This window comes from Lolium perenne, chromosome 5, assembly GCF_019359855.2.
Source record: "Lolium perenne isolate Kyuss_39 chromosome 5, Kyuss_2.0, whole genome shotgun sequence".
In the NCBI taxonomy this organism is placed as follows: Eukaryota; Viridiplantae; Streptophyta; class Magnoliopsida; order Poales; family Poaceae; genus Lolium; species Lolium perenne.
Window position 1 is genome coordinate 234,542,317 of NC_067248.2, and position 144,179 is coordinate 234,686,495.

At 42.5% G+C, this 144,179-nt stretch overlaps 5 protein-coding genes, 1 long non-coding RNA gene and 1 pseudogene across 11 annotated transcripts; 2 read left to right on the forward strand and 5 right to left on the reverse strand.

Annotated features, from left to right (window-relative positions):
• Positions 1–11,556: 11,556 nt before the first annotated feature.
• LOC127298285 (probable auxin efflux carrier component 5b) lies at positions 11,557–29,370 on the reverse strand. The gene is made up of 6 exons (XM_051328182.1): positions 28,691–29,370; positions 18,126–18,211; positions 12,651–12,705; positions 11,888–11,996; positions 11,721–11,797; positions 11,557–11,626 (listed from the first exon to the last, which is right to left on the reverse strand). The coding sequence occupies exons 1-6, from the start codon at positions 29,368–29,370 to the stop codon at positions 11,557–11,559; spliced, it is 1,077 nt and encodes a 358-aa protein (XP_051184142.1).
• Positions 29,371–30,034: 664 nt separating this feature from the next.
• Positions 30,035–53,795, forward strand: LOC127302287 (uncharacterized). Of its 4 annotated transcripts, none has more exons than XR_007852795.2 (5): positions 30,035–30,708; positions 30,787–32,310; positions 32,990–33,052; positions 34,038–34,139; positions 52,983–53,795. It is a non-coding gene; the product is annotated as an uncharacterized lncRNA (long non-coding RNA). The 4 variants fall into 4 exon arrangements; XR_007852796.2 differs by lacking the exon at positions 52,983–53,795 and having other exon boundaries at positions 30,036–30,708; positions 30,787–31,227; positions 32,243–32,310; positions 34,038–35,160; XR_007852793.2 differs by lacking the exon at positions 52,983–53,795 and having other exon boundaries at positions 34,038–35,160.
• A 3,595-nt stretch (positions 53,796–57,390) lies between these two features.
• On the reverse strand, positions 57,391–70,548 carry LOC127302288 (probable auxin efflux carrier component 5b; annotated as a pseudogene).
• A 10,775-nt stretch (positions 70,549–81,323) lies between these two features.
• Positions 81,324–87,576, forward strand: LOC127302289 (solanesyl-diphosphate synthase 1, mitochondrial). Of its 3 annotated transcripts, none has more exons than XM_051332695.2 (12): positions 81,324–81,592; positions 82,298–82,393; positions 83,196–83,276; positions 83,431–83,502; positions 83,620–83,751; positions 83,828–83,914; positions 84,154–84,225; positions 85,259–85,344; positions 85,553–85,685; positions 85,780–85,869; positions 86,466–86,564; positions 87,041–87,576. In XM_051332695.2, the coding sequence occupies exons 1-12, from the start codon at positions 81,446–81,448 to the stop codon at positions 87,218–87,220; spliced, it is 1,275 nt and encodes a 424-aa protein (XP_051188655.1). In that variant the 5' UTR covers positions 81,324–81,445; the 3' UTR covers positions 87,221–87,576. The 3 variants fall into 3 exon arrangements, with proteins under 3 accessions (XP_051188655.1, XP_051188657.1, XP_051188656.1); XM_051332697.2 differs by having other exon boundaries at positions 81,478–81,592; positions 82,295–82,397; XM_051332696.2 differs by having other exon boundaries at positions 81,478–81,592; positions 82,295–82,393.
• A 9,345-nt stretch (positions 87,577–96,921) lies between these two features.
• LOC127302290 (uridine/cytidine kinase UKL1, chloroplastic) lies at positions 96,922–102,807 on the reverse strand. The gene is made up of 14 exons (XM_051332698.2): positions 102,404–102,807; positions 102,202–102,293; positions 101,440–101,509; positions 101,210–101,328; positions 100,331–100,427; positions 100,127–100,206; positions 99,799–99,993; positions 99,631–99,714; positions 99,467–99,527; positions 98,744–98,804; positions 98,162–98,255; positions 97,988–98,060; positions 97,450–97,532; positions 96,922–97,373 (listed from the first exon to the last, which is right to left on the reverse strand). Exons 1-14 carry the CDS (start codon positions 102,624–102,626, stop codon positions 97,227–97,229), a joined length of 1,479 nt encoding a protein of 492 aa, XP_051188658.1. The 5' UTR covers positions 102,627–102,807; the 3' UTR covers positions 96,922–97,226.
• A 973-nt stretch (positions 102,808–103,780) lies between these two features.
• On the reverse strand, positions 103,781–107,709 carry LOC127302292 (ribulose-phosphate 3-epimerase, cytoplasmic isoform). The gene is made up of 8 exons (XM_051332700.2): positions 107,484–107,709; positions 106,960–106,964; positions 105,360–105,422; positions 105,166–105,272; positions 105,004–105,101; positions 104,324–104,416; positions 104,193–104,234; positions 103,781–104,083 (listed from the first exon to the last, which is right to left on the reverse strand). Exons 1-8 carry the CDS (start codon positions 107,607–107,609, stop codon positions 103,928–103,930), a joined length of 690 nt encoding a protein of 229 aa, XP_051188660.1. The 5' UTR covers positions 107,610–107,709; the 3' UTR covers positions 103,781–103,927.
• A 561-nt stretch (positions 107,710–108,270) lies between these two features.
• Positions 108,271–111,897, reverse strand: LOC127302291 (proteasome subunit beta type-1). Its single transcript, XM_051332699.2, has 7 exons — positions 111,731–111,897; positions 111,531–111,638; positions 109,829–109,910; positions 109,109–109,238; positions 108,889–109,031; positions 108,632–108,718; positions 108,271–108,555 (listed from the first exon to the last, which is right to left on the reverse strand). Exons 1-7 carry the CDS (start codon positions 111,772–111,774, stop codon positions 108,481–108,483), a joined length of 669 nt encoding a protein of 222 aa, XP_051188659.1. The 5' UTR covers positions 111,775–111,897; the 3' UTR covers positions 108,271–108,480.
• Between the last annotated feature and the right edge of the window lie 32,282 nt (positions 111,898–144,179).

Consider the following 144,179-nt stretch of genomic DNA (forward strand, 5'->3'; position numbering starts at 1 on the left):
AAGATCATCGAAATCGGAGTCCGGATGCAAAAGTTATGCCTGTTTTAGTTTTGGTGTTTCTGCAGTTTGCATAGGCCGGATATTTCGGAAATATCCGGGCCGGATTATCCGGGCCGGATATTTCGGAAATATCCGGGCCCCTCGAAATCGGCTAAGGACCTCATGAATTGCTGCTCAGTATAGGGGCCGGACATTTGCCCGGATTTTGACCAGGTTTTGTCCCAGAGCCGGATTATCCGGGGGGGGCGGATTATCCGGCCCTTACTTAGGCCGGATTATCCGGCCCTAGTTTTGCCCAACGGCTCGATTTTCTTGGGGGGTATAAATACCCCCTTTCTTCCTCCTTGGGCTGTTGCTTCTCTCACTCTCTCTCTCCTCCATTGTTGAACTAGAGAAGCTTGCACTTTCTCTCAATCCCTCCATGATTCTTGCCCCCATTTGAGGGAAAAGAGAGAGGAGATCTAGATCTACATTTCTACCAATCAAATCCATCTCTTTGTGAGTGGAACTCTCTAGATCTTGATCTTGGTGTTCTTTGTGAATTCCTTTGTTCTTCCTCTCTTATTCCCCCAATAGCTTTTGTAGCTTTGTTGGAATTTGAGAGAGAAGGACTTGAGCATCTTTGTGGTGTTCTTGCCATTGCATTTGGTGCATCGGTTTGAGTTCTCCACGGTGATTCGTGGAGGTGAAAGCAAGGAAGTTGTTACTCTTGGGTTCTTGGAACCCTAGACGGATTCTAGGCCTTTGTGGCGGTTTGTTGGGAGCCTCCAATTAAGTTGTGGATGTGTGCCCCAATCTTTGTGTAAGGCCCGGTTTCCGCCTCGAAGGAAATCCCTTAGTGGAACCGTGACCTAGGCCTTTGTGGCGAGGGTCACCGGAGATTTAGGTGAGGCGCCTTCATGGCGTTCGGTGTGTGGTGTGAGTACCGCATCTTGGGGTGAGGCCTTTGTGGCGTTGGTGTGCATCGAGCAACCACACCTCAAGGTGAGCCTCTTGTGGCGTTCGGGAGCACTAAGCAACCGCACCTCTCCACCGGAGATTAGCACTCGCAAGAGTGTGAACTCCGGGATAAATCATCGTCTCCCGCGTGCCTCGGTTATCTCTATACCCGAGCTCTTTACTTATGCACTTTACCTTGTGATAGCCATCGTGCTTGAAGTTATATATATCTTGCTATCACATACTTGCTTGTATTGCTTAGCATAAGTTGTTGGTGCACATAGGTGATCAATAGTATATAGGCTTTGGGCTTGACAAAGTAAACGCTAGTTTTATTCCGCATTTGTTAAGCCCATCTCGTAAAAGTTTTAAATCGCCTATTCACCCCCCCCTCTAGGCGACATCCGTGTCCTTTCAGATACGTCCCAAACGTATCTATAATTTCTTATGTTCCATGCTACTTTTATGATGATACTCACATGTTTTATACACATTATATGTCATTATTATGCATTTTCCGGCACTAATCTATTGACGAGATGCCGAAGAGCCAGTTGCTGTTTTCTGCTGTTTTTGGTTTCAGAAATCCTAGTAAAGAAATATTCTCGGAATTGGACGAAATCAACGCCCAGGGTCCTATTTTTGCACGAAGCTTCCAGAAGACCGAAGGAGTCACGAAGTGGGGCCACGAGGCGCCGCCACAACAGGGCGGCGTGGCCAGCAAGGGGCCCGCGCGGCCCTGTTGTGTGGGGCCCCCGTGGCGCCTCTTGACCTGCCCTTCCGCCTACTTAAAGCCTCCGTCACGAAACCCCCAGTACCGAGAGCCACGATACGGAAAACCTTCCAGAGACGTCGCCGCCGCCAATCCCATCTCGGGGGATTTAGTAGATCGCCTCCGGCACCCTGCCGGAGAGGGGAATCATCTCCCGGAGGTCTCTTCATCGCCATGATCGCCTCCGGATCGATGTGTGAGTAGTTCACCCCTGGACTATGGGTCCATAACAGTAGCTAGATGGTTGTCTTCTCCTCATTGTGCTATCATGTTAGATCTTGTGAGCTGCCTATCATGATCAAGATCATCTATTTGTAATCCTTCATGTTGTGTTTGTTGGGATCCGATGAATATTGAATACTATGTCAAGTTGATTATCAATCTATCATATATGTTATTTATGTTCTTGCATGCTCTCCGTTGCTAGTAGAGGCTCTGGCCAAGTTGATACTTGTGACTCCAAGAGGGAGTATTTATGCTCGATAGTGGGTTCATGCCTCCATTAAATCTGGGACAGTGACAGAAAGTTCTAAGGTTGTGGATGTGCTGTTGCTACTAGAGATAAAACATCGATGCTTTGTCTAAGGATATTTGTGTTGATTACATTACGCACCATACTTAATGCAATTGTCTGTTGTTTACAACTTACTACTGGAGGGGGTTCAGATGATAACCTGAAGGTGGACTTTTTAGGCATAGATGCATGCTGGATAGCGATCTATGTACTTTGTCGTAATGCCCAATTAAATCTCACTATACTTATCATATCATGTATGTGCATTGTCATGCTCTCTCTATTTGTCAATTGCCCGACTGTAATTTGTTCACCCAACATGCTATTTATCTTATGGGAGAGACACCTCCAGTGAACTGTGGACCCCGGTCCATTCTTTTACATTAAATACAATTTACTGCAATACTTGTTCTACTGTTTTCTGCAAACAATCATCATCCACACTATACATCTAATCCTTTGTTACAGCAAGCTGGTGAGATTGACAACCTCACTGTTTCGTTGGGGCAAAGTACTTTGGTTGTGTTGTGCAGGTTCCACGTTGGCGCCGGAATCCCTGGTGTTGCGCCGCACTACATCCCGCCGCCATCAACCTTCAACGTGCTTCTTGGCTCCTCCTGGTTCGATAAACCTTGGTTTCTTACTGAGGGAAAACTTGCTACTGTGTACATCATACCTTCCTCTTGGGGTTCCCAACGAACGTGTGTATTACACGCTATCACACGTGTGGCACGACGGTGAAATAGATAAACACGTGGCACGGGGAAGGGACACGTGGCACAGGGAAGGGACACGTGTGGCACGGTGGCGGTGGCCAGTACATGGCGGTGACAGGTGGTGGCCAGTACACTGCGGTGACGGTGGTGGCGGTGGCCAGTACACGGCGGTGGCGGTGGCGGCGGTGGCCAGTACACGGCGGTGGCGGTGGCGGCGGTGGCCAGTACATGGCGGTGAAGGTGGTGGCCAGTACACGGCGGTGGCGGTGGTGGCCAGTACACGGCGGTGGCGGTGCGGCGGTGGCCAGTACATGGCGGTGAAGGTTGTGGCCAGTACACGGCGGTGGCGGCGTTGGCCAGTACATGGCGGCGGCGGCGGTGGACACGTGTGGCATGGCGGTGGCCAGTACGTGTTTTTTTTTATTTGAAATAAGGCGGGAATGAAATTTTAAAAAAAAATTGGCCTTTGGTCCCGGTTTGTAATACAAACCGGGCCTAAAGTGACTAAAGTCCTATTTTTGCTGCGATTTTCGCTGCGCGCGCAAAATAGGCCTTTAGGCCCGGTTTGTATTACAAACCGGGACCAAATGGGGGTCTTTGGACCAAAGGGGCTTCCCCTATAACAGTTACCACTTCGTCTCCGCGGAGATCAATCCCGCGGAGACGAAGCGCACAGACGCCGCCAGGCTGCCCAACTGCGCCGCGCCCGCGTCGTCACCGTCGCCGTGCGCCACCGCCTCCGCCACCGCGCCCGCCCACCGCGTCGCCGCCACTGCCTCGCCACCGCCCACCGCCGCCCTCTCCCTCCGCGCGCCGCCGCCACTGCCTCGGCCGCCTCTCGATTGCGGCGCGGACGTCGCCACCGACCGCTGCCCCGCCGCCCTCCACGCGCGTGCGCCGCTCACCGCCCTCTCTCCATTCGGCCGCGCGCGCTCACCGGCCTCACGCCTGCGCCGCCCGATCCGTTCGGCCGTGCGCCGCCGCTGTCACCGGCCGCGTCGCCTCCACGCCGCGCCGCCCGCGTCGCCCTCCTCCACGCCTAGACCCCCGCCACCGCGCCTCCTCCGCATATAAGGCCCTCTCCCTCCTCCGGCCGGCCGACCGGCGGCCGGCCAAGTGTTCATCTTTCTTTTTTGTTTTTTTATCTTAGTTAGATTAGAAATAGGATAATTAGACTAGTGTAGTTATGTTAGAAAATATAGTTCGAAAAGTAGTTAGAAAACAAGTTAGATTTAAATTAGTGTACTTAGAAAAAAAGTTACAAAATAGTTAGATTAATTTGTGTCGGCGCCGCCCCCCGCGCGCGCCGACGACCTAGACCGTGGCGGTGCCAAGTCCGTGGTGGTGCCGCCGCGACATAGAGTTACGGTCGTGAAATAGAGAGAAGAGCAAGACGAGGAGCGCCGAGTCCGTGGCGGTGCCGGTAGTGCCGGCGCCCCTGCTGGCGCCCCAAAACAGGGTCGTTCAATTCCCGCTGTCGTTCCTGACCCCCGATCCGAATCGATCGATCCGGGGTCGTGGAATGCGGCGTCGACCCCGAACTGGCCCGAACGCGGTCGTGACATTATATGTTATAAATATTTGTTAGTACAAAAGTTGTGAAGTTTTTTTATTTAGCACAATATCATGTTTTTTATTTATATCAGTACATATATGATTTGTTTTCGTAGCTACGATGCCGCGACAGCCGCCGCACCGTGGTCTGACTCTTCTAGAGGAGATGCAGCAGCTGGGGGAGGTCCGGGACTGGGCTCCGCTGGGGTGGCACTGGGAGGTCTTAGCTCCCGGGTCGCGCACCTTGGTGCGGAATCCGGGTCCCGTCGTCGACCCGGATATTCTTTGGTGGAGGTCTTATGGGCCATGGTCGTTTCAGAGGGAGCCGGCCCCGCCGGAGGAGGTAGCTCAGCGCATTGCGGCGGAGGACGAGCACGTTCGCCGTTACATGTATGCGTTAGACAACATGTATAGGACCGGATGGAGCGTTATGCAGGGATCTCATGTTAGCTATGCTCCCGTGACTGTTCCGTGGCTTTGGGGGTTCACCCGGCGCGGCTCAGGTCCCGGTCGGCGCGGTTGAGAGGTTGTAGTATTGATTGATGTATTAGGGTTAAATAAACATGAACCCGATCTATGTATGCATGTAACTGCACTATCTGCTTTCAGCACTATATTATCGATCCTTAGTTAAGAACTACATATGTAACTCCATTTTCAGTTTTCTGCATTATCCTTAATTTGATCATATGATGGTTCCTATATATAGCTTGCAGGTCGTTGTAGAAAGCATGGAGAGAGATGAAACTCAAGAAAATTTCATGGCTGACCTCATAGCCCACGGTACTCTGGATGATCGCGACGACGACGTTATTCCAGATGATGGCGATGACGATGTCACCACAACTTTTTTGAATGACTCCGGTGAGGGAGCGGAGAATATTGAGGAAGAAGATCCTAATGGCGCCGGTGAGGAAGAAGATCATCATAATGGCTCCGGAACCGTAGTTATCACCCAGGTATATAAATTAATTAAGCCGATGTTGATCGACTAGATGCATTAACTAATTAAATTGTACTGACTATGAATTATTTCTTTTTTAGCCCTCCGGATCGAGCACTTCTTCTGTAAAGTCGAGGAAGCGAGGCCCGGCCAAAAAGTTGGAGGACGGTGTTAGGCACGACATCACCCACATCGCTAAGGATGGTAAACCGATTGCTCCAGAGAAAGGTGCAAAGGCATTTGTAGCTCAATGCGGAGTGCTTGTTAGGGACCACGTCCCAATCACCGTTCGAGAATGGAACAAGCCGAAGGGACTAGTGTTGTCTGCAGAGGAAGAAGCTCAAGGTATTTATATCGATGATGTAGCCAAAAACAGCATTCTGACCAAGCTCATGTCACATTTCAACATAGTACGCGAAGAGGGGGATGACGCTGAAAAGGCCAAGATGGAGCAAGCCCTCCGCGAGTTTGCCAAGAAGAAGATGGCCGAACTATTCAAGAACCACAAGAAAAGATTGCGCGGCCTTATCAAGAAAAAGAAGACTCCGGACAGTGAGAAGGTAAAAAATCACTGGGACGATTTCGTGAAGTACAGCACCGAGTCAGAAGAATTTAAGAAAAGGTCGGCAACAAATAAGGCAAATGCTGCGTTGAAGCTATATCACCAAATTCTGGGTCCAGGTGGATACAGGGCTAACCGTCCTAAGTGGCAGGCAGCTGAGGCGGAACTGACCAGGAAAGGGATCAGATTAGGGACACACGGTTGGATCGAACGGTGTAAGGAGTGGTTCTACGGGATAGGCCGGGGGAACGTTGGATCCAGAAACAGGGAAGTGCATCTATAAGAAAGCTCATCTGAAGTTTCCCATTGAAGCCCTGGAAAAAGCACATAAGGACGTGGATGAGGGGAGGTTCCAGCCCGAAAGAGAGAACGATGAGCTGACACGCGCCCTTGGGAACAAAGAACACGGCGGACGAACACGAGGCACAGAAGGCTCCGTTCCGTGGAAGTATGGCTTTCCTGCGGAAAGGAAGAGATTTCCTGATAAAAGCCATGAGAGGAGAAAGGCAAGGGAAACAGACCTAATAGCATCCTTAGAGGAGGGTTTTAGCACCATGCAAGCCCAATTAACCATGGTAACCCAAGTACTTACATCCCAGATGGCTCAGGGGCAGGCTGTAGATCCTGCATTGCTCAATGCCCTCGTCCTGCTGCAATCTCAACAACACCGGAAAAGCAGCGTGGCTTCCACTCAGCAGGAGGATAATGATGATGATGACCAGGTGGTCGAGCCTCCTCGCTACCCCCCCGTGGATGATCTCACTGAGAGCCGTCCTTGTGAGCTGCATGTTAAAGTTTTCAACCTATCCTTCAAGGCGGCGGTCGGCATCCTCTTACCTACAAGGTCTTACCATTGTCGTCCGGTCCAAGACGACTTTGCTGTTGTGATGGTGGATGAAGTGTTGAGAGATTATGAGGGGTTGGTGCTTGAGCACCCTGCAGGTGAAGATGGGGAAATCAAAGAACTGGGAGAAGCCCGTAGAACCACCGTGCAATGGCGGAAGGAGAACATTGTGTTTCCAGGTGAGAAGCCACCAAGCAGGCCACCTCCTCCGCCTCCTCCGCCACCTGCAGGGTCTCCTCCGCGTGATGATTCTCCTATGCGCGATGATGATTCCCCTGTGCATTAGCAGTCTCCTCCGCGTGAAAATACTCCGCCGCCTCCTCCTCCTCGTCAGGAGACTCCGCCGCCTCCACCTAAGCAAAAGAGGAAGCTAACCGCGGCACCTCCTACAGCTCCGAAGAGATCATCAACTCCGATGAGGGCACAGACTCCAGAGTTGTTACCACATGAGCAGACTGAAGAGCAAAAGGCGTTTCTTGCGCCGAAGAAGATGTTTATTCCACCGCATACAGTGAAGCACTTTGCCGAGACGAGAATGAAGAGACCTGAGCTGAGAGCTGATTATGACCACTCTCTTGGACAGTCCTCTAGAGCGAGCAAAGAAGCAAAAAAAAAGTCGCCCAGCTTGGACAGCAGGACATTCAGGCCATACCCCACTTCGTCGTGCAGCCCTATGATGATCCAGAGACGGCATCGATGATCGAACGGGAGGCTAGAGCTCAGGGAGCATCATTTGAGTACGAAGATTACTATCCAACGGCTCAAGTGGTAAACAAGTATAAATACGGAAAAGATCTCATCAAACCTGGCGAGCTCGCGCGTCTAGGGACTCAGATGCGAAGGTTGCATGACTGGTACCTGAAAGCCTGTCGAAGAGGTGATCGCTACCTCACGGTGTATCTTAGAGAGGAGCATTACTTCCGGGGGGTCGAGGAGATAAACCTTGAGTTAGAAGAACTGTTTCAGTTATTCAATCAAGTCGCCCTCGACAAAGCTGTCATCAGTTGCTACTGCCTGTAAGTGATTTATTTATGTAATTAAGTCTGTAGCTCAGCGCTCATTCATTTGCACTAACAATTATCCTCACTATATTCTTTGTGTACGCTATACATTTAATTATGCAGAATGAAGAAGCTCGAATGCAAAAGAGGCAAGCTCCTACCGCTGGGGTTCATAGACCTAGACACAGTTCATGAAGTTACGGTTCGAGACTTCGCCAAGGACACAGAGGACAACATGGTAATGTTTTTAGTGAAGCAAGCAAACAAAGAGGATATATTCTTTCCCTACAACTTCAAGTGAGTGTTATATATAACATACATTATGCTTGTGCACCTTCCACTTTATTCTCGTAATCATTGAGCTATGCTTGTGCAGATTCCACTTTATTCTCCTAATCATTGATCTTCACAAAGGAGTCGTAAAGGTCATGGACTCGAAACGTAAAGAATATGCGGAATGGGCGAACATGGTTGCCATCCTCCAGTGGTAATTTCAATCAATTTCGTATTGGCATCTTCATCTGTTCTAATTCGACGATATCATCAACTAATCAATAACTCATTTACTCATTATTTTTTGCCGGGCAGGGCTTGGAAACGGTTCATCACTACTGTTCCGGGTACATGGAAACCGGAGCTTACATTTGAAGATTACCCTGTAAGTAGTACTATATATCTATGTCCGTGAAACTCTATATATGATATTTACTTTCAATACGATGCTTGATTATTAGTTTGATCGAACTATTTTTTCGTAAAGTGTATGAGGCAGGAACCCGCGAATAACTTATGTGGATACTACGTCTGCACCTTCATTCGTGACATGGCCTGTCCCAAGGGTGGGGATGCCCGTATACACCACACTCGTGTACGATAACAAATTCTCACAATTATCTTAATTAGTATCATCTATTGTATTGAGTTCCATTCATATATTGATCTCCTTTTTTAAATATAGATGAAACGCCTGCGGGACACTCTCATAACAGAGGATCAAATATGAGCAATTCAAGAGGAAATCGCGGGATTCTTTCTTACCGAGGTCATTACCCCAGGTGGAGAGCACTATAAGAAGGTCATAGCTAGATGTTGAGCAACTTCGTAGAAGCTAATAGATTTAGTAAAGAGATCCGACTCTATATTATAAATATGCATGCATTACGTGTACTGTTGATGATGTCTATATATATTCACGACGATATTTTGTGGTTTCTTGAATGATATATATGCATTGCTGAAACTCTGCCGCGGCAGAGAAATGCCCTGTTTCTCTGCCGCGGCAGAGAAACGCTGCTACAGCCTAAACCTATGCCGCGGCAGAGAAATAGCAATTCTCTGCCGCGGCAGAGAACCACAGGCCCGGTTCGTACCACGAACCGGGACCAAAGGCCATCCACCGCGAGCTTCCTGGCCGCACCACGTGGCGCCGCCTTTAGGCCCGGTGCAACTTTGAACCGGGACTAAAGGATCCCCCTTTAGTCCCGGTTTGGAATCCGGGACTGAAGGCCCAAATGGACCGGACCTATAGCCCCGTTTTCCACTAGTGAATATAGGAAATTATGTTGGTGACACTGCATAACATGGTCTGGTCGGCGATCTTTAGTTATGTCACCAGCTTCTCCTAATAATATATAGATAAATACGTAACCAAGAGTAAAGGACTTTGAAGCTTTCTTCTCCATTTATTCCAAATTACTTGTCGAGGATTCAATGTGAAAGATTGATGCACTAGCCAACTGAACCAAAAGTTTGAACTGAGAGAGAGATCGGTCATTACACTCTAACACTCCCCCTCACGTCTATGCTCCTTTTTTGGAGTCTTGACATGCGCAACAGGAACATGGGTAGGCCGTAATATTTTTTTATTGCTTTTGTTGGGTATTGAAGCCTTAACCTCTAGTTTCAAGTTGTATCTACCTTACGAATTCACCCATTAGTCCGAACTGAGAGAGAGGGCCGGTCATTGCACTCTAACACTACCCCTCACCTCATGTCTATGCTCCTTTATTTTTGGAGTCTTGACGTGCGCAGCGGGCAAGCCACAATTTTTTTATTGCTTTTGTTGGGTATTGAACCCTCAACCTCTGGTTTCAAGTTGTATGTACCTTACCAATTCACCCATTTGTTTGAACTGAGAGAGAGGGCCGGTCAATACACTCTAACCCCCCTCCCTCCTCACATCTATGCTCCTTTTTTGAGTCTTGATGTGCGCAGCAGGAATGGGGCAGGCTGCAATATTTTTTTATTGCTTTTGTTGGGTATTGAATCCTCAACCTCTGATTTCAAGTTGTATGCACCTAACCAATTCACCCATTAGTCCGAACTGATGGAAAGAGACTAGGCAGTGTATTTATATTCAACACACTCTCTCTCTCACGTCTAGACTATTTTAGTCCTTAGCGTGGGTTCGGTGCATGCCGCAGAATCTATTTTATTTGTATTTTTAATACTACACTAGCAGAGTTTTGAACATGAGACCGCTTGGATATGATACCATGAAAGATTGATGCACTAGCCAACTAAACCAAAAGTCCGAACTGAGAGAGAGAGAGAGTCCACCATTACACTCTAACACAATGAACCTAGAGTTTAGACAATATTTCGTCTAAATCTGTGACAAATAATTTGAATCAAAGAGAGTATAACCCATCTTGCTTGTCTGCTTCCCGGTGTAGCTAGCTGACGATCTCAGCTTCTTGCAGATGCGTTTCTAGGTAAGTCCACTAATCATTTCACTTGTATTACTTTGTTTCTAGCTTTATTGTGTTTATATATTTTCACATTAGTGATATTTATGTGGAATTATTTTGATGGTCAGGACCTGCACTTCTCTTGAGGAAGTCCTCAGTTACATCTCATGTATAATGAAGGTGATGACTGTGACTCAAGGAGACAAACACGTAACTAAGAAGACTACAAATTATCTACTAGGTATATCTGTTGTAATCTTGCAATGATTTCATGTCCAAATACATGTATATGTGGTGGAGGAACTATGCAATTAAATACAATTGATACCATACTATAATGTTTTGCTGGTGCATATGGGCACAAATATGCTTGTATCTGCTTGTATCATGATTTTGCAGGTAAAAATGTATGCTATGTAAGCAATCAACATACTGCCAGTTTAAACATACAATGTGTGCGAAAATAATAGAACACATATGACAAAACAATACACATCGTTTGCGATCAGCAAAAACGCAAACATTTGACTATGAAATAACGTTTATGATGAGTATTACATTGCAAATGATTTGTTGAAACAAAACCTGTCCGACCAGAGACCCTGATGCAGTTGATGTATAAAATAGTATTCCATCATTAAGTAAAACTACATTCTATCCCGTTATAACCATGTGTACTTTAGAGGAGCATAGTCTACCTTTGCATAGTGATGGTAAGGTTTTCATATGTGACGGACCATTTCAGCCATACGTGAAGACTTGTTTTGTACTAGTGTGGAATTTGGTCTTAGTCGACGAAATAAGGGCATGGAATTTAGTTTTACTTAACAAAGGAATACTATTTTATACATCAACTGCGTTTGAGGAGATTTACACAATTACACATGACCGTAGGAGTGATCAGTGTCTATCTATAGAAGACCAGAGTTACACCTTAGGTTTCAGACAAACCGGACACTGAGTATATGTAATTTACTCATCTCCCAATCCGAAGGAAGGTGGTGATTCTTGGTATGCTTTATCAAACGAAGCCCAGAGCAATATTATATAGAATTAACACGGGCAGCGACACCAATGTCCCAAATATTACCCTGGAAGATTCAACAAAAAATACACATTCAGTAACCGAAATAAGAGGATTTACTTATACTATTAAGCTAATTTACCCAACACATAGCAAATTACCCGGTGCTAAGTACATCAGCGTGCAGGCCATACACCCTCGCGTACCCAAACGCAGCTATGGATTGAGGAAGGGCGGCCTGTGGATAATAATCACCATAAGAGGCAAGAACATTCAGTGATCATTCAGCTTTATGGAATCGCGCCGTAGCTTGATGCAGGATAATTACTTGTATGATGGTAGCACGCAGGACGTCTCCGCGGAGCCCCAGAGCAGCCGCTGCCGCGGCAGTGGCAGCCGGGCCGGTGATGAATCGCAGCACCATGCCTAGCGCCGTCCTAGGAAGCACGGATACTTGGATACGTATCCGATACGCGATACGGGGATACCGCGATACGGAAATTTGTAAAAAAGGCAGATACAGGGATATGTTCATATATATGTAAATATTTAAAAAAATAAAGAAATTAAATATTCCTCATAGTATTAACATGGATGTGGATGTTTTCCTCCACATCCAACATAGATATTTTAATAATTAAAAAAGTAAAATTCATCTCTAGAAATCACACGAATCAATAGCTAGTAGTTGGGATGCATTTTCTATAGTTGTTGCCGTTGTACATGCTCTAGCTCGAGCTCCCAACTGAAGATCTGTTTGATGGGATGTACTAGCACTAATCATTGCTTATCTGAATGGAGAAGGAATAAATTCAGAGATCAAAATCAATCATTCGATGGGGATGGGGTGGAGTGGAAGGATCAGCGGTAGAAGATGAGTGAACGGTGGGCTGGCTCAAGTACCCCTCGAGTATCGCTCGAGTATCCTTTGGGTATCCCTCATGTGTCCGTAATTTTCTTATTTTTCTTTAATTCAAAAATTAGGAGATACGTACGGGATACGTATCGGGAAGTATCCGGGCAGTATCCCGTATCCGAGCAGTATCCGATACCGGTACGGCAGAAAAGCAAAGTATCCGCGCTTCATAGGCGCCGTCAGGCTAGTCCCGCAGGCGATGATCCTCTCCTGCAGCGCCATGAACTGGCCTGCAGTTCAGCTGGTTAATCTTCACTACTTAAAAAAGGGGAACCCGTTCCGTCGTCAACCAGACTCGTGGTACGTTGTTCGTTTCGTCGCACTTTCGTCCTTCGTCGCAAGCACCCAAATGGGCCAAAGCCCAACAATCCTGCACACGATTATACCGTCGCCCTACCCGAGGCGATTACGTTGTTGCAGTGTCGCCTTTCACACCGCCACCCCACCCATCACCCGTCGCCCTGGATGCCAGCGCCTCCGCCATGTCCAACTCGAGGACGATGCCTCGAGCGAGCGAGACACCCTGGCCAATCCCGGCGCACTCGCCCTGCCCAACTCGAGGATGGCATCCGGCACCACCTCTAGGGGTGGACTAACGAGCTGCTCGGATCGTTAAGGCTCGACTCGTTAAGCTCGTGATCGTTAAGGCTTGAATCGCTAAGCTCGTTAAGAATAACGAGCTGAAATCATTGTTCGGCTCGACTCGTTATGTTCTTTCGAGCCCTCGCGAGCAGCATTATTAAGGATCATTAAGGAGGCAATGCAAAGCAAACATGTGTGCATTGCCTGGTGAGGAAGGGCGGAAACATAGGTTTTTAGATCCTACTGTAGGAGTTTCAAGCATGTTTAAAGAGAACTATTTTGCTTGGCCCCTTCCTGCCAAATATGTGTGATAATTAAAGTGATTCATTGTCAAAACTGGTGAACCCTAGCTTGTTACCGATCTTAACGAGTAGCTCACGAACATAGTTGGCTCGATTGTTTAGCTCGTTAAACTTAACGAGCAAAAACTGCTGCTCAGCTCGGCTCGTTAACGAAACGAGCCGAGCTCAAACCAGTCGAGCAAACGAGCACCCATTTAACTCGTCGAGCTTCGAGCTTTTTGTCCAGCCCTAACCACCTCCCTCCCCGACACCTCTCCTGCACCGCCCCGTCTCGCCCAGGTGCCTCTCATGCCCTGCCCCACCTGACCTTCTATGTTGATCCCTCCCCATGTGTTTCCGCCTTCAATGGCATATGCAAAGATTTTATTCTTACTTCAGTGCTCCTCTGATTCCAAAATCATGCTTTGCTACAAGCACCGCGGGTAGGAAATCCAGACAATTTGACTCAAGACGCAGATCTCTGGGTCATGCTCTAATCTGCCAAACGTCGCCAAGCCTGTCCTCAGAGTTGTACCAGCGCCACTCCAGCTAAGAAATCGCTCCTCCTTCCAAAATTCGTTTCCCTAATTGTACTGACGGCAAGGCTGCTTTAAATGGCCCTATGGAGTATGGTACTTGTATTGTTCACGGAATGATATTATTAGAGAGAACCTGCAGCGATAAGAAAACCTTTAGTGGACTCTAAAGGTCTATTTCTTGTGGGTATTAACATGTTGGATGACTTCGTGGCTGCAATACTAAGTTATATATTCAGTGAACTCGAGAGGTCCATTTCTTGTGGGTATTAACATGTTGGCTGATTTCGTGAATGTAATACTAAGTTTGGTAGTGGTTGATTTTTCCCCAAGCTAATGAAATGCTTTGTGATCAGACTTTGTTGGTTAATTTGTTACAAGTAGGTGTACGGAAATATTTATACAGTCAGATAATGGGTTAGATAAACTTAACTATGTACTTGATCGTGGTAGGAATGACAATGGATTAGATAAAATTAAATATGTGTCCTTTTCCCATCGTGATATGAAACTGTCACTTTGTTTTGAATGTGATTAAAATGCCATAGGAGTACCAACTGATTGGATAGTTTTGAATACATGGAGTACGCTGGCAAATTTCAAAGGTGAAAGCTGAGTCAACTCAAGCAAAGTTCAAGGATTCATATTTTAAACTACTCTAGCAATAGGCCTCCCTCAATTTTGCTAAAACAATCAAGCTGTCTAGAGATCCATCCAACAACCCGACCATCGCATCCTTACCGCACAAATAGAGACACCGAGAGGAAATCTAAGCTTACCGGCTTGCCCAGGAGGAGGGGGCTTGGACACTGGCTTGGCCATGGACGGCAATGTCGCTGGCTTGGGAAACATGACGGCCTTCTTCTCAGCAGCAGCGATGAGCTGTGGGGAGTTGTGATCAACGACGTCGCCGAGGTGATTGGTTCGACGTCATTTTCCACCACCACCGCATACACACTTTCCTTGATATTAGTTAGAGATATGTAGAATACAGACAACTCATTTTCTGGTATATATAACCAAGTTCATGCCTGCTGGTGGCCTGCTGCACATATCTTGACCACTATAAACTAACGAGGTGTTCTTTTCAATCTCATTCTCAACTATACTAAGTGATATATGGCTGTAGTATTCTCCCGAACTATATAAATTTTCTTTTCATTACATTGTTTTTGAAATTTGTTTTGAATTTGGACTAAGTATACTGGGTTTCTGTCAAAATAAATAAATAGGGAATCACTGTGCATATGCCCACATTAATAAATGTATGTATTCCTCCGCAGTTCATGTGTACTCCTAGCTTCCCCATATGTTGTCTATCTACTACAATACATTGGTCTGATCATATCTTAGTTATTCGAAGACACTCTTAATTTATGTCTAGGACTGGATGATTCCATCTTACCGTCTTTCTATCAATTTCCAAAATTTCTTTATGTCTAAGTTAGACATAAAGTCTAACCATGTTGCTGGAAATGAGGCTATGGCTACAGACATGGAGGGCAAGGAGATTGTCATGGTGGCAGATCGCAACTCTACGATGTTTTATCAGCGTTAAGCCCTTGCAGTGGTTGGTTGTGGTTTTGGTTCCTACTGGTGTTTCTATAGTAAGCTTTTGTGTTTCTTCAGATGGATTGTGTGTAGTTTTGGTACTACATGATATTTAACCGAAAGTAGAGGGAAAAAGCTGAGGAATGAACATGTATATATGCTTGATAATAAATGATAGGGCATGCTTGATCATAAATGATTACTCAATTGCATAACCTCCATGTTTACATTGAAATATATACTGTGTGTTTGTTTTACTGATTTTCATAATATGGTATTTCATTTAATTACTCGTTGGTGTTGATAAGCAAATATTGTTGAGTGTACAGACAATGCGATCTTGATTATGCTTACTGCATTTTTTCTACCTTTAGGCATTTGGTACTCACAACATCGTAAATCATTTTTTTCTACCTTACATGGCATTGTTGTGCAAAACTGCAGTAATCCAACCTAACAAAAAGTTTGAGAGTGTCCTCTGAACTGCTTTTAATCAATATTCGTGCAGCTCCAAAGAATCCTAGCGGAGAACAAGAAGGCCTCTAATGGAGAAGCCAAGCATGATCCCGTGTGGAGGAGCTAACCCGCAGAAGCTCTGCATGTCTGAAGCCAGCTGCAGGTTTGTTATGCTGCTTTACCGAACCAGGGCACCCAGCTTCACGTCGGCCATCACCACACATGTGCCTTGCACCGTGAGAGCTAGAATTTATGTAAATGACGCTCATATTACTTTGCATAGAAAGCACTAGCATAGATGAGATGCCAATCATACCTACATTATTGTTATCTTGGCAACCAGAGGCATCCGTTGCCATAGTGACAGATAAAATGCTACCGGACTATTAGCTCCATGCTTTGTACAGGCTTCTTACGCAATCCTTAGCTGTCGGGACTAATGGTGTTTTTACAACAAAAATGCAATGGTGGATGCATGTTTGTGTGGATCAATTCTAGAACCAAGAAGCAAATTCGTTTGTAAGTTTATTTTCACACACTTTACTTTTCTAAGATAGCTCTCATTTATTTTTTCAATACCCCTTCTAGATTATGTCTTTTTTTTTCCTGTTTTGGTCCTTCCTCTTCACTTCTGTTAAAGTTAATTAAGCAACTCATTTCGTTTTAGCCATTGCATCTTTGATGAAAAGTATAAGTATTTTTAGTTTGCCTGTAATGTTTGCTTGTGTGGTGAACGTTTTCTTCCATTTGTGAGTGGATAGCCTGTAATTTTTAAATACAACTACAAATTACATATGAACTTTCAGTATATTCCACAACTAAAATTCCAGATCATTGTATCAGTTTATATTTTTAAAAGCTACCCAACTGTAGTCATTTAGATTGTCTTAAAGATGAACCTTCTGCTATCCAAAAACTTACATGGCTGATAAGGAACCATTCACGCTTCAGTTTTATCTTAGCAACACGTTCAAAGGAAAATTGTTTATATGTACATGCTACATAATCTGGCAATCTTTTACCTGTTAAACTGGCACTTCATTAATCATCTTTCATCCAGCACAAATGCATTATTTCTGCATTATTAATATGGATCAACAAGGGTAGATTAATTTTGTCATTCTTCTTATTCACACTTTGATTATCATGTATCCTCCATAGGACCTAAATATATTAATCCCTGCATCTTTATTATTCTAAAATTTGTACGGCCCTCTTATTCAGAAAAATCACTAGAACAAGATCTATGCAATATATCTACATATTGTATTGTTAACTTTGTAAACTATGCCATGCTTAAATTGGAATCTTTTTCAAATCTTGACACGCATGCGTTTATAATAGTAACAACATGATATGATTCCGCTTAGTAGGATACACACTTTAAATTTCCTACTTCTTGCAGGTTTTGAGTTGACGACGAGCATCTCGACGACCTTTGAGGGACACATTATCGTTGCGTAGCGGCACCTGGACTTGACGTCGCCGGAGGTGACAGTTGGGTACAAAGATCGACCAACGAAAGATGATGTGGCTAGGCTAGGTGTTGGAGAACTCAAGAGAGATGAATGGGTGCTGGGGTGCCTTGGGTGGAGGAGTAAAATGTGAGCCGCTGGGCTGGAGAAGGGAGGAGTGGAGTAGGAAAAAGAGGTTGTGCCATTTTGCAGGTCACGCTCGAGCGTGGTTCTTCTCTTTTTCGTTTGACAAGTGAGCCTTTAAGCTCAACTAAGGCACCGTGCGCTTCTAGGAGTTTAAGCATGTTAAGATCTATAAACGTGTATCATTTTTCCTGGTAAATACATGTATCATATTTATTTATAATTATGAGTTGATGACTTCCTTTCTTGGGCACCAATTTATTGGTCCATGAACCAATTTTATGTTATTGATTATTATTTCAATAAAGTATAGTAATTAACAACTAAGAAGTGGTAGAATTAAGAGTGAGTATAAATAACAATGAACTATGCAGATGATTATTTTCTCACATGTTCCTTTGCTGAAATTTTCCACGACATGCAATAAAGCATTCTTAAAACTTGACTTGAGGTGGAGAAGGAAGATGGCATGCTTTCTTTTTACAAGGTTGGGATAAAGAGGTATGGGGTGAAAATTGATTACATTCGTGAAATAAAATTTATGCACCCGTGGCACCGCACGGGCATTTAACTAGTGCAAAATATATATTCTATTCATCTTTTCTTGTGATTGTTCTGCCCTACTTATCTACTGCTTCTAGCATACCGATGCTGAACATGCGGAGTCCAAGCCCCGTCCTTGATATGATCAACACTGAGCCCTCGATGATGCTTGGAGTCTCGATGTGCCACCTATATGTGCACAAAATTAAGTCATGAATAATGAAAAGTACAGGCGGATGCTAAGTGGTATCAAAAAAAAATCGGAAGTGATGCGAGGTTCAATGAAATGGAAAATATTTTAGGAAATGAATAAATATTGTGAAAATTCATGGTACAAATGAAAATCAAACGAAATAGTCCATTTTTTGAAAACAGGCAAAAGATTTTTCTTTTTATTCATAAGAACAACATGGCCTGCGACAAAAATACAATAAAATTAGATTACATGCATTATAATCCCTCTCTGATTATCAAATGGTGCATAAGGCGAGTAAGCTAGGTGTGTCTCTGTGGCTCAAATTGCTTCTTCGGTTAAAAACATTAAAAAGATTGAAATTGATCGTAGGATCACTTTTCTTAAAAATAATATGCGCTCGGAGATGGAAATGGATCCGAGTAGCCTAGTTCTACCTAGGGCTGCCACCTTGAGTGAAGACCTGATTGGTGAATTTGAGGAACCGCTTGTACATAATGATATGCTTAAAAGGAAAATATCTAGAAAAAAGGAAAGTTAAAGAAAAGGAGGTGAGAGTTTCGGTCAGAAGGAGCTCAAGAATTAAAAATTGGAACAAGCTAGGGTTTATTTGGAATAGTGTTGGTTTCGGTGACCCTGCGAAGCACTTAACAATTATTGAAGCTATTAGGGAGCATCGTTTGGATTTTGTAGTTATTTCGGAAACTAGCTGATCTAACTTTTCTGCTCCCTTTCTTAATCACCTTGCTGCTGGGTATTATTTCGTTTGGTTCTGTCTACCACCTCAAGGACACTCTGGAGGTATCCTTGCAGGTTTCAATACCGCCACTTTGAATGTGAAAAATATTGTAAGCGGCAACTTTTGTGTAAAGTTTCATTTAAAAAACAAATATGATGGTTTTGAGTGGGCACTTGTTGCAGTATATGGTGCTGCACAAGATGTGAATAAACCAACTTTTCTATTTGTGATTCAGAAACTAGACCGACGATTGTAGGGGGAGATTTCAATATTATTAGAAGACAAGAGGAAAAAAATAATGACAATTTTAATCCGAGATGGTCTTTTATTTTCAATGCTATTATTGAGAGCTTGGACCTCAGAGAGATAGCTCTCTCTGGCAGGCAGTATACTTGGGCAAGTAGGAGGGAAACTCCAACGTTTGAAAAACTTGACCTGTTCTAGCTACGGTTGAATGGGAGGAGAAATTTCCATTAGTCACAGTAAGGGCGCTGACTAGGGCCGGGTCAGATCATACACCATTGCTCATTGATGCAGGCTGTCCAGCTAATGTTGGAAAAAATAATCACTTCTCTTTTGAATTATCATGGCTTAGGAAAGAAGGGTTTTTCCAAATGGTTAAAAGATACATGGCTTTTGGTGTCACCAGGGGATAGTCCCATTGACACTTGGCAAAAGAAAATTAGATGCCTACGACAATATTTACGAGGATGGGCTCGAAATATGAGTGGGGATTATAAGAAAGAAATTTTTTGGCTAATGCAGATAATAGATGAGTTGGACTTAAAAGCTGAATTAACGCCTTTAAATATCACTGAACGTCAAATGAAAAAAAGGCGGATGAGGATTTAGCTAAGTTACATAGAGATGAGGAGACTAAATGGGCGCAAAGAGCAAAGGTCAAGTATATTCAGGAGAGAGGTAATAACACTAAATATTTTCATCTTATAGTTAATTGAAAACATCAAAAGAAGAAAATCTTCCAATTAGAACAAGATGAGGGGTCTATAGTGGGGGAATCCAATCTTAGAATTTTTATTTCGGAATATTACAAACGACTTTTTGGACCCCCTGAGAAAAATCATTTTACTTTTCTAGAGGATATCAATAGTGATATCCCTCAATTATCCATTGACGAATCAAACATACTAGTTGCGGACTTCACTGAAGAGGACGTGGAGGAGGCAATTATGTCTGTGGAACGAAATAAGGCACCTGGGCCGGATGGTTTCCCTGCAGAATTCTATCAATTTTTTTGGGACATAATAAAAGAAGATTTAATGGCTATGTTTGCCGAAGTAAGATCCGGTGAACTCCCTTTATTCAAACTGAATTTGGAGTCATAAACTTATTACCAAAAAAGGAAGATGCTTTTCGTATGTCCTATTTGTCTTCTTAATGTGAGTTTCAGAGTGTTTACAAAGGTGGGCATAAATCGAGTTACTAGTATTGCTCACAAGGTGATTAGGCCTTCCCAATCCGCCTTCATTCCAGGGAGAAATATTTTGGAAGGAGTGGTAGTGCTTCATGAGACCATTCACGAACTTCACAAAAAAAAATGGATGGAGTATTATTTAAAATTGATTTCGAAAAGGCTTACGATAAAGTTAAATGGTCATTTTTACAGCAGGCTCTACGAATGAAGGGTTTCCCGCCACTATGTTGTGAATGGGTGGCTCGTTTTATCCAGGGTGGAAGTGTAGGCATTCGGGTGAGTGATGGCATAGGTCATTATTTTCAGACGTTAAAAGGGTTATGTCAAGGTGCCCCACTATCTCCGATACTATTTAACATTGTGGTAAACATGTTAGCGATTATGATTGCAACAGCTAAGGAAGATGGTCAAGTTGAGGGCCTAATCCCACACCTTGTAGAAGGGGGTATCTATTTTGCAATATGCGGATGATACTATTTTATTTATGAAGCATGATTTAGATCAGGCGATGAATTTGAAACTAATTCTATCTATTTTTGAACAATTATCTGGTTGATAAATTTTCATTAGAGTGAGATTTTTTATTTTGGGAAAGCGTAGGATCATGAAAATGAATACAAACAGATTTTCGGATGTGAGGTTGGCTCACTACCTTTCAAATATTTAGGTATCCCGATGCATTATAGAAAGCTTCTGAATAAGGAATGGAAACCTTGCGAAGATAGTTTTGAAAGAAAAAACTAGGGTCTTGGCTAGGGAAGTTGCTATCTTATGGGGATAAGCTAGTTCTCATAAATTCTGTGCTCACAAGCTTACCGATGTTTCTGTTATCCTTCTTTGAAATACCAAAAGGGGTGCGCAAAAGATTAGATTTTTATAGATCTAGATTTTTTTTGGCAGAATGACCAACACAAAAGAAAGTATCGGTTAACTAAATGGAATATAATTTGTAGACCAAAGAATCAAGGCGGTTTAGGCATTGAGGTTCTAGATATCAAAAATGGATGCTTGTTGAGTAAATGGCTGTTTAATTTGATCAAGGAACAGGGGATGTGGCAGGAATTATTGCACAACAAGTATTTGCATAAGAAAACGATGTCCCAAGTTCAAGTAAAACCTACTAACTCTCCTTTTTGGAAAGGGATTATGCATGGGAGAGATGAGTTTTTTCAACGGGGATACTTCACAGTAGGTGATGGGCAGAATGTTAGATTTTGGGAGGATCCGTGGCTGGGAAAGGTATCTTTGGCAGACCAATATTCATCTCTATATGCTATAGTTATTAATAAAAACAAGAGAGTAGCCAAGGTTTTGAATAATAATCCTCTCCACATTACATTTAGACGTGTTCTGAGGGGTGAGCGTTGGGAGGCTTGGCTACATCTGGTTAGCCGAATAATGAATGTACAACTTAGCGATGAGCCCGATAAGTTTATTTGGAACTTAGCAACCTCTAGAAAATTTTCAGTGAAGTCGTTATATGCAGATTATATGAATGGCCATACTGTGTTTTTAAGGAAATATATTTGGAAATTAAAGGTGCCCTTAAAAATTGGAATCTTTATGTGGTTCCTTTATAGGAAGGTTTTACTTACAAAAGATAATTTAGCCAAACGGAAATGGTCGGGGTGCAAAAAGTGTGCCTTTTGTGATAAGGATGAATCTATTGAGCACTTGTTTATTAGATGTACTTTTCTAAATTAGTATGGAGAGTTATACATTTTACTTTCAATTTACCCCCACCGAATAATATCAAAAATTTATTTGAAAATTGGTTAAATGGTTTAGATAAACAAAGTAAAATGCATGTCTGCATTGGGATATGTGCTATAATGTGGGCAATTTGGAATTGCAGGAATGACGTGATCTTTAACAAAGCCATTAATGCTCAATTTCTGCAGGTTATACACAAGGCTACTTACTGGATCAATGCCTGGTCCCTTTTGCTACCCAAAGACCAACAAGCACATATAGATATTGGATGTTCTCGTCTGATGAAGGTCGTTCGGGCTATCTTCAACCAGGCTGGTTGGTGGCTTTCTAATAGGATACAAGATGCATAGTGCGATTCCGTATTCTCTTTTTAGATGGCTTGTTCATGTGGAGACACTTCGCGGCCCATGAGTTTGTAATTTGTACTTAGATACTTTGTGGATGGATTTTTAATAAAATGACTGTGTGCCTCTAAAAAAATGCATTCTAATCCCTCAAAATACCCTTTTTTGTCCTGTTTTATAAATAAAGGCTGAATCAATACGAGGTAGTGAGGAACCCTCTTACAAAAAGAGGGTAACATCGTGTTGCGCCGCTGATGTTGAGTCCAAAAAACGGACCAGGTTTTTCATCCGGAACCCAGCCACAGGGAGGATACCAACAACAACGCCCACAAGGAGGGATACGATACTCATAGGTGTCACCACCGCCGGTGCTGTAGCCAGAGCTTTCGCTTAGGACCACCTCAACCGTGCCACCCAAGGGTTTCTAAAACAACCCAACGGGAGGGACGGTACCACCAACTCGAGTTCTCCAAGTCTAGCCAGGGTACCACCACCATCAAAAACAACACCAGGAGTACCCGTCGCCCTACCAACACTGCCCAAGTAGCCAATGTGACGTGCCACCACCGCCGCAGTGTTGCTCGCCACCGCCGAGCTAGACATGCAGCATCTCCATCCAGAGTCGCCGCCCCTACCGTCCATGCCCCTGCGCATTGGCAGCACCCTGGAGAACACTAGCCACATACCGCGGGGATGCGCTAGACCCAAGCCCGCCTGAACAGATCTGACCTAGACGTGCACGCGCGAGAGAGCAGTGCGCCCAACAACATCTCTAACCACTCGAGGGACAACCACCTCGACATCAACTGTTCCAAGCTGCCACAGACCTACCTGGTCCCTGGCCTAACGCGGAGGCTATGAGTAAGTGCAAGAAGCGCATAGGTTCAAAGTGATGGCCGGTTTTATTATTTTGGCCCTTAAGCTTTGATCATACAAGGGAAAGTTAGTTTTGTCATGATCTCCGTTCAAACTGTATGGCCAATACCATTGTAATGTTTTCTAACAGATGTTATCTTAGTATACACACATCAATACAAAAGAGGGCATGTAGAAGAAAATAAATAAATAAATAAAATAGCTGAATTTTTTGGTAGATATCTATGTCATTATCTGAAGAGTCAAGAGATCGCAAACAGAAGATGTTTGGAAGAATCAAAAGGAGTAATTAGACTAGATGGTACATGTCAGTAGTAGGTAAACCTTTATAGGCGACAAATCATTAGTGGCGCATCAAGATGGGAACACCGCTGGTATTTTCTCAAAATATCAATGGCGTGTTTAGGTGCACGATGTCACCTAGTTACTTACTGGTGGCGTGTCTACCAAAGTAAACACCATTAGTAAGTGGGACCCAAGAGTCCTATAGGAAAAAAATAGTAGTGGTGTGCGAAGACATGGTCACAACACTAGCATTTCCTTACTAGTGACATGGTCACCGTCATGCCCAGCATAGCTAGGGCTACACGCGACCACACCACACCGTACCCATGGCCGGTTTCCCATACTCACTATCCAACCGTTCTCCCCAAACCGCCTCATCCTCATCCCCAAACCCTAGAAACCGCTGTCGCCACCAGATGCTCCTCTCTCACGTTGCCGCCTCCCCAACCAGATGCTACTCTCTCGCGCCACCGCCTCTCCCATGATCTTCCAGCCTTTCCTTGCCACACCCGCTTCCTCGCCTCCTTGTCGCCCCACCTGCGTCCTCATCACCAAGTCACCACACCATCATCCTTGCCGGTTTCCTACATCCCCGTCGAGGTGAGCCTCCCCTCCTCTGTTTTTAATTGAATTAGTAATTTAAAAGTTTAGAAAATTTGTAGTGTGTCCAATGTTGATATATATTTTAGATTAGTGGATTTAGATTTTAGGTAACTGAGATTTTAGATTAGTGGAACTAAAAACATTGTAAATTCAGATTTTAGAAACAATGTGAAATGTCTAGAGTTTAGTGTACAATATAAAATGTGTAGTGTGTGTAGTGTTGATTTACGTTTTAGATTATTGATTTACGTTTTAGATTCTACTAGATTTAGTAGCATATTTCATCACAATCTTATTATGTACTATTATTATTTGCACGGGGTTGTTTGGAAGATGTTCAAAATAACAGCCAACATTTTTGCAAAACGTTTGTTTCATCAAAATTGTAGCCTTCAATATGTCTGATATTTATTAAAGGTCATGCTAATTTTTTCGTCAATTTTAATCACTAATTTTTACTTATTATTTGTTAGCTCTTGGTACCATGCATAACATGGAGAAGCGTCAGTTCCGTGGTATGTGAAAGAAGGTGAAGAAGTCACCCACGTAGGGGTATCACAGTGGTGGGAAGAAGCCTTATCTTGGCACGTGGAAAACCCCGGAGATGGCGGTGCACGGCTATGACTGAGTGGCGTGCTTTGATATCAGGATAGCCAGTAAGAGGCCGAGAAGAAGGACAAGCACCATCTGGAGTTGTAGATGGACGACCCCTATGTGGTGCATTACTCAATGATCCTCCTGCGGTGGCATACAACCACCTGGTGTTTGGGTCTGACGGCTCGGGTGGGCTAGCAGGATGGCCAGGAGGCCAACCCCTCTGTCGCATGCTAGCGGGACGAGCGGCAGGACACCTGGTGGTCTTTTGATGACTCCAATGACGTTGAGACTAGGATGAGCTTGAGGAGGATGAGGAGCTCTAGAGATATTTAGGCACTAGAGCAAGTTTCTAAATTATAGGTTGATTTATGTTTAATATGCCACTTATCGAACTAGAGTTTATAATGTTTTATGCTTAATATGTAACTGATCTTACAAGAGTTTACAATATCTTATGTTTAATATGAGACATATGGTGCTAGAGTTTAGAACTACTTAATGTTCCTTTCTTTAATCTTTCTAAACGTGATTATGCAACAGATGGATCCCGCGTGTGTCCATTGTGGGTACACCAAGTTCAAGGATAAGAAGTTCGTCATAGTTCTAGCTAGAACTTTGAAACTAGGATGGTATGTTCTAATTCAAAATGTTGTGCCTAAGTTGTTTGTAGATGCTCCCTTGAAATGTCTAGCTAATTCTTGTTTTCTTAAATTTTTCTCAGGCCATCCCTGCAGCACAATGTGTGACTTCATGGACCGTGTCAACAAAGACAATTTTTTACCAAGAACCATTTGAGTTTACCTTGTTCTAGCCGATAGTGCCCACAAGGACTTGCATGGTTAAAGTAATCAACTAGGTAGACCGATCCTATTTTAGTTGCCTAGGTTGGAGAGAACTTGTAGAACTCTACGGGACGAAAGAGACAATGTGCAAGTTTTATCTCGACCATTGTTATGACACCGTATATTTCTTTAATAAGTCCCGCTAGAACTCGGTCTCTTCCGACTCTGAAGACCTCGGCCTGCATTGCTCCGAGGAGCCTAGTGATGATGACTTTGGCTAGATGGTTATGTAGCTAGTGATATGCTAGTTGATCGATGAACATCAACAATATGCTACTCTAGCTAGTTATATGCTATTACTGTTATGTTACATGCTATTTCTATTTTTTATATGATATTGTTGCTAAATTCAATAAAGGTAGCAGTTTTTTTTTTTTGGAACTGCATTGCTACTACAGTGGCTCCCCACTACTATTTCTATTACTAGTGTGTTGCTATACTTGCACAACACTATTATACTCCCTCCGTTTCAATCTATAGTGCCTATAGATTTTCTGCACGGTAATTAGGCAAGTCATTTTTTAACACAAAACCCCCTAAAGAGTTCAACCACGGTCTTAGAAATAGGAGAGATATAGGAGGTTCCAAGACTTTACTCACGTGATTAGTTCATTTCCTTATTTCCAGCTATTTAGCTCATCTCGGTGGAAGGAGTTCTTTGCAAATAAACACAGATCTACTCTTATATTATCAAACAAATGCAGAAAATCTATAGGCACTATAGATTGAAACGAAGGGAGTATATGTTACTGGTGGCTTGTTATACTTGCACAACCGTAGTGTATATGTTACTAGTGGCATGAGGCTAGCACACCACTAGTAACTTGTATCAGTTGCACCATATTAGTGGTGTACCACATACGTACACACCACTAACACTGATTTTGGCATACCACTATATCAGTAATTTCTCCACTAGTGTATGTATGTATATATATATCCGAAACATATAATAACATTGATTAATTTTACTTCTATACAAACTCTTTTGAATTTTATATCAATATTTTAAGATAAATTATATAAAAATTTCCATTCATGTTCAAACTAATTAAACATATAAATTTATGATATCCTTTCACATAGGCTAACGGTTCTAGACAATATATAGTGATACACATTTGAATTCCTCATCTATCATAAATTGAACATTTGGAACCAACTGACACAACCACATAACCAGCCAATCCATGCTATATGTACACGCATATTAGGAATTCCACCTGAGACCACTAAAGTGGATAGCAACATATACCATGGCGCATATATGAGACCTGATTTTGTTTACTTTACATAGGCATTATCTATTCTATTGTGAACCTCTAGGGTGATGGTAACATATTATGTTACTCTATTGTTTATTTATTTTTTAAATAACTTGTCATGTCATCTATTTTTTCTAGGTCATGCATGTTACTATTTATGTTACCCACACTATGGCAGGTCTAAGTATACATGTACAAATGTACCGACATGAGCTTCAGTAGAAATACGGTAGCACCAAAACAATAGAAGAGCTATTGACACGACTATCTGACCAGAGGATAAACCATACACATTTATTAATTACACAAAGCATATTCATAATCAATTTTATATATATATATATATATATATATATATATATATATACTCCCTATAAAATTCACAGAAACTTATTCGGGATACATTTATATGAAAGTAGCGATTTGTATATAAAATTCTATAGGATAACAAGTCCGATGTATGCGCTAGAATAATAAAGTCAGTTGAAACTAGTGAAAGCACGTAAGAGTGTGTAAAGTGAGAGTATCATTTTATGAACATATACACAAGTTAATGTCTCATGATAACGTGAAGAAACATTTAGAATCATCTGACACCAAGTAGAAAATCAAATTGTTTCTAAGGATGGAAATTATATTTATTTATTTTATTTTAGATAAAATTCTTTCTTTTAGTTTTTTGCAGGGGCTTTAAAAATAATATATCAATGCAACTGTAAGGGTAAAATAATACTCCCTCCGATCCTAAAAAGGTGTCGGGGGACTAATACACATATGTTTTGCGCTTAAGCCCTTCTAAATTCAGGAAAAGAATGTCCAGCATGGCTCAAATCGGCCATGACAGAGAGCATGTCGAGCACGGATTTCATGTTCCAGAGCGAGACAGGGAGCGGAAGAAGGCGTGCTTCACACGGAACCTAGAGACGGAGGACTTTGCACCGGACGTCCACCGGAGAGCCACCGACGACGACAATCGGCGAGGGACAAAAGGAGGTTAACACCGGCGGGGCGATTGGGAAGGGGAATCAGACGGAGGAGTGGACCGGGAGGATGGGGAACTCCCGAGGAAGGTCAGTGAAGGATCGGCGAGGCAAGAGAACGCTCGGAGCTCCCGAAATCAAAGAAATTGACTGGCGGTCGGAGTTGGGAATCGACGAAACTATTGAAGATTTGGAGAGCCCTAGCTCGATTCCTCGCACCAGATAGTAGAGGTCCACAAGGCGGATCTTCCATTGCTCTAGGATGAACGGGGGAGGGGGATCAAATTTTCGAGCTGCCGGCCATGGCTTGGGGAAATGGCGAGGCAAGAATTGCGTCCGTGCGGGACTGCGGGCGAGAGGAGATAGAGCATGTAGTGCGAGTTGAGAGAAAATAAAACTTGATGGTCGTTTTGTAAAATATCCTATCCGACACTTATTTCAGATCGGATGGGTACATAATATCACATATTTAATAGATAAACAAATGGGCTGGGGTCCTCCAGCTAGTTACTTAATCCCTCCATTCATGAATAGATGTATTTTTAAGTTTTATCCTAAGTGTTGTTTTGAAGTTTGATTTCTTAACTTTATAAAAATAGCAATATTTATGGCATAGAAATTAGTATCACCAGATGCATCTTGAATTTTTTGTTTATGACATAAATATTTCTATGTTTTTGTATAACGTTGGTAAAAGTAAAGAATGTTCATTTTATCATAAAAAATTAAAATACACTTATATTTATGAACGGAGGGTATGTATTGATTGGTTAAAACAATCCGAAGACGTACGTACCTGTGTGTGACAAAAGACCATGCAACCCCGAGGACACCGGCGTAGACGCTGGGATTCCGCGCCATGTTGAGCAACACCACTCTGAGCAACGGGCAGATAAGCACCTCAGGCCTCCTCTCCTGGAGGCCGCCCTCCACGTCGTCCCTCGCCTGCACGTCCCCGTCCGGCTTCCAGGCGCCACCGCTGGCTCGCCTCACCTCGAACGCTAGCAGCAGCAGAGGGAAGTAGAAGACGAACTGCGCCACCGATATCTGCACGATGAGGTCGCGCCCCCACTCGCCGAACATGCCTTCCATCAGCGGCACGCCGACGACGAGCGAGTTGTTGAGGGCCGTAAGCGAGTAGCCGGTAATGCACCAGGAAGAGACCAACTCCCGGCCGCCGCATCGCGTGGTCCACGCGGCGGCGGCGGCCCAGGCGGCGAGGACAAGCACGATGGCTAGCTTGGAGAGCGCGTCCGCCGCCAGGACGCGGTAGTTAACCGCGTAGGGGTCCATGCGCGCCGCCAAGTTGAAGGCGAAGAAGGGTACGGCGAAGTAGGTGGCGAGATGGTTCAGGGCGTCGCATTGGTCTCGCGTGTAGAGCTTCCACCACCGCACCGAGCAGTAGCCCAGGCCCAGGGCGAAGTAGAGCGGCGCCATGCCGGCCACCACCTTGTACACGTCGCCCCACCCTATCATCTCTTCTTCTGTGCTGCAGCAGTACGTCTGCCTGCCTTAATTCTGCACGTACTCTGTTCGTGTGCCACAACCACAACTATGATCGATGTTCTGTGCCTTGCGTTTCTTGATGCCTATATCAAAGGGCAATCATGAATATACAATAACATATAGAAGATCACAACAACCAATTAACTTCACCATAAGGTATATATATATTACTATACTAAACCTGAACAACTTCGATTTTTCTCACTTTTCCTGAATTTTTTTTACCCACCTGCCATCTTGACACGTGTTTTACCTTGGTACATTGAAGGTCCGTGTGTATTTCGGGGGATGCATTGCAGTTTCCAACTATTTTGGCTCCCCTCTGCTATTTCTTTCTGGGTGGATCTAGTGGTTCCCTCTTCCTGTAGCGCTGCTGTGTGCGTGGTAAAGCAGTGCAGGGTTGAATTGGTCTCGTGGTTCTCAGGTCTGGTCGTTTCTGGTCGTGGTGGGCCAGGCCTAGTTGTGGTATCTCTCAGTCTTTGACAACTGCTTTATTTGCTACGTGCAGCGTCGTAGTGTTTTGGGTTAGCTGAGTCAAACCATCTGGTTTGCGTTTTGTTTGCATCTGGTCTGTGGATCGGTGCACGGTACCCCACGTCTGTGTCTCCTCTTAAAATCGTGTCCCTGTGCGAGCAGTTCCCTTTCCTGTATCCTTCAATATTCAATCAATCTCTCCTACGGACGGCTCGCCGACGAGGCCATTGGAGGCAGCCTAAATAGCAGTTGCCGCTGGTCCTCTCGGTGAGTTCACCGAGCGGGCACCGCCGTCGTTTACTCCACGAGAAAGCCGAGGAGAGGAAGGATCCGGGAGCGTCCTCGGCGACACCAAGACATCAGCGCTGGCTCGGCCATCCACCACCCGAGCTCTCCTTGCGGAGCTCCTTCGTGTGTGGCGGCCATGGAGGACACCCCTACACGCGTTGGAGCCGCCCACGGCCGTGGCGACCATCTTCGACGCGTGCGCGGAGAAGGCCTCGAGCCGCGTGGCGTGGCGGCCGGATATGTTGGGAGCGGCGCGGAGGCGGTCGACATCGGCGGCCTCGACTACATAGTTCCGGCGCACAAGGGCGGTGGCGACGAGCGCGTTGGGGAGAATGTGCGGGTCGTGCAGTACGTACTTGCGTCCAGCGATGGGGCGTACCGGGGGCATTCGAGGGCGGAAGAGGGAGCGCCGGTCGTGGTCGTGGTAGGGATCCCACGAGAGTTCCCTGTCGCTGGCGAGCCTGGGAGGGCTGCGAGGAGGCATCCAAGATCGGCGCTGACAGGGCTGAACAAGAGATGCGTTGCCTCTGCTCGACAAATTCACTGGTACAATTCCTCACCGTGGACTGGATCAGGATCTGCCTGTTTGCAAATTTTATGTGTTGTTTGACTATTGGTTTCCAGAGCAGAGTACCATGGCCGGCAAGATCATGTCAGCGATGAACCGCCAGATGGAGAAGGGGAATTGGAAGCTCAAGGCGGCACTGGACACGATGACAAGAGAGATCGAGCCATTGCACAATTGGAATATCTGGGGAAGTTAGCTAAGCTCATCTCATTTCTTACTTGTACTCTTGGTGTGCGTTTTCTGATGAACTTTTACCTAAACTTTGCAAATCAACACTGGCAGTTGTTGATAGTAAAAACTTGTCGAATTCTAGGCATGCCCAAAGATGACACCTGTTTGTATCATGTTCAGGTTTCTACAGCGAAAGCTCACAGCTGCATGTCAAATTATATAATGTTCAGAGAGTCAGCAGCAGTGAGCAACTTGACCTGCTGACATGAAGCTTACGGGCCAACAGTGTAATTCAAATATTTAAGTTACTCCTAAGATCGAATCAGGTTTAGTGTCTGTCCCTTCATTCAAACTAGGTGCAGTTTTTTCCAGATTGTGATCTTCATACTGATAGGTGTTGTGCCCGATTAAAGGCACAAACGCCACATCTGCTGGGATGTATGATTTGCAGTTGCTCTAAATGTAACACTTCTCATCTGCTGGGATGTATGAGCTGCAGTTCCTCTTAGTATAACAATGCAACTTGCTCTTTTTAGCATTGTTTTTTTTTTCTCTAGAAGGATTGGTAGTGCATGTCTGAATTAACTATTTGCAAGTACCAGTGTTTTTTTGTAGCGAAAGGACATAAGTGTTTTTTTATTCTTAGTGATGACTGGTATTTGTCAGGGATTCCCTTCTTAAAGCTCAGCCAACTATTAACATAAGGGTATTAGGTTTTGCTTCCTCTTAATACCTATCTGTGAGGAATCCTGCAATGGAAACAATGTAGTGAATGGAGCTGAACTTCTGAGTGAATTTTCTCAAATATTTGATAATTTAGTACTATATTTGAAAGAAACTCTTATCAATTTTAAAAATATGATTTGATATTTTCATTGGCCATTACTCGAGATTAATTTTTTTCATAATTGTTGTACATCGTTTTGCCCTGTAGAAATAATTATTGCAGAATGTTTCATTCATCTCCTAGGCTACTGTTGATTCATGACATATTTTATTTGAGATTTTACTTCTCCGAAAATGGCAATCTTAACTTCAAGTGGTTATCATACATAATAGCCGCCTGGAGCATTGAGAAGGAGCTATAGTGGCAGCAGCCCTGGTTTGGAAATTCTATAAATTTTGTTCTCCTGACCATCCAAATCCATGCGGGGTCAAGTAACACAAGAAAAATATAGATTGCATTGCAGGATGTGAGTTATGTGAAGATAATTCTCTGCAACAAAAATATGCGGGGTGAAGTAACACAAGAAAAATATAGATTTCATTTGATATGCGCTCCTTCTAATCACATTGTTTTTTCTAATTGACATCTGATCGTGTATCTATGGTATGATGAAGGTATTATGTTGGCATTCCAAAGACGCAAAGGAAGGGAAGAACAAGAAATATGGGAAAATATGTCGAAGGTATTTTAATACATACGTTACACACTCATGATGTATAGTCCAGGGGCATTTTATTTGTTATTGCCCCTCAAATTTGTTACGTTATTTGTTATTTGTCTCATTTTATCTGTAATTAAAATTTTCACAGCATAGTCTATAGAACTATGTTTACCTATCTTGCGACAAAAATGTAAGTTGTCAAGCCCGCATGAAGAAATCATATTATCTCCTTGGTGGCAAGTGGATTTTTTGTTCTTAATTTTCTGATATTCAACTCTAGCTATTAACACCATACAGAGAATACCTAGGTATAGAAAGTTATCTATTGAGTGCTACTACTAAGAACTCAGTTCCTTTGCTAGATCTCTAAATTAAATATATATTTACGTTTTCACGTAGTAATTTAGTTTATAATGTACTTGCCAAGTCACGATTAGAAAAATATTTACTTAATGTTCAAACGGTTTGGACATCTAGCCAAGAATTTGACAACATAATGACAGAAGGATAAGAACTAATGTTTCACAATTATTATCATACCATGCTCAAGCCTGTGCTTCAATACGTGAGCTTTTTCTAATGCTGGACATTTCATTGATATTTTGTTGTACCATTTGTGTGTGTATTTTGTAGCTTCGGTACCTCCCTACCATGGTTCTTCACATAGAGTATTGATGCATTTGTTGATACTCTATTGCAGGACAAGTTCAAGTAGAGAGAATATTTCTCGAAGTTTGGAATTCTGTTACCTGACTTTGTTTAGGTAATGCACTATTTTCTTACTTTCATGATACTTTTTGAGATTAAGAGTTTTTGTGTGAACTCATGTAGTGGAGTACTTGCTATATTTCCTTTTTTACAGAACCATGCTTCATTTATGTATGTTGCACTTAACATGACACTTGCAATGGCAGCATGGAAAACGGAAATTAGGCGTGCTAATGCTCTGTTGAAACGAAAATGCACCATAAGCAATGCACTGGATTCTAGCTGTGTAACAAAAAAAAAGTAAGAAATTGCTTGGTGCAAACAACTTAAGAGGCACAATGAAAAAGAAATTGTTTGGTACAAACAACTCAGATTTGGGGCAACCAAAGAAACCCCGAGATCTAATGTATGTAAAAGAGGTGTGCAGATTCTTACAGTGCCATGGCGGATATAAGCAGTTATGTCATGCTACAACCATAAAACATAATATAGTATAAAGGCGAGAAGAAGCCTGAGGGTTCCTGATCATGAACAAATGAAATAACCTTGATTAGCCCACCAACATGAGAAAATGGCCTTTGGTGATAACTGACAACCATGAATATCGAAATCACATGATGTTGAGATAACTAGAAAATCACATGATGTTGAGATAACTAGAAATAGAACAGAGAAATTAAAAGGAAAACTCAGATATTCAACCATATAAATATTATTTTAGTGAGATGATCACCTAAGAAAAAACATAAATTGATCGAAACCAAGTATTGCAAGAAGCAAAATGGTCCATGCAGGTGGTTAACTCACCTCTAGGAATAGATAATCCACGTGAATATTGAACACTGCAGCTTGGGTTATTCGCTTCACAGAAGAAAATGATAGGGAATATGCAAGAACACATATCAGTGAGAGATCTCTTTCTGTTGATTCCACTAATTCTTACTTTGCTTTATATGTTTCACATCCGAGAATTAAGAGAATTTTCCATAATATGTTCAATTGTAGAATTTATTAACACTTGTGGATTGTGATGTCTCCAGTTACTTATGTCACCGATGCGTCTGCCGCCACCGAGCCGAGAGACCATGACCTTGCTGCCACCGCACTTTCCTGCCATTCATGCCATGCTGCGTCTGAGCCAGGTCCCCCGAAACCTGGTTATTTGTTTGTACTTTATTGGGTACATATATCGTAAAGATCTTTGCATTCATAATTTCACATTTTTTTTTCTCTTCATCTTAATATATAACCATTTCTACAATGCACGGACTGCAATTTAAAAATATTTAGGTAGTTCAGGTTCATACATGTTTGCACTAACTGCCGGCCTACTGGATAGTGGTACGAAATTATAGATATGAAAATAATAAGTTTGTTAATCAATAGATTAGTATTAGAAGTTGATACGTCCAAAACGTATCTACTTTCCCGAACACTTTTGCTATTGTTTTGCCTCTAATTTGTGTATTTTGGATACAACTAACACGGACTAACGCTGTTTTCAGCAGAACTGCTCTGGTGTCTCGTTTTTGTGCAGAAATCCAACTTTCGGGAAAATCCTCGGAATTTATGCAGAAGGCCCTATTTTCCCAGAATAATGACGGAGCCAGAAGGACAATTGAAGTGGAGGCCCGAGGGCCCCACACCATAGGGCGGCGCGGCCCAGGGGGGGCCCGCGCGGCCCTGTGGTGTGGCCCCCTCGGCCGGCCTCCGACGCCCTCCTTCGGACTATTTATCGGCCTCGACCTAAAAACGCCAGGGGAGAAGTCGAAGTCGCCAGAAACCCTCCAGAACGCCGCCACATCGCGAAACTCCGTCGCGGGAGCCAGAAGTCTCCGTTCTGGCACTCCGCCGGGACGGGGAATTGGAGGAGATCATCGCCGCCATCACCGCCAACGCCTCTACATCAACCAGCCATGTTTCCCCCATCCATGTGTGAGTAATTCCCCCGCTGTAGGCCGAAGGGGATGGTAGGGATTGGATGAGATTGGTCATGTAATAGCATAAGATTGTTAGGGCATAGTGCCTAGTGTCCGTAGTTGGTACTTTGATGATATTGTTGCAACTTGTTATGCTTAATGCTTGTCACTAGGGCCCGAGTGCCATGATCTCAGATCTGAACATGTTATTGTTTCATCAAGATAATCATTGTTTATGGTCTTACCTATAAGTTGTATACACATGTCGCTGTCCGGAACCGATGGCCCCGAAGTGACAGAAATCGGGACAACCGGAGGGAATGGTAGCGATGTGAGGATCACATGTGTTCACGGAGTGTTAATGCTTTGCTCCGGTACTCTATTAAAAGGAGTACCTTAATATCCAGTAGTTTCCCTTGAGGCCCGGCTGCCACCGGCTGGTAGGACAAAAGATGTTGTGCAAGTTTCTCATTGCGAGCACGCACGACTATATATGGAACACATGCCTATTGATTGCTTTGTACTTGGACACCGTTTTATTATTATCTGCAAATGCCCTGCTATGATTGTTACATGAGTTTCTCTCATCCATGCAACGCCCGTCATCCGTCCCCGTGCCTACAGTATTTTAATCCTGCTGTTTACTAAAATCACTACTGCTGTATCTCGTTACTCGCTGTCGTTATTTCACTATCGCTATCGCTATAAACCTGTTACTACTGATAAACCCTTGCGAGCAAGTCTGTTTCCAGGTGCAACTGAATTGACAACTCCGTTGTTAAGGCTTCCAAGTGTTCTTTGTCTCCCCTTGTGTCGAATCAATAAATTGGGTTTTACTTCCCTCGAAGACTGTTGCGATCCCCTATACTTGTGGGTCATCAAGACTATTTTCTAAGGCGCCGTTGCCGGGGAGCATAGCTTTATTTGGAAGTTCACTTGGATTAATATTGTTCGTTGCAAATTCTCCATCATGGGTAAACCTCGCGATACTAAGATCGCCATATTACCATCCACTACAAGAAAAGGTACAATTCTGAATACCTCTGCTGCTCTTGATTCACCATCTGTGATTGATAAACTTGTTTCACCGCCACATGCTTCGCATGCGGGTACATCTGCTGAATCTGAACACTCTCATAATATTGATAATGTTTCTGCTGTGCTTGATGATAGTGGTTCATTGGGATCTTTTCTAGATGCTACAATTGCTAGGTCTAGACAAATTGAAAATACTTTGAAACTCCTAATGCTACTACACCCGTTAGTTCACCTGAACTTGGTTATTTTAGTGATGATCCTGAGGAAGATTATGTGGAGCTTAATGATGATTTTATTGAAAAATGCAATGCTACTACTGATGCAAGAAAAATTAAAAAGTTGCTTGCAGAACATGCTGTTAGATATAAACTGTCTCCTGATCCTAAGTTTGCCACATCTCCTATAAACATTAGGGATAAAGATTATGATTTTTCTCTTGATCTATCTCATATAGCTATTGTTGAGAAAACACCCTTTTGTGGTACTGAAAAAGAAAGTGCTGTTGAACACATGACTGAGCTATCTACTCTTAGTAGCTTGTTTTCTCGATGATGTTAAGATGCGTACTTACTTTGTTGCTAAAATATTTCCATTCTCATTAAAGGATGACGCTAAAACTTGGTATAATAATTTGCCACCTAATTCTATTAAAAGTCCGAAAGAATTGCTTGATGTTTTCTTCCGCAAATACTTTCCTGCTAGTGCTCAACATATTGCTTTGCAGAGAATTTATAATTTTAATCAGGAAGATGAAGAGAAATTGCCTGAGGCTTGGTCGAGATTCTGCTCTCTTATTAGAGCTAGACCCGAGAATGATTTGGCAAAGCATGATTTACTTGATATATATTATAGTGGACTAACCATTGAGTCTAGGTCATACCTGGATAGTTGGGCTGGTTGTGTTTTCAGAAAAGAACTCCAGACGACGCTGAAGAATTATTGGCTAAAATAAGCCGGAATCATGATGATTGGACTACGCCTGAACCGACTCCAACTCCAATATTGAAGAAGCGGGGTTTAATTAAATTGAATGATGAAGATATGAGGGAAGCCAAGAAGTCTCTCAAGGAGAAAGGTATTAAATCTGAAGATGTGAAGAATCTACCTCCTATTGAAGATATATGTGAGATAATTCCCCCTTCATCCATGATTGAGGTAAACTCCCTTCAACGCTTTACTAGGGAGGATATTCCGTATTCGAAACCTCCTGCACAATGCTTAGATGAGTTTGATAATTATATTGTTAAGCAAGAAAATTTTAATATGAGAGTAGAGAATCATTTAATGGAAAATTCTCAAGCTATTAGTGAATTGCATGATATTGTGGAGAGAACCTCCAATGATGTTAAGATGCTTGTTAAACATTTTCAAATGATTCAAACTCAAATTGATCAACTCACTAAAGTGCAAAATGACTTGTTAGGGAATAATTCTAAAGAGAAACATGCTTATGAAGTAACAACTAGAGGTGGTGTCTCTACCCAGGATCCTCTATATCCTGAAGGGCATCCCAAAAGAGTTGAACAAGATTCTCAACGCATTGAACCTAGTGCTCATTCTAGGAAGAAAAAGAAGAAGAAACATAAAAATGTTGTAGAATCCTCTGAACCTGTTAATGATCCTAATAGTATTTCTATTTCTGATGCTGAAACTGAAAGTGGTAATGAACATGATAATGATAATGATAAGAATGATACTCCTGATAAAGAAGAGGTTGAAGAAGAACCTGAAAAGCATGCTAAAAATAAAAAGTACACTAAAGAAGATTTTATTGCTGAGAAACATGGTAATGAAAGAGAACCTTGGGTGCAAAAGCAAATGCCTTTTCCTGCTAAGAAATTAAAATCAAAGGAAGAAGAACACTATAATAAATTTTGCGATTGGATGAAACCTTTATTCTTGCAAATCCCTTTGATCGATGCTATTAAATTGCCACCTTATTCAAAGTATATGAAAGATATTGTTACTAACAAAAGGAAAATCCCCAATGAGGAAATTTCCACTATGCTTGCTAATTACTCTTTCAATGGCAAAGTTCCGAAGAAGTTGGGCGACCCAGGTATACCTACTATTCCTTGTTCTATTAAGAATAATTATGTTAAAACTGCTCTATGTGATTTGGGAGCTGGTGTTAGTGTTATGCCTTTTTCTCTTTATAAGATACTTTACTTAGATAAGCTGATACCTACTGATATATCTTTGCAAATGGCTGATAAATCTACTGCTATTCCTGTTGGTATATGTGAGAATGTTCCTGTTCAAGTTACTACTAACTGCTTGATATTAACTGATTTTGTTGTGTTGGAAATGCCTGAAGATGATAATATGTCTATTATTCTTGGGAGACCTTTTCTTAACACCGCAGGGGCTGTTATTGATTGCAATAAAGGAAAGGTTACTTTCAATGTTGATGATAGGGAGCATACCGTTTATTTCCCCAAGAAGATTGATAAAGTATGTGGAGTCAATACTATTTCTAATGTGAGAACTATCAAAGTGGGAACTATTGATTGTCCTATATATGAGCCTAAGGAAGAATATCAAACTCTCGTGATTGGATCCATATCAATACAATTCAAGGTAACATGATTGATTTGAGGTTTATTTCTTCTTATGCTATGTAAAATTTATTTGGTGGCAAGACTTGATCAACCTTGTTAACAAATACTTTTTGTATGCATAGAGAGGGTAAACAACATCTCTTTCTTCCTCCACTTGCTCTAGTTGTTGTAGCACTTTTAATTTGCAAAGTTCTTTAGTTATTTGAAGATTTCAAAAAATTTCCTGGCCAGTAATAATAAACTAAATACCCAGAAATGTGCGTTTTTCAAAGTTTTCAAAAATTCACAAAAATTATACCGTTGGTCCTATTTTTCGACGAGGCACTGGGAGCACCAGAGGATGACCTGTGGGGCACCGTAGGGGGCCAGACCACAGGCCGGCGCGACCAAGGAGGTGGCCGCGCCACAATGTGGTGTGGGCTCCCCTCTGCCCCACTTTGTCATCTCTTTCGCCCAGAACAGTCTCTCTCCCGAAAAAACTCGTACCAAGTTCCTCTCTCTCGCGTTTTTGCTTCAGAACTCCAGATTTTTCGATCTCTTTGCTCAGCCCAGATTTCTGTCTGAAATTTGGCACATTTGCTCTTCGGTATGTGACTCCTCCACCCATCCAAGTAGAATTTCGTTTGGTTGAGTATATCTTGAATATTTTGCTGCTGTAGGTAACATGTTTAGTGAGCTTGCATGCTTGTTCTAAGTGGTAGAAACTAGTTTTGATGCATGATTAGTACTCTAGCAAGTTCCTATGGTAGTTTCCCTCAATTATATGTCACCAAATCAAATTTCTATATTGGTTGTTGAAATTTCAGAAAATGGAGTGGAATAGATATCACTTGAACCAGCAAGAATTGGAAGTCCAACAAGTTATGATAGTCAATCGTGAAGAGGGAGTTTACCCCTCTTACTACCCGTGCGCGGATTTCATGAGAAGCGCGGGGATATTTGAAGATGTTCAAACTCTAATTTCTCGTGCAGGGCTGAGTGACTTTGTTGAAGGAGAGCCAAGACAATATGTGAAATTAACTATGTCTTTTGTGCAGGACTTCAAGTTCAATTGGTCGCGATCTAACCCCACGGTCCAGTATAAAATTTACAATAAAGCTGTCAACTTGCCATTTAGTGCTTTCTCAGGCAGCAATTAGAGTACCGCAATGGGGATCATGTGAGAAGATAAAGGGATCGCCGCAAGAACTCTCGGATCTCTACAAGATGATTTGCGATGGAAGGAGTTTCTCAGGTGAAAGTGGTAAAATCACTAGTATTCAACTCCCGGCTATCCGCTACTTTGCCTATTTTATTACCAAGTGCGTTCTCGCTAAAAGGATTGGTGGTAAACTTTCTATCCCGGATTTGGCTTTTCTAGCTGCAGCACTGCAAAATAGTAGGTCTTATAATTTGGGGGCATTAATAGCTTATAGACTTGCTACTAACCGTGAGAAAGGTGGAATTTGTGGAGGTCTCATCGCCTCTCGTTTACTAGCTTTTCATAATGTAGAACCTCATCATTTTGATATTCCGTTCCCCATAGAAAAACTTGACATAGCCTCTATGATTAAACATGAATTTATTTCAGATTCCTCCAACTTGGGTAACCTGTATTATAAGATAATATTTTATAAGAAAGTTTGGAGAATAACTAAGAAAACTGAGAAACTAGTAAGATTGCCTGCGCCTGTTCTGTCTAACCTTGATTCCAGGGGAGATTGGTCGGTCACAGAAGGTGCACTGGATGCACACATAGAGAGAGGAGGCCATCATGCAAGAGACGACATAGAGGTCGAGGAGCACCTCGACTCATCATCCGATGCAGCAAGTTCCTCACATCAACATGGTGGATATGCGGAGCCTCCACGCTTTTCTTCTGCACAGGAGCTTTACTATGACTACTCCATGGACTACCCACCGGCGAGGAACAACGACCCTCGTTGGGGTTGAACTCCACTTAGGCCAAAAGCCTAAGCTTGGGGGGAGGTATACCGGCATCACTCATTCTTTGCATATTATGGTTGCTGGATACTCGCACATACTTGTTTTGTTCGTTTGAGTGGTTTTCTAATGAGAGGAAGATGATATTTGGGGAAATGCTGCCTGAAAACAGATTCTGGAACGTTACTGTAAAAATTGTCAAAAATAGCCAGAGCGTCATTTTGAGCTGCAAATTTTTGTGTAGGTTCCCCAGGTTGTTATCTAACTTTCATTAGTTGAACACTTTTCGATCTGAGCAACGTAAGATTTTTGTTAAAATCGATTTCTGTACTGCTGTCAGGTTTTGGCAGATTTCTGCCATTTCGCTTTTCTGTGTTTCTTTTAGTTTGCTATTTCTTGATTTCGCTTTGTTTCCTTCCCAAAACACAAAAAGACCAAAAATATTTCTGTTATTTCTCTTCACCATTTGTTTGCTTTAGTTTCTTGCATTTGTTTCACTTTATTTGCTATTGCTAGTTTGCTATAAGAAAACCCAAAAAGATTTTGCTTTGTTTGTTTGTTTCCTCTTGTTCTTATTTGCAATTTGAAAACACCAAAAATATTTGCTGTTCTTCTCTGGTTTGTAAAGTTCTTTATGAGTTCAATGGTCTTCGGTGGCTGGAGCGTGGTTTTCATTTCATATTATCCAAGCTGCACAAGTGAAAAGGCAATAATGACGATCTACGACAATCTGATTGTGGTGAGAGGCTGGTATGAACTCTATTTGTTTTCATTTTTGTACATATACTCATCCATGTGAGCATGCTTAGTTGGTTCATGTGAGGTATATGTTATTTGGGAAAGTCTAGTAGTTCATGACCTCTCATGTTTAGCTCCAATTTATTAATATGAGTAGCATGTCATGTATGTTTGTTTGCATTGTTTTATTCATAAGTAAGTATGGCATTGTGGTATCCTCCTCTGAATAATTCATTTATATCGACTTGGCACATGCTCACGCATGCATATGACTGAACAAAAAGTCAATTAAGCCTCGATGATTTATATTGCTTCAGAGTTCTTGTATCACTTTTATGCCTCCGTTAATTTATTTTGCCGCAAGCATGATTATGACAGTTTCTGCTCTCTTGATTTGTCGCTCCCTAGTCTATTGCTAGCCTTCACTTGTACTGAGCGGGAACGCTGCTCGTACTTCCAAACACATGAAAACCAAGTTATTCCAGAGTGTCCACCATAAATACCTATGCATGGCATTTCAAACCATTCCAAGTAAATTCTCATGCGCTACCTTTAAACCCTTCAAAATGCTTCTCAATTTGTGTTTATGTTTCATAGCTCATGAGGAAGTATGTGGTGTTTAACTTTCAACCTTGTCATTTACTTTTGACGGACTCTCATATGGACTAGTGGCACATCCGCTTATCCAATAATTTTGCAAAAAGAGCTGGCAATGGGAATACCATTCCCGAATTAATTAACTTAAATAGACACTCCTCCATGTTTTGTGATTGTTGGACGGCACCCGAAGGATTCGGTTAGCCATGGCTTGAGTAAGCAAAGGTTGGGGGGAGTGTCATCATCATAATAAAACCAAAATAAAAGGCACTCCTTCATGGTATGAGATTGTTGGCAGGCACCCGAGGATTCGGTTAGCCATGGTTTGTGAAAGAAAGGTTGGAAGGAGTGCCAAATAAATATGCAATAATTCATGGGAGCCGCTCTTGAAAGTCCGGTTGGCGAGGTAGTTAGTGTACCCATTACCATTCGTTGACAACAACAAACACCTCTCAAAATAATTTTACTCCTGTCTTTATAAAAATGAAAAGCTCTAGCGCATGTTAATCCCTGCTTCCCTCTGCGAAGGGTCAATCTTTTACTTTTATGTTGTGTCTCCATTATTTCTTTGAGCACTATCTTGAGAGCACAACTGTCATTCTTAGTATAATATGCTTGTCTCAAAATATGATTGATTGTGGTATAACTTTGATGCATTTATCTTTTGACAATCACTACTTCTAGTCTTTCTATGAACTCCAAAGGTGCCCGGGCATTTATGTTTTGCCAACCAAATACAGGCAAGCGAGATACCACTTTATCATGCTCTCTTATGAACATTACAATTCTGCTTATATACATGATTCATGATGCTTCTTATTAATTGTTGGTACCTCTCCATGATTGACATAGCTGTTAGATGATCTTATTTGCATATATCTCATTATGAACTGCTCGAGTATTAGCCATAGCATGAGAATATATACATCATATGAGCAAATGTGTTCGTGAAAGTTCTTTTATCGCTCGCTTGTTAACTGAATTGCTTGAGGACAAGCAATAAGCTAAGCTTGGGGGGAGTTGATACGTCCAAAACGTATCTACTTTCCCGAACACTTTTGCTATTGTTTTGCCTCTAATTTGTGTATTTTGGATACAACTAACACGGACTAACGCTGTTTTCAGCAGAACTGCTCTGGTGTCTCGTTTTTGTGCAGAAATCCAACTTTCGGGAAAATCCTCGGAATTTATGCAGAAGGCCCTATTTTCCCAGAATAATGACGGAGCCAGAAGGACAATTGAAGTGGAGGCCCGAGGGCCCCACACCATAGGGCGGCGCGGCCCAGTGGGGCCCGCGCGGCCCTGTGGTGTGGCCCCCTCGGCCGGCCTCCGACGCCCTCCTTCGGACTATTTATCGGCCTCGACCTAAAAACGCCAGGGGAGAAGTCGAAGTCGCCAGAAACCCTCCAGAACGCCGCCACATCGCGAAACTCCGTCGCGGGAGCCAGAAGTCTCCGTTCTGGCACTCCGCCGGGACGGGGAATTGGAGGAGATCATCGCCGCCATCACCGCCAATGCCTCTACATCAACCAGCCATGTTTCCCCCATCCATGTGTGAGTAATACCCCCGCTGTAGGCCGAAGGGGATGGTAGGGATTGGATGAGATTGGTCATGTAATAGCATAAGATTGTTAGGGCATAGTGCCTAGTGTCCGTAGTTGGTACTTTGATGATATTGTTGCAACTTGTTATGCTTAATGCTTGTCACTAGGGCCCGAGTGCCATGATCTCAGATCTAAACATGTTATTGTTTCATCAAGATAATCATTGTTTATGGTCTTAATTATAAGTTGTATACACATGTCGCTGTCCGGAACCGATGGCCCCGAAGTGACAGAAATCGGGACAACCGGAGGGAATGGTAGCGATGTGAGGATCACATGTGTTCACGGAGTGTTAATGCTTTGCTCCGGTACTCTATTAAAAGGAGTACCTTAATATCCAGTAGTTTCCCTTGAGGCCCGGTGATACGTCTCCGACGTATCGATAATTTCTTATGTTCCATGCCACATTATTGATGTTATCTACATGTTTTATGCACACTTTATGTCATATTCGTGCATTTTCTGGAACTAACCTATTAACAAGATGCCGAAGTGCCAGTTGCTGTTTTCATTGTTTTTGGTTTCAGAAATCCTAGTAAGGAAATATTCTCGGAATTGGACGAAATCAAAGCCCAGGGGCCTATTTTCTCACGAAGCTTCCAGAAGTCCGAAGGAGAGACGAAGAGGGGCCACGGAGGGGCCACACCATAGGGCGGCGCGGCCCCCCCCCCCTTGGCCGCGCGGCCCTGTGGTGTGGGGCCCCCGTGCCGCCTCTTGACCTGCCCTTCCGCCTATAAAAAGTCTCCGTGACGAAACCCCCAGTACCGAGAGCCACGATACGGAAAACCTTCAAGAGACGCCGCCGCCGCCGATCCCATCTCGGGGGATCCAGGAGATCGCCTCCGGCACCCTGCCGGAGAGGGGAATCATCTCCCGGAGGACTCTACGCCGCCATGGTCGCCTCCGGTGTGATGTGTGAGTAGTCTACCCCTGGACTATGGGTCCATAGCAGTAGCTAGATGGTTGTCTTCTCCCCATTGTGCTATCATTGTCGGATCTTGTGAGCTGCCTAACATGATCAAGATCATCTATCTGTAATTCTATATGTTGCATTTGTTGGGATCCGATGAATAGAGAATACTTGTTATGTTGATTATCAAAGTTATGCTTATGTGTTGTTTATGATCTTGCATGCTCTCCGTTACTAGTAGATGCTCTGGCCAAGTAGATGCTTGTAACTCCAAGAGGGAGTACTTATGCTCGATAGTGGGTTCATGCCTGCATTGACACCGGGACAAAGGATGAAAGTTCTAAGGTTGTGTTGTGCTGTTGCCACTAGGGATAAAACATTAGTGCTATGTTCAAGGATGTAGTCACTAGTTACATTACGCACCATACTTAATGCAATTGTCTGTTGTTTGCAACTTAATACTGGAGGGGGTTCGGATGATAACCTGAAGGTGGACTTTTTAGGCATAGATGCAGTTGGATGACGGTCTATGTACTTTGTCGTAATGCCCAATTAAATCTCACAATACTCATCATAATATGTATGTGCATGGTCATGCCCTCTTTATTTGTCAATTGCCCAACTGTAATTTGTTCACCCAACATGCTGTTCGTCTTATGGGAGAGACACCTCTAGTGAACTGTGGACCCCGGTCCAATTCTCTTTACTGAAATACAATCTACTGCAATACTGTTCTACTGTTTTCTGCAAACAATCATCTTCCACACAATACGGTTAACTCTTTGTTACAGCAAGCCGGTGAGATTGACAACCTCACTGTTTCGTTGGGGCAAAGTACTTTGGTTGTGTTGTGCAGGTTCCACGTTGGCGCCGGAATCCCTGGTATTGCGCCGCACTACATTCCGCCGCCATCAACCTTCAACGTGCTTCTTGGCTCCTCCTGGTTCGATAAACCTTGGTTTCTTTCTGAGGGAAAACTTGCTGCTGTGCGCATCATACCTTCCTCTTGGGGTTGCCCAACGAACGTGTGAAATACACGCCATCAAGCTAAATTTCTGGCGCCGTTGCCGGGGAGATCAAGACACGCTGCAAGGGGAGTCTCTACTTCTTAATCTCTTTACTTTGTTTTTGTCTTGCTTAGTTTTATTTACTACTTTGTTTGCTGCACTAAATCAAAATACAAAAAAATTAGTTGCTAGTTTTACTTTATTTGCTATCTTGTTTGCTATATCTAAAACACAAAAAAATTAGTTTACTTGCATTTACTTTATCTAGTTTGCTTTATTTACTGTTGCTAAAATGGCCAACCCTGAAAATACTAAGTTGTGTGACTTCACAACCACAAATAATAATGATTTCTTATGCACACCTATTGCTCCACCTGCTACTACAGCAGAATTCTTTGAAATTAAACCTGCTTTACTGAATCTTGTTATGCGAGAGCAATTTTCTGGTGTTAGTTCTGATGATGCTGCTGCCCATCTTAATAATTTTGTTGAATTATGTGAAATGCAAAAATATAAAGATGTAGATGGTGATATTATTAAACTAAAATTGTTCCCTTTCTCATTAAGAGGAAGAGCTAAAGATTGGTTGCTATCTCTGCCTAAGAATAGTATTGATTCATGGACTAAATGCAAGGATGCTTTTATTGGTAGATATTATCCCCCTGCTAAAATTATATCTTTGAGGAGTAGCATAATGAATTTTAAACAATTAGATACTGAACATGTTGCTCAAGCTTGGGAAAGAATGAAATCTCTGGTTAAAAATTGCCCAACCCATGGACTGACTACTTGGATGATCATCCAAACCTTCTATGCAGGACTAAATTTTTCTTCACGGAATTTATTGGATTCAGCTGCTGGAGGTACCTTTATGTCCATCACTCTTGGTGAAGCAACAAAGCTTCTTGATAATATGATGATCAACTACTCTGAATGGCACACGGAAAGGGCTCCACAAGGTAAGAAGGTAAATTCTGTCGAAGAAACCTCTTCCTTGAGTGATAAGATTGATGCTATTATGTCTATGCTTGTGAATGATAGGACTAATATTGATCCTAATAATGTTCCGTTAGCTTCATTGGTTGCACAAGAAGAACATGTTGATGTAAACTTCATTAAAAATAATAATTTCAACAACAATGCTTACCGGAACAATTCTAGTAACAACTATAGACCATATCCTTATAATAATGGCAACGGCTATGGTAATTCTTATGGGAATTCTTACAACAATAATAGGAATTCACACCATGGACTTGAAGCCATGCTTAAAGAATTTATTAGTACACAAACTGCTTTTAACAAATCTGTTGAAGAAAAGCTTGGGAAAATTGATATACTTGCTTCTAAAGTCGATAGTCTTGTTGCTGATGTTGATCTTTTGAAATCAAAAGTTTTGCCTAATGAGAATCATCATAATAAAATTACTACTATAGCAAATGCCATTCAAGTTAGAATTAATGAGAATATAAGATTAATGGCTGAACTGCGTGCTAGGTGGGATAGAGAAGAAAATGAAAAACTAGCTAAAAAGAAGAATATAGCTAAAGTTTGGACTATTACCACCACTAGTAATGCTAATGCTACACATGTTGCTGCACCTCCTACTAATACTAATAAAAGAATTGGTGTTAGCAATGTTTCCACTTCTAATGCAAAGCGCGAAAAACTGCCTGAAACTGCTAAAACTGCTGAAACTGCCTGTGATAAAGCTGCTGAAATTTTTTCTAACATTGGGGATGATGATCCCATTGCTTTAGATTATAATGGTTTGAATTTTGATGATTGCCACATCTCTGAAGTTATAAAGTTCTTGCAAAAACTTGCTAAAAGTCCTAATGCTAGTGCTATAAATTTGGCTTTTACACATCATATTACAAATGCTCTTATAAAAGCTAGAGAAGAGAAACTAGAGCGCGAAGCCTCTATTCCTAAAAAGTTAGAGGATGGTTGGGAGCCCATCATTAAGATGAAGATTAAAGATTTTGATTGTAATGCTTTATGTGATCTTGGTGCAAGTATTTCTGTTATGCCTAAGAAAATTTATAATATGCTTGACTTGCCACCGCTGAAAAATTGTTATTTGGATGTTAATCTTGCTGATCATTCTACAAAGAAACCTTTGGGGAAAGTTGATAATGTTCGCATTACCGTTAACAATAACCTTGTTCCCGTTGATTTTGTTGTCTTGGATATTGAATGCAATGCATCTTGTCCCATTATATTGGGAAGACCTTTTCTTCAAACTGTTGGTGCTGTTATTGATATGAAGGAAGGTAATATAAAATATCAATTTCCTCTCAAGAAAGGTATGGAACACTTCCCTAGAAAGAGAATGAAGGTACCTTTTGACTCTATTATGAGAACAAATTGTGATGTTGACACTTCGTCTCTTGATAATACTTGATACACACTTTCTGCGCCTAGCTGAAAGGCGTTAAAGAAAAGCGCTTATGGGAGACAACCCATGTTTTTACCTACAGTACTTTGTTTTTATTTTGTGTCTTGGAAGTTGTTTACTACTGTAGCAACCTCTCCTTATCTTAGTTTTGTGTTTTGTTGTGCCAAGTTAAGCCGTTGATAGAAAAGTAAGTACTAGATTTGGATTACTGCACAGTTCCAGATTTCTTTGCTGTCACGAATCTGAGTCCACCTCCCTGTAGGTGGCTCAGAAAATTAAGCAAATTTACGTGCATGATCCTCAGATATGTACGCAACTTTCATTCAATTTGAGCATTTTCATTTGAGTAAGTCTGGTGCCATTTTAAAATTCGTCAATACGAACTGTTCTGTTTTGACAGATTCTGCCTTTTATTTCGCATTGCCTCTTTCGCTATGTTGGATGAATTTCTTTGATCCATTAATGTCCAGTAGCATTATGCAATGTCCAGAAGTGTTAAGAATGATTGTGTCACCTCTGAATATGTCAATTTATATTGTGCACTAACCCTCTAATGAGTTGTTTTGAGTTTGGTGTGGAGGAAGTTTTCAAGGATCAAGAGAGGAGTATGATGCAACATGATCAAGGAGAGTGAAAGCTCTAAGCTTGGGGATGCACCCGGTGGTTCACCCCTGCATATATCAAGAAGACTCAAGCGTCTAAGCTTGGGGATGCCCAAGGCATCCCCTTCTTCATCGACAACATTATCAGGTTCCTCCCCTGAAACTATATTTTTATTCCATCACATCTTATGTGCTTTTGCTTGGAGCGTCGGTTTGTTTTTGTTTTTTTGTTTTGTTTGAATAAAATGGATCCTAGCATTCACTTTATGGGAGAGAGACACGCTCCGCTGTAGCATATGGACAAGTATGTCCTTGGTTTCTACTCATAGTATTCATGGCGAAGTTTCTCCTTCGTTAAATTGTTATATGGTTGGAATTGGAAAATGATACATGTAGTAATTGCTATAAATGTCTTGGGTAATGTGATACTTGGCAATTGTTGTGCTCATGTTTAAGCTCTTGCATCATATGCTTTGCACCCATTAATGAAGAAATACATAGAGCATGCTAAAATTTGGTTTGCATATTTGGTTTCTCTAAGGTCTAGATAATTTCTAGTATTGAGTTTGAACAACAAGGAAGACGGTGTAGAGTCTTATAATGTTTTCAATATGTCTTTTATGTGAGTTTTGCTGCACCGGTTCATCCTTGCGTTTGTTTCAAATAAGCCTTGCTAGCCTAAACCTTGTATCGAGAGGGAATACTTCTCATGCATCCAAAATACTTGAGCCAACCACTATGCCATTTGTGTCCACCATACCTACCTATACTACATGGTATTTTTCCGCCATTCCAAAGTAAATTGCTTGAGTGCTACCTTTAAAATTCCATCATTCACCTTTGCAATATATAGCTCATGGGACAAATAGCTTAAAAACTATTGTGGTATTGAATATGTAATTATGCACTTTATCTCTTATTAAGTTGCTTGTTGTGCGATAACCATGTTCACTGGGGACGCTATCAACTTTTCATTGTTGAATTTCATGTGAGTTGCTATGCATGTTCGTCTTGTCTGAAGTAAGAGAGATCTACCACCATATGGTTAAGCATGCATATGTTAGAGAAGAACATTGGGCCGCTAACTAAAGCCATGATCCATGGTGGAAGTTTCAGTTTTGGACAACAATCCTCAAATCTCAAATGAGAAAATTATTAATTGTTGTTATATGCTTATGCATAAAAGAGGAGTCCATTATCTGTTGTCTATGTTGTCCCGGTATGGATGTCTAAGTTGAAGAATAATCAATAGCGAGAAATCCAATGCGAGCTTTCTCCTTAGACCTTTGTACAGGCGGCATAGAGGTACCCCTTTGTGACACTTGGTAAAAACAATGCATTGTGATGACCCGGTAGTCCAAGCTAATTAGGACAAGGTGCGGGCACTATTAGTACGCTATGCATGAGGCTTGCAACTTATAAGATATAATTTACATGATGCATATGCTTTATTACTACCGTTGACAAAATTGTTTCATGTTTTCAAAATCAAAGCTCTAGCACAAATATAGCAATCGATGCTTTTCCTCTATGGAGGACCATTCTTTTACTTTCAATGTTGAGTCAGTTCACCTATTTCTCTCCACCTCAAGAAGCAAACACTTGTGTGAACTGTGCATTGATTCCGACATACTTGCTTATTGCACTTATTATATTACTCTATGTTGACAATATCCATGAGATATACATGTTACAAGTTGAAAGCAACCGCTGAAACTTAATCTTCTTTTGTGTTGCTTCAATATCTCTACTTTGAATTATTGCTTTATGAGTTAACTCATATGCAAGACTTATTGATGCTTGTCTTGAAGTGCTATTCATGAAAAGTCTTTGCTATATGATTCACTTGTTTACTCATGTCATAAGCATTGTTTTGATCGCTGCATTCACTACATATGCTTTACAAATAGTATGATCAAGATTATGATGGCATGTCACTCCAGAAATTATCTGTGTTATCGTTTTACCTGCTCGGGACGAGCAGAACTAAGCTTGGGGATGCTGATACGTCTCCGACGTATCGATAATTTCTTATGTTCCATGCCACATTATTGATGTTATCTACATGTTTTATGCACACTTTATGTCATATTCGTGCATTTTCTGGAACTAACCTATTAACAAGATGCCGAAGTGCCAGTTGCTGTTTTCTGCTGTTTTTGGTTTCAGAAATCCTAGTAAGGAAATATTCTCGGAATTGGACGAAATCAAAGCCCAGGGGCCTATTTTCTCACGAAGCTTCCAGAAGTCCGAAGGAGAGACGAAGAGGGGCCACGGAGGGGCCACACCATAGGGCGGCGCGGCCCCCCCCTTGGCCGCGCGGCCCTGTGGTGTGGGGCCCCCGTGCCGCCTCTTGACCTGCCCTTCCGCCTATAAAAAGTCTCCGTGACGAAACCCCCAGTACCGAGAGCCACGATACGGAAAACCTTCCAGAGACGCCGCCGCCGCCGATCCCATCTCGGGGATCCAGAGATCGCCTCCGCCACCCGGCCGGAGAGGGGAAACATCACCAGGAGGACTCTACGCCGCCATGGTCGCCTCCGGTGTGATGTGTGAGTAGTCTACCCCTGGACTATGGGTCCATAGCGTAGCTAGATGGTTGTCTTCTCCCCATTGTGCTATCATTGTCGGATCTTGTGAGCTGCCTAACATGATCAAGATCATCTATCTGTAATTCTATATGTTGCGTTTATTGGGATCCGATGAATAGAGAATACTTGTTATGTTGATTATCAAAGTTATGCTTATGTGTTGTTTATGATCTTGCATGCTCTCCGTTACTAGTAGATGCTCTGGCCAAGTAGATGCTTGTAACTCCAAGAGGGAGTACTTATGCTCGATAGTGGGTTCATGCCTGCATTGACACCGGGACAAGGATGTAAAGTTCTAAGGTTGTGTTGTGCTGTTGCCACTAGGGATAAAACATTAGTGCTATGTTCAAGGATGTAGTCACTAGTTACATTACGCACCATACTTAATGCAATTGTCTGTTGTTTGCAACTTAATACTGGAGGGGGTTCGGATGATAACCTGAAGGTGGACTTTTTAGGCATAGATGCAGTTGGATGACGGTCTATGTACTTTGTCGTAATGCCCAATTAAATCTCACAATACTCATCATAATATGTATGTGCATGGTCATGCCCTCTTTATTTGTCAATTGCCCAACTGTAATTTGTTCACCCAACATGCTGTTCGTCTTATGGGAGAGACACCTCTAGTGAACTGTGGACCCCGGTCCAATTCTCTTTACTGAAATACAATCTACTGCACATCGTTCTCTTGTTTTCTGCAAACAATCATCTTCCACACAATACGGTTAACTCTTTGTTACAGCAAGCCGGTGAGATTGACAACCTCACTGTTTCGTTGGGGCAAAGTACTTTGGTTGTGTTGTGCAGGTTCCACGTTGGCGCCGGAATCCCTGGTGTTGCGCCGCACTACATTCCGCCGCCATCAACCTTCAACGTGCTTCTTGGCTCCTCCTGGTTCGATAAACCTTGGTTTCTTTCTGAGGGAAAACTTGCTGCTGTGCGCATCATACCTTCCTCTTGGGGTTGCCCAACGAACGTGTGAAATACACGCCATCACCCGGCTGCCACCGGCTGGTAGGACAAAAGATGTTGTGCAAGTTTCTCATTGCGAGCACGCACGACTATATATGGAACACATGCCTATTGATTGCTTTGTACTTGGACACCGTTTTATTATTATCTGCAAATGCCCTGCTATGATTGTTACATGAGTTTCTCTCATCCATGCAACGCCCGTCATCCGTCCCCATGCCTACAGTATTTTAATCCTGCTGTTTACTAAAATCACTACTGCTGTCTCTGTTACTCTGCTGCTGTTATTTCACTACTGCTACTGCTATAAACCTGTTACTACTGATAAACCCTTGCGAGCAAGTCTGTTTCCAGGTGCAACTGAATTGACAACTCCGTTGTTAAGGCTTCCAAGTGTTCTTTGTCTCCCCTTGTGTCGAATCAATAAATTGGGTTTTACTTCCCTCGAAGACTGTTGCGATCCCCTATACTTGTGGGTCATCAGAAGTACATACAGATTTACCCAGGTTCTGTCGCCGTTGCTTAGTTCTCACAACTTTCTATTTTATTATATCATCAACATGAGGGCCTTTTAGCATTGTTCGGGTCTCCTAGCGAACAGTTATATTTTGTTACATGAGCCCTCCGAGCGAACAGTTAGAGGCTAAAAACTTTGACATACAAGTCAAGTCCCATGATTCTGTTAGGAATGGTCGACGCTGCCTTCATCAAAAACCGACATGCATTTTCTTCGCATAACCCTTCTGTTATGTCATAAAGTCCTTATTGTTCTTTTTATTATTCTTCCATTGAATTCCCTTGTGAGCATGACTTTTGCACTCAGGATTGTCTATGATTTGGCAAAGAAACCTATTTTCGAAATGGTGACAGTACTATTTCATTGTATATATGGTATACTCTATGCTTATTTATACAATTACTTAGATCATGTGCCTCTTTAAGAACATATCTCACAAAGGAGAGGTAAAATGTCGTTTTGTGGCACTATAATTAGACCGTTGCTGATTATACATATATGTATTGGGTATTTATTCTCCATAGTAACAGAGGAGTTTAACTTTCTGGTCTGACAAGTAATAGATGAAACCTTTGCTTAATAATTTTCTCTCAAACAATTAGGATCATAAAGACACTCTGCCGAAGTAAGTGTTGTTGATTATAGCAATGGTGTTGCATGCTCTATCATTGTGGTGTCATTATCTGTGGGTCTTTTGAGAATTGAGGTAACTCCACCATTCACTCAAATAAGTTGGGTCTTCTCCCGAATATTTCCATGATTTTTGTCAGATTGACCTTACCAGTGAAGATCCAAACAAGTGAGTCAAAACTCACAGTTATGTAACTCTCTGTGCTTACTTATTTTACTGCAAAGTTTAAGTTTTTTACTCTCGGCGAGATAAAAGTGGAGCCTTAAGCAAGACTCAATTCAATTTTTCCAACAATAGATTTCCGACTTTTTAACGATGCCTCAATATTTTCAGGAACATATTTATGGCAATATCACCAGCCTATATGTTCTAATTAATATTTGAAATTCAGTGGACCACTTGAATACAAATTTGTGAAGTCTGTCTTCCGAAGTTGTCATTGGCTACAAGAGAGCAAGTTTGACTCACAAACGATCAGCAAGTAAAGGACCTATCATTTAACGCCAGTGTTGTTACGAGACTGGCACGGCTAAACTGAGAAGTGCTTTAAGTATTGTTGCTTGACTGGCACGGCTAAACTGAGAATGTATTTTGTTGATAGCTGGATTCTTTCAAAGCGGGTGGTTTAGTTTAGTTCCTTTTATATTTTTTAAAGATGAAATTCAAGTTGTAAAGACATCCACTCCATCTAAATCAACACATAGATGGTTGGGTTTTTTTTCCATTCGGTGCAAGTGACATTAGTCCTGTATGTTTACAAGGTAACTGATAGAAAAACTTATCATGTGCATGTGTGCCATGTTACTTTTATCCAGGTATTGTTCTGCCTTTGGAAAATATGAATCAATTATATCCCTATATGTAAAACCTTATATTGGAAGCATGTCACTTATTTAAGACCTATTTTGGAAAGTGCTATGCAATGCCATTTGGGCTGAAACACCTATTTAAAAAGTGCTTGGAATATGCGTCAGAAGGGGTTTGGATTCTCTATGTTAAAAAGAATTGGCTAATCACTATTATTGTTTTATGTAAAAAGGATTTAACAATGCCGCTACCACTATCTCCCAAATATCGATATCATCCACGGGGGCACGCCAGAAGGGGTTCGGGTTCTCTAGGTTAAAAAGAATTGGCTAATCACTGTTACTGTTTTATGTAAAAGAAGTTTGATGATACTGCTACTACTCCCCCAAATATTCATATAATCCACGGGCGCGGCATGCCACCGCTGCACCTTAATACTTTTTTAGATGTTTGTACTATGCCACATCAATTTTTTTCTTTTACTTCTTTGATGTCCTTTCCCTGAAATCGCCTCTGTCAGAATTTTTTGTACTGATGACCATTTATTTGTCTACTGATGGAAAGCTCATAGAGGCACTAGGAGCCGAGAAGGATTTTTTTTGCATCAATGGGTGTGCTTATCGGTTCTCAATATGACATACTGGTGTATTTAAGAAGTGCTTATCACATTAGGAAAGAAGAATAGGTGCACCAAGTAAAGACCTCACCATCCTCCCCTCCAACCATGAAGATGATGGGGAGCACTGACAACTCAAAGACATGGAAACACCAACACAACTCACCATACCGTCCTACTTTAGCATCTCTGCTTAGCTTTTACGTTCTATGATATTTATGCAAGACAATTCATGAATTATGGAATCAAGCTCAATGTATATATTAATAGGAAGGCTAACTTCTATTTTATAAGTGGATTTCCCTCCTAACTGTCACCATTAATCGATGTTGTGACAAACTTCTTACAAACACCAATGCCGCCCCACGAATGCGACATGCTTATGTACATTACGATGATCAATATGCAATAAGAGTTATTGTTATTGGACTTAATTTATTTGCCTTTCTGATGCCTGCTTATTTACTTGATTCTCAGGATCAGCTTTTTATGCAAATAATTTTGATATATGTTGTATCAAATTTAGTCATGAACAACATTAAAATCCATTTTTTAAACAAAAAATATTTATTATTTTTATCAAGTCAAGTATGATCTTAAAATTATTAACACCATCATATTACATGGTTGGCGCGGCGTGCCGCCGCGCCCATTCCTGCTAGTATACTTTACTAGTGGCATGAGGCTAGCACACCACTAGTAACTTGTACCAGTTGCACCACATTTGTGTGGTGTGCCACATACGCACCACTAACACTGATTTTGACATACCACTACAGTCTTTTCTCCACCAGTGTATGTATGTTTATATCTGAAACATGTAATAACATTGATTAGTTTTACTTCCATACGAACTCTATTGAATTTTATATCTATATTCTAAGATAAATTATATAGTACTTCCCATTCATGTTCAAACTAATTGAATATATAAGTTTATTATAGCCTTTCACATAGGCCAACGGTTGTACACAACAATGATACACATTTGAATTCCTCATCTACGCATAAATTAAACATTCAGAACCAATTGAGGCAACCACATAAACAACAAATCCATGCTATATGTACATGCATGTTAGGAATTCCACCTAAGACCACTAAAGTGGATAGCAACATATACCATTCCACCTAAGATCTGGAAGCACCGGAATGCTGCGATCTTTGATAACGCGCAACCTTCGGTGCCTTCTCTGCTCAATGACATCAAGACCGAGGCGCAACAGTGGGCGAGCGCAGGAGCCCGGGGTGTCCGCCAGTTCCTCCCCTAGACTAGGTCTCCTTTCCTGGGTCGAGTTGTAGTGCGGGGTGTTGGTCCCTTGTGGACATGTACATATAACCTTTTTATATCTATCAATGCATCGAAACGCAAGTCTTTTGCGTTTTCGCGAAAACATATACCATGGCGCATGTTATCATGGGGTATTAATGTATGAGACCTACTTTTTTTACTTTATAATATATTATTTTGGAACCCCCTCCCTCTAAAAAAACTAAAAGAAAGCATTTTATGTACAAAAATAAAGTTCCATCCTTAGAAACAATGTGATTTTCTGCATTTTTATTCAATTTTATATAGAAATCGCTACTTTCATATAAACTTATACTGAAATTTAATTTTCTATGAATTTTATATGGAGTTTCTATAATTAATAAATGTGTATTGTAACATTAATGGTAACATGCATGCCACCTAGAAAAATAGATGAAATGGTAAGTTATTAAAAAGTGAAGAAATAATAAAGTAATATAATATGTTAGCATCACTTAGCAGTTCACAATAGAATACATAATATCACATAGTTAATAGATACACAAATGGTCAGGTTCTTCCGGCTGGTTACTTAATCCATGCATCCATGAATAAGTGTATTTGTAAGTTTTCTCCTAAGTTTTTTTTAAATTTTCATTGTTTAACTTTATAAAAAATAGAAATATTTATGATATAGAAATTAGTATCACCAGATGCATCTTGATCTTTTTTTGTTTACTAGCAAATGTGTCATTGCGTTGCCAAGGATTATTTTTTATTGAACATTATTTAGTCATGGAGGATGTATTTACTTGATGACGAGGGGTAACCTCGGCAATGACCATGGATGGTGAACTTAGGGTTTTGAGGAAAAGAGGTGCGCTAGTGGTTTCATCGGCTCGTTAGATAAACAAGGTGGTCCGAAAGCATATTGATTATGAGTCGATGTCGCCCTAAACTAGAATAGATCTAGTTACAACAATGATTCGATGATCTTTCCGTTGGCTCCTCCTAGCCTTTATATAGGAGGCTAGGTCCCGAAGTCCAGTTCAGGTTGGTTTACAATTGTTTCATACAAGCTATGTTTATGTCGGCTCCTTTGATGGGCCTTTCCTTGATTGGCACGATCAATCTCCTGGGTTTCGGATGCCCTCCAGCTTCTGGTCTCATGGGCTTCTCCCGAATAAGTACCATGGTTACACAAGTCTCATGCCCATTAAGTCATGCCTGTGTCAGTTTCACCCGAGATTTTATTCGTTGAAACAAAACATATCCGACCGGAGATCCACGCAGTTGATGTGTAAAATAGTATTCCTTCCTTAAGTAAAGCTCAATTCCATCCCACTATAACCATGTGCACTTTAGAGGAGCATATCCTACATTTGCATAGTGATGGTAAGGTTTACCATATGTGACATACCATTTCAGCCGTATGTGAAGACTTGTTCTTTACTAGTATGGAATTTAGCCTTAGTCAGCGGAATAAGGGGATGTAATTTAATTTTACTTAACAAAGGAATAATATTTTATACATCAACTGCGTTTGAGGAGATTTACACAATTACACATAAACGTATCAGTGATCAGTGTCTATCTATAGAAGAGCAGAGTTACATCTTAGGTTCGGGACAAACTGGACACTGAGTACATGCAATTTACTCATATCCCAATCCGAAGGAAGGTGGTGATTCTTGGCATTCTTTATCAAACGAAGCCCAGAGTAATATTATATAGAATTAACACGGGCAGGGACAGCAATGTCCCAAGTGTTACCCTGGAAGATTCAACAAAAAAAAAGCACATTCAGTTACCGAAACAACAGGATTCATTTATACCATTAAGCTAATTTACCCAGCACATAGCAACTTACGCGGTGCCAAGTACATCAGCGTGCAGGCCATACACCCTCGCGAACCCAAACGCAGCGATGGATTGAGGAAGCGCGGCCTGTGAACAATAATCACCATAAGAGGCAAGAACATTTAGTGATCATTCAAGTTTATGCAATCGCGTCGTAGCTTGATGCAGGATAAGTACCTGTATGATGGTAGCACGCAGGACATCTCCGCGGAGCCCCAGAGCAGCCGCTGCCGCGGCGGTGGCAGCCGGGCCGGCGATGAACCTCAGTACCATGCTCAACATGGTCAGGTTAGGCCCGCAGGCGATGATCCTCTCCTGCAGCGCCATGAACTGGCCTGCAGATCAACTAGTTAATGCAAAATATATATTACTACTCTCCTGTTCTTGTGATTGTTCTGCCCTACTCAACTACTACTTCTAGCATACCCATGCTGAACATGCGGAGTCCAAGCCCCGTCCTTGATATGATCAACACCGAGCCCTCAATGATGCTTGGAGTCTCGATGTGCCACCTTACCACCTATAGTGCATAATGTTAAGTACTAATGACTAATGAAAAGTTCAGACGAATGGTAAGTGATATCAAACAAATTAATGTCTGGTGATCATGTGGAGAAACATTTAATGAACATATACACAAATTAAAGTCTGGTGATCACGTGGAGAAAATATAGAATCAGAAGATCACATTGTTTCTAAGGATGAAACTTCATTTTTCTTTATTTTTTTAGATAAAATGCTTTCTTTTAATTTTGCTACGGGGGAGCTTTCAAAATAATATATCAATGCAACTGTATGGGTAAAATAATACATAATATCACATAGTTAATAGATACACAAATGGTCAGGTTCCTACGGCTAGTTACTTAATCCCTCCATCCATGAATAAGTGTATTTAAAAAAAATATCCTAAGTGTTTTTTAAAGTTTGATTGCTTAACTTTATAAAAAAAATATAGCAATATTTATGACATAGAAATTATTACCACAAGATGCATCTTGAATTTTTTTTTGTTTACTAGCAAATGTGTCCTTGAAAAATAATCAAGCAAATTGCTGCATCCTTCAACTAAATCTTGGCGTTACCGTCATGTTCTACATGTACGGTACAGTCTGTAACCGATCTTGGTGAATTACTTTGTACCTGACAAACATAGGTCACAACATACCTTTTACTAAGTTATTGAATCAGTTGTGCTTACTACATTCAGTATCATATCCTCTAGAAGCCAAGCAACTAATCAAGCTAGCTGCTCAGAATGCAAAAAAAAACATAAATATTTCTATGTTTTTTTAAGTTGGTAAAAGTAATGAAAGTTTAACTTACCATAAAAACTGAAAATACACTTATTTATGAACGGAGGGTATGTATTGATTGGTTAAAACAATCCGAAGACGTACGTACCTGTGTGTGACAAAAGACCATGCAACCCCGAGGACACCGGCGTAGACGTTGGGAATCCGCGTCATGTTGAGTAACACCACTCTGAGCAACGGCCAGATATGGGGATTTGCACAAAAATAACCCTTTTGTCAAACTATAGCACAGACTGACCCTCGGGCGAAACTATTTCACGGATCTAACCCTTTTGTGTGGCGCCCCTCTCATGGGCGCCACACATGCCAATGTGGCGCCCCTGGCGCTGGCGCCACACACCCAGCCGACGTGGCCCCCTCGCCGCTGAGCTGGTGCGTCCATCCGACGTGGCAGCATGTGTGGCGCCCCTCCCAACGGCGCCACACATGCACTTGGAATCCCCCAAAACATACTGTGAGACAAATCCTCTGGGACTTAGCCGTTTTGCGAGGCTCGATGTGTGGCGCCGATGCCACGGGCGCCACACTAGCATGTGTGGCGCCGATGCCACGGGCGCCACACATCCACTTAAGTGTGGCGCCCGCGCCCGCGCCCAGCCCGACCCTCTCTTTCTTCTTTCTCTTCTCTCTGCTTCTCCCCCAACCGCCGCCGCCGCCCGCCTCCCCTTCGGCCCCCCCACCAAATCGACCAAGGAATCGTCAGATCCGGCCAGCCAAGTCCTTCCTCCTCCATTCCTCAAGGTATTCCCCTTCGATTCCCTCTGATTCGTCCACTATTGTTGGTGGATTTGGTAGATTTGGGTATGAACCCTAGACATGGAAATTCATGTTGGTGGATTTAGATATGAACCATTGATATGTTAGTGCAAGATTTGGATATGTTGGTGGATTTGGATATGAACCCTAGATTTGGTAAAACCCTAGATATGAAATTTTACATGTATGTGTTGAAATGGCTATGTATGTGTTGAAATGGCTATGTAAGTGTTGAATGTGTATGTGTAGGCACCCTAGATATGTTAGTGGATTTGGATATGAACCCTAGATTTGGCTATGTACATATAAAATGGTTATGTATGTGTTCAAATTCTATGTATGTATGTATTGAAATGTCTATTATTTGTGATGGAATAACTCATATTTTGGCTCATAATATGTTGATATAGAATGGCTCATAATATGTTGTATGTGTTGCTCATACATGTAGGATGGTGTGGCTTCTGGATGAAGAGTACGACAGGGTGCACCGGGCTGTTCATATGACGGAGAAGGGAACGGATCTTCAACCTTTGAAGATTCATTACCATGGCACATCGGATATACCGTATGACGAGAGGTACACGGAGTTCATCCGGCCTACCGGTCTTCTCCCGTTCATATCCCTTGTAAGCCGTGGGGGGCCACTCATGAACCCCTCGGCACTCACCGCCCTTGTCGACCGGTGGAGGCCGGAGACTCACACCTTCCACTTGAGGACCGGCGAGATGGCCCCTACTCTCCAGGATGTTTCCATGATCCTTGGAGTACCTATTCAGGGCGAGCCACTGTGTATGAACACAGCTTCTGATGGGTGGCGCGAGCAGATGCAGGTGCTTATTGGCATGGCTCCTCCGCCGCCAGCAGATCCAAAGAAGAGAGCTCCCGCCGGCTCGTCTTTCGAATGGATCAGGACTAACTTTGGAGAATGCCCGGAAGAGGCCGACGAGGACACTCGGAGGACGTACGCCCGCGTGTACTTATGGTACATGATTTCGAGGACTCTCTTTCCTGACAGTAGGGGGAAGCTGGCCGATTGGTGTTGGCTGAAGGCGCTAACGGTGTTGGATGGCCGTTGGAGTTGGGGAACAGCGGCACTTGCCTACCTCTACCGGCAGGTGATGATTTGCTCTATGTACTATTTTCCTATAGTAGTGTGCTAGATGATACGTCTCCGACGTATCGATAATTTCTTATGTTCCATGCCACATTATTGATGTTATCTACATGTTTTATGCACACTTTATGTCATATTCGTGCATTTTCTGGAACTAACCTATTAACAAGATGCCGAAGTGCCAGTTGCTGTTTTCTGCTGTTTTTGGTTTCAGAAATCCTAGTAAGGAAATATTCTCGGAATTGGACGAAATCAAAGCCCAGGGGCCTATTTTTCTACGAAGCTTCCAGAAGTCCGAAGGAGAGACGAAGAGGGGCGACGAGGGGGCCACACCCTAGGGCGGCGCGGCCCCCCCCTTGGCCGCGCGGCCCTGTGGTGTGGGGCCCCCGTGCCGCCTCTTGACCTGCCCTTCCGCCTATAAAAAGTCTCCGTGACGAAACCCCCAGTACCGAGAGCCACGATACGGAAAACCTTCCAGAGACGCCGCCGCCGCCGATCCCATCTCGGGGGATCCAGGAGATCGCCTCCGGCACCCTGCCGGAGAGGGGAATCATCTCCCGGAGGACTCTACGCCGCCATGGTCGCCTCCGGTGTGATGTGTGAGTAGTCTACCCCTGGACTATGGGTCCATAGCAGTAGCTAGATGGTTGTCTTCTCCCCATTGTGCTATCATTGTCGGATCTTGTGAGCTGCCTAACATGATCAAGATCATCTATCTGTAATTCTATATGTTGCGTTTGTTGGGATCCGATGAATAGAGAATACTTGTTATGTTGATTATCAAAGTTATGCTTATGTGTTGTTTATGATCTTGCATGCTCTCCGTTACTAGTAGATGCTCTGGCCAAGTAGATGCTTGTAACTCCGAGAGGGAGTACTTATGCTCGATAGTGGGTTCATGCCTGCATTGACACCTGGGACAAAGGATGAGAAAGTTCTAAGGTTGTGTTGTGCTGTTGCCACTAGGGATAAAACATTAGTGCTATGTTCAAGGATGTAGTCACTAGTTACATTACGCACCATACTTAATGCAATTGTCTGTTGTTTGCAACTTAATACTGGAGGGGGTTCGGATGATAACCTGAAGGTGGACTTTTTAGGCATAGATGCAGTTGGATGACGGTCTATGTACTTTGTCGTAATGCCCAATTAAATCTCACAATACTCATCATAATATGTATGTGCATGGTCATGCCCTCTTTATTTGTCAATTGCCCAACTGTAATTTGTTCACCCAACATGCTGTTCGTCTTATGGGAGAGACACCTCTAGTGAACTGTGGACCCCGGTCCAATTCTCTTTACTGAAATACAATCTACTGCAATACTGTTCTACTGTTTTCTGCAAACAATCATCTTCCACACAATACGGTTAACTCTTTGTTACAGCAAGCCGGTGAGATTGACAACCTCACTGTTTCGTTGGGGCAAAGTACTTTGGTTGTGTTGTGCAGGTTCCACGTTGGCGCCGGAATCCCTGGTGTTGCGCCGCACTACATCCCGCCGCCATCAACCTTCAACGTGCTTCTTGGCTCCTCCTGGTTCGATAAACCTTGGTTTCTTTCTGAGGGAAAACTTGCTGCTGTGCGCATCATACCTTCCTCTTGGGGTTGCCCAACGAACGTGTGAAATACACGCCATCAAACTCTTTTTCTGGCGCCGTTGCCGGGGAGATCAAGACACGCTGCAAGGGGAGTCTCCACTTCTCAATCTCTTTACTTTGTTTTTGTCTTGCTTAGTTTTATTTACTACCTTGTTTGCTGCACTAAATCAAAATACAAAAAAATTAGTTGCTAGTTTTACTTTACTTGTTATCTTGTTTGCTATATCAAAAACACAAAAAAAAATTAGTTATTTGTTTTACTTTACTTAATATCATGCATGTTTTTATTTCACTAGTTAAGCATAATGGAAAACAACAAAAATATGAGAGATCTTTATGAACTTTATCTTAAATTAGGACATGATGTGTTTGAAGAGAGAATTAAAAAACCCATGGAACTTAATATGCATGCTAATGGGAATGTTATTACTATGGATGCTTTGAACACCATTGTTGCTAATGCTATGGAAAATTCTAAGCTTGGGGAAGCTGGCTCTGATGAGCATGATCTTTTTAGTCCCCCAAGCATTGAGGAGAAAATTTTCTTTTATGATTACAATATGCCTCCTATATATGATGATAGCCACTTTGTTGAATTTGCTCCCACTACAACTAATAAAATTGATTATGCTTATGTGGAGAGTAATAATTTTATGCATGAGACTCATGATAAGAATGCTTTATGTGATAGTTATATTGTTGAGTTTGCTCATGATGATACTGAAAGTTATTATGAGAGAGGAAAATATGGTTGTAGAAATTTTCATGTTACTAAAACACCTCTCTATGTGCTGAAATTTTTGAAGCTGCACTTGTTTTATCTTTCTACGCTTGTTGCATTATGCTTCTTGAACTTGTTTATTTACAAGATTCCTCTTCATAGGAAGCATGTTAGACTTAAATGTGTTTTGAATTTGCCTCTTGAAGCTCTCTTTTGCTTCAAATACTATTTCTTGCGAGTGCATCATTAAAACTGATGAGCCCATCTTAATGGCTATAAAGAAAAGAACTTCTTGGGAGATAACCCATGTGTTATTTTGCTACAGTACTTTGTTTTATATTTGTGTCTTGGAAGTTGTTTACTACTGTAGCAACCTCTCCTTATCTTAGTTTTGTGTTTTGTTGTGCCAAGTTAAGCCGTTGATAGAAAAGTAAGTACTAGATTTGGATTACTGCACAGTTCCAGATTTCTTTGCTGTCACGAATCTGGGTCCACCTCCCTGTAGGTAGCTCAGAAAATTAAGCCAATTTACGTGCATGATCCTCAGATATTTACGCAACTTTCATTCAATTTGAGCATTTTCATTTGAGCAAGTCTGGTGCCATTTTAAAATTCGTCAATACGAACTGTTCTGTTTTGACAGATTCTGCCTTTTATTTCGCATTGCCTCTTTCGCTATGTTGGATTAATTTCTTTGATCCACTAATGTCCAGTAGCATTATGCAATGTCCAGAAGTATTAAGAATGATTGTGTCACCTCTGAATATGTCAATTTATATTGTGCACTAACCCTCTAATGAGTTGTTTCGAGTTTGGTGTGGAGGAAGTTTTCAAGGATCAAGAGAGGAGTATGATGCAACATGATCAAGGAGAGTGAAAGCTCTAAGCTTGGGGATGCACCCGGTGGTTCACCCCTGCATATATCAAGAAGACTCAAGCGTCTAAGCTTGGGGATGCCCAAGGCATCCCCTTCTTCATCGACAACATTATCAGGTTCCTCCCCTGAAACTATATTTTTATTCCATCACATCTTATGTGCTTTTTCTTGGAGCGTCGGTTTGTTTTTGTTTTTTTGTTTTGTTTGAATAAAATGGATCCTAGCATTCACTTTATGGGAGAGAGACACGCTCCGCTGTAGCATATGGACAAGTATGTCCTTGGTTTCTACTCATAGTATTCATGGCGAAGTTTCTCCTTCGTTAAATTGTTATATGGTTGGAATTGGAAAATGATACATGTAGTAATTGCTATAAATGTCTTGGGTAATGTGATACTTGGCAATTGTTGTGCTCATGATTAAGCTCTTGCATCATATGCTTTGCACCCATTAATGAAGAAATACATAGAGCATGCTAAAATTTGGTTTGCATATTTGGTTTCTCTAAGGTCTAGATAATTTCTAGTATTGAGTTTGAACAACAAGGAAGACGGTGTAGAGTCTTATAATGTTTTCAATATGTCTTTTATGTGAGTTTTGCTGCACCGGTTCATCCTTGTGTTTGTTTCAAATAAGCCTTGCTAGCCTAAACCTTGTATCGAGAGGGAATACTTCTCATGCATCCAAAATACTTGAGCCAACCACTATGCCATTTGTGTCCACCATACCTACCTATACTACATGGTATTTTTCCGCCATTCCAAAGTAAATTGCTTGAGTGCTACCTTTAAAATTCCATCATTCACCTTTGCAATATATAGCTCATGAGACAAATAGCTTAAAAACTATTGTGGTATTGAATATGTAATTATGCACTTTATCTCTTATTAAGTTGCTTGTTGTGCGATAACCATGTTCACGGGGGACGCCATCAACTTTTCATTGTTGAATTTCATGAGAGTTGCTATGAATGTCCGTCTTGTCTCAAGTAAGAGAGATCTACCACCATATGGTTAAGCATGCATATGTTAGAGAAGAACATTGGGCCGCTAACTAAAGCCATGATCCATGGTGGAAGTTTCAGTTTTGGACAACAATCCTCAAATCTCAAATGAGAAAATTATTAATTGTTGTTATATGCTTATGCATAAAAGAGGAGTCCATTATCTGTTGTCTATGTTGTCCCGGTATGGATGTCTAAGTTGAAGAATAATCAATAGCGAGAAATCCAATGCGAGCTTTCTCCTTAGACCTTTGTACAGTGCATAGAGGTACCCCTTTGTGACACTTGGTAAAAACAATGCATTGTGATGACCCGGTAGTCCAAGCTAATTAGGACAAGGTGCGGGCACTATTAGTACGCTATGCATGAGGCTTGCAACTTATAAGATATAATTTACATGATGCATATGCTTTATTACTACCGTTGACAAAATTGTTTCATGTTTTCAAAATCAAAGCTCTAGCACAAATATAGCAATCGATGCTTTTCCTCTATGGAGGACCATTCTTTTACTTTCAATGTTGAGTCAGTTCACCTATTTCTCTCCACCTCAAGAAGCAAACACTTGTGTGAACTGTGCATTGATTCCTACATACTTGCTTATTGCACTTATTATATTACTCTATGTTGACAATATCCATGAGATATACATGTTACAAGTTGAAAGCAACCGCTGAAACTTAATCTTCTTTTGTGTTGCTTCAATGCCTTTACTTTGAATTATTGCTTTATGAGTTAACTCTTATGCAAGACTTATTGATGCTTGTCTTGAAGTGCCATTCATGAAAAGTCTTTGCTATATGATTCACTTGTTTACTCATGTCATATACATTGTTTCGATCGCTGCATTCACTACATATGCTTTACAAATAGTATGATCAAGATTATGATGGCATGTCACTCAGAAATTATCTCGTGTTATCGTTTTACCTGCTCGGGACGAGCAGAACTAAGCTTGGGGATGCTGATACGTCTCCGACGTATCGATAATTTCTTATGTTCCATGCCACATTATTGATGTTATCTACATGTTTTATGCACACTTTATGTCATATTCGTGCATTTTCTGGAACTAACCTATTAACAATATGCCGAAGTGCCGATTCTTTGTTTTCTGCTGTTTTTGGTTTCAGAAATCCTAGTAAGGAAATATTCTCGGAATTGGACGAAATCAAAGCCCAGGGGCCTATTTTTCCACGAAGCTTCCAGAAGTCCGAAGGAGAGACGAAGAGGGGCGACGAGGGGGCCACTGTGGTGTGGGGCCCCCGTGCCGCCTCTTGACCTGCCCTTCCGCCTATAAAAAGTCCCCGTGACGAAACCCCAGCACCGAGAGCCACGATACGGAAAACCTTCCAGAGACGCCGCCGCCGCCGATCCCATCTCGGGGATCCAGAGATCGCCTCCGGCACCCTGCCGGAGAGGGGAATCATCTCCCGGAGGACTCTACGCCGCCATGGTCGCCTCCGGTGTGATGTGTGAGTAGTCTACCCTGGACTATGGGTCCATAGCAGTAGCTAGATGGTTGTCTTCTCCCCATTGTGCTATCATTGTCGGATCTTGTGAGCTGCCTAACATGATCAAGATCATCTATCTGTAATTCTATATGTTGCGTTTGTTGGGATCCGATGAATAGAGAATACTTGTTATGTTGATTATCAAAGTTATGCTTATGTGTTGTTTATGATCTTGCATGCTCTCTGTTACTAGTAGATGCTCTGGCCAAGTAGATGCTTGTAACTCCGAGAGGGAGTACTTATGCTCGATAGTGGGTTCATGCCTGCATTGACACCGGGACAAAGGATGAAAAGTTCTAAGGTTGTGTTGTGCTGTTGCCACTAGGGATAAAACATTAGTGCTATGTTCAAGGATGTAGTCACTAGTTACATTACGCACCATACTTAATGCAATTGTCTGTTGTTTGCAACTTAATACTGGAGGGGGTTCGGATGATAACCTGAAGGTGGACTTTTTAGTCATAGATGCAGTTGGATGACGGTCTATGTACTTTGTCGTAATGCCCAATTAAATCTCACAATACTCATCATAATATGTATGTGCATGGTCATGCCCTCTTTATTTGTCAATTGCCCAACTGTAATTTGTTCACCCAACATGCTGTTCGTCTTATGGGAGAGACACCTCTAGTGAACTGTGGACCCCGGTCCAATTCTCTTTACTGAAATACAATCGTGCAATACTGTTCTCGTTTTTCTGCAAACAATCATCTTCCACACAATACGGTTAACTCTTTGTTACAGCAAGCCGGTGAGATTGACAACCTCACTGTTTCGTTGGGGCAAAGTACTTTGGTTGTGTTGTGCAGGTTCCACGTTGGCGCCGGAATCCCTGGTGTTGCGCCGCACTACATCCCGCCGCCATCAACCTTCAACGTGCTTCTTGGCTCCTCCTGGTTCGATAAACCTTGGTTTCTTTCTGAGGGAAAACTTGCTGCTGTGCGCATCATACCTTCCTCTTGGGGTTGCCCAACGAACGTGTGAAATACACGCCATCACTAGACAAAGTACTAACCAAATGTCTTACGTGCGCAGTTGGACGAAGCTTGTCGCAGAACTGGGAGCAGGACTGGGAGCGGCGGTATTGGTGGATGCATGCTCATACTTTCCGTATGGAGCTGGGACCGCCTATCAGTTGGGCGGCCTAGGGTACTCAACGAGAGGGCATGGCCTCATTACCCTCACTCTCCTGATCGGGAGCCCACTTGGGCATACCTTTGGGACAATGTCTCGGAGATGTCGGGCGATCCAAAGATCATGTACATGCAGTACACTGCGGAGTTGGACACTCTTACCGCTGAGCAGGTAACCGATCACTCTTTTGGAATCCTAGTTTTCATTGATTCTACTGGCATGTTCTAAATTCGGAGATATTTGTATGCTGCAGGTGGAATGGGAGCCATATGGTAGCTACTACCGTATTGGCGCGTCGATGACTGACCTCAACCACAAGTGCACGGAGGAGGCGCGGTTCTGGCGTATGCGCTGCCCACTCATATGCATGTGGCTTGTTGAACACCACCAGCCGCAAAGAGTGATGAGACAGTTTGGGCTGTATCAGGAGTGCCCACCAGTGTGGCAAGACACGGACAAGGCGCTTCATAGGTAAACTTCTGGAATCATGCGATGGAAGATTCTTGATAGAAGAGGTACAAACTAACTTGTTGATTCTTGCAGGCTTGATAGGCAGCGGCAGAGGAAGATCACAAATTGGCCAGTCCATCATAGCGGCCACATCGCATCGTTCCAACAGTGTTTGGAAGCGGCACGGAATGCTGGCCCTGAGCAGATTGTGCCTCACAACTTCGACGCTTTCAACAACTACCTCGAGTGGTTCCATGAGAACACGCGTATCGAGTTAGTTAAGCACGCGTATCCTGAGGAGATCTTGGACGACCCCATCCAGTTCGATGAGGTTGGGCAAAGCCAGCACGACACCTTTGCTCGCAGAGGGAGATCGACTTCTATTGCTTCCGAGCTGAACTTCGTGGTATTCTATTCTCTCACTAACTAGTACATCATCTACATTGCCATGTGGTCGCTTCAATTGTGTATGCTATATTTGTCACAGCGGAAGGAGATCGAAAAAACAGCTGAGGAGTGCGAGGTTATGTGGGAGCAGAGCGGGAGAGATGACAAGCCTGTCCGACCGTTGCGGTATTTCATTAAGGTATGATCACCAACTTTGAATGTACGATACTATGATGTGGTGGATTTGTAACCATGAACGGGATGACGCAGAACACTGCACGAAAGATGCGGCGGTTAGCCAGCTTGCTAGGTTGCCGGGAAGCCGAAATCGCTACATCTTCCTCTTCAGAAGAGCGGGAGGTATGGACTATTTTGTTGCTGTCAAACATGTTCTTACTAATTTCAACTTTGTAATCTCATGTGTTCGTGTTTGTGAAGATTCCTGAGGACGAGCTAATTCTGAGTCAAGGCATACTTCCAAAGCGTACCTCCAAGCAAGCCGCACGGTCAGCTTACCAGTTGAAGCCAAGGGGCAAGGGTCCAAACCGGTACACTCCGGAAGATTATGTCAGCCGAGGAAAGAAGGTTGTCACCGAGGAGGATGAGGGGCCACGGCGGAGATCAGATATGTCGAGGATGAGGAACGACGAGCCGTTCTCTTCAGAGGAGGAGGAGGAGGATGAGGAGGAGGAGGAGGAGGAGGAGGAGCAGGAGCAGGAGCAGCAGGAGCAGCCACGGCAGCGGACGAAGAGGATGGCCATCCGGAAGCAGCCCGCGAGGACGGCACGTCGATGACGCTACTAGGATGTGCTACGTGTTGTTGTGAACTCTATATTCATAAGTATCGATTTGTGAACCCTATGTCATTTCGAACCATGGTGTGTAATGCTACTTGTTGTTTGAATCTACGTGCTACAATGTGACCTATGAAGTGTTATATGTGTATGTCATGAATTTGCTACTTGTTGTGTCCAATGTTGTACTCGTAACTGTTGGATTTTGGTAGGATTTTTCATGTTTTTAACACAAGTCAATGTGTGGCGCCCTTCCAACTGGCGCCACAAGTGCTTGTGTGGCGCCCGTGGCATCGGCGCCGCACATGCCAACTTATATCAAACATTGGGTCGAAAACATCCAGGGGCTCCGGACGATAAGTCCTTAGCCGTTTTCGCGAGCCTCTATGTGTGGCGCCCGTGGCATCGGCGCCACACAGGCAAGTGTGGCGCCCGTGGGGTCGGCGCCACACATCGAGCCTCGCAAAACGGCTAAGTCTCAGAGGATTTGTCTCACAGTATGTTTGGGCAATTCCAAGTGCATGTGTGGCGCCGTTGGGAGGGGCGCCACACATGCTGCCACGTCGGATGGGCGCACCAGCTCAGCGGCGAGGGAGCCACGTCGGCTGGGTCAGTGGCGCCGGCAGGAGGGGAGCCACATGGGCATGTGTGGCGCCCGTGGGAGGGGCGCCACACAAAAGGGTTAGATTGGTGAAATAGTTTCGCCGGAGGGTTAGTCTGTGCTTTTCTTTCACTTTTGGGTTATTTTTGTGCAAATCGCCGCCAGATATGCACCTCAGACCTCCTCTCCTCGAGGCCGCCCTCCACGTCCTCGTCCGGCTTGCAAGCGCCACCGCTGGCTCGCCTAACCTCGAACGCTAGCAGCAGCAGAGGGAAGTAGAAGATGAACTGCGCCACCGATATCTGCACGATGAGGTCGCGCCCCCAGTCGCCATACATGCCGTGCATCAGCGGCACGCCCAGAATAAGCGAATTGTTGACGGCCGCAAGCGAGTAGCCGGTAATGCACCAGGAAGAGACGAACTCCCGGCCGCCGCATCGCGTGGTCCACGCGGCGGCGGCCCAGGCGGCGAGGGCAAGCACGATGACAGCCTTGGAGAGCGCGTCCGCTGCCAGGACGCGGTAGTTGACGGCGTAGGGGTCCATGCGCGCCGCCAAGTCGAAGGCGAAGAAGGGTACGGCGAAGTAGGTGGCGAGATGGTTCAGGGCGTCGCATTGGTCTCGCGTGTAGAGCTTCCACCACCGCACCGAGCAGTAGCCCAGGCCCAGGGCGAAGTACAGCGGCGCCATGCCGGCCACCACCTTGTAGAGACGTCGCCCCACCCTATCATCTCTTCTAGTCTCTGCACTCTGTTCGTGTGCCACAACTGTGATCGATGTTCTGGACCGTGTCGTTTCTTGATGCCTATATCAGAGGACAAAGTGCAATCATGAATATAAGATAAGATATTGAAGATCAAAATAACCAATTAACTTCACGATCGTGGGGAAGACTAAGCTTCAGTGCAGTGTGTATATGCGGATTTTGCCTTATAATGAATGACCAGAACAGCGAACAAGTTTACGCAATCAGACCGGAATATTTCGTGCTTGCCTCTATGTATGATTTTTTCTATTCCACCCGTGGCTTTGATGTTAGCGAACAAAATATATTTAAATGGAAACACATGTTCTGAATGTCAGTTTATTTATTTTTTCCAAAAAAAACCACCAATCTATTGATAATCATCTGTAGTATTACAAAAAATTCAAAAAGTAATAAAAATTAAAAATAGGTCTATGGATCACCTAGCGGCAACTACTAACACTAGCGCGAGCCGAAGACGCGCCATCGTTCTTGCCCCTCCATCACCAGAGCCAGTCAAAACTTGACGACGTAGTAGAGCTTGTTGTACTAGGCAAATAAAAAGTCGACGTGCTAAGGCCTCAAAGGACCTACGCACCAAAGCAGCAATCATCGATATACATGATACCCACAGATCTGAACAGACAGAGATCAAACCACATCAATGAACATGAAAACCAACTGGATACCAGGAAATCCATGGGGTGCACAACTCCACGCACCCTCCGTCGACGCTAAATGCACCACTTGAGCGACGATAGAGCGGGGAGGACTTTATTCTAACTTCAAGATGTTGTCTTCATCTCGAAGAAGACGCTGAAACATAACTTAAACAAAAGATGGAAACCCTCCTGCCGGCGCCCCCAAGACCCCCGAAGGTGGAGAAGATAGGCGTGATGATCGCAACATGATGAACGTATGGCTGAAACACGGTGTTTTTTAGGGGAAAAGGCTTAAGGCCATATTATATGAAAGCATCCCTTATAAAAACATTCTTACAAGGAAAAGAAATAACACTCAAGTCTTTGAAAAGTAGAGTACCACCTTCCTGCATGCCTCGACAATGCTTGGATACTCTATCACCAGAGCTATCGTATCGCCTCTGATTTGTGGTAGGATATTGAAGATGTTGTAGAGTTGAAATGTGCTTAATGTTTGGGTTAGATACACGGCCCCAGAGATTTAGTTGGAAACATTTGGAGAATGGCCGTTTTCACCTCCTGGTCCAAAACTTGTTTGACCAACTATAGATTCATATCCCCAGTAACCTTTTTTGGCACTGTATCAAGCACTGCCTCCATATTTTGTACACCTTCAGACTCATATAACGATCTATAGAAACTCGTCGTAGTTGTACCCACTCGGCAACATCCTTCATGATAGTCCCATCTTCCCTACTAAGTTGCGTAATTTTATTCTTTTGCTTTCTCATACTCATAATTTTATTCAATCTATCATTTTTTAAGGTAACATAGCTCTCTTTATTAATCAATGTTCAAAGGTACAAGATTTAGATCAGGTGAGTCCAGAAGCGACAAATGGTGGTCTTGAAACAAATCTAAAGAGGTGCAAGCTGGGGAATGTGCATGCACATTAGCCACTCTATCTCCTGGCCAAAACTAACATCGACCATAGACTCACTACAGTGCTTTATTTCTCTCAGAACAGAGCTAAACCTTGGCATGCATTGTATCTTAATTGTGTATATTACTTCCATGCAATCAAAAACAACCATACAAGAATTAATTTGAAGATCCTCAGCCAGTGTTATCGCTTCACAACATGCTATTACTTCTAGAATTGCGGAAAAAGCGATACTAGGACGCGCAAGGGCCGAAACACCTATATACATTCCAAGAGAAATCCTGCATATTGCTGCCACCACCCCTCGGTCATTGCTTCATGCAACTGCAGCATCTAGATTTATCTTCATACGATCATCTGGAGGAGGTAACTGAACTGGAGTAGTTGGCCATGGTGAGTGAATCGCTGGCCTAGCCCGAGTCGACACAGAAGATATATCTAGATCATCAATGAATTTTCCAATGAACTTGAAGATGGAAAATGGGCACTTGAAAAATCTTTTCATGAATTGCTTTTCTCCTAGCTAACCAGATCGCCCAAAGAGCCATTGTAGTGTGCACAAACTGTGTATGTGTTAAAGACCCTATCAGAAACAATCCATTCACAATGTTGCGTTGGTTGACAGAGATGTGCTCGGACAACTCTTCATGTAGCAACACCCAAACACTTTGTGCTATCACACAGTCACCAATTTCATAATTAAGCTGACAAAATGTGAGTGAATGCCCAACTTCAACATAATGGCTTCCAGATAACTCCATCCAACTCTGCCACAAGCTTTCATCATATCCACTTTAAAAGCTCCAAACTGATTGTTTCTTCCCTCTCTTATTTTTCATGAAATGCATGCATTCAATCTATCATATACTCTCTCCATTATTTAGTCTACATTATAGAGAAAATGAGATAAAGTAGTATTGCATTTATTAGTACTACTAGATATGTAAACAATCAATCGAAGCAACATTAGAAACAACAACACCCGATAAAGAGAGTAAAACCACTTCGTTTTTAATGTTGTTGCTGACTGAAAGTTAAAATGTAGAGCATTTTAGAATAAATTTTAGAGCTAGAATGTAGACTATTTTATGTTTCATACAAACAATTCCGAAATCGTTAAAAAAAAGGCCAACCTTCGCGAAGGGAAGGCAACTCTGTCCACACGCGACAAGTGGCGTGATGTGGTGCCAGAAAATCCCTAGGAAGTGGTCTCCCTGCTCGCCACGTGTCGCAAGGGGAAGCAAGGTGGGGATGGGGGAGGAGAGAGAAGACTGGGTTGTGTCAGTTTTTCCCTTTTTTCTTCTAGATTCGTTTTTTCAAAATGAAATATCTTGAGAACCGTAAGTCCAAACTGTGAACCGTTTTCACTTTTGAGATCCTCGCGTCGAGATCTTCAAAACTAGATCCCATGTTGATAGATTTGGAGATATTTTTTTTCGTACTTCCAATAATATTATGATTGTACATGTGGTGTGTATCTAACTGTACTCGTGTTTCAACTGATAAGTACTTCTGTTTTTAGTGTATTTGGTGCAATTTTTCCCTTTACTCGCTAATTGTACTCGCCCGTGTGCGGGACTGTACCTGTACTTACGCGCGACTGTACCTGCTCGTGTGCGCCACTGTACTTCTGTACATGTATTTGCTTGTGTTCACGACTGTACCTGCTCGTGTGCACGACTGTACATGCCCGTCTGCGTGACTGTACTTGTACTCGCTTGTGTGTTCAACTGTACTCGTGTGTTGTGCGTGATTGTACCTGCGCGGGACGAGTCACGCCGCAGGCACGCGGCGACATACGCGCGTGGCCAGGACGACGTACGCGCGAGGCGACTTAGACTGCTCATAGTGGAAGTAACATAGCTAGTAACATCACACATCTCAAGACATTTCGGTGACATGACATGCCAATAAATGAATAAAGAGAGTGATGTGGTAACTAGCTATGTTACCATAATATCACACACCTCAAGGCAAAATGAGTCTACAACATAATAAATGACACAATGCATGACACCACATATAAGTTACTACCCATTATGAAGGTAGTAACCTAGACTAGTAACATGGCATATGTTACTAGTCTAAGTTACTCCCCACTATGACCAGCCTTAGACTGCTCATAGTGGGAGTAACTTAGATAGTAACATCACACATTTCAATGTATTTTGGTGACATGGCATAGCAATAAATGAAGAAAGAGAGAGGTGGTAACTAGCTATGTTACCATAACATCACACACCCCAAGATAAAATGAGTCTACTAACAAATAAATGAGACTTTGCATGATACCATCTCTAAGTTACTTTCCACTATGAAGGTAATAACATACACTAGTAACTTATGCATGACACCACCTTATATTACTCCTCACTATGAGCAGCCTTACGCGCGGCGCGGGACCGTAAGCCTGGTTCGGCCGGCTCGCTCTTTTGCTGAACGCACGCGCTGCCACGCGTCAAGCGCGCACGAGTCCTGTCGAGTGGGCACTGTCCTTCGCGAAGGTACCCAAACAATTCCCAAGTCAAACTATGCGCAAGCCAAGAGCCCCACGAGACGCAGCAGCATGGACGTACGCCAGCCCAGCATCATCTCTTCTCGCGGCGGGCCTGGCTCTCGAGTCTCGACGAACGTCCATAACGGGCTGGACAGAAGCTCTCGACGGACGTCCATAACGGGCTGGCCAGGAACTCGTGGGCTACTTATCGAGGAAGTTGGGCCCGAAATGATGCAGCCCATAGTAGCACTCCCGGCGCGCACGGGCAAACACGCTTTCGAATTCCCGTTCCGCGTCAAGTTTTAGTCCCACACCGCTCGCGTAAGTTCGACGCTGCGTGTTTATAAGCTAGCCTCACACGAAGGTAATCACCGGGCGGCAGGCCCGGTCAGCAATCAACTCTTGAGAAATTATTATATGTCTGCTGATGTCCATCATCCAGGTCCCTTTGAAGACCACACGACACGTGTGGTTTGCTTTTTATTTTTTTTTGTTAGGCACGTAGTAGTGTTATCAGGTAAAACTAGATCGCGTAGCAAGCCGCGGCAAAAGAAATACACATCTCGCCTTCGGCAACCTAGCTAGCGGATGTTGCCCCCCCCCCCCCCCCCCCTGCCACGTGAACACTTCAGCAGCAAGGATCACGCTGTGCTCTACCCTCACTGACAGCTCATCTGGAGAATTGTTTTTTCACAGATTAAACTACTAAATTATTTGGTGTGTTTAGCTCATTATAGTTTTATTGTTTACTGGAAAATTAGAGTGGTATTGCGAGTGATACAACTGCTCCAATAGTTGATTTCAGTTCAGTCAAATCGCATCCATTTTAAATTCCATACAACCATATGTTCACCAACACTCCGTATTCTAGATAAATCTAAGACATCATTTATGGAACGGAGAGAGTATATGTTTGATACAGACAATGCCCAGCCAGTACAAGCATGCATCATCCTGTTGTGTGAAGAAACAGAAAAGCCGGTGAACAATTTTTTTAAATAGAGGCAAAAACTTTGCCTCATCTATTAATTAAGAAGAATGCTTAATTTTTTTTTTGGAGAGAACAGGACGAAAACCTAAAATAACATGATCAAGCTCACACACCAACATGGCCACATCCAAACCTAATACCCGAAACAACATGATCACACCCACTCTAGCCAACACATGAGACCACAAAGCAAGACATACAAATACTCCAAACACGACACATCGACACCGCGCTGACAAAACATGCCATGACATTGAAGGCACCCATCGAACCACTGCGAATCCAGCGCAGGCAACCGCCAAGGTGGTGAGAAATCGCAAAGCTCTCTGGCTACGACAGCTTCGGGTATGGTTGCCGATAGCTTAGACTTAGCCACCCCAACACCAATAGGAACCATCTGCATGTCGGACTCAGGCGAAACAGAGACAACAACGTTAACAACACACAACTCCTCTCAGAGACAAGAGCCTGACTCTGTGGATAAGCCACATCCGGGATCTCATGCGAGTCGGACCTCACTTCGTCGATAGAAGGAGGCATCACCATAACACCAAATGACTTCTGGAGCTCAGGCATGATCTGCATGACCGGTGAGAAGGGTGGGCGAGTGCGGACGAAAATTGATTGATCTGAAGCGCACCTAGTCACCTGATCTAGTCGAGTTGTTGCTTGTAGAAGAGGTCGTCGAATTCGTGCTTCCAGCATCTAAGCTTCTCACAAACGGCGCCAATGACAAAGGGTTAACCATGGTAATGCAATGATGGACTTGAGTTTCTAGGAAGGATAAGGTTGGTGAATCAACAAACCGATCAACCAAACTAGGCTGTCGACGAAAAGTATGATCAAGGGAGAATCGTCGAGATTGTATTATGCAAGATCTAAGGTTACATGGTATCACGTGTGGTTGAATCTGTCCCCCTCGATGGCTCCTGCTAAGCCTTTATATATTAGGCACCTCGAGGAGTAATTAAGTCAGTTCCTGATATGGGCCTAACTTTCCTATTCTCATCTGTATCGACTCTATGTCGGTTTCGTCATAGGCCTTCGCATATTCCTTCCTGGACTTTACACCAGGAATGGCAATACCGAGTATCCGGTATGGTATACCCATGTCAACCGAAGCCATAACCACCAAGCCCACCCTAGCGCGCGGAGAGAAACAACAATAAAGGCCCGCTCAGCTTGCGTACACTTTGCCAACATCAGGTGTAACCAAAGAATCGGCGGGTGCTCGGGAGAGCCTGCCCAGCGCAGCTTCCCCATTCTAGAAAGTCAAAGCAACTAAACGCAAGCAACCTATGCAAGAAGTCAACAGTCTCGTGGACACGATGGATGGCCTTCTAAAACAAATCGGTCTGCTTCTCCACTGCAGATTGCATATCAGCTAAGGCTAAAGATCCAACGAGAGCAGAAACTAACGCACAAGATAGATAACGAGGCGAACCTACCCTCTGTAGGACCTTGGACTGCACCTCCCCCATCTACAGTATCTAAGGAGGCGATTTGTTAGCGACCGAAGCTTTCCACCTCGCCGACACCGAATCGGCGGTTACCTCTCCCTCCGGCGGCCGCTCCGACGGCAGGGGGACGGGGGAAACCCGATTCGCGTCGTGTATATAACGTAGGCAAGCCTAGGGTGTCCAGCCGGCGGCATCGGGGTGGAAGGGGCGCGGTCAGTTTTGTTTTGCAGGTGGTGGATCCTTCCCTCGATGGAGGCTCTCCGCGGAGGTTCGGCGTCTATCTGCTGCCTCCGTCGAGCTGGAGGTTTTGACTTCCCCTTGCCGGTGTTCGTGGCTCGACGGCGGATCTGGCTCCAGTTGAAGTTTTTGTGGAAGAAGTTGTGGTGGTTCGGTCGACAACGACGGCGTCCTGCGGTGTAGGCCCTTCGGGGCTGGCGATTGGCGACTTCCCTCTCGCTCGGGGACTAGTCTCGATCCAAGGCTTCTAGGAGAGTAGGAGCGACCGCGTGCCACCGATGGCGCCATGGACGGCAGCGTGGTCGAGTTGCAGAGTTGCGTGGACTGTAATTATGCCGAATTAATATCAGCTCCTTTTACTAAAAAAAAACGAGCTCAGAGGGCGCACGGCGTTACGGTGCGTCAAGCTGGAAGGCCCACAGAAGCCAGCCATCATCTCTTCTCGCGCCGGGCCAGACTCTTCGACGGACGTCCATAAAGGGCTGGCCGAAACCTCGTGGGCTACTTTCGGAGGAAGTACGTGCTACCCCGGGCGCGCACAGCCACCACGCCTTCGAACTCCCGTTCTGCATTACGTTTTAATTAGTACCACATCGCTCGCGTAAGAGCAATGAGATATGTTTATAAGCGAAGCCTCGCAGCAAGGTTAGCACCGGGCGGTACGCCCGGTCAGCAACATCAAACATTGAGAAATATATTCTATGATACGATGCTGCTTTGATCTGATATATTCTGCCTTGGTTGTCTATGACATATTCAGGCGCGCTGATATTTGAAGACCACACGACACGTGTGGTTTGCTTTTTGCCTTTTGTTATGTCCAGCTAGGGAGGGATCTGATTGAATTTTGCTCGTACCATTACTATCTTTTACCGTATTTTTTTGAATTCAGATCAAAGTGGATATTGGCGTGTTTTACATTCAAATGCGGATATACCGAATTGTGGATTTAAATCGGAAACGATGCGTACTCGAACTTGAAATAAAAATAGTTGAATATATGCTCTCATCGATAGTTAGTTATAGTTTTTGCAAATCTTAAGAGGGATTTAAACTTTTACTTGTGTAGTTATGAAAAAAAAACACGATTTACACTACAACTCAAGCATTGACGAGATAGCATAAACAAAATCTAAATAGTTGAACCATTATAGTCTAGCAGTGGTAGAAATTTAGAGGTGCCAAATGAATTTGGTAATACTTACCTTGTAATATTGGCCTTGGCTTTTTGTCTTAAAAATCGGATTATCCGAATTATCCTAATTAAATATCGGATTATCCTATACCGTATTTGGAGCACCACTTCGATACAGATATCTTTGTTCACCACATTTTTTACAATCGGACATGAATACACAAACAAATTTGAGGCCGATTTTTGTCGCGGAAATTATCTATCCATTTACACGCTTAGTTCCAGCACAAGGCATCTTTCCATCGAACCCCCACGCATGCGGAAAAAGGCCCGCATTCTCCACCATCACAACAACTGCCGAAAAACCCCACGCTCTCTCATACTGCTTCTGGCAACCAGTTTCGCCAGATGGCTGGGAAGAGGAGCTTCCGAGGAAGCCCTGCCTCCTCCTTGCAGCAACAAAAGGAAAACTTCGTACCACATCTCCCGCCCTTCACAGCATCGCCGACACCGTTGTTTCGCCAACCACCATCGGCAGCACGGCCGGCTAGCGTGGACGGCCGCAACCGGCAGCAGCACTGCAGCAATTCTGGCCGACTCTGAGTGCTCCCTAGCCTAATGGGCCAGGGGCACATGCCCCTCAAGGCCCAGCCGGCCAACCCCTAGGGTTTTCCTAGGGGGGATCAACTTGGGGGGGGGGAGGAAATCTCTCTCCCCCCACTTGGCCGCCGCCCCCTAACCCTAGATGGGAAAGGGGGCCACCCCACCGACCTGGCCCCCTATATAAAGAGGGGAGGGGGTGGCCGGCCACCCATCCCATCATTGTCCCCTCCTTTGGCCGCCTCTCTCCTCCACCGTACGCTGCTCTGGCTTAGGCGAAGCCCTGCAACTTTTCTTCCTCCACCACCACCAACACGCCGTCGTGCTGCTGGAACTTGGAGGAGATCTACCACACCTCCGCTGCCCGCTGGAACGGGAAGAAGAAGGGCTACATCGACACCGTACGCGCGATCGAGTACGGAAGTGCTGCCGGATTGCAGCACCGGGGACGATCGTCTACATCAACAACGAGATTAATCTCGTAAGCTTTGGAATCTTTGAGGGTTAGTCTCATCTCCATCTCGTTGCTTCGATCTTGTAGATTAGATCTTGGGTGTTCCATAGATTAAATCTTGGATTTATTCATCTTTGCGGTAGGAATTTTTTTGTTTTCCATGCAACGAACCCCTTCAGAAGAACGCAAGCTGCAGAGACAATGCCTTCAACAAGGTAACGATGAAACACGCCATCATCATCCGCCATTACTATCTTTGTTAGCTTTTTGCCTTTTGTTACGTCCAGCAAGGGAGGGATCTGATTGAATTTTGCTCGTACCATTACTATCTTGTACTATCTTTTACCGTATTTTTTCGAATTCAGATGATCAAAGTGGATATTGGCCTGTTCTAGATTCTAATGCGGATATACCGAATCGTGGATTTAAATCGAAAATGATGTGGACTCGAACATGAAATAAAAATAGTCGAATATATGCTCTCATTGGTAGATAGTTATAGTTTTTGCAAATCTTAAGATGGATTTAAACTTTTAATCTTGTGTAGTTAAGAAAAAAACACGATTTACACTAAAACTCAAGCATTGACGAGATAGCATAAATAAAAACTAAATAGTTGGACCATTATAGTGTAGCAGTGGTAAAAATTTAGAGGTAGACGTGCTCGCCAAATGAATTTGGTAATACTTACCTTTGTAAGATTGGCCTTGGCTTTTGACTCAAAAAATCAGATTATCCGAATTAAAACCTTTGAATTATCCTAATTAAATATCGGATAATCCTTATCCGCATACTTTGCTATACCATATCCTATACCGTATTTAGAGCACCACTTGTAACATATATCTTTATCCACCAGATTTTTTTTACATCGGATATGGATACACAAACGGATTTGAGGCCGATTTTTGTCGTGGAAATTATCTATCCATTTACACCCTTAGCTCCAGCATAAGGCACCTTTCCGTCGAACCCCCACGCATGCGGGGAAAAAAGGCCCGTATTCTTTTGCTCCGACCGAATCCACCTTCGCAAGAACTGCCAAAAAAAACCCCACGCTCTCTCATACTGCTTCTGGCAACCAGTTCCGCCAAATGGCTAGGAAGAGGAGCTTCCGAGGAAGCCCTGCCTCCTGCTTGCAGCAACAAAAGGAAAATCCGTACCACATCTCCCGCCCGCTCACAGCATCGCCGACACCGTTGATTCGCCAACCACCATCGGCAGCATGGACGGCCGCAACTGGCAACAACACCGCCTCATGTTGCAGCAATTCCGGCCGACTTTGAGTGTATCTATGTTAAAGTTGTGATTACAACTACAAGAAGTACGCCCGTGCGGAAGTAGATTCGGCGGCACGGGAGTGCTTCCTTAAAAACAAACAAGTCCTCACAAAGGTCAGCCTTTTGCTAGTGTTATCTAATAATAATGTTTTTTGAGCAAGTATATCCAATAATGTTCCCTCAAAAACAAAGTATACAGTAATATTTGATTTAATCGAAGAATGGCTATGAGATTTTTGGTAAGACAAAATTGTAGAAGGAGCCCACTCGAACGACCGAAACCTCTCCTCCTCCCCGATCCAATGAGATCGCGCCGCCGGTCTCTGCCACCCCAAACCTCGCCGGCCACCTGGTCTCCTCCAACTCCGGCGCGTCCTCCACTCCTCCCCGCCGCCAACTCCTGTCCCCTGTCCCGAGTTACCATAGCGGGTTCTGGCGGCGCCACCCTCTCCGCCGCCCGTGGCGATTCCCTGTCCTCGCAAGTCCACAACCTCACGTGGCACGCCTCGTGCGCGTCCACGTCGCGTGAACGAACGAATGAATCGACAAGAAGCCTAGCCGCCGCATTCTTTCCTCCACCTCCGTCTCTTAACTTTTTCCCCAAGCTCAACTCTCCGCCCCGTCTCCCCCGATCTCGGGCGAGACATGTCCTGGCGATGGGCTCTCGCGCGGCGCGTCGCCACGCTGGTCGGCGGGGGCGCGAGCGGAGCTGCCCAGGCGCAGCGGCTCTTCTCCTCGTCGGGCGCCCTCCTGGGGAGGCAGTTTACTCCGCCGTCCCAGATTCGGAACCAGGTCCCCCTCCTTCCCTCCTACCATTTTTTCCTTCTGTCCTCAGCGGATATCGTAGTGGGTTCTGGTGGCGCCTGTCGCGTTCTGTGATTCTGGTCGGTCCAGGTAGCGCCGGACCTGCCCGCAATGTGTTTGTGTTTCTGCCGATTAGTGTAGCTCCGCGGGGAAATCATGCGGTCTCGTCTCCCTAGTTGCAAATTGTCGGTGTACACATCAATTAGCCCTTACTGAATACTGATGGTTTTTCATTTTTTACTAATTGTAGTAAAGCAAAGAGAATTAAATGAAACTGATGACTTGCTTGTCGGTTTCTAATGGTATTGGTCGGCAGGCGACCATGCCTTTTATAACTGGAGATAGATTGGATAAGCCTTGTGTTATGCTGATAGGTTATCTAGCTTTTGGTGTGGACTAGTATTAGCTGGTGGCACTGCTTTCGTGAGCTCAAGATGTCTACATGGCGCTACCTAATTCGTCATTATTGATGTTTTTGATACTTGTTTACTGATTTTAGCAAGTCACTTGGTTTCATAGTTCAACCACTGCAAAAGGTAAAAATAATTAAGGAGGGCAGGAATAGTAACCGGTGGATTTATCGTCAGTTTTTAATGGGATTGCTTGATTAGGTGACCACGTCTTATTCAAGTGTGGAGTGGATTAGCCTTCTGCTATGCTGATACGGTCTCTACTTTTGGTGTGGATTAGTAGGTGGTGGCTTGCAGAGGAGCTACTTTTGTGAGCTCCCGGTGGATACATGATGCCACCCAGTACCAGACTCGCCAAGATGGAGCTTCGAGGGCTGAAGTAGGTGAACCCTTGTTTTTTTCAATGATTTGCTTTCGTGCTGCTCGTTTGTTTTGTTAATGGATCTTTTTATTGTACCTGAAACCAATAGTTCCGAGCTTAATAAAGAAACTGTGCATCACTACTGGCAGATCACAACATTATCCTGCTACTACATGCCACCTGAATGCATGATTATGGATTTTTAAGTGTGTGAAATGCCACATGTCTAAACACAGATATGTAAAATGGGCTGTTGCAAAACAGAATCATAGTTGCTAGATCCACAAATTATCTGCTACACGGGTCGCCGTCACTCCATGTTTTGCTTATTGACTGCTGCTATTTGATAGTATAGCCTTGCCATTCTTATGGCTCTCTTATTTGTGGCATTTTTTCTGATACACTGTGCAACATGTGAGTGGCTTCTTCTGGACCATCAATTGTTAATTGGCTTGTTATGGAGAAACATAACGAGCTTGGAATGGAATCAAAATGCTGTATGACAAGCCTAACAAGACAGCCATGCATTATCCCCTACATAAACTTGGAACTTGAATAAATTGATTTTTTCCCTTTAATCAGAGAAAAGTATGTTTGATGTTCCAAGCACGTGACCACTTACATAGAGGTCGAAGAGAATTTTGGCTTAAGTTTGCCTTGGCAATGTGATTATGCTGTTGGGAAATGAAGGATAATGCTGATTTAATTCTTATAATAAATGACCACCGAAAACCTCTTTTTTTGCTATTCCATTAGAAAGCTAATTATGGAAAATGTAAGTATTACTATTCCCTGAAGAGCGACCTTCTCTTTCTCTCAGGAACAGCAGGATCCATTTGAGTTGGTTGCTGATGAGCTATCAATTCTTGCAAATAGACTACGGTCGATGGTTGCTGCTGAGGTTAGTACCGAGTAATTCCTATTCATATCAACTCTTTGTTGAAGTTAGGCTGCTGGTGGCACCGTGTTTAGATGCTTCGTTTATCTAGTTATCACCACATTCTCAGACCTACCAATTTCACCTAAGCGAGCACTTTTTGTTTTTGCTTTCGCAGGTCCCTAAACTAGCATCAGCTGCTGAATATTTCTTTAAAATGGGAGCTGAGGGAAAAAGATTCCGACCTACGGTAGCACATCTATCTTTTTTATTTATTTAAGTCAATATTACGTATTACAGCATCATTTTAATCTTTAATTGTCTTCCTATCTTGTGCATTGAATGCACTGATTTATTATATTGGCAGGTTTTGTTGCTGATGGCATCAGCTCTGAAATTCCCAGTATCAGAATCAACAGATGGTGGAGTTTTCGGTCTAGTGGCAAGTAAGCTGCGCACACGGCAGCAAAACATTGCCGAGATAACTGAAATGATCCACGTTAGTATGGCGGCTGACCTTCTGATCAGACCCATTATGGTTGTCTTCTACTTTCTCAAGCTGACATCTATTACAGGTCGCAAGTCTATTGCATGATGATGTTCTGGATGATGCTGACACTAGGCGAGGTGTCATTTCGTTGAATTGCATTATGGGCAACAAGGTATTGCACCACACAATTGCAATATAGTAAACTAAGTGAATCAGCGGTGTCCTCCGTCCTCGGCACTAAGAACTAAAAGTTACTTTAGTAGTTAGCAAACAAAGAAAAGCTTGATCTTCCAAGAAAATGCTCCCTACCACTCTGCAGGAAGCTTTAGCTGGGCATCATTATTTAAGATTTGTTTTCTGCCAATCTGAATTGTCTTGGCATCAGTATTCCTGAAATTCTTATGTGTGCAGCTTTCTGTTCTGGCTGGTGACTTCCTCCTGTCTAGGGCATGCGTGGCACTTGCGGCTCTTGGGAATACAGAGGTACATCAATATTATTTATTTATGCAAAACATTAATTGGTGTATGTATTTTGTATGTTCCTCTAATGATGCGAAAATTAAAGTTGTTATGCTTTATGCTGGCTACTAGATTGGCTTTAGACTTTTGACTTGTTCTTCCACCCAGCTGGATCTCTAGACATTTACTTGTCCTAATAAAAAAACTTTTTTCGCAATATATAAGGTATTATTAAGCATCAATTATGAACCAGTTTGTTCCTGTATTAGTATTATTTGTACTTTGCACTGGGCATGATCATTAGTTCCTTCACAGCATGTCCTAGCTGAGCTCATGTTTCCTACTGATGTCAATTGGTGGTCACTGTCTGTTCACTTCCTTTCCCCCCTGCTGATATTAGCCAATAGATTTGTTGCAAACACTTGAGATGGTGGTCCTGTTTTGTAGCAAAGTTGTCTAGCTGTATTTTTTATCATAGCAACCTATTGGTTGGTGTTATTATACTACCTCTGTTCCAATGAATAAGGCATATGCTTTTTCTGAAAAGTCAAACTATGTAAAGTTTGACCAAATTTTTAGAATAAATCATTAACATGTACATTACAAATTTTATATTGTTGGATATATCATGAAATATATTTTCATATGAAATCTATATAACATTATAGTTGTTTGTAGTTTTTTCTAAAAGTTTGGTCATACTTTACTTTGCTTGACTTTAAAAAATATATAAGCCTTATTCATTGGAACGGAGGGAGTATATCTGTTATAGCACATGAATATTTTGCTTTTTTCCGTTCGAAAAGTATTTAGCTACGGAGTAGTTAATATTAAGCTGGCAGTCTCATTTTTAGGGGCTCATGTATCTTGTTTTCTTTTCCCCAGTTCAAGCTTATGCATTCAACTGAATTATCACTCACAAATATTGTCCTTGCCTATTTTCCGTTTCCCAGCTGAGCTCATATTGTAATTCCAGGTTGTTCCTTATGTTTGCAGTACTTGCGAGCTCTGTTTCTTGCAAGTATATTACTCTACTTAATCAACCTAATTTATGCAGGTGGTATCTCTAATGGCAACTGCGGTGGAACATCTAGTCACTGGCGAAACTATGCAAATTTCAACAAGCAGAGAGCAACGGCGAAGGTTAACTATTTATCTCTGTCATGATTCCAGTTCATCGCATCACATCTAACAACTAAAACCAAGAGATATCCTAAAATTAAAAACTAAAACCAAGAGATGCAGGATAAAAGATGCTTGGACATATTTGCTTCTTTATTTACTATGTTTCCTCATTTTATTTTGATGTCATTGTTTGTTGGTTCTGATATGATATTTAAAAATCGTGCAGTATGGAATACTACTTACAGAAAACATACTACAAAACAGCATCATTGATATCAAATAGTTGCAAGTCTGTTGCTATTCTTGCTGGGCACACTGCTGATGTTTCATTGCTTGCATATGAGTATGGACGAAACCTGGTTTGTAAAGCATCTTGCAGTTCTCTCTTTTTTATCCCATCTAATGTTCTCCTGTTAGCGTGGCAGGAAATTAATTAACTCGATATCATTGCAGGGTCTAGCGTTCCAGTTGATCGATGATGTTCTTGATTTCACAGGCACATCTGCATCACTTGGAAAGGGTTCATTATCTGATATTCGTCATGTAATGGCAGCCCTCTTGTTCTTGTTATATTTTATTTGCAATGTCTATTGTCTGAAATTGCCGTTTGCCCTTCAAAGTTCCAACTACTTGGAATATCGTTTGTCAGCCTTCATTAGGGCATGTATACATAAAATTTTGCTGGCCAAATGATGCTACATTGGCTTATATGCATAGACTGCGTCTTGTCTGACACTAAAACGTGTGTTGCCGTAATTGCATTAACCACTGTCTTGAACTTGTCACCCCCATGCTGTGTAGATAAGAGTACTTCTCACAAAGGAGGACTCGCATAATTGTGTCTTTTTTAGCCGTCATTATATCGCAATACACTTCACATACTGCTGAAAGAATAATAATTGCCTATGCATTGTGGTAGTGCAAGTGAAAGTTAGATGCAAAATGCAGCTAACAAAGAGCTTTTGTATCAAAATACTAAAAATACTTGTTTTCTTAATGCTCACCTACTTAACGAATTACCAGTATATCCAGTTAGAAATGTGTCAACCGAGGAGAACATTCTGCTGTTTCTCTTGTTTACTCTTGGCCGCGCAGGCAGCGGTTGTTTTTCTCTTGACATAATGACATTCATGATGCAGGGAATCATTACTGCCCCGATGCTATATGCAATGGAAGAATTCCCACAACTACATGATGTTGTTGACCAGGGTTTTGACAATCCTGCAAATGTTGATCTTGTGAGTTATTATTTTGTATCAAGAATGGGTGCTGTCTTTTTCATTGTTCATTTTATCCTACCTATAGGGTAAAAACAAACAATACTCCTACTCCCTCGGTCTCATGAAACTTGTCTTAGATTTGTCTAAATTTGGATGTATCCACACACTAGATATTGTCTTGATACATCCAAGTTGAGACAAATCTAAGACAACTTCAATGGGATGGGGGGAGTACATCTTTTGGAATGTTACACTTCAATACAGATGCTCATTATGCTATGATGCATAAGCGTCATTTTTGTAGACAGTCCATTTGGACAATTCAGAGAACAGATTTTCAACAAAGATGTACCTATATTCCATTATTTTAGAACTTAGTCATTCAACCAGGAGTTTGAATTGAGATAGCTATTAGCTAACATAGTAGTCACCATATGATTCGTATCCACACCATGTTGAGAAAAACTGTGTTGACCTGTACTTGCAAATCACAGGCCTTGGACTACCTCCAGAAGAGCCGGGGTATCGAAAGAACAAAAGAGCTTGCACGAGAACATGTTAACCTTGCGATCAAGGCCATAGAAGCTCTCCCAGACAGTGACGATGAAGATGTTCTGATTTCAAGGCGTGCTCTTATTGATATCACACAGAGAGTCATCACGAGGACAAAATAGAAAGATTATTCACAAGGTGAAGATAAGACAGAACTCCGCCACATGTGTAGACCACTTGGAAAATTTTGCACGAGAATTGGTCATTGCATTCTTTCCATCGCCGAGGTTTCTTGCAGCTTTAGGATTATATTTCCTGGTAATCATCCTAGTTGGAGCCGTAGTGGTTTTTACTTTTTAGTTACTGTTGGATAAGAATATGTGTATTAGTTAGTATACCGCCGATTGGCAATTGCAATGACAGTAACAATACAAATGGAAGTATTTAACATGTTATACGAGGGAAAAGTGTAGCTTTCTTGTTGGGCAAGCTAGATATTGCATCTGTTAACCCAGGAATAATTTATGTTCTCTGTACCCTTCGTGTCTTGAACAGAGCCCTACTATTATCTCATTTTGGCACATTCTGCATTTATGCGAGGTCAGATGCCTTGCAATTGGGTTTATTGATCTGAATAAATTAGAATGTCAAACAGCGAATTGATTGATCAAAATTGGATGTCGTGAGTTAGGCTTTGGTACTAGGCTTGTCTCCAGAACCTCTGTGCTCCGGCCTGCAAAACGATGGCATGATCGAACAATGTTACTTCTACTTAGATTGTCGAAACTAAGAATGATCATCAAACAATGACATTTGCTTGTGCTCTGCATACTGAAACACATCTATATATATAGCCAAAGCCGCATCACTTAATTTGGAACAGAGGTATCATCAGCCGTACATGGTCCAGTAACTCCAAGCTTCATATGCAGTATTATCGAAAAAAGAACACATAATGAAAGGCACAAACAACAGAAGCAACAGCTAACTATTAACAGGGAGATCCATTTAGTAAGCCAAGATGGAGCTCTTGCACCTCCTTTTTTTACCAAGAGAAATCCACCTCTTCATCATTGTCCTGCTCCATTTCGTTAATGGATACAGCGAAGTCAGCATCCCACACTGAATCGAAATAGACAGTCTCTTCCATTGTATCTACAAACAGAGTCCCGTACTTGCCTTGACTGATAAGTTCTTCAGTACTTCCCTTGACCGATAAGGTCTTCATTGCGCACTGAATTTTTTCCACTAGCCATATCCTCGAATTCCATGCAGCGCCGAACGGTATGTTTCTGAAGTTGGATGTATAATATTGATCCCTTCGCACTCACAGTGAAAGCAGCGGCCTGTTCTCAAAAGCAAAATAAAAAGCATCAAATGCACAAATGATCATATTAGGACATGACAGTATGCAACCACATCACTCAGTCTTTCATTTCTTATCTCTGCTTGGTGAATCACCTAGGACTGAGGGCATGCATGCACAATACATTAATCATTAAGTGGCATATGTATAGCATTGCATATGGCATACTATTGAAGTACTCCCTCCGTCATATAACTTATATTTTATTGATCAAAGTTTTGGCTCGAAATACGAAGTGGTTTTACATATAAAAACGGAGGGAGTAACAAGAATAAGGTCATGAGCATAACCAACCGCTCTTTCTATCTATATTCCCTTGGGGATGCAAAGTCACAAGTAGGACCATTATTGTTGTTCTTTTGATAGGGAACATCAGTTAGAGTTACTGGAATGTATCCAAACTTTTGCATCCTTGGCACATGTCAGATGCGGCAGAACAAGAGTCAGACATATTACCAAGAATCCTCTTAACAAATGATCCAGGAGGATACAAAGGAATGGGGCTTCGAGCAGTTATACCAGCCAGCCAGGTCAATGCGTAGAATCAGGAAGAGGTGGATGGTGAGAGGCGAAGGAGATAGAACTAGCACAGAGAGGGGAATGTGAATGGAGATTGCACATCAAACAGGCTCCTGCACCTTGAGTAGCTTGAGGTGGTTTTGTGTTGCTGCGTCTCATTCTTATCTAAACATCAGATTGCAGTAATCACAACAAGTTGGAAAGGCATAATAAAAGGCACAAATAGCACAAGAAACAGTTAACTATTAACAAAGAGACCCTTATTGTAAGCCATTAACTCTTGCGTCTCCTTTTTTAACCAAGAGAATTCTTCCTCTTCATCCCTATCTTGCTCCATCTCGTTAATGGATACAGCAAAGTCACCGTCCCATGCAGAATCAAAATAGACACAGTCATCTTCCATTGTATCTATAAACAGAGTCCCGTACTTTGCTTGACTAATAAGTTCTTCGTTAGACACTGGATTTTTCCCACTAGCCATATCCTCGAATTCCGTGCAGCGCCCATGGTATGTTTCTGAAGGTGGATGGATAATCTTGATCCCTTCACACTCACAGTGAAAGCAGCGGCCTTTTCTCAAAAGCAAAACAAAAGAGATCATGTCAACTTAACATGTATATCACTTCAATACTAATGAGTAATTATCTACCAAGCTGCTGACAAAAACAATCCTAATGTCTCTAGACGGGTGATGGGTCGTTTTCGCAGGGCCCTTGATGATCTGGAGCTGCGTGACCTCCCCCTGAATGGTCGTCGTTTCACCTGGTCAAATGAGCGCGAGAATCCCACTCTCGAGCGCCTGGACCGTGTTTTCTGCTCTGTTGATTGGGAAGCTGGACATCCAAACTGTCTGCTGACTTGTGCGGCTACTTTGATCAGTGATCACTGTCCTCTCCTGCTGCACACTGAAGTTACTCATTGTCAACACCGCAGATTCCATTTTGAGACCTTTTGGCCGCAGATTCCTGGTTTTCATGAGACAGTGCAAGCTGCCTGGGCTGAACCTGCTTTTGGAAATCCTATCACAGCCATTGACCACAAGCTCCGCACCCTTGGTCATCGCCTCAAATCGTGGAGTGATAAAAATGTGGGCAACATTAGGATGCAGATTGAGTGTGCTAAGGAACTCATCTACAGATTTGATGTAGCTCAGGAATCCCGTCCGCTGAGCCTCTTGGAAGGCTGGTTTAGGCGTGAACTAAAGAAGAAGTTTTTAGGTCTCTGCTCCCTCCAACGTACTATTGCTCGACAGCAATCGCGTATCCTCTGGCTCAAGGAAGGCGAGGCCAATACCAAATTCTTTCACCTCCATGCCAATCACCGGCGCCGCAAGAATTTCATCTCTCAAATTAGCCATAATGGTGATATCCTGGTCGACCAGAACCTCATTGAAGATGCCTTTGCCAACCACTTTGAGGATGTTTTTAGTGCCCCTGCTGACCGTGACTTCTCCCTGAATCTGGATGCCTTGGGACTGCCCCGTTTTGAACTTTCTCACCTCGATGCTGAGTTCTCTAAGGAAGAAGTTCTCGCTGCCATCAAGGACATGCCAAGTGACCGTGCTCCGGGACCTGATGGGTTTACTGGCTGTTTCTTCAAGTCGTGCTGGTCTGTCATAAAAGAGGATATTATGGCAGTCTTTGCAGCTGTTCATTGTGGTCGTGCTCACGGTTTCTCCAAGATCAACAAGGCCCTTGTCACTCTTCTCCCTAAGAAGCTGGATGCATCCGAGATCCGGGACTATAGACCTATCAGCCTTGTGCATAGTGTGGCCAAGCTAATTGCAAAAACCATGTCCCTTCGTCTGGCCCCTATTCTGCCATCCATGGTCACTCCCAATCAATCGGCTTTCATTCGTGGTCGTACTATTCAGGATAACTTCATGCTTGTTCAGCAGCTAGCTAAGTCCTTTCACTCTGCCAATGCCCCAACTGTCTTGCTGAAGTTAGACATTGCCAGAGCTTTTGATACAGTATCTTGGTCGTTCTTGGTCGAGCTTATGCAGCATCTTGGCTTTGGGCATATTTGGATTAATCTGTTCTGCTTGTTGCTGTCAACCGCCTCTACCAGAATTTTGGTCAACACCAATCCCTCCGCTGAATTCTTCCACCACTGTGGTGTCAGGCAGGGGGATCCCCTATCCCCAATGCTCTTTGTTCTGGTTATGCAGGTATTTCACTACTTGGTCGACCTTTCTGCTCGTTTGGGATTGCTTGCAGCTCTGCCGGGCAGCCGGGGTGCTTGCCGCACATCTCTTTATGCTGATGATACCGTGATCTTCTTCAAGCCCACCCTCAGTGACTGTGATACCATCAAGCAATTGATACAGATGTTTGGGGAAGCCACTGGTCTACATACTAATATCCTCAAGAGTGCAGCTACTCCGATCAGATGTTCTGGGATGGATAGGCAGCTAATTGCTGATCAGTTGCTTTGCCCTGTCCTTGACTTTCCTATCACCTACCTTGGGGTGCCTCTGTCCATTTACAAGCTGCGGGCCCAGGACCTTCAACCCATCATCGACACCCTCCACCGCAAGCTCTCTGGATGGCATGCCAACCTCCTCTCTAAGGGAGATCGCCTTGTGTTGGTCAAGTCTGTGCTATCTGCAGTCCCCATCCACACTATGTTAGCTACTGATATCCCCAAACCTGTTAGTGAGGCTATCGTCAAATGCCAACGGAAGTTCTTCTGGTCTGCTGGTCGCAATGATGGCGGTGGGGGCTGTGCCATCGCCTGGAAAGATGTTTGTCGTCCTGTTGAGATGGGAGGCCTTGGCGTTCTAGACATCAAACGCCTGAGTTGGGCACTGCGTGCCAGATGGCCCTGGCTCCGCCGTGTTGACCCTGCGAAACCATGGGCCATGTTCCCTATCCGCTCCAATGGTCATGTTGAGGCTCTTGTTCATTTGGCCACCTCGATCAAGCTAGGCAATGGCACCAAGGTGCTTTTCTGGTCTGACAGATGGATCGCCGGACAGAGTATTTCCCAACTTGCTCCAGCTGTCCTTGCTGCTGTTCGCCCCAACGCTGTCAGCTCCAGATCTGTTGCTGAGGGTCTTACCAACAACTCTTGGATCAGGGACATCTCTGGAACTCTCTCCGTTGAAGGGGTCCTGCAGTTTCTGCTTTTGGTTGATCTCTCTGAAGCTCAAGTACTGTCACCTGCCACGGAGGATGAGTTCATCTGGAATCTCTCGAGCTCCGGTCTATACTCTAGCAAGTCTGCGTATAATGCCCTTTTTGCCGGAAGAACTTTATCTCCGCACCATTTGGCAATTTGGGATTGTTGGGCTCCCCTCAAGTGCAAAGTGTTTGCTTGGCTTGCTGCGGCTGATCCCTGCTGGACCGGTGAGCGCAGGCTGCGACATGGCCTGTCTACTTCTGACACCTGTGCTGTTTGTGATCAAGAATCTGAGTCAATTAGCCATCTCCTGCTGCAATGCCCTTTTGCCAAGCAAGTCTGGTTCCATTCCCTGTCTAAACTTGGCTTGCAGGCCTGTTTGCCAGGCCCTGATGAGACTTTCTCGTCTTGGTTTGAGACGGCTGCCACTCGTGTTGCCCCCAGCCTGCTCAAGGCTGCAAGGTCCATCATCATCCTCACCCTGTGGAGAATTTGGAAATCCAGGAATGATGTCGTCTTCAACAACCTGAGCCCTTGTCACATGGATCTCTCTCTCTCTATCCTCGAGGAGGCTCGGCTATGGATTCTTGCCGGCGCCAAGGAGTTACGTCGCTTACCTCTCCATGCTCGACCTCCGGACTCTCCCTATGTATAGTTTTCTTCTTCTTTTCTTCTTTTTGTCCTTGTTTTTTAGATCTTTTGTTTTGTTTCTCTGTCTTTCTCTTGTAGCGCTGCTACAGTTTGTACAGTTTTTCCGCCTCTTTGCGGCTCCTTCTAATATACAAAGACACTCGCTTAGGCGTGTGTTAGAGAAAAAAAACTAATGAGTAATTATAACAATAAAAAACATCAACTGCACAAATGTTCATATTAGGAGATGACATCCGTCAGTCATATCACAATCTCTGATTTGTGCAGGATCAAGAACCACTTAGGGCAGAGAGCATGTATGCATAATACATTAATCATTAAGAGTGGCATATAGCATTGCATATGCCATACTATTGAAGTAGCAAGGATGAGGTCATGAGGGTAATCAGTCAGCATTTCTATCTGTATTCCCTTGGGGATGCATAATACATTAATCATTAAGAGTGGCATATAGCATTGCATATGCCATATCATACTATTGAAGTAGCAAGGATGAGGTCATGAGGGTAATCAGTCAGCATTTCTATCTGTATTCCATTGGGGATGCAGAGCCACAGGTAGGACCATTGCTGCTGCTCCTTTGATTGCGGAGATACCTAATATGATTACATGATGATAGCCAGAACATCACTTAGTGTTGACCGGTATGCATCCAATTTTTCGCATCCTTCGCACATTTCGGATACGGTGCAACACGTGTTAGGCATACTTCCAAGAATCCTCTTAACGGATCAGCCAGGACTCCAGGAGGATACAAGGAATTGGGCTGGAGCAGTTCAGATACCAGCCAGGTTTGCGAGCAATGCGAAGAATCAGGAAGAGGTGGATGGTGAGAGGCGAAGGAGATAGAACTAGAATAGAGAGGGACATGAGAATGGAGATTGCACATCAAACAGCCTCCTGCACCTTGAGTAGCTTGAGGTGGTTTTGCGTTGCTGCGTCTCATTCTTAGCTAAACATCAGACTGCAGTAATCACAACAAGTTGGAAAGATCCCTATCTAAATTAGAGAGGATGGCAAAGGGGACCAGATATGATGGTAAATTGGCAATTGACTAGGCAATTAGAACACATGCTATGTTGGTGGTAACTGCATTATACAGATATTGCAGACTAGTTTTGTTTATGGTAAAAGGTGTAATCTAGTTTTTCTTTAATCATCACGAAAGTAAACTTAACATTTGAACTACTTGCAAATACACCATTTCAGATTTTAAGAAACTTTATCCTAAATATGGACATTTGTCCGAGTTCAACATAATTTGCGACAATATGTTCACAACAAACTACCTCACAGCGTCCATCAAACCGATTCTAGTATGATTTATGGGCAACTAGATTCACATACTGTCAAATAAGCATGGATTCTCTAGGTATTTATCAAGGATCCATGGTTACTCATCAGGGGCATAAGTGCAGAACAAACTAAATTTCTAGTTGATTTTATGATTTGTCGAATATATCTGTTCTGATTTTCTGTATATTATGTAACACTGTAAGCATCCTTTAAAAGGATTATTATGATACATAAGCTACTAAGTAGCCATGTGAGGAAAAATGATATATCCAGACCTGAATTTATGACTGAGAGGAGCATACCAGCATCTTTTGATGGCTCTAATATAGGGCAGCACAAAGATGCCACATCTTCATCAATGTTGGTACACTCAATGAAGAAGAGTGTGGGAACTGCATCAGCATCAGCAATCTGTGAACCTTTTCGTTTTGCCAAGATGTTCATGTGAGAAAATGGGTATTTGTAGTCGCCTGGGATGTAGCATATACCATGCTCAGGTATTTCAGCGTTTACATCACAGATAACATGAAGTTCATATTCCTGTCCCTATATTCAGATAAGGACAAAATCAGCAATCAGAGGTACTGCTAAGAGAAGATGTAACAGGACCCAAAAAAAAAAACTCACCACTCGTTCTGCAAATCTGAGCAATGCAGCTTTAACCCTTTTGAGAATTGCACGATGGAAAGCCTTAAATTTCCTACGTTTGCCTGCGATAACATCGGAGGCGTGCATGTTCAATTCTGGAACCAGCTTGGGAGATTTACTAGGCGGAAACCTTTGTGTTAAAGTTTCAGATATGGTACAGACATCACTGGAGGAGAGCATCCGGCTAACCTTAAGCGTTGAATGCAGGGTTTCTTCCATCACTGGCACTACCCTTGTTGCAAATTCTACAAACGCAGTAGGGCTGGGATGACACGCTGCAAGAGAGGCGGCATCATAGGCCTCGGAGTGCGAAAAGGGGAAGGCCTGCTCATGACCATCTTCTTTTGCGCTCATAATGACCCTATCAAGCTGGGCGTTGCTGATAAGCAGGTACCTCATAGCTTGGTATGTGGAAAGGGCCGGAAAGAGGACACAAACGTAGGCAACAAGACCCTCGAGGGAGAGGCACTCGACGCGCGCAAGCTTCTTTGTGGAGATCATTTCGACCTCGAATTCTCGCTCCGCAGGAAACACGGTGTCATACCAAATGGTGTTGAGAATTATGTTGGTGACAGGATCGAAAGGCCCGTAGCAGTGGCCAGCCTTGAGGAGGCCGCGGTGGTGGCGCGAACACAATTCATGCCTTGGAATGCGGGAAATCGCATCGAGGTACAGCACATGGATTTTATCCAGGAGTAATAGCTTGAGAGAATAATCCAGCCCCACTGCTGGAACGACTGCAGTCTTCCTCCTTTTGCTGCAGCGTTGCATCCTTGAGATGGCATGCTGCATAGGCCTCTGTGGGTCGTCGTCCATCATAATATCATCCTTGGTTAAGGTGAATAGCTCAGAGAGTCTGTTTATAGTGGAATGGTCGATGCAGCCCTTTGTCGGCAGAAGGTTGGAAACCTCGTCCACATGGGAAGCCAGCAAAATCGATCTAGACACAAATGCTGGGACGACCCCAGGATGCATTGCGGATGAGATGGCAGCACAGCCGAGAGCGATCTTGGCCGTCATGTCGTGCATGGTGAATGTGTGTGTAGAACAATAATCCTCCTGGATGAGATGCACGCCAACTAGAAGGTCTGCCTTGGACAGACGCACGTAGCGCAGGGCGTCCTGGATGGTGAGGTAGCGGAAGTAGGAGGTGAGGAATGTGGCGAGACCGCGTAATGACCGTACCGCGATGCCAGCGACCTCCGACCCAGAGCGATTGGGTTTCATGGAGAAGTCTTTGCTCGACTCTATGATCTCGGAGATGGTCTTGCACCTGGCCCGTCGGTTCTCCGCTTCACTAGTGCTCTTCTTGGTGCTGCCGGTGGCCCGCCGTGGTCTCTTCCTCTTCTTCCCCTTGCCTAGCTCGTGCGCGACGGTGTTGGAGATGATGTTGGACACAGGGTCGAGGAAGCCGAAGCACACGCCGGCCTCGAGGAGGCTCGGGATCAGCTCCGGCGGGAGTCGATCGAGCGCCTTCTTGTAGTAATCGTGGATGTGATTCATCGCAACAGACTTGTTGTGTTCAATGCCTTCTGGTCTTCGATCCATGTGGTCGAGACCATCGGTAATCATACGGCGGACGCCGCGCTCGCCGGCCATAGCCCCTTCTCCTTCTCTTTCTCTGTGTCTCTGGCGCGGTTCAGATTGGGAAGGAGCAGAAGCAGGACGTCTAGGGTTTACCAGACTCTATCTTCTTTTTTTTGAGCTAATTAATTACACCTAGGACGCGTCTGGTTCAGAAACGGTAACGTAAAAATAATCAGATTACACCGGGCGCCGTTCGGTGATGATAGCTTTGTTATACATCAAACGTTGACTGGACATTTCGTAAAATTGCTGTAATTCCTTTTGTGATCCGAGCAACTTATGTGATATACAACTATCTGCTCATCAGCTTCGTGGTTGTAATGATGTGGTCTTGATCGCCTTTTTTCTTCCTCATCGGATGATATTACTGTAATAGCTGATGCAGTTTGAGGCATGTTCTATTGGCTGTGTTCTAATTGATGACTTATTTATAACTCGCTGCTAGTCTGAAATCCAGAATAGCAGCTTGTGGTTTAGTAATTCATTGTTTGGTGGTTTGGATTCCATTTGTTTTTCAACTGCCGATTGGTGTTTTGGTAAATCATATTAAACCCATTCAGACACGATATCAAAAAAGTGCAAGCAGGTTAATATGATTCAGTATTATACACTACTATGTAAAGCCCAATCAAATTAGCACCCTCCATAACGATTTGGTTACTACAGTGTATTACTCTTAAAGAAATGACACAATAGCAAAGAACCAGCTCATTACGGGGAATTATTAAGACATTAAAGGCTCAATCATGTATTGCCTGAGCTGAAGCAGTACGGCGACAGTGATACCTAAACGAGCTTGCAATCGTCCCTACTACCTCCAGTCCAGGGTAAGGCCAGATTGCTAGCTCCATGGCTAATGGCGGATATCTAGCTCTGGAGTCTAGAAAAATTACAATATATCTTCTGAGTTTACATCTATTTCCCAGCATGTCTTGTCGGTTCAATTCATGCTACCTCCGTTGTACCATCATCCCTCTCCATTCACCAGCGATTGAGGATCAGTTGTCTGTGCCAAAGTAGCGATCGCCATACTCTCCCAAACCTGGGATGACCCTGAATTCCTCGCTCAACCCAGAATCTATCTCTGATGTTACAACCTTCAACCTTGGAAATCGCTTGCACACACAATGAATCCCTTCAGGAGCCTACAAACAAGTTGAAACATGGACTAAAGTATCAGAAACAAAAAGACAAAGAGCAACAGTAAGCTCAGATGTTTACCGAGATAAGATTGAGGAATATGATCCTCTCCTCAGGAACACCTTTCCTTACAAGAAGATCTATAGCTTGACTTGCTGAGTTCCCTACAAAACAAAGGTGGGAGTTGAAAGCTTAAGTCACGAACAAAGCGGAAGATAGCTGGTGCATTATCACTTTGCAGATGGACTGACGAATTACAGACTTGTGACTAAAGAACAACAACCATCTAGTAGATGCGTGTATAGAAGCAGATCTTCCAAAGCAAACAATGTGCCACCAAACTTTCACTATCACTGTGCACACAGTTTAATACATTTTACAAAAAAAAAAAATCCAAGGCATTTGCGAACAGATAAACCAATAAATAGGCTTCCTAAATCTCTGGTTATACATTATGAAGGAAATAATTATCAGTGGGTGTGATTTCGTATCATGTAACATCCAGATTGAAAAACAGATATATATAAGAAATACAAATCTAGGCTATGCACAACCTAGATCACTTAAATTTAGCGCCAAACATAAATGAGCAAAAATAGAATATGCAAACATTACTGACCTGTGCCAAGTACCGGATCCAAAAGCAGAACATGTCGTTCAGCTATATCCATTGGCAGTTTGTGGTATACGAGCTAGATGCAGATAGTGTATTATAGTTATTCAGACCATAGAAACTTCAATCATTTTAAATATTCCCTGAGAGGTTTGTTAATCACAAGATATAAGTGCTTACCTGCTGCCCGTTATCTCCAACACGGTGTATCAGAATCTTGCCAATTTTTATTCCTTTACAGCAAGCACGCAGTGCATTCTCCATACTTTCACCACTGCAATGACAAGGCTGTGTTTACAATTGTGCTATAGTTTCAAGATATGTTAACAGAATGAATGAGAAAAACATCTGTATCATGAAATTCCATAGATAACATGTCTAGTATGCAAAATGGCAAGACTTTTAGTATTTAGAGACGTCGATTCATGATGATGAATTATGATTGGGGTTCAAATGGAACATGGGTTCAAACTTGTAGTCTGGACTTCGGAACTATAAAACTATCTTGTAACTGAAAGATCAGGTCACATAGAGAAAACAAAAGGTCCTGCATGCCAGGACATAAAAGAATGTAGAGCTATACTCATAATTCTTTTGCAATATTAACAAGCATCTCTAATAGAAGGATCGAAAGAAGAGCTTATGTACAATAGTTAATTGCTTAATTCAGTCTAAGTGCCCGCCGTTCAAATGAATTACTTCTTACTTCTGTCCAAGGTGTGTGCTCGCATGTTGGGTTGATAATAGCTATTCAAAGTTTACCTTCGGACAATAGACACTCCACAGAGCTTTTTGCAGAAATCAACTCCCATATAAGCAGATCCTGGAAACAAGCAAGTAAGACATGGCATGATGTTCGGCACAAATATCTAGAAGCACGTGTGCACCTGGCATTCCGGAGAACAACCGAAAACAGATAAATCTATGAAGTTGACTGGATCAGCCACAAGCACCCTTATATCTCAAAGAGCTCCAGTTTTCCAAAAGTAACTTTTTCTATGCATATCCAAATTCAAATGTTTGAAGCAAACATTAATTCCAAAAGATAGAACCAGAAGAATTAGTAGGTGTGCCTCCATATCAACAAGCTTCAGCTCTACCTGGTATTGTGTAAGATCAAAGCTATAAATCTTCGAGTGGGGAGAAGAAACAACTCCATACCCACAAGCTTCAGTTTCTATCTAATACAGTGTAACAACAAACCTATAAATCAAACTATTCTAGGGCAAACAAGATAGCATTTAGTCAAAACATTATATGATGCATCGATTAGATTTTCCTTCCCATTATTGTTCAAGTAGAAGTCTTTTTCTTTGTAACATTTCAGAATTACGCTGTAAACTATTTAGCAATAAAAAAGTACAACATTAAATTTTCTAGTTGATCAAACAGTAATTTTCTAGGAATCCTTAACCAGCGTCAAACATTTCCGATGGAACAATACATGAAGTGAAATCAAGATATGAAATGCCATTTGCAAATTACCTGTTGGAGTAACAATCTGCTTTTCTGTAAATGGTAAATGCCCCAGGCCATGCTCAACTACCTAACATGATATTTTTCATACAAACAGAAAACCAGTTATATCAATTTATAAGTCGATGCAATTTACTAAGCATGAAGTCAACAAAAAAGGATAAAGGCTGTACCAAACGTATTAACCGGTCTGAATAAAAAACAAAGTCAGGTGTGGTGACTTCCCTGTCACGAATCAGTGTATGCATTCCTCGGATCTGACAAATTCATCATAAAGGTATAAAGAACTTTGAAACACAGTGAACAAATGACTTATACTCAATAATGATGATTAACTTTACCTGGAAAGTTGATTGCACTACATAGACGTTCGGGAAGATCTTGCACAAGTCATGCATACCAAGTTTTGTACGAATATGTTGAACGATCAGGTCAACTGCAACATGGTTATCACCGCCTCGTGGTATGATCACATCAGCATATTTCTTTGAAGGCAGAACAAAATCATCAAATGCTGGCTTCACAAACCTACCATACTGAGATGCCAAAAGAATTGCATATTACATTACAGGTATTTACATATTAAGAAAATGAAAAAAAAAAGAATCTGCTCGCAAACCACAAGGATAAAATAAAAGTATAACAAAAAAAATACAATAGTTAACCCACCTGTTCAAGCACAGAGTTAACATTTCTGCCTCTTTCAAAATTATCACGCCTTATTCGTCGGGCAAGCCTAATATCCGCATCTGTTTGGATACAACATGAAAATACAAGCAAATATGATGTTAGAGAACAAGAAGTCAACCACTGTTAGTTTGTATCGAGCCCAGTCTATTAATTTTTTATAAGTACACTATACCTAACACAGACCTGTGTCCACAAATATTTTCATGTCCATAAGATTACGAACCCTTTGATCATGGAAGACTAAAATGCCCTCCAAAATTATGACATCTGATGCATTGACCTTGCAAAACGAAATTTGGTAAGTCACTTAGTTCAAAAAGGCTCATAACCAGGACCAGTTTTCCCCCTTATCCAGTACTTAAACTAACAACCATCTTGATTGACGTTTCCAGGTGAGAAAAACTAACAAACAGGATACTAAAATATAATTGTTCTTAAACTTAAAGTTGAAATCAATATATAGCATGATGATTCAGTAATATAATTCAAGGGTTGTACTCTTTATACCAGCTCATTTAATACAGTTCACTTGAAACTTAAGAATACAGGCTGGGTAACTTTAAATTTTATATCCCAATACATCTAATCCGGTTTAGTTCATAATTCAGAAAACTGCATAATTTTGGAATCAATTTGCCCCCATTCATACAAATATCTATGACATGACCACAGAAGGTAGAAAATTAAATAACAAAAACAACACCTAAATGGCCATACGAACAGAATTCACAAAGCATGCAATGGCATAAAATATCAGCTGGCATAAATGTTCTAAACAATGGCCATATGAACAAAATTCACAAAGCATTCATACTCGAACTACTATTATTTTTCAACATCTCAGTCAGAAAGAAAATAGCGCCTTCTGTACTTTTAATACTTCCCATTCAAAGCATAGGCTTGCACTCTGCTATACGATATACAAGATGGTCATATTGTTGCACAGATAGAAAAAAGGCTCCACATCTAGAGTTATTCAAATGTCAAATGAGCTGAACTCAAAATTGTAAACACAGGAACCTTCTTCATGCCAACAAGTTCATAAGGCATAACTATTACTACCTTTCTGAACCTTTCGGAGCACCTTCGGTGATTCGTAAAGTCATATATAGGAACATTTACAGGCAATGCACGTTTCAGTTGCCCCATGCATTCAAGAAGCTGTTCTGTATCAAACGCATCTGTAAACAAAGAAAGCATTTGGTTCACACTCTACAAAATCAGCAGGCAACTCATTCTCTGGTCACTAACAAATGTAGCATACTTCCGTCGAGAAAAGGCAAGTGAAATACCAGGATGATCGAAATTGTAGTCTTGAGCGCACGCAGATTCTTCAGCAGTTAAGCCGCGGTAGAAAGAATCCTGCAAGATTAAAAGCCAAACTGAAACCAGCATGTTCCAAAATGGTATTTTCTCCCATTGATATCTGTGTGACAGTCACAGCGTCATTGTTCAGGTCTGGAGGTGTGAACAAAAGCAAATCATTATGTTCTTCTAATCCCCAATAAGATTTAAATACAAACAGATCATCGTGCGACCTGAAAACACAAGCTAAGACATTGATCCACGGGCTAGCGAAAACCTATTCCGAATTCACCAAAAGTCTGACCAATGGTGCAAACTAGCTCTCATGAAATCCTATGCATCAATCAACGGAAAACTCGGTAGAAGCATTAATATACAGATTCGTAGCGACCAACAACTCCTCCCAGTGCTAAGTAATGGCTAGACTAATACGCAGACCTCCAAATCCGATGAACAGCATCATTCGGACCAGCGGCAGGGCTACATTCTGTATCTGATGCCAATTGACATCACACAAATCTACTGAGCACCATGCTATCAGCTATGGATACATTAGCTTTGACCCTAGAAGTACTAGATATTGACCTCGCTAGTACCATCTGCTATCACTTATTTTGGGCGTTTGACGTCACCGGCTCCTAATCCTAGCTCCGCCACTGATTCGGGCACGAGATACGGAAGGAGAAGCCCTAGTGGTAGTGGGCCGGTGACAGGAAGCATTCCAATCGCAGAGGCGACAGATGGCACACCTGGTTGATGAGCACGACGCGGTGGTCGTGCAGCTGCTGGATGATCATGTCGCAGACCGTGGTCTTCCCCGACGCCGTCCCGCCCGAAACCCCTTCGAGAACCCCACACGAAAGCAAACTCATCAATCGGAACCTAGAACCACCGCCGCATTGGGCAGCTGATGGGTAGAAACAGGGGATGCCGAGGTTCGATGTTAGTTACCGATGACGAAGGGCTGCCTGAGCGCGGAGGGGGAGACGAGCTCGGCGGCGCCGTTGGCGTGGACGGCGGCCCCGTTCGGGAGGGCCCCGGCGGGGGCGGAGGGGGAGGAGGAGGGAGAGGAGGGGGACGAGGGGGCGGGGAGGCGCAGCGCCTCGAGGCGGAGCCCGCTGAAGTGGGCCCCCACCGCCGACTCCATCGCGTCGTCCACCGCCTTGTCCGGCATGGTCTCGCCGCCGCCGCCGCCGCTCGCCGATGGACCGGGATTCGCTGGCTGGCTTCGGGTTTTGCTGCTCCCCGACCTCGAATTCGGTGGCGGATCGCGATCGGGGATTTTGATCCGACGGAAAATAAAAACAGGAGCGAGACGATGTTGCGGCGGTGCGTGGTGCGTGCGCCAGTGTTGGGTTGCTCTTGCTCGTGAAACGGGACAGTGACATGTGGGTCCAAGGATGGGGATGGGAGTACCAGTCTGCAAGTGAGGGAACCGCCTCACCGTATACTGCTCTAATCTGTTGCAATTTTCACTTGGTCATCTAATCAACTAATTAGCCTAGTTGACAACAAAACAATACTTAAATCTCCCATGTCAATGCTCGAATAAATGTTCACATAAATTAAAACTTAAAATATCCAAAAAAAAAAAAATTAAAAGAAATTGTGATTTTATGCGCTCTAGAATAACTACATTCCATAAGTATCATCATTTTTTTTTTACTTCAAAACATACTTATATATTTGAACACAAATACTTGTATCTCACTAAAATGAACATAGAAAAATAATTATACTTACGAAAATAATTATGATTTTTCGTATGCTTCATAGGGTGTGATTTACCTATTCATAAATTGTATTGTTCATACATAAGTAACCCTATATGTAATCAATAAAAAATTCATGAGTTTTCAATGAAAATTTATTTTTCTATGATTTGTTTAGCATGTCACTAGTAATTGATTCTTAAAACTATATAGGCTATTTTTTTATAAACCATTGATTAGATGACCAAGTGGTGGGAACCGCGACAGACTAGATCAGCGCGTGGTGAAAACCGCAAAAAAAAATGTTCATGTGCTGTCCTCTGGAAGTGCACATTTAGTGACTGGGGAGATCTTTTTTTTTTCCTTCCCAAGACGCGGACGCTCACAACATATACATTCACCCATATGAATGCCGGCATGAGCATCCTACCTCTATAAGCATCTTCAAGAGATTGAGTACAAAAACTGTGCTCCTTTTATGATAATAATTGCATATTCTACAAGCCACTAATTCGAAAAAAAGGGAGAAGTGCAATGCCACTGGCATAACTTGCGCAAGAGCACAATTTATTCAGGGAAGGAAGTAATTCCCCCAAAAGGAGAACTGCAAAGCCACTGGCATAACTTGCCCAAGAGAACAATTTATTCAGACTTGGCACATCAATTTCCAGTGCAAGACTGCAAACTGATGCTGTGTAACTGAGGCTGTGTACGGGTGACGTGCAGAGTAGTTCTAGTTTACAGCAGAAGGGTCGATCGCGAATCAGCTTTGGTTTCGGGACGCCTCAACGCTCTTTCGTAGCACCGATATGACCTCTCCCGGGTCGGCAGCTCCAAATATGGAACTTCCAGCGACGATGCAGTTGGCTCCGGCAGACGCAGCGACGTCTATGGTGGAAGGACCCAGGCCACCGTCGACCTACAATGTCCAGTCGGGAAATGGTTTCAGGAAACGAATTATCACGAGAAGATCTCCTACGGGCATCTCTGAAGCAGCAGATTTTAGTTGAGCATGGATCGCAGTGTACCTCTATGTCGAGTGAAGGGTACTTCTTTCTCAATGTACGCACCTGAAGAAATCCAGATTTCAGGAAGTAGTCGATCAAAACTATCCTAAATCACAAAATTGGTGTGTCAACCCGGGAGATGAAATGGGTACCTTATCCATCATCTCCGGCATGAACTTCTGACCACCAAAGCCAGGCTCGACTGTCATCACAAGAACCAGTTCTACGGGGTGTTCTGCTTCCACCTGTCAAAACAGTAATTAGCCTAACTGTTAGTAATAGCTTTGAAACATCCCTCGATGTGACATGCATTTCAGACAGGAAGGCTTGGATAATTAATGATAAAAGGGAATTCAACAAAAACAGGTTTGAGCAGGCCATATTGTGAAGTACAGCAACGTTCAGGGATGATTGGAAGTATGGGAAGTGAAATGCGTCTGAACAAGGGAAACAGGTTGTGCTCGCTGAATGATCAACAGGTCATACTAGAAGTTAATACAACACATTACTACCTTGATCATACAACACATAAACAACAAGCACTAGTACACTACCTTGTAATAAAACAAAACAAGAAACACTAGCTGTACAGATATCATCTTGGATGGGGTTTCCAATCTGAGCTCCAGAGGAGGGTAACCCTGTATATATGAACTAGAAAGAAATCTAACAGTACAGCTTGAAATAAATGCACATAAGGTAACTTCTCATGTTAGTGCACAACATGTTAGCTTGAAAAAAGTATGGGGAAAATATATCTCTCACAGTTTTTTCTTTCACTAGTGTACAACATGATATAACTAGAGAAGTTTAATTGAGTGCATGAATTTACCAGGGGGAAAACATCCTCCACCGGAGTACCAGGTCTCAATGATACACCAGGCGTCATGCCCTTTGCTTTAATGCTTTGGATGAGCTCTTTCCAGTTATCTGCACCAAGCTTTCCATGAGGCAGTGAAACCTACGAACCATTTGCCAATATATGTTTACTTACCTCTTGCTACTTCGATATGGAATGTGAATCCTGAGGCGCCAGCTTTTCCAAATGCCTCTACATAATCTGAAGGATTTGTCACCATGAGGTGGCAGTCCAAATATGCCCTGGAAACCAAGAACAGTTAGCATTATTAGGTGCAGAAAGGAACACAAGCCATCAAAGCAGACGTAAGGCAGGGAAGGTCACCGTACTTCGTGTGCTTCCTCAAACTCTGAATAACTGGAGCTCCAAGAGTTAAATTAGGAACGAAGTGCCTGCATATGCAAACAGACAGTTTTAAATTTGACGCGGGTTTTCTTTGCCAACGCCAGAAATGGTCCTTCACAAAATTTCCCCAAAGGATGAATGCATATTCTTCAAACTTGATCAACAATAATATAATAATGACATCCTTATTGTGTGTAGTCTTTCATCTGGAAGATTAAAAAGGTATTCAAGAGAACATCCATGCATAAGATCTGTATGATCATCTTGACAATAGAAAATGGCAAGGTTCGCACGTGAGGAAAGCCTGTGATTCATGTTAATAACTCGCTGTGATGCTGCCCAGTTCCGAAAACAGCATATTTAGCAAGCATTCTGGTTTTCACCATCTTGAATATGTTCCTATTTTCTCTGTTATATGCTCAAGGTATGTCCAAGCAAACAGATGGAACACCATCGCAATATTGATTTTGCAGATACATCTTACTTTCATCATTGGCTACTTAGAAATTTTCCTAATGTTTATTTTCAAAACAAAAGGACCGCATTCCTCTAAGTAAGCAAAATGCAAAAGTGATTGACCTTGTTATGACAGTGCAAAGTTTTTTAAAATGAGACCAATAGGAACTAGCCCCTGTTGATTTTTGTTTATAGAAGAAACAACCATGAGCGCCATGGGGAAGTCCAGGGACTCGAACCCTGGTGCGTTGGGCACGCACCCGCTGCCTCACAGTCTCATGACAGTGCAAAGTTTAAGGTGTTCGTTTTCAGGTTTGATCATATGGCCATAAGGCTAATTGTCTCCCTTTTATATACATACTTTTGGAAGCTCATACTCTTTGTGTGAGATTTTATTAAGATTTTGCACCCATGAGCAGGATGTTTGAATATGCAAGGCGTCTAAACAAAGTAGAAAAAAACTAAACAACAAGGTTGTCCATGGTTCGAAAAGATATTAAGAGAAAATATGTGTGTGGGTTAGAAAGAAAGTTCATCTAGGTAGATGTGGCATGTGTGCAGTGACCTGCATACTTCGATTAAACACCCAGTTCCAGCCTGCTATGCTAGCAGATAAAAATGGAGGAGGTCTGCCTATGTACAAATAAATAAATTGTTGTGAAATGTATATGTGGATTGCCTAGCCCTTTCCATCAGTTCGGACTTTTGGTTCATGTGGCTAGTGCATGAAGCTTAACATGGTATCAGAGCCCCAGGTCTCGAGTTCAAATCCTGGCTTTCACATGGTTTTCGCAATTAAGCCTAAATAAAAATTGTTGTTGCCCCACTCTTTAGCCACCGCTGATGCCCTGTTTCGGTGTGCTCTTCTTCTTTCACGTGTTGACTTTCTCTTCTCCCGTCACACGCGAGTGGGGGTGTTGTGAAATGTATATGTGGATTGCCTAGCCCTTTCCATCAGTTCGGACTTTTGGTTCAAGTGGCTAGTGCATGAAGCTTAACATAAATGAGCAATACAAATGGGAAACGATACGTGAGAATAGGCTTTTAGGCACCAAAGAAAATCCGATGATAGATCAAAATTGATCTATTGCATCCACAGTGGAAACTGGAAAGTAGAGACCTACTCACCCATCCTGCAAGTCAGAAAAGGAATACAATGAGCATAGGACAAAGGAACTTCCAAGCTTGAATATCTATAATTAATGCACGATCTAACAGTAGAAAAAGAAATGGAACACAGTCGCTGAATAGTTACTAAGTTGGACAAGTATTAGTGCACTTGCAGAATCGCGCATCCCAGACAGAAAGAGAAAGCAATGCGAACATGATACTCATGCTCCGAAGTCCGAAAAACAATGTTCAGACTAACCTTTCAGAGTTACAGTAGCAGAAAGTAGTCCCAATCAATATATTGTCAATTCTGAACAGATCTTAGCTAATTGCCTATGCTCTGATTCAGTAGTTCAATCCTATGTTGTGTGTGAAACAAAAGAGCATGACAACTCCTCTGCCTACCCTGACGGACTCTCGGTCAGGGCGGCAAGTGATTAAAGCTACCACAGCAGTGCGCAGCTCGATCCTACTCCTACGAATGGACTGAACGAATCTAGATGGTTGACTTGCAGGGTGCGGGGAGAGGGGATGGATCGTACCATGACGTCCATGTGGAGCCAGTCGGCGCCGAGGCGGACCATGCGCTCGGCCTCCGAGGCGAGGTTGGCGAAGTCCGACGACAGCATGGACGGCGCTATCTTCGCCGCCGCCGCCGCCGCCGCCATGGTTGGTGCTTCCGATTAGACCTTGGTGGTTGTCGGGCTGTAGCTGAATGTCAGAGTGGGAAACGGACGATGTTTCCTTCAGATCGGAACTCGGGGCGACGGCCTGTTTCACGACTGCGTTTGTGGCAGGTGAGCCGCCGTGGCCCACTCGGCAGTGGCTGCTACTGCGAGCACTGACAGCCGGTGGGCTTACTTTTTTATTTTCTGCTTTTCAACAACTACTACAACTATAGTTTTTTCTTCTTCTGAAATTAGCAACTTAACTGAAATTTCAGAAAACGCAAGTCTCAATTGGAGGAGCAAGCATGATGATGGCATGACCGATCTAGAAGAGGAGCAGTCAAATCTCATATTGATGTGGCTTCTCACTTGATGGTCAGGGCCACTCCGATCAGTGTTACTGTATTTCTCAGGCTATTGAAGAACTTATTCTAGGCAGGATCTTAAACACTGACATTTGTGTAAATACAAACGAGAAGATTCCATCATGGGGCAATGAATATCGACCGAGGAGCAAGTACTTCTAACTTTCTAAGTTAATAGTCATCACATGGTTACTGCATGCAAGTTACTATCAAATTGTATTATCGAAGTGAGTTACTGTACTATCGAATGATTATCAGATGTCTAACCATACATTCAGCATCTCAATGTCGTACGATTCCTGCCAACAAATAACTCACAATCTCATGTGCATGAAGCAGCAAATTAGTTTAACAAAGCAACATGTGTGAATCCTGGTACACCACAGAAGCAAAGCAAGCATGAGACAATGGTTTCTATGAAGTAAACCGCTCTGGGCATAATAATTCCCTATATCTAGGGAGCGTTCCCAAGCAATAGAACTGCATCACAAACTTCAAGCCCTGACTTAGTCCTTCCTCAACTCAATGTACTCACGCCTTGTCCCAGCTTTGTTGATGACTACAATCTCCACCTTATCACCCTGCATTAGTGTGTAGCGGATGAGTACAGCAGCAAATATGACAAGAAACAAACGATATGAATTCTAGGAAACATACAGTGTAGATGTCCCTCTCAGTTGCGGATGCAAACACATCCTTAACTAGGTCGACAGCCTCTGACTCGGACAAAGGTGTCACAGCATCCTGCAAACATTGGATGGAAGATTCTTAGAGACTTCTGGGCCACTATGTCACCATTTATCAACATATCATACACGAACTTCCTTGCTTTAGTCAGCGAGAGGATAATTGGACAAGACGGACCAATCCGCAATCTGATAGCAGATGAGGGATATAGAAATGTGAGGGCTTACTCTTGCAGGGACTAATAGTGGACTGGGTGATTTCAGCTGGTTGTCCAACACTGGCATGATCAGAGTAGATCCTGTTCCCTGAGCACTGTAACCAGTCCTCTCGTAGGAACCAACAGCATCATAGGAGTAAACACATCCTTTCCCTGCACAAGTAAGATGCATGCTCAGAACACGCTGAACAAGAAAGTTTAACAGCGGAAACCAAAAACAAAAGTCACACCTTCACTGTCAAGCCCGCCAAGCACGTTGAAAGCATAGTATGGGAAGAACCGCTTGTAGTACAGAGTATTGGAGAGCAATTGTGCCATTGCAGGGCAGCTCATTCTTTTGTTGTGCTGGTGCTGGTATAGCTACAGACAGATAAAATAAATTAGTATCAACAATTTAGTTCAGTACAACATGAACAGACTAGCTTTCGCACAGAACAAATGCAGTAGAGGTATTGCAATGTATTCCGAGTGTATAAAGTGCAAGCAATGAACTAATATTTCTTGAAAATAAGAAATACAATTATTAGATTGACAGCATATATGCTAAGAGAAGGAATTAGAGAAAATAGAGCTTTCTTTGGAGAGCAACAGCGAAAAACACAGAGAAATAAAATCAAGCAGAACATATGCTATATGGTGAGATACTGAGATTAGCGATATTTCTGCATTTTTTCTAGAACTGGGATGAGCCAGTCCAGAAAATGGACAACTTTACTTTCTTCTATAAGAGTATGTGCACAACTTTAGCTGATTAAGTTCTAAAAAAATTCATACAACTTTGATCACCAACAGACTATGTAGTAAATACAAGCCAAAAGGTCCAAAACAGATATACGGAGTACTAAACTTCTGATTGTGTGCAACCATCAAAAAACGTTTGATATCACACAGAATCTCTGGATAGAAAAATATATCAAATACTTGGATAAAAGAGGTTTTGCAAGTTTTACCAGTTCTTTGGCAGATAAGTTCTTCTGCAGAGCTTTGATATCACCTTGGAAGCCGGAAGATGCTATTACACATTTCTCTGCCCTGAACAAATGAAGAAATATGTTTTAACACTTTTCGCTGACAATGAGGAAGATATTAAAATGCTTGACAATAAAAAGAATGACAGTTAAGAAATATATGGCATTAATACAGAATAAGTTCAAAGAACACTGGGTAACTACTACACTTCCATAAGAAAGAAAATAAATTAGACATGCTATATGTGTGGTGACAGCACAACAATATGTTTACTTACAATCATACAATAACCATGCGAAACAAAATACCTGCATTGTACATGACCTACTAGACATAATCAAGTACTTAGAAGGAAACGGTTAACAAGAATTGAATTAGCTTCACAAAACATGCTCTTCTAAAGCAAATTTCAAACTCAATAGGGGTTGGGGGCAGTAATGCTACATCCACAGAACATTTTCTACGGGTTGCTTCGGACTCGCGTGGAGGCAAGCCACAGGCTTGGATCCCTGAAATCACGGCAGGGTAAGGAGATCGAACCAACCAGTTGTTTACACGTATGTCTGTAACATCATTCCGTAAACATCCATCCGTAAGTCTAGCAATTCCGGGTGTGGGGGATAACCAAATGCATGTATAACATTGTAATAGCAGAGCTGTATTGAAATTTTGGAACAGAATCACAGCACAACCGATTGTGAAGAAAAAGCTCAATCAAACAAAGTCATAAATTGCATCATTGTATGCTATGTCCTGCTCCGTGTGTAACACCATTCGCAAAAGCTTATCTTCTAATTTTACATTAGTAATAACAATATGGAGGAAACTTATAGCCAACAGGTTCCCCCACTATTGAGTGTCGACAATATATGGCATGCCCTATCAAATTAGAACATACTGTGTACCTATCGATACCATATATAGCATCAAACCCATGCGAAGACAAATAGCCTGGAGTATGTTACCACGAAGTGGAACCAACCCCACAAGATGTGCAACATAAAATAATCTTAAGTACTCCCTCCATTCTTATAAAAGGTTCTCAACTTTGTCTAGATACGGATGTATAAGACATGTTTTAGATATAGATTCATCCGTATCTACAAAAAGGTGCGAAGCTTTTTTAGGAACGGAGGGAGTATGTTAAATATAAAGCTCGTAATAAGCTGCTAGTGTAGACGGCAAAAAATGTAGCAACATTGATGTCTTGGTGAATCACCAGGTCCAATAGCCTATTTCATTAACTAACTGCCCTGGGAAAAAGATAAATTGCTCTGGCTAAGACAATGCCCTGGCATCCACTATTCAGCTAACCCAACAAAAGGGTAACCCTTAAATAAAAGATAGGGCGTGTTTTAAGGCCAGGACCCGGGACATTGATCGAACAACAGATCGTATCACGGTGAAATCCCATCAAACTACAGCGCTTACTGGAAGCAGACGGTGGTAGCCAGTAATTACCCGCAGCAAATCTCATGCCAGGTAAGGTGTTTCCCCCAATTCAATCCCAGAGCTCCAAACACCAAACCCTAGCTAAAGGAGCCAAGCGTGACTCTAAAATCCGACCTCTCCACCGAGGAATTCGATTCGCTATCACGCCACAAACCCGCACAGTGTCTCAATCACCAAACCCTAGTGCCCGGTCGGGCAGATCGAGGCTCGAGATTTCTGTGGGGAACTTACAGCTCGCAGATCTTGGAGTGGTCGCGGGTGAGGATGTTGTATCCGACGGAGAGGCGGGTGTCGGCGGCGACCACGCAGTAGTCCGCGCCGGCGATGGCCACGCAGGTCCTGCAACCAGCATCAGAACCGGGCCGCGTTACGAGATGCGCAGAGACGGAGGCGGGGACGGCGAAAGATAGGGGGAGAGAGAGAGCGCCTACCCGCCGTTGTTCTCGTAGACCCAGTCGCCGCCGCGCCTCGCCATGGCGGTGGTCGGAGCGAGTGGGGTGCTCGTGGGTGGGGGGCGGGGTCGCCGGAGTTCGTGTCTTGGAGGGGAAGGCGAAGTGGAGCAGTGCGGTGGCCTTCGTTTCGTCTCTGCTCCTTTGATCAGATTTTCTTTTGTGGCCTTCGACTTCGATCTCGGCTTGAGGCTTTGTAGGCTGTGGGCCGTGGGCCGAGATGGTCTGGGTTTCCTTTGTGCTCAGCAATACAGGGCTGGCTTCATACCGAGTCCGGATATGGGCCGAGTCCTCGTCACATAAATATTTCATTTTGTTTTTATACTAATTTTGGCGATTTTTTTCTAATATGGTGCATGTTTCTAAAAAGATTCAATCGTTGATGCATAAAATATGATTTGGTACCTATCTTTGGATGCCTTCATAAAAATATAAGATTGTATATGAAGAAGAAAATGTTTGAAGACCTCGGAATTTTGCTCGTTTCTTTTAGACTTTATTATTTTGTATGGGAGACATCTTGTATATCTCTACCATGTACTATTTTTACAATAAATATATGTGGTAATCATTGTTAAAAAAATAATGTTTAGGGTAAGTAAGAGCTGCCAATGGAGTTGTCGACCTAAGTCTCGTAGTTGTTAGGGCAGCAAGGTAGAGCCACTTGGGATGGAGGCATCTAGGATTGAAGTGGGCATGACATTGTAAATCCGCATTTTTTTTCTATTCCACGATTTTCAGAATCCCCGAATCAAAGAGGCTTTGAAGGAGTTGAGTAAGGATAAAACATCGATGCTTTGTCTAAGGTTGTGGATGTGCTGTTGCCACTAGGGATAAAACATCGATGCTTTGTCTAAGGATATTTGTGTTGATTACATTACACATAATACTTAATGCAATTGTCTGTTGTTTGCAACTTAATACTGGAAGGGGTGCGGATGCTAACCCGAAGGTGGACTTTTTATGCATAGATGCATGCTGGATAGCGGTCTATGTACTTTGTCGTAATGCCCTAAGTAAATCTCATAGTAGTCATCATGATATGTATGTGCATTGTTATGCCCTCTCTATTTGTCAATTGCCCAACTGTAATTTGTTCACCCAACATGCTATTTCTTATTGGAGAGACACCACTAGTGAACTGTGGACCCCGGTCCATTCTTTTACATCTGAATACAATCTACTGCAATCATTGTTCTCTAATGTTCTTCGCAAACAAATATCATTTTCAACACCATACGTTTAATCCTTTGTTTACAGCAAGCCGGTGAGATTGACAACCTCACTGTTAAGTTGGGGCAAAGTATTTTAATTGTGTTGTGCAGGTTCCACGTTGGCGCCGGAATCCCTGGTGTTGCGCCGCACTACACTCCTCCGCCAACAACCTTCACGTGGCCCTTGACTCCTACTGGTTCGATAACCTTGGTTTCTTACTGAGGGAAACTTGATGTTGTACGCATCACACCTTCCTCTTGGGGTTCCCAACGGACGTGTGCTTCACGCGTTATCAAGCTCTTTTTCTGGCGCCGTTGCCGGGGAGATCAAGACACGCTGCAAGGGGAGTCTCCCACATCCAATCTCTTTACTTTGTTATTGTCTTGCGTTACTTTATTTTACTTACTGCTTTGTTTGCTTTCTATATCAAAAATACAAAAAAAATAGTTACTTGCTTTTACTTTATTTACTGTTTTGTTTGCGTTCTCTATATTAAAAACACAAAAAAATTAGTTACTTGCATTTACTTTATTTAGTTTGTTTTATTTACTATTGCTAAAATGAGGTAATTCTGAAGTTGAAGTTCGTTCGTTTAAGCAACAAGGGAGGAATGTTTTAAAGATGCTTGGTATAGGATTAGTGATGCTCATCATAGGTGCACTAAAAAACACTCCACTATTATCCTACTCAGGAATTTTTATGTTGGTATCTCTAGTTGGAAGAGGTATGTTCTTGATACTCTCGCGGGAGGTAATTTCCTAGGCACTCCTGCTTTACAAGCTAGTTGCATTATTGAGAGTCTAGTTGGAATACCACCTGTTAATGAAGCTAAAATTGAAATTTCTCTTGAAGATGTCATGAAAAAGTTGGAGACCATAGAGCAAAATCTTCCAAATATTAAGACTAAATTGGGAATATTACTTAATAACACTGATAAACTTGATAAATCTCTAGGTGCAATTAATGAGAGAATTGCCGTCTTAGAAACTTGTGCTACTCATGATAATCAAACTCATAGGATTAGTGAACTTGAAGAAGCTATGGGAACCTTGGGTTCAACTTTTTCTTCTCTTAAGTTTAAGGAGAAAACTTATGTGGGTAAGGAGCAAAAGTTTATGTATGTCTCTAAGGTGCCTAAGCCCAAGAACTATTATAAGCCTAAAATTGATAAAGCCGTTAGTACTACTATGGATGATGGAGCACCTAATATACCTATTGTGAAAAATTGTGAAAGTTATGATGTTGATGCTTTATCTCTTGATATCACTTGATTCACACTTTCTGCGCCTAGCTGAAAGGCGTTAAAGAAAAGCGCTTATGGGAAACAACCCATTATTTTACTTCTGCACTTTTGTTTTATATTTGTGTCTTGGAAGTTGTTACTACTGTAAAAACCTCTCCTTATCTTTATTTTATTGCATTGTTGTGCCAAGTAAAGTCTTTGATAGTAAGGTTGATACTAGATTTAGATTACTGTGCAGAAACATATTTCTTGCTGTCACGAAATTGAGTAGCCCCGTCTGTAGGTAACTCAGAAAAATCTGCCAATTTACGTGCGTGATCCTCAGATATGTACGCAACTTTTATTCAATTTGAGCTTTTTCATCTGAGCAAGTTAAGTGTCCCTAAAAAATTCGTATTTACGGACTGTTCTGTTTTCACAGATTCTGTCTTTTATTTCGCATTGCCTGTTTTGCTATGTTGGATGGATTTCTTTGTTCCATTAACTTTCAGTAGCTTTGTGCAATGTTCAGAAGTGTTAAGAATGATTATGTCACCTCTGAATATGTGAATTTTTGATTATGCACTAACCCTCTAATGAGTTTGTTTTGAGTTTGGTGTGGAGGAAGTTTTCAAGGGTCAAGAGAGGAGGATGATACAATATGATCAAGAAGAGTGAAAAGTCTAAGCTTGGGGATGCCCCCGTGGTTCATCCCTGCATATTTCAAGAAGACTCAAGCATCTAAGCTTGGGGATGCCCAAGGCATCCCTTTCTTCATCGCCAACTTATCGGGTCACCTCTAGTGAAACTATATTTTTATTCCGTCACATCTTATGTGCTTTACTTGGAGCATTTGTATGTTTTTATTTTTGTTTTTGTTTGAATAAAATTGGATCCTAGCATTCTTTGTTTGGGAGAGAGACACGCTCCGCTGTTTCATATGAACACTGGTGTTCTTAGCTTTACTTTTAATGTTCATGGCGAAGGTTGAAACTGCTTCGTTCATTGTTATATGGTTGGAAACATAAAATGCTTCATGTGGTAATTGGTATATTGTCTTGAATAATTTGATACTTGGCAATTGTTGTGCTCAAATAGATCATGTTTAAGCTCTTGCATCATGTACTTTGCACCTATTAATGAAGAACTACCATAGAGCTTGTTAAAATTTGGTTTGCATGATTGGTCTCTCTAAAAGTCTAGATATTTTCTGGTGAGGTGTTTGAACAACAAGGAAGACAGTGTAGAGTTTTATAATGCTTGCAATATGTTCTTATGTAAGTTTTGCTGTACCGGTTCATACTTGTGTTTGCTTCAAACAACCTTGCTAGCCAAAGCCTTGTATTGAGAGGGAATACTTCTCGTGCATCCAAATCCTTTAGCCAAAACATATGCCATTTGTGTCCACCATACCTACCTACTATGTGGTATTTCTCTGCCATTCCAAAGTAAATTACTTGAGTGCTACCTTTAAAATTTCATTCTTTGTCTTTGCAATATATAGCTCATGGGAAAATAGCCTTAAAAACTATTGTGGTAAAGAATATGTAGTTTATGTATCTTATTTCTTATAAGTTGCTTGTTGAGCGGTAACCATGTTTCTGGGGACGCCATCAACTATTACACTTTGTTGAATATCATGTGAGTTGCTATGCATGTTCGTCTTGTCTGAAGTAAGGGTGATTTATCATGATCAAATGGTTTGAGGATGCATATTGTAAGAGAAGAACATTGGGCCGCTAACTAAACCCATGTGTCATGATGGAAGTTTCAGTTTGGACATTAATCCTCAATCTCTTATGAGAATATTATCTGTTGTTGAATGCTTATGCATTAAAGAGGAGTCCATTATCTGTTTTCTATGTTGTCCCGGTATGGATGTCCTAAGTTGAGATCTATCAAAAACGAGAAATCAAATGCGATCTATCTCCTTGGACCTTTGTACAGGCGGCATAGAGGTACCCCTTTGTGATACTTGGTTGAAACATATGTTATGCAATGATAATCCATGTAAATCCAAGCTAATTAGGACAAGGTGCGAGCACTATTGGTATTCTATGCATGAGGCTTGCAACTTATAGGATTTCTTATGCATAACACATGAATTATTACTACCGTTGACAAAATTGTTTCTATATTTTCAAAATGAAAAGCTCTAGCACAAAAATTGTAATCCATGCTTCCCTCTGTGAAGGGTCATTCTTTTACTTTATGTTGAGTCAGTTTACCTACTTCTTTCTATCTTTGAAGCAAACACTTGTGTCAACTATGTGCATTGATTCCTACATACTTGCTTATTTGTATTCATCATATTACTTTGTGTTGACAATTAACCATGAGATATACATGTTGAAGTTGAAAGCAACTGCTGAAACTTATATCTTCCTTTGTGTTGTTTCAAAACTTTCTACTAAGAATCTATTGCTTTATGAGTTAACTCCTATGCAAGTCTTATTGATGCTTGTCTTGAAAGTACTATTCATGAAGAGTCTTTGCTATATGATTCAGTTGTTTAATCATTGTCTTTACCATTGCTTCGAATCACTTCATTCATCACATATGCTTGATACGTCTCCGACGTATCGATAATTTCTTATGTTCCATGCCACATTATTGATGATATCTACATGTTTTATGCACACTTTATGTCATATTCGTGCATTTTCTGGAACTAACCTATTAACAAGATGCCGAAGTGCCACTTGCTGTTTTCTGCTGTTTTTGGTTTCAGAAATCCTAGTAAGGAAATATTCTCGGAATTGGACGAAATCAACGCCCAGGGTCCTATTTTGCCACGAAGCTTCCAGAAGATCGAAGAGTCAACGAAGTGGGGCCACGAGGCGGCCAAACCATAGGGCGGCGCGGCCCAAGCCCTGGCCGCGCCGACCTATAGTGTGGGCCCCTCGTGACGCCCCTTGACCTGCCCTTCTGCCTACAAATAGCCTTCGTCGCGAAACCCCCAGTACCGAGAGCCACGATACGGAAAACCTTCCAGAGACGCCGCCGCCGCCAATCCCATCTCGGGGGATTCAGGAGATCGCCTCCGGCACCCTGCCGGAGAGGGGAATCATCTCCCGGAGGACTCTACGCCGCCATGGTCGCCTCCGGAGTGATGTGTGAGTAGTCTACCCCTGGACTATGGGTCCATAGCAGTAGCTAGATGGTTGTCTTCTCCCCATTATGCTTAATTGTCGGGTCTTGTGAGCTGCCGAACATGATCAAGATCATCTATCTGTAATTCTATATGTTGTGTTTATTGGGATCCGATGAATAGAGAATACTATGTTATGTTGATTATCAATTTATATCTATGTGTTGTTTATGATCTTGCATGCTCTCCGTTACTAGTAGATGCTCTGGCCAAGTAGATGCTTGTAACTCCAAGAGGGAGTATTTATGCTCGATAGTGGGTTCATGTCTCCGTGAATCTGGGGGAGTGACAGAAACCTCTAAGATTATGGATGTGATGTTGCCACTAGGGATAAAACATTGATGCTATGTTCGAGGATGTAGTTACTGATTACATTACGCGCAATACTTAATGCAATTGTCTGTTGTTAGCAACTTAATCTTTGGAGGGGTTCGGATGATAACCTGAAGGTGGACTTTTTAGGCATAGATGCATGCTGGATAGCGGTCTATGTACTTTGTCGTAATGCCTAATTAAATCTCACTATACTCATCATAATATGTATGTGCATGGTCATGTCCTCTTTATTTGTCAATTGCCCAACTGTAATTTGTTCACCCAACATGCTGTTTATCTTATGGGAGAGACACCTCTAGTGAACTGTGGACCCCGGTCCAATTCTCTATACTGAAATACAATCTACTGCAACTGTTCTACTGTTTTCTGCAAACAATCATCATCCACACTATACATCTAATCCTTTATTACAGCAAGCCGGTGAGATTGACAACCTCGCTGTTTCGTTGGGGCAAAGTACTTGGTTTGTGTTGTGCAGGTTCCACGTTGGCGCCGGAATCCCTGGTGTTGCGCCGCACTACATCTCGCCGCCATCAACCTTCAACGTGCTTCTTGGCTCCTACTGGTTCGATAAACCTTGGTTTCATACTGAGGGAAAACTTGCCGCTGTACGCATCACACCTTCCTCTTGGGGTTCCCAACGGACGAGTGCTGTACGCGTATCAAGCTCTTTTTCTGGCGCCGTTGCCGGGGATCAAAGAAAAGTTACACCACAAAGATTTTCAACTCCCACGTCAACAGCTCTTTTTCTGGCGCCGTTGCCGGGGAGATCAAGACACGCTGCAAGGGGAGTCTCCACATCCCAATCTCTTTACTTTGTTTTTGTCTTGCTTAGTTTTATTTACTACTTTGTTTGCTGCACTAAATCAAAATACAAAAAAATTAGTTGCTAGTTTTACTTTATTTGCTATCTTGTTTGCTATATCAAAAACACAAAAAAATTAGTTACTTGTACTTGCTTTACTTATTTCAACATGTTTCCTTTTAATTTTACCGTAAAAAACATGCCGGTAGGACGTGGGTCTATAATTGGGAGAAATAATATAGAAGAATTTTTCAATCATGTTAGTACCGTTGAAGATTTTGAAGATAGACACTTGGTAGATCTTGCTCCTACTTATGAAATTGCTGCCGCTGCTCTAGTTCGCATGTTGGAAACTAAATTTGTTAATCTCAATCCTATAATCCAACACATGTTTCTTACACTCGGTGATATGGAAGAGGGGGAAAAGAGAGATTTTGTCTTAGAAACCCTTCTTAGAGAATTTGGTGGTCTAGCAAGGGAGGCTAGAAAGGTCTTTGCTAAATATGATATGCTTGGTTGTTATACCAATTTTGTTAGTCTCCTTGAAAAGATGGACATGGAGAGAGTAAGGTATACTAATAATATTAATGATGGTGGGGAGATCAAAGCACCAATACCATGTAAGCTCCTAGCGATGAATGATGCACTAGAAAATAACTATGCTTGGCTTGTTCCTGAAAATTTGTTTGATGAGAGTAGCAAGCCTAAGACTAATGAAAAGGGAGATGCTAAAACTTATGTATCCAATATACTATGCTTGGCTGAGAAAACTCCAAACCCCGTTGTAGATGCACCATCTCTCGATAATATTTGATACACACTTTCTGCGCCTAGCTGAAAGGCGTTAAAGAAAAGCGCTTATGGGAGACAACCCATGTTTTTACTACAGTACTTTGTTTTTATTTTGTGTCTTGGAAGTTGTTTACTACTGTAGCAACCTCTCCTTATCTTAGTTTAGTGTTTTGTTGTGCCAAGTAAAGTCGTTGATAGTAAAGTTCATACTAGATTTGGATTACTGCGCAGAAACAGATTTCTTTGCTGTCACGAATCTGGGCAAAATTCTCTGTAGGTAACTCAAAAAATTATGCCAATTTACGTGAGTGATCCTCATATATGTACGCAACTTTCATTCAATTTGAGAATTTTCATTTGAGCAAGTCTGGTGCCTCAATAAAATTCGTCAATACGAACTGTTCTGTTTTGACAGATTCTGCCTTTTATTTCACATTGCCTGTTTTGTTATGTTCGATGGATATTTCGATTCCATTGACTTTCAGTAGCTTTGTGCAATGTCCAGAAGTGTTAAGAATGATTATGTCATCTCTGAACATGTATATTTTGATTGTGCACTAACCCTCTAATGAGTTGTTCTAAGTTTGGTGTGGAGGAAGTTTTCAAGGATCAAGAGAGGGAGATGATACAACATGATCAAGGAGAGTGAAAGCTCTAAGCTTGGGGATGCCCCGGTGGTTCACCCCTGCATATATCAAGAAGACTCAAGCGTCTAAGCTTGGGGATGCCCAAGGCATCCCCTTCTTCATCGACAACATTATCAGGTTCCTCCCCTGAAACTATATTTTTATTCCATCACATCTTATGTGCTTTTCTTGGAGCGTCAGTTTGTTTTTTGTTTTGTTTGAATAAAATGGATCCTAGCATTCTTTGTGTGGGAGAGAGACACGCTCCGCTGTAGCATATGGACAAATATGTCCTTAGGCTTTACTCATAATATTCATGGCAAAGTTTCTTCTTCGTTAAATTGTTGTATGGTTGGAATTGGAAAATGATACATGTAGTAAATTGCTAAAATGTCTTGGATAATGTGATTCTTGGAAATTGTTGTGCTCATGTTTAAGCTCTTGCGTCATATACTTTGCACCCATTAATGAAGAAATACATAGAGCATGCTAAAATTTGGTTTTGCATATTTGGTCTCTCTAAGGTCTAGATAATTTCTAGTATTGAGTTTGAACAACAAGGAAGACGGTGTAGAGTCTTATAATGTTTACAATATGTCTTTTATGTGAGTTTTGCTGCACCAGTTCATCCTTGTGTTTGTTTCAAATAAACCTTGCTAGCCTAAACCTTGTATCGAGAGGGAATACTTCTCATGCATCCAAATACTTGAGCCAACCACTATGCCATTTGTGTCCACCATACCTACCTACTACATGGTATTTCTCCGCCATTCCAAAGTAAATTGCTTGAGTGCTACCTTTAAGCAATTCAAAATTTATCACCTCTGATTTGTGTCAATGTTTTATAGCTCATGAGGAAGTATGTGGTGTTTATCTTTCAATCTTGTTTGGCAACTTTCACCAATGGACTAGTGGCTTCATCCGCTTATCCAATAATTTTGCAAAAGGAGCTGGCAATGGGATTCCCAGTCCCAAATTAATTAATAAAAATAGACACTCCTCCATGGTATGCGATTGATTGGACGGCACCCGAAGGATTCGGTTAGCCATGGCTTGAGAAAGCAAAGGTGGGGAGGAGTGTCATCATAATAAAACTAAAATAAAAAGACACTCCTTCATGGTATGAGATTGTTGGCAGGCACCCGAAGGATTCAGTTAGCCATGGTTTGTGAAAAAAAGGTTGGAAGGAGTGCCACACAAAAATAAAATAAAATGGGAGCCGCTCTTTGAAGGTTTGTCTGGCAAGGGGGTTAGAGTGCCCACTACCATTCGTTGACAACAACAAACACCTCTCAAAATTTTACTTTTATTGCTCTCTATATGTTTTCAAAATCAAAGCTCTAGCACAAATATAGCAATCGATGCTTTCCTCTTTGAAGGACCATTCTTTTACTTTTATTGTTGAGTCAGTTCACCTATTTCTCTCCACCTCAAGAAGCAAACACTTGTGTGAACTGTGCATTGATTCCTACATACTTGCATATTGCACTTGTTATATTACTCTATGTTGACAATATCCATGAGATATACATGTTATAAGTTGAAAGCAACCGCTGAAACTTCATCTTCCTTTGTGTTGCTTCAATGCTTTTACTATGAATTATTGCTTTATGAGTTAACTCTTATGCAAGACTTATTGATGCTTGTCTTGAAGTACTATTCATGAAAAGTCTTTGCTATATGATTCACTTGTTTACTCATGTCATTTACATTGTTTTGATCGCTGCATTCACTACATATGCTTACAAATAGTATGATCAAGGTTATGATGGCATGTCACTCCAGAAATTATCTTTGTTTATCGTTTACCTGCTCGGGACGAGCAGGAACTAAGCTTGGGGATGCTGATACGTCTCCGACGTATCGATAATTTCTTATGTTCCATGCCACATTATTGATGATATCTACATGTTTTATGCACACTTTATGTCATATTCGTGCATTTTATGGAACTAACCTATTAACAAGATGCCGAAGTGCCGATTCTTGTTTCTGCTGTTTTTGGTTTCAGAAATCCTAGTAAGGAAATATTCTCGGAATTGGACGAAATCAACGCCCAGGGTCCTATTTTGCCACGAAGCTTCCAGAAGACCGAAGAGTCAACGAAGTGGGGCCACGAGGCGGCCAAACCATAGGGCGGCGCGGCCCAAGCCCTGGCCGCGCCGACCTATAGTGTGGGCCCCTCGTGACGCCCCTTGACCTGCCCTTCCGCCTACAAATAGCCTTCGTCGCGAAACCCCCAGTACCGAGAGCCACGATACGGAAAACCTTCCAGAGACGCCGCCGCCAATCCCATCTCGGGGGATTCAGGAGATCGCCTCCGGCACCCTGCCGGAGAGGGGAATCATCTCCCGGAGGACTCTACGCCGCCATGGTCGCCTCCGGAGTGATGTGTGAGTAGTCTACCCCTGGACTATGGGTCTATAGCAGTAGCTAGATGGTTGTCTTCTCCCCATTATGCTTAATTGTCGGGTCTTGTGAGCTGCCGAACATGATCAAGATCATCTATCTGTTCTATATGTTGTATTTGTTGGGATCCGATGAATAGAGAATACTATGTTATATTGATTATCAATTTATATCTATGTGTTGTTTATGATCTTGCATGCTCTCCGTTACTAGTAGATGCTCTGGCCAAGTAGATGCTTGTAACTCCAAGAGGGAGTATTTATGCTCGATAGGGGGTACAGCTCTCCGTGAATCGGGGGGAGTGAGCGAAACCTCTCAGATTATGGAGCTGCTGTTGCCACGAGGGATAAAACTATGGTGCTATGTTCGAGGATGTAGTTACTGATTACATTACGCGCAATACTTAATGCAATTGTCTGTTGTTAGCAACTTAATACTGGAGGGGGTTCGGATGATAACCTGAAGGTGGACTTTTTAGGCATAGATGCATGCTGGATAGCGGTCTATGTACTTTGTCGTAATGCCCAATTAAATCGCACTATACTCATCATAATATGTATGTGCATGGTCATGCCCTCTTTATTTGTCAATTGCCCAACTGTAATTTGTTCACCCAACATGCTGTTTATCTTATGGGAGAGACACCTCTAGTGAACTGTGGACCCCGGTCCAATTCTCTATACTGAAATACAATATACTGCAACTGTTCTACTGTTTTCTGCAAACAATCATCATCCACACTATACATCTAATCCTTTGTTACAGCAAGCCGGTGAGATTGACAACCTCGCTGTTTCATTGGGGCAAAGTACTTGGTTTGTGTTGTGCAGGTTCCACGTTGGCGCCGGAATCCCTGGTGTTGCGCCGCACTACATCTCGTCGCCATCAACCTTCAACGTGCTTCTTGGCTCCTACTGGTTCGATAAACCTTGGTTTCATACTGAGGGAAAACTTACCGCTGTACGCATCACACCTTCCTCTTGGGGTTCCCAACGGACGCGTGCTGTACGTGTATCAATGCTTACAATAGTATTGATCAAGATTATGATAGCATGTCACTTCAGAAATTATCCTCGTTATCGTTTACCTACTCGAGGGCGAGTATGGAATTAAGCTTGGGGATGCTTCATACGTCTCAAACGTATCTATAATTTCTTATGTTCCATGCTACTTTTATGACAATACTCACATGTTTTATACACACTTTACATCATTATTATGCATTTTCTGGCACTAACCTATTGACAAGATGCCGAAGCGTCAGTTCCTGTTTTCTGCTGTTTTTGGTTTCAGAAATCCTACAAAGGAAATATTCTCGGAATTGGACGAAATCAACGCCCAGGGTCTTATTTTTCCACGGAGCTTCCAGAAGACCGAAGAGCATACGAAGTGGGGCCACGAGGTGGCCAGACCACAAGGCGGCGCGGCCAAGGAGGGGCCCGCGCCGCCCTATGGTGTGGGCCCCTCGTCAGCCCTCCGACTCTGCCCTTCCGCCTACTTAAACTCTCCATCTCGAAAACCCTATTACCGGGAGCCACGATACGGAAAAAGTTCCAGCGACGCCGCTGCCGCCGCCAATCCCATCTCGGGGGATTCGGGAGATCGCCTCCGGCACCCTGCCAGAGAGGGGAATCATCACCCGGAGGACTCTACATCACCATGATCGCCTCCGGACTGATGTGTGAGTAGTTCATCCTTGGACTATGGGTCCATAGCAGTAGCTAGATGGTTGTCTTCTCCTCATTGTGCTATCATGTTAGATCTTGTGAGCTGCCTATCATGATCAAGATCATCTATTTGTAATGCTACATGTTGTGTTTGTTGGGATCCGATGAATATGGAATACTATGTCAAGTTGATTATCAATCTATCATATATGTGTTGTTTATGATCTTGCATGCTCTCCGTTGCTAGTAAAGGCTCTAGCCAAGTTGATACTTGTGACTCCAAGAGGGAGTATTTATGCTTGATAGTGGGTTCATGCCTCCATTGAATCTGGGATAGTGACAGAAAGTTCTAAGGTTGTGGATGTGCTGTTGCCACTAGGGTTAAAACATCGATGCTTTGTCTAAGGATATTTGTGTTGATTACATTACGCACCATACTTAATGCAATTGTCTGTTGTTTGCAACTTAATACTGGAAGGGGTGCGGATGCTAACCCGAAGGTGGACTTTTTAGACATAGATGCATGCTGGATAGCGGTCTATGTACTTTGTCGTAATGCCCTAAGTAAATCTCATAGTAGTCATCATGATATGTATGTGCATTGTTATGCCCTCTCTATTTGTCAATTGCCCAACTGTAATTTGTTCACCCAACATGCTATTTCTTATTGGAGAGACACCACTAGTGAACTGTGGACCCCGGTCCATTCTTTTACATCTGAATACAATTTACTGCAATCATTGTTCTCTACTGTTCTTCGCAAACAAACATCATTTTCCACACCATACGTTTAATCCTTTGTTTACAGCAAGCCGGTGAGATTGACAACCTCACTGTTAAGTTGGGGTAAAGTATTTTGATTGTGTTGTGCAGGTTCCACGTTGGCGTCGGAATCCCTGGTGTTGCGCCGCACTACACTCCTCCGCCAACAACCTTCACGTGGCCCTTGACTCCTACTGGTTCGATAACCTTGGTTTCTTACTGAGGGAAAACTTGCTGCTGTACGCATCACACCTTCCTCTTGGGGTTCCCAACGGACATGTGCTTCACGCGTTATCACTCCGTCATCGACTCCATCGCCTCATCCATCATAACCATCACCATCTCCTCTCTCAACTATTTTTTTGATATTGATTCCATCGCGATTTCCGACATTATAAGACTTTTTTATTTATCAGTTTGAGATTTCCATTACAATGTTTATGATTGTTGATCTAATCATGTGTGAGTATCCCTCACGAGATTATAGCTAAAACCTAGCCTCGCTGCATCAAAGCATCTCTTTTACTCATGAGGTATTGTTTAGTACAAGATTCATCTTTTATTATTCGTCTTTTTACCTCAAACCTAAGACTTGACATGTACCCAAGTCCACAAAGATTGATGAAGGTATTAACGTGAGAGCATATGTAGTTGCATGATCCGACACTTATACCCAAGTGAGAGAGTGGATGTTGGTTGGTAGTGTGATTGCAATCTAGGGAATCAAGGTGACTGTCATAGATCTTAATGATGTTGCCCATTCATCTTAATAGTTGGGGTTCCTTTGATGCAAAGGGATCATGGCAGGATAATAGATCCGTATGGTTTGATGCATGCCTCCTATGTTGTTATTAGGACACAACACCCTCCAATAGAGGGTTTATCTTTATTATTGCATATTCGTAAATGTGCTTCATTTTATCTTTATATATCATTTTACTATTGCACAACTGGAGGTAAAACTTTATCCTTTGCCTATGTCCAACCATCGATACACAATCAAACAAAGAAAACACTTGGTCTAGTGAACAAGAGCTAAATGACGACTAAAGATCTGGTTCAAGTGATCTTGCTCCAAAAACATTCTTTTAAAGGTTTTGACAAACCTAGGTCTATAGGAAAAAATCGACAAGTACTATAATCGATAATCCAGATCGAATGTATCAGATTATCACGACACAAATACGACAAGTCTGTCTCAAAATGTTGTACATCCCTAGGTCATGCATATGTGTATGCCCGATTAGGGAGAAGGTGGTTGAGACATTTTCGCTGAGCCAAACACAGCCACGCTAAACGGAAAGTTCCATCTTGTCTGAGAATGGAGTTTTCAGGCGCGTTTGGTGGCCTGCATGTCCCTTGGCTCGCATTAGCCCAGCAATTTTCGGCCCATTTGGATGCCTGGGCCGACTTCATTGTTCATCGCACGGTTCTCAAAGCACTCCTGGGACAGGTCCTGGAGGAACGCCCAGAATGGAAGTTTCTCCAGGGCTAGGCCCGTTCTCGCGCCACTTTGGCTCCAGCCATGCAACGGTTGCACGAGCTGTTGCTTACGTTCACTCTCCCTTACACTACTCCACACACCCTCTCTCAAATCAACAACAACACAGTCCAAATCGAAATAAGATATACACGAAAAAGATGCGTGTCGATGATACGAACCAATTCCTACAATCGGTTTCGAGTTTCCTCGGTCGTAAATCGTCAATTTTGTGTATGAAGTTTTAAGAGAATTTTGTCAAATTCATCGCACACGCTCAACCGTTTGAGATTTCCTTTCAGGAGTAGGTTCACCTCACCATTCCGCATGACTTTCATGTTGACAGGTTTTTGTTTCAGTGTACATACGCTGATACATAATTGACTCATAAGTATACTACAATCGGTATGTATGTGTGACTAAGGTTTGAAGTACTTTTGCTCAACTTCTCGCTCGCCATCTTAATGGACGGTGACGTGGTGATGATAGGTGAGAAGTGAGAGGTGTAATCCATGGTGGTGGAGTCATGGTGGTGTTCATCTTTGTGGTCGGTGATGTCTACGCACGCTTCTATTCCTGTAGATAGTGTTGGCCCTCCAAGAGCAGAGGTTCGTAGAACAGCAGCAAGTTTCCCTTAAGTGAATCACCCAAGGTTTATCGAACTCAGGGAGGTAGAGGTCAAAGATATCCCTCTCAAGCAACCCTGCAATTACGATACAAGAAGTCTCTTGTGTCCCCAACACACCTAATACACTTGTCAGATGTATATGTGCACTAGTTCGGCGAAGAGATAGTAAGATGCAAGTGATATGGCTGAATATGAGTCATAATAACAATCTGAAATAAATATTGCAGCAAGTAAAATGCAGTAGAATGATACGCGTACAGCACGCGTCCGTTGGGAACCCCAAGAGGAAGGTGTGATGCGTACAGCGGCAAGTTTTCCCTCAGTATGAAACCAAGGTTTATCGAACCAGTAGGAGCCAAGAAGAACGTTGAAGGTTGATGGCGGCGAGATGTAGTGCGGCGCAACACCAGGGATTCCGGCGCCAACGTGGAACCTGCACAACACAAACCAAGTACTTTGCCCCAACGAAATAGCGAGGTTGTCAATCTCACCGGCTTGCTGTAACAAAGGATTAGATGTATAGTGTGGATGATGATTGTTTGCAGAAAACAGTAGAACAGTATTGCAGTAGATTGTATTTCAGTAAAGAGAATTGGACCGGGGTCCACAGTTCACTAGAGGTGTCTCTCCCATATGATAAACAACATGTTGGGTGAACAAATTACAGTTGGGCAATTGACAAATAAAGAGGGCATGACCATGCACATACATATTATGATGAGTATAGTGAGATTTAATTGGGCATTACGACAAAGTACATAGACCGCTATCCAGCATGCATCTATGCCTAAAAAATCCACCTTCAGGTTATCATCCGAACCCCCTCCAGTATTAAGTTGCTATCAACAGACAATTGCATTAAGTATTGCGCGTAATGTAATCAGTAACTACATCCTCGAACATAGCACCAATGTTTTATCCCTAGTGGCAACAGCACATCCATAATCTTAGAGGTTTCTGTCACTCCCCCAGATTCACGGAGACATGAACCCACTATCGAGCATAAATACTCCCTCTTGGAGTTACAAGCATCTACTTGGCCAGAGCATCTACTAGTAACGGAGAGCATGCAAGATCATAAACAACACATAGACATAACTTTGATAATCAACATAACAAGTATTCTCTATTCATCGGATCCTAACAAACACAACATATAGAATTACAGATAGATGATCTTGATCATGTTCGGCAGCTCACAAGACCCGACAATTAAGCACAATGGGGAGAAGACAACCATCTAGCTACTGCTATGGACCCATAGTCCAGGGGTAGACTACTCACACATCACTCCGGAGGCGACCATGGCGGCGTAGAGTCCTCCGGGAGATGATTCCCCTCTCCGGCAGGGTGCCGGAGCGATCTCCTGAATCCCCCGAGATGGGATTGGCGGCGGCGGCGTCTCTGGAAGGTTTTCCGTATCGTGGCTCTCGGTACTGGGGGTTTCACGACGAAGGCTATTTGTAGGCGGAAGGGCAGGTCAAGGGGCGTCACGAGGGGCCCACACTACAGGTCGGCGCGGCCAGGGCTTGGGCCACGCCGCCCTGTGGTTTGGCCACCTCGTGGCCCCACTTCGTCTCCTCTTCGGTCTTCTGGAAGCTTCGTGGCAAAATAGGACCCTGGGCGTTGATTTCCTCCAATTCCGAGAATATTTCCTTACTAGGATTTCTGAAACCAAAAACAGCAGAAAACAGCAAGTGGCACTTCGGCATCTTGTTAATAGGTTAGTTCCAGAAAATGCACGAATATGACATAAAGTGTGCACAAAACATGTAGATATCATCAATAATGTGGCATGGAACATAAGAAATTATCGATACGTCGGAGACGTATCAGCATCCCCAAGCTTAGTTCCTGCTCGTCCCGGCGGTAAACGATAAACAAAGATAATTTCTGGAGTGACATGCCATCATAACCTTGATCATACTATTTGTAAGCATATGTAGTGAATGCAGCGATCAAAACAATGTATATGACATAAGTAAACAAGTGAATCATATAGCAAAGACTTTTCATGAATAGTACTTCAAGACAAGCATCAATAAGTCTTGCATAAGAGTTAACTCATAAAGCAATAATTCATAGTAAAATCATTGAAGCAACACATAGGAAGATTAAGTTTCAGCGGTTGCTTTCAACTTGTAACATGTATATCTCATGGATATTGTCAACATAGAGTAATATAATAAGTGCAATATGTAAGTATGTAGGAATCAATGCACAGTTCACACAAGTGTTTGCTTCTTGAGGTGGAGAGAAATAGGTGAACTGACTCAACATAAAAGTAAAAGAATGGTCCTTCAAAGAGGAAAAGCATCGATTGCTATATTTGTGCTAGAGCTTTTGATTTTGAAAACAAGAAACAATTTTGTCAACGGTAGTAATAAAGCATATGTATCATGTAAATTATATCTTACAAGTTGCAAGCCTCATGCATAGTATACTAATAGTGCCCGCACCTTGTCCTAATTAGCTTGGACTACCGGGATTATCGCAATGCACATGTTTTAACCAAGTGTCACAAAGGGGTACCTCTATGCCACTTTGTACAAAGGTCTAAGGAGAAAGCTCGCATCGGATTTCTCGCTATTGATTATTCTCAACTTAGACATCCATACCGGGACAACATAGACAACAGATAATGGACTCCTCTTTTATGCATAAGCATGTAGCAACAATTAATTTTCTCATTTGAGATTGAGGATATATGTCCAAAACTGAAACTTCCACCATGGATCATGGCTTTAGTTAGCGGCCCAATGCTCTTCTCTAACAATATGCATGCTCTAACCATAAGGTGGTAGATCGCTCTTACTTCAGACAAGACGAACATGCATAGCAACTCACATGATATTCAACAAAGAGTAGTTGATGGCGTCCCCAGTGAACATGGTTATCGCACAACAAGCAACTTAATAAGAGATAAAGTGCATAAGTACATATTCAATACCACAATAGTTTTTAAGCTATTTGTCCCATGAGCTATATATTGTAAAGGTGAAGAATGGAAATTTAAAGGTAGCACTCAAGCAATTTACTTTGGAATGGCGGAGAAATACCATGTAGTAGGTAGGTATGGTGGATACAAATGGCATAGTGGTTGGCTCAAGTATTTTGGATGCATGAGAAGTATTCCCTCTCGATACAAGGTTTAGGATAGCAAGGCTATTTGAAACAAACACAAGGATGAAGCGGTGCAGCAAAACTCACATAAAATACATATTGAAAACATTATAAGACTCTACACCGTCTTCCTTGTTGTTCAAACTCAATACTAGAAATTATCTAGACTTTAGAGAGACCAAATATGCAAACCAAATTTTAGCATGCTCTATGTATTCCTTCATTAATGGGTGCAAAGTATATGATGCAAGAGCTTAAACATGAGCACAACAATTGCCAAGTATCACATTATCCAAGACATTTTAGCAATTACTACATGTATCATTTTCCAATTCCAACCATATAACAATTTAACGAAGAAGAAACTTCGCCATGAATATTATGAGTAAAGCCTAAGGACATATTTGTCCATATGCTACAGTGGAGCGTGTCTCTCTCCCACACAAAGAATGCTAGGATCCATTTTATTCAAACAAAACAAAAACAAAAACAAACCGACGCTCCAAGCAAAGCACATAAGATGTGATGAAATAAAAATATAGTTTCATGGGAGGAACCTGATAATGTCGTCGATGAAGAAGGGGATGCCTTGGGCATCCCCAAGCTTAGACGCTTGAGTCTTCTTGATATATGCAGGGGTGAACCACCGGGGCATCCCCAAGCTTAGAGCTTTCATTCTCCTTGATCATGTTGTATCATCTCCCTCTCTTGATCCTTGAAAACTTCCTCCACACCAAACTTAGAACAACTCATTAGAGGGTTAGTGCACAATCAAAATATACATGTTCAGAGATGACATAATCATTCTTAACACTTCTGGACATTGCACAAAGCTACTGAAAGTCAATGGAATCGAAATATCCATCGAACATAACAAAACTGGCAATGCGAAATAAAAGGCAGAATCTGTCAAAAACAGAAAAGTTCGTATTGACGAATTTTATTGAGGCACCAGACTTGCTCAAATGAAAATGCTCAAATTGAATGAAAGTTGCGTACATATCTGAGGATCACTCACGTAAATTGGCATAATTTTCTGAGTTACCTACAGAGAATTTTGCCCAGATTCGTGACAGCAAAGAAATCTGTTTCTGCGCAGTAATCCAAATCTAGTATGAACTTTTCTATCAACGACTTTACTTGGCACAACAATGCACAAAACTAAGATAAGGAGAGGTTGCTACAGTAGTAAAAAACTTCCAAGACACAAAATAAAAACAAAGTACTGTAGTAAAAACACATGGGTTGTCTCCCATAAGCGCTTTTTTTTAACGCCTTTCAGCTAGGCGCAGAAAGTGTGTATCAAGTATTATCGAGAGATGATGCATCTATAGCGGGGTTTGGAGTTTTCTCAGCCAAGCATAGTATATTGGATACATAAGTTTTAGCGTCTCCCTTTTCATTAGTCTTAGGCTTGCTACTCTCATCGAACAAATTTTCAGGAACAAGCCAAGCATAATTATTTTCTAGTGCATCATTCATCGCTAGGAGCTTGCATGGTATTGGTGCTTTGATCTCCCCACCATCATTAATATTATTAGTGTACTTTATTCTATCCATATCCATTTTTTCAAGGAGACTAACAAAATTGGTGCAAGAACCAAGCATATCATATTTAGCAAAGACCTTTCTAGCCTCCCTTGCTAGACCACCAAATTCTCTAAGAAGGGTTTCTAAGACAAAATCTTTCTTTTCCCCCTCTTCCATATCACCGAGTGTAAGAAACATGTGTTGGATAATAGGATTGAGATTAACAAATTTAGTTTCCAACATGCGAACTAGAGCAGCGGCAGCAATTTCATAAGTAGGAGCAAGATCTACCAAGTGTCTATCTTCAAAATCGTCAACAGTACTAACATGGTTGAAGAATTCTTCTATATTATTTCTCCCAACTATAGACCCGCGTCCTACCGGCATGTTTTTTACGGTAAAATTAAAAGGAAACATGATGAAATAAGTAAAGTAAATACAAGTAACTAATTTTTTTGTGTTTTTGATATAGCAAACAAGATAGTAAATAAAGTAAAACTAACAACTAATTTTTTTTTGTATTTTGATTTAGTGCAGCAAACAAAGTAGTAAATAAAACTAAGCAAGACAAAAACAAAGTAAAGAGATTGGGATGTGGAGACTCCCCTTGCAGCGTGTCTTGATCTCCCCGGCAACGGCGCCAGAAAAAGCTGCTTGATACGCGTACAGCACGCGTCCGTTGGGAACCCCAAGAGGAAGGTGTGATGCGTACAGCGGCAAGTTTTCCCTCAGTATGAAACCAAGGTTTATCGAACCAGTAGGAGCCAAGAAGCACGTTGAAGGTTTTTTTTTGAAGCATAAAGCACGTTGAAGGTTGATGGCGGCGAGATGTAGTGCGGCGCAGCACCAGGGATTCCGGTGCCAACGTGGAACCTGCACAACACAAACCAAGTACTTTGCCCCAACGAAACAGCGAGGTTGTCAATCTCACTGGCTTGCTGTAACAAAGGATTAGATGTATAGTGTGGATGATGATTGTTTGCGAAAGGTAGAAACGATGTGCGGTAGATTGTATTTCAGTAAAGAGAATTGGACCGGGGTCCACAGTTCACTACAGGTGTCTCTCCCATATGATAAACAGCATGTTGGGTGAACAAATTACAGTTGGGCAATTGACAAATAAAGAGGGCATGACCATGCACATACATATTATGATGAGTATAGTGAGATTTAATTGGGCATTACGACAAAGTACATAGACCGCTATCCAGCATGCATCTATGCCTAAAAAATCCACCTTCAGGTTATCATCCGAACCCCCTCCAGTATTAAGTTGCTATCAACAGACAATTGCATTAAGTATTGCGCGTAATGTAATCAGTAACTACATCCTCGAACATAGCACCAATGTTTTATCCCTAGTGGCAACAGCACATCCATAATCTTAGAGGTTTCACACTCCCAGCATTCACGGAGACATGAACCCACTATCGAGCATAAATACTCCCTCTTGGAGTTACAAGCATCTACTTGGCCAGAGCATCTACTAGTAACGGAGAGCATGCAAGATCATAAACAACACATAGACATAACTTTGATAATCAACATAACAAGTATTCTCTATTCATCGGATCCCAACAAACACAACATATAGAATTACAGATAGATGATCTTGATCATGTTCGGCAGCTCACAAGACCTGACAATTAAGCACAATGGGGAGAAGACAACCATCTAGCTACTGCTATGGACCCATAGTCCAGGGGTAGACTACTCACACATCACTCTGGAGGCGACCATGGTGGCGTAGAGTCCTCCGGGAGATGATTCCTCTCTCCGGCAGGGTGCCGGAGGCGATCTCCTGAATCCCCCGAGATGGGATTGGCGGCGGCGGCGTCTCTGGAAGGTTTTCCGTATCGTGGCTCTCGGTACTGGGGGTTTCGCGACGAAGGCTATTTGTAGGCGGAAGGGCAGGTCAAGGGGCGTCACGAGGGGCCCACACTACAAGTCGGCGCGGCCAGGGCTTGGGCCGCGCCGCCCTGTGGTTTGGCCACCTCGTGGCCCCACTTCGTCTCCTCTTCGGTCTTCTGGAAGCTTCGTGGCAAAATAGGACCCTGGGCGTTGATTTCGTCCAATTCCGAGAATATTTCCTTACTAGGATTTCTGAAACCAAAAACAGCAGAAAACAACAACTGGCACTTCGGCATCTTGTTAATAGGTTAGTTCCAGAAAATGCACGAATATGACATAAAGTGTGCACAAAACATGTAGATATCATCAATAATGTGGCATGGAACATAAGAAATTATCGATACGTCGGAGCCGTATCATAGAACAGTAAATAAACGGTGTTTCAATGCTTAGAAACAAGGCCTAGGGATCATACTTTCACTAGTGGACACTCTCAACATTGATCACATAATAAAACTACTCTACACTCTCTTGTTGGATAACAAACACCATTCATTGTGTAGGGCTACAAGAGCTCCCTCAAGCCGGAGTGAACAAGCTCCACAACATTCGGAGTTCATATTTAAGTAACCTCTAGAGTGCATAATAGACCGTTGCAATTTAGACCGAGTACTAACATAGCATGCACACTGTCACCATCAGCTATGAAAGGGGGAATAGATCGCATCAATACTATCATAGTAATAGTTAACTTCATAATCTACAAGAGATTACAATCATAACCTACGCCAAGTACTACATGCACACACTGTCAACATTACATCATGGAGGAGGAATAGACTACTTTAATAACATCACTAGAGTAGCACATAGATGATATTCAACTAGATCACAAAGCTCATGATCACATAAAGATCACATGGGAGAGAGAGATGAACCACATAGCTACGGTAGAGCCCTTAGCCTCGAGGGAGAACTACTCCCTCCTCATCATGGGAGATAGCGATGGCGATGAAGATGGCGGTGGTGTCGATGGAGATGCCTTCCTGGGGCAATTCCCCGTCCCGGCGGCGTGCCGGAACAGAGACTTCTGACCCCCGAATCTTGGCTTCGCGATGGCGGCGGCTCTGGAACTTTTCTCGTATTGTGGCTTATGTTTTTAGGGTTTTCGAGATGGAGGCTTTAAGTAGGCGGAAGGGCAGCCTCGGAGGGGTCCTGGGGGACCCACACACTAGGGGGCGCGCCCCCCCTTGGCCGCGCCGCCATGTGGGGTGGGGCCCCCTTGGCTCCCCTCTAGCCCCTCTTCGGTGCTCTGGAACCTTCCGTGGAAAATAGGACCCTGGGCGTTGATTTCGTCCAATTCCGAGAATATTTCCTTTGTAGGATTTCTGAAACCAAAAACAGCACAAAACAGGAACTGGCACTTCGGCATCTCGTTAATAGGTTAGTTCCGGAAAATGCATCAAAACGTTATAAAGTGTGAACAAAACATGTAGGTATTGTCATAAAACTAGCATGGAACATAAGAAATTATAGATACGTTGGAGACGTATCAGCATCCCCAAGCTTAGTTCCTACTCGCCCTCGAGTAGGTAAACGATAACAAGGATAATTTCTGAAGTGACATGCTATCATAATCTTGATCATACTATTGTAAAGCATATGAGATGAATGAAGTGATTCAAAGCAATGGTAAAGATAATGACTAAACAACTGAATCATATAGCAAAGACTTTTCATGAATAGTACTTTCAAGACAAGCATCAATAAGTCTTGCATAAGAGTTAACTCATAAAGCAATAAATTCAAAGTAAAGGCATTGAAACAACACAAAGGAAGATTTAAGTTTCAGCAGCTGCTTTCAACTTTCAACATACATATCTCATGGATAATTGTCAACACAAAGTAGAATAATAAGTGCAATAAGAAAGTATGTAAGAATCAATGCACAGTTGACACAAGTGTTTGCTTCTAAGATAGAAAGAAGTAGGTAAACTGACTCAACATAAAAGTAAAAGAAAGGCCCTTCGCAGAGGGAAGCATGGATTACTATTTTTGTGCTAGAGCTTTTATTTTGAAAACATAGAAACAATTTTGTCAACGGTAGTAATAAAGCATATGTGTTATGCATAAGACATCTTATAAGTTGCAAGCCTCATGCATAGATTACCATTAGTGCTCGCACCTTGTCCTAATTAGCTTGGATTTACATGGATTATCATTGCATAACATATGTTTCAACCAAGTGTCACAAAGGGGTACCTCTATGCCGCCTGTACAAAGGTCTAAGGAGAAGGTTCGCATTGGATTTCTCGCTCTTGATTATTCTCAACTTAGACATCCATACCGGGAAAACATAGAAAACATATAATGGACTCCTCTTTAATGCATAAGAATTCAACAACAGATAATATTCTCATAAGAGATTGAGGATTGATGTCCAAACTGAAACTTCCACCATGATTCATGGCTTTAGTTAGCGGCCCAATGTTCTTCTCTAACAATATGCATACTCAAACCGTTTGATCATGATAAATCACCCTTACTTCTGACAAGACGAACATGCATAGCAACTCACATGATATTCAACAAAGGTGTAATAGTTGATGGCGTCCCCAGAAACATGGTTACCGCTCAACAAGCAACTTATAAGAAATAAGATACATAAGCTACATATTCAATACCACAATAGTATTTAAGCTATTTTCCCATGAGCTATATATTGCAAAGACAAGGAATGAAATTTTAAAGGTAGCACTCAAGTAATTTACTTTGGAATGGCAGAGAAATACCATGTAGTAGGTAGGTATGGTGGACACAAATGGCATAGTTTTTGGCTCAAGGATTTGGATGCACGAGAAGTATTCCCTCTCAATACAAGGCTTGGGCTAGCAAGGTTGTTTGAAGCAAACACAAGTACGAACCGGTACAACAAAACTTACGTAAGAACATATTGCAAGCATTATAAGACTCTACACTGTCTTCCTTGTTGTTCAAACACTTCACCAGAAAATATCTAGACTCTAGAGAGACCAATCATGCAAACCAAACTTTAACAAGCTCTATGTAGTTCTTCATTAATAGGTGCAAAGTACATGATGCAAGAGCTTAAACATGATCTATTGAGCAAAACAATTGCCAAGTATCAAATTATTCAAGACATTATACCATTTACTACATGAAGCATTTTCTGTTTCCAACCAAATAACAATGAACGAAGCAGTTTCAACCTTCGCCATGAACATTAAAGTAAAGCGAAGAACACCAGTGTTCATATGAACAAGCGGAGCGTGTCTCTCTCCCACATAAGCATGAATTTATTCAGAGAATGAAAATAACAAAACGAAAATAAAACACGCAGACGCTCCAAGTAAAGCACATAAGATGTGACGGAATAAAAATATAGTTTCACTAGAGGTGACCCGATAAGTTGGCGATGAAGAAAGGGATGCCTTGGGCATCCCCAAGATTAGATGCTTGAGTCTTCTTGAAATATGCAGGGATGAACCACGGGGCATCCCCAAGCTTAGACTTTTCACTCTTCTTGATCATATTGTATCATCCTCCTCTCTTGACCCTTGAAAACTTCCTCCACACCAAACTCAAAACAAACTCATTAGAGGGTTAGTGCATAATCAAAAATTCACATATTCAGAGGTGACATAATCATTCTTAACACTTCTGGACATTGCTCAAAGCTACTGAAAGTTAATGGAACAAAGAAATCCATCCAACATAGCAAAACAGGCAATGCGAAATAAAAGGCAGAATCTGTCAAAACAGAACTGTCCGTAAAGACAATTTTTTAGGGGCACTTAACTTGCTCAGATGAAAAAGCTCAAATTGAATGAAAGTTGCGTACATATCTGAGGATCACACAAAAAAATTGGCATATTTTTCTGAGTTACCTACAGATGGGGCTGCTCAATTTCGTGACAGTAAGAAATCTGGTACTGCGCAGTAATCCAAATCTAGTATCAACCCTACTATCAAAGACTTTACTTGGCACAACAATGCAATAAAATAAAGATAAGGAGAGGTTGCTACAGTAGTAACAACTTCCAAGACACAACAAAACAGTAGCAAAAAATAAAAACATGGGTTATTGATGTCTACGGGAGCTTCTATTCTTGTAGACAGTGTTGGGCCTCCAAGAGCAGAGGTTTGTAGAACAGCAGCAAGTTTCCCTTAAGTGGATCACCCAAGGTTTATCGATCTCAGGGAGGAAGAGGTCAAAGATATCCCTCTCATGCAACCCTGCAACCACAAAGCAAGAAGTCTCTTGTGTCCCCAACACACCTAATAGGTGCACTAGTTCGGCGAAGAGATAGTGAAATACAGGTGGTATGAATAAGTATGAGCAGTAGCAACGGCACCAGAAAAGTGCTTTGCTGTCCAGGACTGGCGTGTGGTTGATGGTGGTAATATTGCAGGAAGTACGGATGCAGTAAAACAGTAAACAAGCAGCGATAGCAGTATTTAGGAACAAGGCCTAGGGATCATACTTTCACTAGTGGACACTCTCAACATTGATCACATAACAGAATAAATAAATAGATGCTAAACTCTACACTCTCTTGTTGGATGATGAACACCACTAACTGTGTAGGATTACACGAACCCTCAATGCCGGAGTTAACAAGCTCCACAATATTCGATGTTCATATTTAAATAACCTTAGAGTGCATGACAGATCAACACAACCAAACCAAGTACTAACATAGCATGCACACTGTCACCTTCACACTACGAAAGGAGGCATAGATCACATCAATACTATCATAGCAATAGTTAACTTCATAATCTACAAGAGATCACAATCATAACCTACGCCAAGTACTACACGATGCACACACTGTCACCATTACACCGTGTAGGAGGAATAGAGTACTTTAATAACATCACTAGAGTAGCACATAGATGAATAGTGATACAAAACACATTGCAATCATAAAGGGATATAAATAAGCACTTCACTATGCTATTCATAACAGTGAATAAGTATTCTGTGAAATATAGCCTAAGAGACCCACACGGTGCACACACTGTCACCTTTACACACGTGGGACAAGGAGTCTCCGGAGATCACATAAGTAAAATTCACTTGACTAGCATAATGACATCTAGATTACAAGCATCATCATATGAATCTCAATCATGTAAGGCAGCTCATGAGATTATTGTATTGAAGTACATAGGAGAGAGATTAACCACATAGCTACCGGTACAGCCCCGAGCCTCGATGGAGAACTACTCCCTCCTCATGGGAGACAGCAGCGTTGATGAAGATGGCGGTGGAGATGGCATCGGTGTCGATGGAGAAGCCTTCCGGGGGCACTTCCCCATCCCGGCGGCGTGCCGGAACAGAGACTCCTATCCCCCAGATCTTGGCTTCGCGATGGCGGCGGCTCTGGAAGGTTTCTCGTACCGTGGCTTTTCCGTATCGTGGCTCTCGGTACTGGGGGTTTCGCAATGAAGGCTATTTGTAGGCGGAAGGGTAGGTCAGGGGGCGTCGCGAGGGGCCCAGGAGACAGGCTGGCGCGGCCAAGGGTGGGGCCGCGCCGCCTGCCCTCCTGGCCACCTCGTGGCCCCACTTCGTTGACTCTTCGGTCTTCTGGAAGCTTCGTGGCAAAATAGGACCCTGGGCGTTGATTTCGTCCAATTCCGAGAATATTTCCTTACTAGGATTTCTGAAACCAAAAACAGCAGAAAACAGCAACTGGCACTTCGGCATCTTGTTAATAGGTTAGTTCCAGAAAATGCACGAATATGACATAAAGTGTGCATAAAACATGTAGATATCATCAATAATGTGGCATGGAACATAAGAAATTATCGATACGTCGGAGACGTATCAGTTATCTCCCAAGAAGTGCTTTCTTTATAGCCATTAAGATGGGCTCAGCAATTTTAATGATGCTCACATAAGGATGAGAGTTGAAGCAAAAAGAGCATCAAAAAGCAAGTATGAAACAAATTTAAGCCTAACCCACTTCCTATGAGAAGGAATCTTGTACACAAATAAATTCATGAGGAGCAAAGTGACAAGCATAGGAAGATAAAACACGAGTAACTTCAAGATTCTCAACATAAAGAGGGGAAACTTAATATTATTAAGATGCATATAACCATGTTTCCCTCTCTCATAATAACTTTCAGTAGCATCATGAACAAACTCAACAATATAACTATCACAGAAAGCATTCTTATCATGAGTCTCATGCATAAAATTATTACTCTCCACATAAGCATAGTCATTACTATTAATTGTAGTGGGAGCAAATTCAACAAAGTAGCTATCATTATTATTCTCATCACCATAATCATCAAATATAGGAGGCATAGTATAATCATAATAAACTTTATCCTCCATAGTAGGTGGTACCAAAATACCACTATCATTATAATCATCATAAATGGGAGGCAAAGTATCATCAAAGAAAATTTTCTCCTCCATGCTTGGGGGACTAAAAATATCATGCTCATCAAAACCAGCTTCCCCAAGCTTAGAATTTTCCATAGCATTAGCAACAATGGTGTTCAAAGCATTTATACTAATAACATTGCCAGCATGCATATAAAGTTCCATAGGTTTTTTAGTTTTCTCTTCAAACACCTCATGTCCTAACTCAAGATAAATTTCATAAAGATCTCTAATTTTTTTGTTGTTTTCCATTAAGCCTAACTAGTGAAAATAAAAACAAGAAACAAAAAGATGCAATTGCAGGATCTAAAGGAAATAGCTTCGAGCACCCACACACCGGCAACAGTGCTAGGAAATAGCTTAGTAGTCGGAGGATGTGAATACCTTTTACCTGACCTCCCCGGCAACGGCGCCAGAAAATAGCTTGATGTCTACGCACGCTTCTATTCCTGTAGACAGTGTTGGGCCTCCAAGAGCAGAGGTTCGTAGAACAGCAGCAAGTTTCCCTTAAGTGAATCACCCAAGGTTTATCGAACTCAGGGAGGTAGAGGTCAAAGATATCCCTCTCAAGCAACCCTGCAATTACGATACAAGAAGTCTCTTGTGTCCCCAACACACCTAATACACTTGTCAGATGTATAGGTGCACTAGTTCGGCGAAGAGATAGTAAGATGCAAGTGATATGGATGAATATGAGTCATAATAACAATCTGAAATAAATATTGCAGCAAGTAAACATGCAGTAGAACAGTAAATAAACGGTGTTTCAATGCTTAGAAACAAGGCCTAGGGATCTGATACGTCTCAAACTTATCTATAATTTCTTATGTTCCATGCTACTTTTATGATGATACTCACATGTTTTATACACACTTTATGTCATATTTATGCATTTTCCGGCACTAACCTATTGACAAGATGCCGAAGAGCCAGTTGCTATTTTCTGTTGTTTTTGGTTTCAGAAATCCTACAAAGAAAATATTCTCGGTATTGGATAAAATCAACGCCCAGGGTCTTATTTTTCCACGAAGCTTTTAGAAGACCGAAGGAGATACGAAGTGGGGCCACGAGGTGGCGACACGCTAAGGCGGCGCGGCCAAGGAGGGGTCCGCGCCGCCCTAGTGTGTGGGCCCCTCGTGATGCCTCCAAACCTACCTTCCGCCTACTTAAAGCCTTCGTTGCGAAAACCCCAATACCGAGAGCCACGATACGGAAAACCTTCCAGAGACGCCGCCGCCGCCAATCCCATCTCGGGGGATTCAGGAGATCGCCTCCGGCACCCTGCCGGAGAGGGGAATCATCTCCCGGAGGACTCTTCATCACCATGATCGCCTCCGGATTGATGTGTGAGTAGTTCACCCCTGGACTATGGGTCCATAGCAGTAGCTAGATGGTTGTCTTCTCCTCATGTGCTATCATTGTTCGATCTTGTGAGCTGCCTATCATGATCAAGATCATCTATTTGTAATGCTACATGTTGTGTTTGTTGGGATCCGATGAATATGGAATACTATGTTATGTTGATTATCAATCTATCATATATGTGTTGTTTATGATCTTGCATGCTCTCCGTTGCTAGTAGAGGCTCTGGCCAAGTTGATACTTGTAACTCCAAGAGGGAGTATATATGCTCGATAGTGGGTTCATGCCTCCATTGAATCTGAGACAGTGACAGAAAGTTCTAAGGTTGTGGATGTTCTGTTGCCACTAGGGATAAAACATCAATGCTTTATCTAAGGATATTTGTGTTGATTACATTACGCACCATACTTAATGCAATTGTCTATTGTTTGCAACTTAATACTGGAAGGGGTGCGGATGCTAACCCAAAGGTGGACTTTTTAGGCATAGATGCATGCTGGATAACGGTCTATGTACTTTGTCGTAATGCCCAATTGAATTTCACACTACTCATGATGATATGTATGTGCATTGTTATGCCCTCTTTATTTGTCAATCGCCCAACTGTAATTTGTTCACCCAACATGCTATTTCTTATTGGAGAGACCACCACTAGTGAACTGTGGACCCCGGTCCATTCTTTTACATCGAATACAATCTACTGCAATACTTGTTCTACTGTTTTTCGCAAACATCATCTTCCACACTATACATCTAATCCTTTGTTTACAACAAGCCGGTGAGATTGACAACCTCACTGTTACGTTGGGGCAAAGTACTTTGATTGTGTTGTGCAGGTTCCACGTTGGCGCCGGAATCCCTGGTGTTGCGCCGCACTACACTCCACCACCATCAACCTTCACGTGCTTCTTGACTCCTACTGGTTCGATAACCTTGGTTTCTTACTGAGGGAAAACTTGCCGCTGCACGCATCACACCTTCCTCTTGGGGTTCCCAACGGGCGTGTGCTTTACGCGTCATCAAGCTCTTTTTCTGGCGCCGTTGCCGGGGAGATCAAGACACGCAGCAAGAGGAGTCTCCCACTTCCAATCTCTTTACTTTGTTTTTGTCTTGCTTTACTTTATTTTATTTAATGCTTTGTTTGCTTTCTTATATCAAAATACAAAAAATTAGTTACTTGCTTTATTTTATTTACTATCTTGTTTGCGTTTTCCATATTAAAAACACAAAAAAATTAGTTACTTGCATTTACTTTATTTAGTTTGCTTTATTTACTACTGCTAAAATGGGTACTCCTGAAAATACTAAGTTGTGTGACTTCACTAGTACAAATAATAATGATTTCTTATGCACACCAATTGCTCCACATGCTACTACAGCAGAATTTTTTGAAATTAAACCTGCTTTACTGAATCTTGTTATGAGAGAGCAATTTTCTGGTGTTAGTTCTGATGATGCTGCTGCCCATCTTAATAATTTTGTTGAACTATGTGAAATGCAAAAGTATAAGGATGTAGATGGTGACATTATAAAATTAAAATTGTTTCCTTTCTCCTTAAAAGGAAGAGCTAAAGATTGGTTGCTATCTTTGCCAAAGAATAGTATTGATTCATGGACTAAATGTAAGGATGCTTTCATTGGTAGATATTATCCTCCTGCTAAAATTATATTTTTGAGAAGTAGCATAATGAACTTTAAGCAATTGGATAATGAGCATGTTGCTCAAGCATGGGAAAGAATGAAATCTTTGGTCAAGAATTGCCCTACCCATGGACTGACTACTTGGATGATCATCCAAACCTTTTATGCAGGATTGAATTTTTCTTCGCGAAACCTATTGGATTCACCTGCTGGAGGTACTTTTATGTCCATCACTCTAGGCGTCGCAACAAAGCTTCTTGATGATATGATGATTACTTACTCTGAATGGCACACGGAAAGGGCTCCACAAGGTAAGAAGGTAAATTCTGTTGAAGAAACCTCCTCCTTGAGTGATAAGATTGATGTTATTATGTCTATGCTTGTGAATGGTAGATCTAATGTTGATCCTAATAATGTTCCTTTAGCTTCATTGGTTGCTCAAGAAGAGCATGTTGATGTGAACTTCATTAAAAATAATAATTTCAACAACAATGCTTATAGGAATAATTCTAGTAACAACTATAGACCATATCCTTCTAATAATAGTAATGGTTATGGTAATTATTATGGTAATTCTTACAACAATAATAGGAATGTACCCCCTGGTCTTGAAGCCATGCTTAAAGAATTTATTAGTACACAAACTGCTTTTAACAAATCTGTTGAAGAAAAGCTTGGTAAAATTGATATTCTTGCTTGTAAAGTTGATAGTGTTGCTGCTGATGTTGATCTTTTAAAATTGAAAGTTATGCCTAATGAAAATAAAGATATTAAGTCATTTTCTACAGCAAACGCTATCCAAGTTAGAATTAATGAGAATATTAGATTGATGGCTGAATTGCATGCTAGGTGGGAAAGAGAGGAAAAAATTGCTAAAGAGAATAATGTAGCTAAAGTTTGGACTATTACCACCACTAGTAATGTTGATGCTTCACATGTTGCTACACCTCCTACTATCAATGGTAAAATAATTGGTGTTAGCAATGTTTCTACTCCTAATGCAAAGTGTGCAAAACTGCCTGAAACTACTGAAACTGCTTGTGATAAAACTGCTGAAATTTTTCAAAATATTGGGGACAATGATCCCATTGCTGTAGATCATAATGGTTTAGATTTTGATGATTGTCACATCTCTTAAGTTATAAAGTTCTTACAAAAACTTGCTAGAAGTCCTAATGCTAGTGCTATAAATTTGGCCTTTACAAAACATATTACAAATGCTCTCATTAAAGCTAGAGAGGATAAACTAAAACTTCTATTCCTAGGAAGTTGGAAGATGGTTGGGAGCCCATCATTAAGATGAAGGTCAATGATTTTAATTGTAATGCTTTATGTGATCTTGGTGCAAGTATTTCTGTTATGCCTAAGAAAATCTATGATATGCTTGACTTGCCAACATTGAAAAAA

What these genes read in the sequence shown, in the direction of transcription:
- LOC127302290 (XM_051332698.2), bottom strand. Translation starts at nt 102,626, where the DNA reads ATGCCGGACAAGGCGGTGGACGACGCGATGGAGTCGGCGGTGGGGGCC. An exon ending in GAAAATATTTGTGGACACAG is followed by an intron (nt 100,207 to 100,330) that starts GTCTGTGTTAGG and finishes GTATCCAAACAG; the next exon opens with ATGCGGATATTAGGCTTGCC. An exon ending in GGAGTGTCTATTGTCCGAAG is followed by an intron (nt 98,256 to 98,743) that starts GTAAACTTTGAA and finishes TTGTCATTGCAG; the next exon opens with TGGTGAAAGTATGGAGAATG.
- LOC127302292 (XM_051332700.2), bottom strand. Translation starts at nt 107,609, where the DNA reads ATGGCGGCGGCGGCGGCGGCGGCGAAGATAGCGCCGTCCATGCTGTCG. An exon ending in TGGAGGATGTTTTCCCCCTG is followed by an intron (nt 104,417 to 105,003) that starts GTAAATTCATGC and finishes CTGTTTTGACAG; the next exon opens with GTGGAAGCAGAACACCCCGT. An exon ending in ACCCTTCACTCGACATAGAG is followed by an intron (nt 104,084 to 104,192) that starts GTACACTGCGAT and finishes TGGACATTGTAG; the next exon opens with GTCGACGGTGGCCTGGGTCC.
- LOC127302291 (XM_051332699.2), bottom strand. Translation starts at nt 111,774, where the DNA reads ATGGCGAGGCGCGGCGGCGACTGGGTCTACGAGAACAACGGCGG. An exon ending in TGGCGGGCTTGACAGTGAAG is followed by an intron (nt 109,032 to 109,108) that starts GTGTGACTTTTG and finishes TTACTTGTGCAG; the next exon opens with GGAAAGGATGTGTTTACTCC. An exon ending in CTGAGAGGGACATCTACACT is followed by an intron (nt 108,556 to 108,631) that starts GTATGTTTCCTA and finishes ACACTAATGCAG; the next exon opens with GGTGATAAGGTGGAGATTGT.
- LOC127298285 (XM_051328182.1), bottom strand. Translation starts at nt 29,370, where the DNA reads ATGATAGGGTGGGGCGACGTGTACAAGGTGGTGGCCGGCATGGCGCCG. An exon ending in TGGTCTTTTGTCACACACAG is followed by an intron (nt 18,212 to 28,690) that starts GTACGTACGTCT and finishes GTGCACATATAG; the next exon opens with GTGGCACATCGAGACTCCAA. An exon ending in ACTCCGCATGTTCAGCATCG is followed by an intron (nt 12,706 to 18,125) that starts GTATGCTAGAAG and finishes GCTGAACTGCAG; the next exon opens with GCCAGTTCATGGCGCTGCAG.
- LOC127302289 (XM_051332695.2), top strand. Translation starts at nt 81,446, where the DNA reads ATGTCCTGGCGATGGGCTCTCGCGCGGCGCGTCGCCACGCTGGTCGGC. An exon ending in AGCAGAGAGCAACGGCGAAG is followed by an intron (nt 85,345 to 85,552) that starts GTTAACTATTTA and finishes AAAATCGTGCAG; the next exon opens with TATGGAATACTACTTACAGA. An exon ending in ATCCTGCAAATGTTGATCTT is followed by an intron (nt 86,565 to 87,040) that starts GTGAGTTATTAT and finishes TGCAAATCACAG; the next exon opens with GCCTTGGACTACCTCCAGAA.